The sequence below is a fragment of the Nuphar pumila genome, chromosome 2 (genome assembly GCF_984573655.1).
Source record: "Nuphar pumila chromosome 2, dmNupPumi1.hap1.1, whole genome shotgun sequence".
Classification (NCBI taxonomy): domain Eukaryota; kingdom Viridiplantae; phylum Streptophyta; class Magnoliopsida; order Nymphaeales; family Nymphaeaceae; genus Nuphar; species Nuphar pumila.
Genome location: NC_143250.1, coordinates 5,978,808 through 6,122,986, shown reverse-complemented (window position 1 = coordinate 6,122,986; position 144,179 = coordinate 5,978,808). Strand labels below are relative to the sequence as shown.

The 144,179-nt window shown below is 38.1% G+C and overlaps 4 protein-coding genes across 5 annotated transcripts; 2 read left to right on the top strand and 2 right to left on the bottom strand.

Moving 5' to 3' along the window:
• The first annotated feature begins 9,778 nt into the window (after positions 1 to 9,778).
• LOC149844595 (uncharacterized) lies at positions 9,779 to 11,704 on the top strand. Its single transcript, XM_089997256.1, has 2 exons — positions 9,779 to 9,906; positions 10,012 to 11,704. The coding sequence occupies exons 1-2, from the start codon at positions 9,886 to 9,888 to the stop codon at positions 11,581 to 11,583; spliced, it is 1,593 nt and encodes a 530-aa protein (XP_089853382.1). The 5' UTR covers positions 9,779 to 9,885; the 3' UTR covers positions 11,584 to 11,704.
• A 44,427-nt stretch (positions 11,705 to 56,131) lies between these two features.
• On the bottom strand, positions 56,132 to 56,894 carry LOC149844594 (small ribosomal subunit protein uS9). The gene has a single exon (XM_089994888.1). It carries the CDS (start codon positions 56,857 to 56,859, stop codon positions 56,428 to 56,430), a length of 432 nt encoding a protein of 143 aa, XP_089851014.1. The 5' UTR covers positions 56,860 to 56,894; the 3' UTR covers positions 56,132 to 56,427.
• Positions 56,895 to 61,124: 4,230 nt separating this feature from the next.
• On the top strand, positions 61,125 to 117,682 carry LOC149844593 (putative GPI-anchored protein At1g61900). Of its 2 annotated transcripts, XM_089994892.1 has the most exons (6): positions 61,125 to 61,322; positions 64,336 to 64,560; positions 64,659 to 65,264; positions 93,063 to 93,206; positions 116,356 to 116,400; positions 117,256 to 117,682. In XM_089994892.1, the coding sequence occupies exons 1-6, from the start codon at positions 61,265 to 61,267 to the stop codon at positions 117,318 to 117,320; spliced, it is 1,143 nt and encodes a 380-aa protein (XP_089851018.1). In that variant the 5' UTR covers positions 61,125 to 61,264; the 3' UTR covers positions 117,321 to 117,682. The 2 variants fall into 2 exon arrangements, with proteins under 2 accessions (XP_089851018.1, XP_089851022.1); XM_089994896.1 differs by lacking the exons at positions 93,063 to 93,206; positions 116,356 to 116,400; positions 117,256 to 117,682 and adding an exon at positions 86,062 to 86,322.
• An 8,000-nt stretch (positions 117,683 to 125,682) lies between these two features.
• On the bottom strand, positions 125,683 to 136,053 carry LOC149844592 (uncharacterized). The gene is made up of 5 exons (XM_089985542.1): positions 135,762 to 136,053; positions 134,310 to 135,060; positions 133,957 to 134,200; positions 133,724 to 133,786; positions 125,683 to 125,739 (listed from the first exon to the last, which is right to left on the bottom strand). The coding sequence occupies exons 1-5, from the start codon at positions 136,051 to 136,053 to the stop codon at positions 125,683 to 125,685; spliced, it is 1,407 nt and encodes a 468-aa protein (XP_089841668.1).
• Positions 136,054 to 144,179: the final 8,126 nt, after the last annotated feature.

The window sequence follows — 144,179 nt, the reverse complement described above, 5'->3', positions numbered from 1 at the left end:
GATTGCGAGCATTTATAAGTGCTCAAGACTCTGATATTGATTTAATTTGAAAAGACTATGTTATTATTTAATTTCAAGTGTAATCGACATTTAATTATTTATAGATGTTAAATTTTAAATTCAAAGTGTATTTGAAAAAGATGTAATTGATATGTAATACGCCAAAGCTTTTATCCGATTTAGATTTCTGTTTTAATTAATAAAACTATTTCAAAAAAAAATGTACACGATTTTAGAGATAAAATTTTAGGATGTTACACGAACTTCCGTTAAAGGTCCAAAATCACAAAAAGAATTGAACAAATGCATCAAGAATGTCCAACCAAAGTTCGATGAGAAGTGTGTTTGATGATACACCTTCTCTCTCTCTCTCTCTCTCTCTCTCTTTCTCTCTCTCTCTCTCTCTCTCTCTCTCTCTCTCTATATATATATATATATATATATATATATATATATATATATATATATATATATATATATATAGTCAATTGTAAATACAATCAACTTAGTAAAATGGTAGAACCCTTTTTCCAGTTTTTTATCTCAAATCTAACACCATAGATGTGATCAACATGTTTTATTTAGTGGGAACTCACTTTTGAATATTCGAAATCTGACTTCTATAAAGGTTTTTTGGTGCTCCAAAAATCCACAACAATAAATGTATCAAATTTTCTTGGCTATTTAAAACATATTTTTTCATTGAAAAAACATGATCCAATAGACAATTTCTATTAAATCAAGCATGTTGAACACATTGAGGTTAGATTGTGTCAAAAATAATGTTGTCATCGGTGTGTATGGGCCAATACTTATCCTATCTTTTTCAATAGGGTGAAATTAAATATATTGGTTCATTTGTTGGGGGTGAAGGGCATTTTCTGGAAATTTCCTTTCCAAAATACATCTTGCCCATCTCTCTCTCTCTCTCAGTATAAGAGTGGTTATGAGGGTGCTTGCTTAGCCAATTCCAATTTCGCTGTATCACTTTGTTTCTAGAGAAAAAAATAGCAGTCTGACTCTGGTTTCTGTCCAATCCTTGTTACCAGCTTACAGGAATTCCTTTGTAATAAAAATAGATAAACTTATATGAATCTAAACAGTAGGATTATCATGTTTATATTGGTATGATTATGCTTGATAGTTTTTGTAACACAAAAAAGATCCTGGAATTGCAATTGGGCAATGAAATCAAGTCCTTGGTATTGTTGTGACTTAAACATTAAGAAAGACTTTGGGTTTGTTTGAGTCCAATCAATTCTTGATGTAAAGATCTGCTTCATGGCTACTGGGATTTTGTGTCAAGTTGGCAATCTCAACACCATCACATTATCTGATTCGAGTTGGGGATGTAAATGGTTCGGTTTCGAGTTGGATGTGGTCAATAGCATATCTGATTCGCTAAATGGATTTGGGTTCTAATGGCGAAAAACTCATATCAAGTTCTCAGTATTGATGCAACCAGCACATTCAGTAGGATTTTCATCTGTACATTAATCTTCTTGATTTTTTTTCTTAATTCGTTTTCCTCCCACATTTCTAAAACATATTGGTTTTATGTTACATCTGAACTCACGGTTTAAGCAATGTTGTCAGTATCGGTATTGGCCCTGTATCATTTTGCCAATGATTCAGGTGAATCAGGTCGATACCAAAAAATAATTAAAAATATTAAGTGTCAATCAGATAGGGCTTCCATCTCTGCAGTCCTTCAGGATGCTCCTTATCAATGTGTTCAACAACAATGGCGAGGTGAGGCCCTCGAAATGGAGTTGATCCTTGATCGCTTAACTGGACGGAGAGGGACTCCACCAATGCCCTTCAGTCCTTTGAGAGGATGAGGATGAAGGTGGGATGGGACCTAAGCAAAGGAAAATAGGTCACCAAGTACATATGGAGCCCCAATAAATGAACCAACATATTTAATTTCATTCCATTGAAAATTGTGCTTTTCCTACTGAATGAATTTTACAATTTTAACCCAACAAAGCAATCACTAAATTTTAAAAAAATGCCACCTCTTTTAAGTTATTTAGTAATTTTTATGGTTGAGTGTTTAATATTAAGCCTCTCGTTTAATGGTAGATTAACCTATATATATATATATATAACAATTTAGTAAGCTTTCAATGGGACCGGTCCGTATTGAATATACTTGATCCAACTCGAACCCGAATTCTCAAGTATGAGCTTTCAATAGGACAGGTCGGTATTGAATACTTGATCCAACTCGAACCCGAATTTACAAGTATGAACATGGAATGTGCCAACATCAATAATATTTGGGTTGGCCCAAACCTTATGGGAGCAATATGTGAGCTAGGTTTGGCTCATAATTTTTAACATAGACTACTCAACTAATAATCATAAGGTGCTCCAGAGTACTTACTCTCACCTAATAATAGCTTCAAAATTAAAATAGAATTTTAACATGTTTTTGTATGAACTACAATCATTATTTAGTGAAAAAAAGTTTTGGGTCGTGATTATGACATACATTTAGGTTTTTTGTGATATTTAAAAATCAAGGGCTAAAAAATCTTATTTTTATATCCAAAAATCATGATCTAAATGTCAATTACATCTATAAGGCTAGATTGTTTGAGAAGATGCAACCTACAACTATGATTTGTAGGTGGGAGTTGGTGCTCCATGAACACCTAGGTATTTCTCTCTCTCTATTTATATATATTATGGATTTGAAATTCTATTTTGGCCTCTTGATCAAACTCAAACCTAATTATTAGTTATACGAGGGCGCCTATTTCATTTTTTTAAACTTGCATTGATTTGAGTGGACTAGCTTGGTTTGATTACCACCTGACATTAGGGATGGCAGTGGACCGAGGGAAAATGGGGCCCCATCCCGCCTCACCCTGTTTGGACCAGGGATGAAGGACATAAAACAGGGATGAAAGCGAGGATGAAGGTTAAAACCCATCCTCGTGTGGGAATGGAGGCAGGGATGGATTTACGCTTTCCCCCACCTTGGCCTGTCCCTGTTTCGATCCCCGCTTTTCCCACCCTGCCCCCAATCCTTTTAAGAAATGACAACCCCCACTAAGCCAACCCCCCTTAGGAGCTCTTAGACCTTTGTTAGTTAAACCAAATAGCTAAAATGATCTAATTATTGATTTCTTAGAGAGGGAATAAGTTGGATTATTTGATTAAAACAAAAATGTCATTTACAATTTACGTCTTCCAGATATATTAATCAAAATATTGGCTGGTTTTTCTATAAATAGCTGATAAGGTAGACCACCTTTTGTAAATTATTCTTAAAATGACGTTCAAGTCCAATTGTCCTACTGACAAATAAGGAGGCACAATGAAAAATATATCACCTTTTTAAACGCCTAAAATATGGTGAATACTTTAAAATATCAAATAATATTAATGTTGAAGTGAAAACATCATGATTTTTTGCCGATATTTTCCAGATGAAAAAACTCTAAATATAAAATAGCATCTATCTGTATTTCTAGACCTTGGTCGGTGCCGTAAGAATTTGAGACTTGATGAGGTGCTCAACAACACTGAAAGAATTTTACAATTTTAACCCCATTGCATCGATCAAGTACTAATTTAACCCCATAGTTAAGAGACTGGTTCATAGTTAACTTTTCCAAACGGAAGATTTCAATTCATGGTAACAATTCTTGCAGGTTTCTTTAGGATATGTTTTAATCTAACCAGGGTTTGGGATAAATCATAGCTACGGGTGTCAATGGTCGGATCTGGTTCGGACCCAAATTAGTCTGAATTGGGATTTGATTTTGAAGTGTGAGTACCGAATTCTGGACCTGGGGTTGGATTATGTTCTTTATAAGAAAAACCATACTCATGTCCTATAAGGATTACATAAACCAGGTCGGGTTTATACTAAAAAATCACAAGTCTTAATGGGAACTCGGGTTATACCGAGTGTAGTATGAGGTTTCACAAACTATACCCGGCTATATATACCAATTGGACCTTTTGGACCTGACTCAATTTCTAGTCCGACCTACTTCTTTATCACCAAACTCTGGCCCTACAAATTTTGGTATGAGTCGGATCTGGGTCACACCGAACACCCTTAATCAGACATACCCACATCTCTTTGGTGAAATAACAATCATAACATTAATGGTGTCATAACGAACTCCCTGTACGAAGACATGAAACCCATCATTTCATCATGATTATTGAGCCTTGTTCCATCTAGGTGGGGTCGCCAGAGTTCAAGTGGGCTCAGCAATTATAATAACAGTAAACACCGCCCTTCATGTGCATATATCCCTAATCTACTTGAAGAAAAAGAGACCCACTTGACAATTTAGAAGTCGAGGGAAGATCAGGTGCAATGTGATTTCACACTTTTAATATGCTGCTGCACCTAATCGCCATTCATCAAATGCTACTGATCCGGTATCCATCTCCAACTGATCTCCCATGTCCTCCTCAACAATGTTGTAAGTATTGGTGCGTATGGGCTTGTATCGGCCCGATACGTATCGTATCAACAGAAAATCGATATGTATCACCCCTGAATCAGCTATGTTTTAATGATTTTAACACGTTTCACGTTCTAATTGACACATTATGATTTTTTTGCTGAACTATTCACTTGAGTATCGGTATCGGCCGATACAGCTAAATTCTTGGCCGAACTATTCAGAGCCGATACCGATACTGACAACATTGCTCCTCAACTCCACGACGACCCTCCAAAATACCACATTAAATGCTCAGATACCCACAAACTGCCTCTTCGATGGTCTCTCCCTTACCAAAACTCTCTCTCTCTCTCGGATTGCCTTCTTCAGGGAACCCTAACCCCACGTTCTGTTGTGGATAGTTGTAAGGGACATCCAATTTTATTTTGTGCTTTTGGGCATCTTAGCAAGAAATCTTGATCCGTCGGTCGACTATTTGAAGCAAGGTTCAATTGGGCAATCTTTTTAAATGATTACTGTTTATGTTTTCTGGTTGTTCTCTTGTTGTGTGTGGGTGATTTCTCACCACTCTGCTCACCTATACTGTGTTAATACTACCCATATTTTTTTACATCAAATGATCGTACTGTTCTTGTAAAAATAATTTGATTTAAAAAAAAAATGCACCACAAAATCCTCTTCATATCCAATATGTATGATTCTCAATTTTTTTAAAGTTATTTTTGTTCTTTTGCAAATATATCACAACCTTCGCAAATCTTTTTCACAAATATCCCCAAATATGCAAACCTACTTTAACTAAATACTCTTCGCGTACCTCCTCAAGTATAGTACGACCTTCACAAATTATTTTTGTGAATGTCTTCAAATGTATGAACCTTCTTTAACTAAATACTTCACGTAAGTTCACAACTATAATACAACCTTTACAAATCATTTTTGCAGATGTTCTTAAATATGTAAACCTTCTTTAAATAAATAGTCCTGATGTACATTTGCAAATATAATATGACATTCACAAATATTTTTCACGAATGTCACCAAATATATGAACTTTCATTAACTAAATACTCTCGACGTATGTCCGCAAATATAGTATAACCTTCACAAATATATAGTATGAATGCCCTTACCTTCGCATGTTATCCAATTCAAGCTCAACAAGTTCGCATAAAACATTTGCAACCTCAAGACTTTTGGTTATGTGACCCTAATATAAACCTCTTTTAATTAACATTGCATAAAGCCAAGATATTTGTAATGTACGGCTTGAATGTTCTTACCTTCGCATAAAGCCAGGATGGCATTCACAATCACATTTTGTGAATGTTCTTACCTTCACATGCTCGTTGATTCATATATAAAGTCACTTCGATTTTTTTTTTCTCATGTTAGAACCCTGATCCTTTTCTCTCTTCCCTTTGCAACGATTCTTGTAAAATTCATCTTGCAGTACTCTGGTAAAGTTGCAGCATAGTTTTAATCAACTTTTTTGTGTTCTGGTCAACTCTAGTAACTTAGGATGAAATGTGAGTTTCATATATTTTTTTGCGTTCTTAAGGTTTTTTAGATATATAATTAATAGACTTGTAGTATTTTCGTTTAGTTGTTGTCATAGATGATTTATGTATGTTTGCTAGTGTTTTATTTAATATTTGACAGCAAATTGTATATTTAGGATTATTATATATATATATATATATATATATATATATATATATATATATATATATATATATATATATATATTGTTAGTGTTGTAGTATTTATGAAAATTGACCATTCTGTATGACAAAAATGACTTATGTTTTGAAATGTTTTATAATTTTTAAAATCCGCCTAACGTTCAAATTCATAAATTTTTACCCTTCGCATAAGCGAAATTCTTCAAAATATGTTAACTTCCTCACAAATATCCAAATATACAAATTTCCTTTCAAATATATGAATTTTCTCCTAAATATATAAATTTTTTCCTCATACATTTGTGAATGTCCTCTTGCATGTGTACTTTGTGTGATTTTATTAAAAGGAGGCTTGCACATTTTGTGGACATTCGTAACCATGAGTTAAGAAGGTCCCCACTTAGGCATTTTTACATTTTTTTTTATGATGCATATGCTTGTGTATGGTGTTGGTTCTTATATTTTGATTTCTTAGATCTGATGCTTAAGTGGTGATTGGAATGAAAGTTGATAAAAATAAAAATAAAAATGAGATTTTGATGTTCTCTCCGTAATCAAGTTCATAATTTCATTGAACTAATATTCAAGTGGTTCTTGTAACTTTGTTTTAAATGTCCTTATGATGTTGCTTTGTATGAATCATGCAATATACTTACATGTTGGACGCTCTCAATTGTAGTTCTTATTTATTTTTTCAGTATTTTGTTTTTACAAAAATAACTTTGTTATTAGATTTTTTTCTTAATTCTTAACTTTGTTGTTGTTTTCAATGTTATTTTGTTCTCAATTGTGCCTAAGTACATCCTTTATTGGGTAAAGATTGAAATAGCTATATACTTGAATAACTAAACATTTTCAACTTTGTTTTACTTTTCTTCTTTAAAAGCTTCATGGTGATCATTAAAGAATATTTATGTTTTATTGAAACCAATTATTTGTTCTAAAAGACTATTATAGAGGTAACAACGAATAGTGATGAAACAAAGCAAACATAGGAACAGAGACATTAGACAATGGCTGTCCATCTTACTTTTGAGTATGGAGGAGAATTGGCACCTTAATAGTCTACTCCAGTTCTAAGGCCATGTTTGAAAAGTAACAACTTCCAAACCATGAATTTGGTGGTAGCTATCAATTCCATGCTTTAGCAAATTAGATTACATGAACCATCAATATTGTATGCCAAACAATTTCATAAATTATAATTTTTGGTGGGGCATGGATTTTTTCATTTTAAACAAACGTATGAATTTAAAATTTATTTGGCATAAATGGTTACCGTTTGACCTTTTTGTATTTTTTTTTTTGAGATAGTTTAAGAGAAAAACCTTCTCATAACCCACCGCAACAAGGTCACCCCTACCAAATGAGTGCGAGCCCTTGTAGGCAGTGGCGGAGCCAGGGGTGGGCGATCACCCACCCCAGAATTAGAAACTGAGTCGAAATATGATACGACTCGGGTCTTCTTCTTCATTCCCCACGATTTGGAGGTTGCATTCTTTCCTTGCGAATGCTTGTCGAAGAAGATCAGAGCAGGGTCATGCAGGAGTGGAGATCACGCCTCCCTGCGATACAGAGTATCCTATGGCACCCAAACGCAGGAGATGGTGGACATGAGATGGAGCCAGCCGAGGGAGTTGCTCTGCCTCGATGCTGTGGCGAGGACCGTCCCCTCCGAGAGGGAGCTGAGGAGGCACCTCAGTTGGAAGACCTTCGGCTTGCTGCTGGATCACCATCGAGAAGGAGGTGGCTCAACTATCGAAACAGGCCTTTGATCTCAATGTATTCACCACCATGGAAGCTTAGTGCCACTGCGCCACCAACAGAGGTCGATGATCACCACTCGAAGTCTGCCCACCCACCAAAAAACTTCTGGCTCCGCCACTGCTTGTAGGCCTAAACTTGTTGACCCAATGTTGTCAGAGTCATATAGGTAGGGCTGTACAACGAGCCCAGCTAGCTAACTTTTAACCAGCACTTGACATGTATCACAAAATATTAAAAAGTTATTTAAATAATTTTTACGATTTATTTGAAAAAAATAAAACAGGTTATTTTTGTATTGATTTTCTGCCGATACAATACGTATTGAAAACACTATGTTGGCCGATAAATGAATAGATAAATCATAAAACTAGAATGTGGAGCAACCCAACAAACCAAACCCTTTACCCGAACCGTTTCGAACAACATAAAACGCTCATATGCAAATACACCATAAGTTAAGGGCAATATCGTCATTCCAGCAACTAAAGAGCAACCCGACCGTTACTCGGAAACCAGAGGGGCAGCGAGGGACCTTTCGGTAATTATGTCAGGTCCAGGGTACTTTCGTTATTTCATCTCTCCCTCCAAGACTTTCTCTTTCTATCAGATCGAGAGTTTCTCTCTCTACTGTGCGTTGCATGGCGTCCGAGACGAGACGGTGATAATGAAGTGCAACGCCACGCAGAGATTTCCGGCAAAGATTCCGGTGTCCGTGTCCGCCCGAACGAAGAACCTGCCCTTCGATCCGGCTGAGAGTCGGAGGTCCCATCACCGGAGGAGGCGCAGCATCAGCAGGATCCGGCACAGGAGGGAGGGCGGCGCCGCCCGTAGGGCCAGCAGCCCGGCGACCCCGCTGCTGACGTGGAAGTTAGACGGCTGGGACGACGATTGGGACGGAGGAGAGAAGACGAAGGAGGAGGAGGAGAAGAAGAAGAGGCAGACGCAGGAATCCGGCCGGGAGGGAAATGGCGGTGGCCGGAGGAAGGGGAAGGGATTGCAGCCGGACGGAATCATCTCCGCGAGGAGGCTCGCCGCCGGGTTGTGGCGGTTGCAGCCGGCGGAAGCGTCGGTCTTCGGCCGGCGCGCTGGCCGGACACTCCACAGCCCGGTGGGATCCAAGGTACTCTCTCTCTCTCTCTGTCTCTCTCCAGATCGGATCTGTTTCCGTCGTTCTGCGTTTGGATTTTTGGACTCCGTTCTCGATCTTAGCCAGTGAAAGGCGCGATTTTGAGTCATAGTTCAATACGTCGTGTTTTTTACTCCATTTTTAGGGGCTTTGATAGGGTTTTGGGATAGAACGGAGTAGGAAATGGTGATTCGATTGGCGTTAGTTCTTCATTTCTGGGTTTTTTTTTATAAAAAAAATTAGGGTTGTGACGGTTGCTACTTCAAATCGATTTTTTTTTGTTTGCAAACAAGTTGCTGCTACTTTGTTGTTCCATTTGAAAATTTAAATGTGGTTTAAGTTTTGGTATTTTTGTGGATATTTTTCCTTTCATCCAGGAACTATTTTTCTTTCTTTCTTCTTATTTCTATTAAGAAATCGTTTTGCTATTATTGGCTAAGGGAGGGGGTGTTTGGACTCCTCTTTTTCTTGTTTATTTGTGATATTGTTGTTAAGTTATTGCGGCATTAAAATGCACTTCTTTTTTTGAATTTTTTTGGCCAAGCTTTTATACCCTTAACGATGTTTGAACTGATCTTTTTCTCTATGTGCATTGTTTTAAATTTGACTTTTTTCTTTTCTTTTTAAGATTTGTTATTTGTACTATAAGGAAATAGGTTTGCTTTTACTCATTTTTAAGCTAAGATCTTTGAAGTTTCTGAAAGGACTTTTGGGTAAGCTTCAAATTTGTTCTCTGAATTTTGCCTCTTTCGTGTAGGTTTTGTTGGGGCATCTTGGGAATTCATTTCTCCATGACCCAACTGGTGCAAAATATGGGTTGGAACAATGGGATCGTCAATCACAGAGTCCAGTTTCGATCTCGCGTAAGATGAATCATTTCTGTCATAAGGTATGTTATTATGATTATAACAAACTGAAGTATCAGTCTATCTGTTTTATGGGATTTGGTCATTTGGTGTGCGTGTTTTACTTACTGTGTTCTATTCTATTTCAGCTTGAATCATCTGTTGTATTTCTCAATCCTGCTATGGAGCGCACAACAAAGTGGGATCCAGGATGCCCAAAAACAAATGATGAAGTCTACAGGTGCTATAGCCAATTGAGGTTTCTGAAAGATCAACATGAGCCTACTTCTTCAATTGTTTCAGTTCTACAGTCAGAGCTTGATCTGGCTAGAATGCGTGTTCATGAGCTCGAGGCTGAACTTAGATCCTCGAAGGAAAAGGTTGATCATTTCTTGAAGAAACTTGCAGAGGAAAGGGCAGCATGGAGAAGCAGAGAGCATGAGAAGATAAGGTTGGTGATTGACGGGGTAAAGGAGGACCTGAACAGGGAAAGGAAACACAGGCAACGGGTGGAGATTATGAACTCAAAGTTGGTGAATGAGCTTGCAGATGCCAAGTTAACTACAAAACGATTCATGCAAAGCTATGAAAAAGAGAGGAAGGCTAGGGAACTCGTGGCGGAAGTCTGTGATGAGCTTGCTAAGGAGATTGCGGAGGACAAGGCTGAAGTTGAAGCACTGAAGAGAGAGTCCATGAAAATGAGGGAAGAAGTTGAAGAAGAGCGGAGGATGCTGCAGATGGCTGAGGTATGGCGGGAAGAAAGAGTCCAAATGAAATTGGTGGATGCGAAACTGACACTTGAAGATAAGTATTCACAGTTAAACAAACTCCAGGCTGAGTTAGAGGCATTTCTAAGATCTAGAAGCACTGGGGATCCTATGGAATTGAAAGAGGCAGAGCTTCTCATGAATGCAATAAGCTCAGTAAAGATTCAAGACATCAAGGAATTCTCGTATCAGCATCCTACATCAGTAAATGTCTTCTCAGCCTTCGAGGATCTCCATTCTGGTGAGGCAAATGAGAAGGAGATGGAAACATGCTTTGGCTTTGAACCTGATATGGGCTGCTACAGCGCTGTGAGTCGCAGCTCCAAGATTCACACTGTGAGTCCGGAGGTTGGTGGTTTCAATGAAAATCGTTTGCGTACATATGCAGAGGCAATAAATCAAAATGGTACTTTAGAGGAAGATCGAAGTGTTTGGGACTCGGGCACTCAAGGGGATGAGCAGGGCTCTAGCAATTCACCTGATGGAAGTGATCCATCTGTTAATGGGCACCATGAAGAGAGTAACTTCTCAGGAAGCGTAACAGAATGGGAAGAGAATGCTGATAATATCTCCGTGACACCAGAAATTGATGTGGCTTATCCAGCATCTGGAAAGCAATCGAAAAAGAAACCTTCATCAGTTTCCAGGATCTGGCGGTCATTGCCCAGTAACGTAGATCTGTTTAAGTCAATTCCAGTTGAAGTGACAAAGGGGAGGATTTCTCACAGGGCGGTATCTCCAGATAGGGTATCTGGTGATGGAGTTCTTACTCTAGGGAGTATAGAGCACTGGAGCTCGCCTGATGCTGGCATTCCCCATATAACCCGAGGGATGAAGGGGTGCATTGAGTGGCCACGGGGCATTCAGAAAAGCAGCTTGAAGGCAAAGCTGTTGGAATCTAGGGTAGAATTTCAGAAAATTCAGCTGAGGCAGGCCCTTAAACAGAAGATCTAAGGATCAACCTTATCCAGTACATTAGACAAAGTGCCTGTAACATGGAAAAAATTTGAGCTTAGCTGCCATTGTCTCTCAAACTCAATGTGCAATGATAGTAAAATTCACCTGTTAGTTGTACTATTCTTGTGTTAACCAGTGGAAGCATATGATTTCAACTAGCGATGACGGTAGAGATATCTTTTGGCTAGTATAGAAATCACCTTTCTTTTCTTTTTTGCTATATCACACGGACACTCCATTTTTGCCCTCCTGACCTGTGTCCACACACGTGTCCCCATGTCCACACACGTGTCCCCGTGTCACTGCATGTTGACACCTGGACACGCCATTTTACCCTCATTTCATACAACTTTGTATTCAATTTATAATTTATAATTATATTTTCAGTTTATAACTTTATATTTTTGGTATATAATATATATTTTAGATATAGCATATATATTTAGATTATATTCAGTTTATTTTGAATTTATTTTGTCTTTATGCGATATATATATATATATATATATATATATAGCTGTGTCCCCATACCCACATTTTTTGGAATTGCCGTGTTGTACCCGCACCCGTACCGGCGTGGCATAGCTTTTTTGTAACAGGTTGGAGTGCGTTGGACTGCCAATTGTAAGCTCTGTACAACTAACGTTTTTGGGTTGTCACCCCTATCTTCTTTTTATTGTATTACAGTAAATTATTTTTGGATCAGGTAAGAAAGTTTTCATTTATTTCAACTCTCTTATTTATCATGATACTTCTCTTATTCCAATTATTGCCAGTTTCATATCCTAAGGTCTTCTGGATGGAGAAATAATCTTCTCTTGCAATCTAGTCTTGTATAGAGGAATGATATGCAGCAGCATTCTCACTATTGGTTTGTTATGCTGAACTATTTCATCATTGTGGCAAATGAGAATGAACTTCTTGTATGATTTTTTTATTATGAGATCTAAAAGTTGTATTTTGTATTTTTTTCACTGATGTGCATTAAATAAAAGGAAGCAAGTGTCCTGTAGATTTAAGATGACCTCTCTATGCTATGACTGGTAAAGAGATATCTAATCATGAGTTAGCAGTACGAATTGGCATGCATGTCATTTACAGTCAATATATGTTTTCCATGTCAACTTTTCTCATAAATTAGAGGATTTGGAGCTCCTTTTCTTTCATCAAGTGATAGTCCAACTTGTAGCTGCAACTATCCAACTCCACTTTTATGGAAATCATAATCGAAACCAAGATATTTTGTGTTTGAATTCATGATTCTAATATGATCAACGAGCTAATTCACACAACGGTTTATAATTTAGTGAGCAGAAACCCAGGATCAGTAATATGAACTCAACAAAGGCAGGAAGAGTTGGTTCTGGACTCGAACAACTCAAAATACTTTGGTTCCATGACTAGGCATATATATATCTATAGTATATCAACTAGGGCGGTATATGTTGTTGATGTCCATCCAACTTGCTGATAGGAACTTAAGTTATTGTCTCACACTTCCATGTCTTTTGTCAAACTAGGGATATGGCACCTTGGTTCTCTTGTGTTGTAATTTTGCCATCTTTATTTAATTCTTACTTTTCAGTTGCCAATCCTTGTTTCCAGAATTTTTTTTTAGGTTTCAGTTCTTGAACTTGGTGTTCTATCTATGTTCTTGATTGGTTTCAGTTCTTGAACTTGGTGTTCTATCTATGTTCATGAGGTAGGTGGAAATTTGTAGTGTAGATACAGTGAATTTGTTGATAATGACAGATAAAACTAGAGATGAAGCACCGTCATCAGAGGGTCTGTTTTGTGAGGGTTGAAAGTATGCATGACGTGTCATACTATCGGATGCCCAAACATTCCAATCCTTCTGCTGTTTTTCATGCCTCATCTATAAGTATTTGAATAAATGGTTACTTTGGATTTCTAACGCAGTTGGCTTTAGGTATCAAGTATGAAAAGAAATCCAACTCTAGCCGTGGACTAAATTCACCTGATTAGACATGGGATATATTCACAACTTATGGATTTTTTGCTAAATTCCTAATCAGTTTTTTCCAAGCCTCTCCAAGTCCTGGCCTGGACCCATGTTACATCTCGGTGCTGGGTATGAGAAAGACGCATTATTACAAGAATGACATAACTCTTCCTTTTTCTAGTGATCTATGAATGGATGAACCTTCAATTCTGATTCATTTTGACCTGCTTCTGTTCTGTCTGCCAATCGTGAAATGTTTTCTTTTAATTGTGGAGTTCAGCAGCACAGGTGTTTGTAAATTGTGTGGGGGGGGGGGGGGGGTCTCAAGGGTTTTACCAACCGGAGGCCAGGGGGTTTCCCTTGGATTATCCAAAAAAAGAATTGGTTCTAGATTGTGTTACTACTGTGAAGAAACATGCTTAGTGGTAAGGAAAAAGGATCTGTTCTTGTTCCCGTCATGCATAATAACTCTATATTACTGAACCTGCTAAGATAATGGTTCAGTTAATTCGTATGGATGCAGCAGTATTTTAGTTATTGTGTTCATCAGTAATGAGAACATCAAAAAATACTACCACTTTCATGTTGCCTGTTTTCTTTCTTAGCGTGGACACGGCCAAAGGACATGGGGACATGCTGTTGTTTCGTAGTTCCCATGAAGAATTAGACACAAGAGGGATACAATGTGTGAGTGAATTGAACCATTTCCTTGAAATATAGCTTCTCTTTTTGTACCCGAATGATTATTTCAAATGTGATTTTGTGTACATTCGTTCTAAAATAAAATTGTGAAGTGTGCCTTCATTGTTTAAGAATTTAATTGGAGAAACCATTTTGTTTTATAGCAGAAGTCATCACTGACCTCAAGATTAGAGTTTAATTGGAGAAACCATTTCATCTTATAGCAGAAGTCATTACTGACCTCAAGATTGATAAAAACTAACCGTTTTTATGTTTTGTCATTTCTATTTGAATTGTTGGTACTATGTGTAGCTTCTAGTGGTGGGCAACAGGGCAGCCGGCCTCAGGTCGACGTGGAGCAGGCGTCACTTGCTTGACAGACCTCCCAGCGCCAATGCGATTAGAGCGCACACAAGAGGCGTCTTCCCTGCGACTATGATGGGCGGCTTCACATCAGATTTAACTAGCGGCCCATCGGTCAGTCCTTACTCTACGATAACATTCAGTGCAATGGGCCTTGTCAATCCTAGGGTAGCCAACCATGTGGTTATGATTTACACATGCACGCATGCATGTACAAATAGACAAGGATGTCCGGAGGCAAATATATTTGGCAACCCATTGAGGATAATGACAGTAGAATTTAAATGGTCCACCAGCCAGAAGCATAGGAAAGAAGTCAAGCTAAGAAATGAGAAGATGCAAGTGGTCATTATGGACATGGATATAGCACCAAGATTAAGATTCCAAAATAGAGGTGTGAAGATGTTAGTTTGAGTCCTGGACACCAAGCACATGCATTCATAATAATTTATAATTAAAAGAGGTTTTGACAAATCTTGAAATCTTGATCCAGGTGGCCAAGCCCATTTCTATTTTTTGACCAGGCTGACCAGTCATTGATGGTCCATGGGCTGGGCTGGGCTGGGCCAGGGCTCAACAAAACTGGCTCAGGCCCAGCTACGGGGCCAAGACATGGGCAGCCTGCACAACTTTCACCCCTAGTTATGCTTTTATTGCTTTTTTCTACCTTACATTAGTTCTTTGGAAAATGAAAAGTTGTTGCATGGCTTACCCATATACACCATCATAAAACTTTATTTTGCCTGGAACCGATTCACTTCCCTTCACTTTTAGTTTTACCCCAATATTGAGTCAAAGAACAACAATTAATGTTAGAAATATAACTATATAAGAAAGCCTGGATAAGAGCAGGGGATAAGGATGGACAGAAGTGGAAAGTCAACACATTCATGTACATCTGTCTATCAACTGATTTTTGACATGTTAGAAATATAACTATATAAGAAAGAAGGAATGTTGGTAGCAGTTGGAAATATATGCAGTAGTAATTGGTCTGACTTTGCAAATAATTTACTGATATTAATAACTTGCAATCAGGCACGTGATTAAGTGTGTAAATGGCCAATAACACGGGGTACAAACATATATGTCATTAACAAATGCAGTGATAGCGGTCCTCTGCATTTATATTGATGGAATTACCTTCTTGAGTACCTCTTTTACAATTGCACACTCTTCCTTCAGTAGCTCGTTCTCCTTGCTTACATCCACCTACATGTGCTCAACTTCCTCTCTTAACCAATTCATTGAACCTGAAAAACAGAGGACAACATCAGAACACAATAGATCATCCTCATGGAGGTGGTGAAGGGAGGTCCCAAATTGGTAGATCATTTTTCGGATCACACAGTTTCACAATCATAATCATGATATAAAACATGATATAAATCATAATACGCAGCAAAATACAAATCATGATTTTCAGCCGATCGAAACACAAATAGGGAGCAGGCATGTTAGGTTCCACCATATACCAAAATTCAGAAATCAGCATATGAACAAGCAGATGCACAAAACACAATATCAACCATATAAGCATGTTAGTACTGTGTAAAAGGCTAAGGCGTACGAAAGTAATTCTCTTAAAGAAGATTCGCCCCCACATACAGTGCAAAACAGGGTTCGGCGTTCTTCTTCCAGGATACAATAGCTACGACGATCAGACCGGTGCACTCCGACGGATAGTCTTTCGAAAACAACCTCCACGAACCAAAGTTGCAGAAAACCCCTTTCGGGATAACTCAGGAAAGAGAGAGAGAGCAACAGGGAAATGGAAAATCGCAGAGCTCTTCTTCAGTCAGATCTCAGATGTTTGTAACCCCAATCCTAACCATGCTTTTATAACCCACGAACGGTTACAAAGCGTGGAAGGAACTCGTTACGGAATCCGAGGAGACAAGACCCATTAACGGACTTCGAAGAGTCGAGATCCGTTACGAAATTTGAAGAGCCATAATAGGCATGAACTACGAGGAGTCATGACCCGTTATCATTTCTCATAACCTGTTAAATAATCCAAATATCCACAGAAACTTTGGGCAAAAAGACACTTTAGTCAACCCAAACCCAGCACGGCATAGCGGGCAGGCGCACATGTGTGTGATAGTCATCCCAACCTCTTGTTCTTAGGAACAAATGTAAGAGTTTATATGTTTATAAAGCCCACAACAAACTCAAACACAATCGATATGGGACTATTCAAAACCATTTTCTCTAAAACAGCCCAGTTTCATATTTGAATTCTCTCTTTCCTTCTTACATCTAACAGAAAAAACACACAACTCCATGGGGTGAGAGTACTAGAAGAATTTGTCCTTGGGCAATGCGTGTTGCATCCACATTTTGATTGCACCAAATGTGGAAACGTTGTTCTGGACATATTATAATGATGCTAAGCAGCAGTGGGTGATGTGTAAGGCAGTATCCTGGATCAGATGTCTTCCCTGATGCCCACAATATATACTTAGGCTGAATGAGATGTAAAGTTGGTGAAAACATTCAGTCTTGATTGTGCCGAAACTGACTGGAAGCAATTCAGCAGTCAATTGCATGCCATCAAATGCCACCATCACTGGCGTAGAGACGGGAGCACCTGCACTAGCCCGATGACAGAACTCAAACAATCTACACAGTTTCTTGGATGATCAGCAAATTGATGCTCAAGGGTGCTCCGTTGCCCATCTCTCCTGTCCTGACTCATGAAAGCAATTCTTCCCCTTCAGTCGTAGACAAGCATTCCAATCTATGTATATAGCTGCATCTCTAACTCGATTGTTTTTCTAATAATTGCCGTATTAACTATTAAAACACACACACATATACATCTCTAACTCAATTGTTTTCTAATAATTGTTGTGCCTCACAAGTCACACTAATTTCCTAACTTGCAGTCTTTTGACCCTTAACTGCCAAAGTTGTAAATATTAGGTATGTTACCCAGGAGAAAAGTTGCATCCAGTAGAGAGTACCACTGATTTGAATGCTACACCATATTTTTTCTAAAGTGTTGAAGCCCTGGGAACCCGCTTTCTTTTACTACCCAAGACTTTCATACTTAGAAATTGAGAAACATTTGCAGGAGCTAGCTCCATTAAATAACAATTTGTGAACTTGAATTTATAAATCATTATAGATCATTCATTGATAAGTTCGATTTTTATCAGTTGGTAGTTGGAGTGTTTTAGAGAACAGGTTTGAAAAATGGATTGATTATTTATGCAAAAAGGATTTTCCATGAGAAGGGAAACGGAACTATTAGCCTCACATAGTTGTGAATAATTGTCAGATAATGAGCTCTAGACAGCAATTCTTATCAAACCAAAATGTATGATTCTGTATATTTTTCACATATACGGGCTTTAACCATTCAGCCACTGATGCTTTGCAGAGATTCATTATTAATGGGGGCTCTCTTTTACTTCCATATGACATAAGTCTAGATTCAGGAAATAATTACATTCTTACATGCTCAACTAAATTTTTTTTTGTTTATCTATTCTGTGATGTCATTCCCATGATCATTTTAGTGTTATGGTGTCTATCATAGATCATTCATCTTTGGTGATATGGTTGTATTGCAGATATGGCCTTGGTTGGATAGGTGGCAAATGGTATGAGACACCTAAATTCAGTAAGGAGCAGCTGAAATTGATCGGGGTGAACAAAATTCAGAATTGGCAATTCCTTAAAGACCATTGTTATCAAGGCACAGAATGGTTTCGGACACCAACAATATAAATGTTTCAGGTGCCTTGCACAATGATTCTGTACCATTTTCTAAGCAAGCAGGTCATTAGACTTGTTAGTTGTGAGGATTAGCTCTGGTGGCTTGTGAAGTTATTGTTGGCTCCCAAACGAGTGAGACTTGTTTGGAGTAAAAAAAACGAAAGAAGAAAAAACAGTGACACAGTCGGCCCACCGGCCGGGAAATCGCCGGCCACCCAAAAAAATGAAGAAAAATGAAAAAGAAAAAGTGGGGCACAGTCGGCCATTTCTCGGCCACCCACTGGCCGGGATGGTGTCCCCCACACCGGCTGACACCATCCTGGCCATTTTTCGTCCGGTGGGTGGCCGGGGAATGGCCGTTGTGCCCCACCTTGTAAAAAACGGACATTTCCGGACAGCCACCGGCCAAACAACGTGAGGTGGGGGAGGGGTGAGGTTGCAAAGAGAGCTTAGAGAGGGGGTGAGGGCATCGAGGAGGATGTCGACATGGAGTCCATTCACGGAATCCTTAAAACCCACCTCTCCAGATGGGTGTCCAATCCCTGCATTAGAGAGGGTTTTGAAGCTGCCGAAACCCTCCCCATCACCCATGTTTCGCGCATACCAGTAGTTATCACAGAGTAAGTGTGCAGGGTATTCGACGTGTTCCACAATGAACCCAAGCCTTAAATCGATGGTGATCAAACTCCTGTACCACTTAAATATTACGTGGTATTTAGGGTAGGCTAATTGCTATGAGTTTCTTTTCGTCATTTTCATTACAGCCTACCCCTTTTATTGAGAAAGATGCAGTAAATGCCCCCCATTACGTGTCACACTAATGATGTCAAACCGGGTTACCCAATATGTTAGACTCAAATCTATTATGTCCAACATTTTCTCACTTGACCTATTTACATAAAAAAAAATGCACTAAAATCCAGGTTTATACCATTATCTTGATTTAATTCTTCATGTTAGTTCAGATGTTACCCTTTATCACAAGAATGAATCATGAGTCACGAAGATAAACACTTTTTTTATGAAATGTCATATTTTAATGTACTACACTATATTTCACCTTCAGTGTTTTAGCATACTAAAATTACCTTTATGAATAAATTGATTTCTTACCTATTCTATTGGTTCTTTAAATATTATTATTCTGATGTTCTCTCTAACTCATATGCAAGATTCTTTATACAAAAATCAATAATTTATAAAATCATTCATATACACAAATGTGATCACATAATGTATTGTCATACATTAGAAGGAATAAAAAAGACCCATCTTCTTTACATGTTGAGAATACAATCTCAGTGCTAACCTTTTAGTAAGGAGATCCATAGTCATTTCCTTCATCTCGATTGTATCAATACATACTAGATGATTCTTAGTCATTTTTGTAACAATAAAGTATTTTAACTCTATGTATCGACACGAGGTTGAGTTCTTGTTATTATTTAAAAATGACAAGACTGCTTCATTATCACAAAAGATCTTTAGTAGTCTCTTAATAGAATTCACAATACTAAGACTCATAATGAAGTTTCTTATCCAAATGGCCTGAGATAAAATCTCGTATAAAATCAATATTTTTTGTCTTAATGAATTTCAAAAACCCTTCATTGTTTTGCAGTGAAAGATGACACTTCAAATATTTTTAGTCACTCGCGATTGCAAAAGCAACAGGCTAAGATATTCAAACACTTCCACTTCTCATGAACATCATTTCAAGCGCTCTCACTTCTCATAGACAATCTTTAGAATGATTGTTCTATTCTCCGTATGAGTGAAAGATAAATCGCTCTATACAAGATTTATATTGAAAAGATAAATATGAGACCCATTATTATTCACCTTTTCTGAGATAAGCACAGTTGAGTCATCATCGTTTCACTTTGGTGGAAACAACAATACTCAAAGTTGCTATGTCTCTTCAATTCACGAAGAATTGACTTCAGTTCGTGAAACTAGCAGATCATGTAACCAAAGACAATTCAGCATTATACCTTTAGGTACAAATATGCTTCATGAGCTAGAATACACATCTACTATTACATCCTGTGTGAATTTGAAATACAATGACCTACCTTTGGGTAGAATCAATGTTTCATCAACCCACACATAATCATAATAATGAATCTTAATATGGTCTAAAGAATCCTTAATCAACACAACTCAGATCACTTTGGTGATAACATGAATCGGTCAATAAAGATCTTTTACCGAAAACATATTCATATTATGGAGCATGTCCATGCACATATTTTAATGCATATACATTCATGACAAAATACAAGTTCATGCTTTAACTAATATGTATAAACTAATTATCATGAATTTAGTCATAATTCATGCTTAAAAATTTCATGCATAATTTAACCAACGTATAACACATAAATTAATATGCATAAGTCATGCTTTCCATACAATAAATACTTTATAGAGCATAAAAGAATGGCAAAAGCAAACTCATATGGGTAAAGCCTAAGGTTTTCAAGCAGAAATAGATCTGACAACACCCCGAACAGGTCTGAAATAGTCTTGAACTGGTCATCTAAGGGTCTGAACCGGTTCTGAACCTTATGAACCAGTGCCAAGTATGAACAAAAGTTTATAAAGCCCAATAACAATATGTCAAATCCATGTATCTTTATATATTTATGAAAATTAGGTCTTAGCATCTTGGAACCGGTGAAAACTAGAAGGAACTGATAACAAATAGCTTTGAACCGGTACCAAAAATGACTGTATTGGTCCCTGATCCGGTTCAGGCCAAACAGTGTCTGGACCCTACAGAAGTATGGGTCTGACCAGGTTCAAACAGGATCCGGGTATTTTGGATTAGATCCAGACCCGAATACCTAATGGGTTCATATCATAACCTGGTTCAATTGGATTGGACTAGACCCAGAACCAAATGGGTCTGGTTCTTATACAACCTGGTCGAATTCGATCACCGACCCGAACCCCATAGAATCTGGGTCTGACTAGATCCACATAGGATCTCGGTCAGACCCAGATTAGATCCAGACCCAAATTCCTAATGGGTCCAGATCTAGACTCAGGCCCAAGTGGATCTGAATCCTATGGATCCAACCCCAAAAATGGATCAGACCAAGACCCAGATACCAAATGGGTCTGGGTCCAATCTTGGGACCCATCACTCAATGGATCTAGATAGACCCAATCCACCCAAGATCTGGGTTTGGATCGAATATGCTATTGGGTCAGAATACCTAATCCGACCTGGGTCACCCGATAAAAACATAGAAGATCATGTGTTTAGTTTCTAAAAAACTGAACGACTTCACGATCTAAACAACGACTCACATCGCCTAAGAGCATTAGTCGGTGACCCACGTCTCTTGAGTGGCAGCCTAAGGTCATCGGCACCAACGGCCATCCTAAAGGCCACTAGCGATGAAAATCGTCCCCCATCAGCGTCACATTTAGGGTCAGAGGAAGAAAAAAATAGCGGCCAATGCTCGGTGACCCACGTCGCTTACAGGCAACTCAGGTCGCCTGCCGGTGACCAACGATGCCTGACGACTCACGTTTGAAACTTCATCGACCCTAATGGTTGAAAGGGAAAATAGAGAAAGGGGCGGGGGGGCGTCAGGGTCATTTCGACAACTGGAGAAAGAACAATGAAGGGTTTTGCTGCACGTCACCAACAATCCAGCAAAACACCCCCTCCTCTGGCGATGATCTATCGATTCCGGCGAGGACAGTGGCTAACAGCTGCCTACACCCCTCTTTTCGATGAAACACCTTGCAACCCAACGGCCATAGGTATAGAGAAAAGGGGGATTTCGGATATCGCATGTCGTCGGACGGTGAAAGCTCTCTCTTCCCCCCGGCGACATCCCGCAGTGACCCCCAACGCTAGCAGACCAACATGCAACCTGACGGTGCAGGTAAAATAGTTTGACGCTCTATTTTCTTTTTTTTTTATATCTTTTGTTTGATGTCGGTGATGGTCGGTCGATAATCGATGAGCTACGTCGCCCCCACAGCGATGGGCTACCAAAAAAATATTGTCACCCCACAATGATAGTCACCTACAACTGATGACCTACGCTGGCTACTAGCATCCAGTGCCATCGGCGAAATTTTCGGTGGCCACTGGCTCTCAAAACCTATTCTGACAACAAAGAAATAGTAGATATTGGATCGGGTCGGTTGGGAAAATGTGTCGCCCCATGGTGACAGTTGCTAGAGTCCAGGCGATTGTTTGTTGAATACAGTCGAGCCATGCCGCCGCACTGACGACAGACTCAGTCTGTTATAGTCACCCAACAACGACATATACAGAAAAAATCTGGCAGGCCCGCACAGCGAAATGCACGAGTCATGGGCCCATAACCCAATGTTGGTGTTTCCTGCATAAACAAACACAAAAAGCATACATGTAGTTGCCATAGAGTGTGTGTGCAGGGTATTTGGCGTGTTCTCCTCAGTTGGTCGATGTCCACGATGAGCTCAGGCCTTAGATGGATGATAAGCAAGACTCTATACCATGTAAACCTTATATGGTATTTGAGGTAGGCTAATTGATGTGAGTTTCTCATCATTTTCATGGCAGCCTACCCCCCTTGTATAATGGAGAAAGAGGCAGTTACGTGAATGTGGTTTCTTCACATTCACGTAACTCTCACCCACTAACACTCCATTATGTGGTTCACTAATGGTGTCAAACTGAGTCACCCAATGGGTTGGACCTAAATCCGTTATGTCCAACACCATGCACTCTAAAATTGTTCCAAAACACCGCCTACAAATATGGGAAAATACAAATGTGGCAGTCAGCCATGTAAATATAAAGAAAGGGTAAATTTATCATTTTAAGGGCTAACTAAAGTTAAGTAGCTTAAATAGCTAAACATAATGCCATATGTTAGGCATCCATATGTAAATGGAAGCAGATCAAGTCATGATGAACATGAGCGTTTTTCTCATGTTGACATCGTGGCCATTCGATTTGCATTTTAAAAAGCTCAAAAGTCAACAAAACCATGTGGCATTCATCCAAAATGCAAACAGATGGCCACGATGTTGGCATGAGCAAAAACGCTCATGTTCAACATGACCTAATCTGCTTCCTATGTAAATTGCTCTGTAAAAAAGCATATGGTAACCATACCAACAATCAAAGTTGTTCCAAGTGATATCCATTTGAAAAGGAAGATTTGATACAAAAAAATGGGTATTTTCCCAGTTTTACAAAAGAAGCAACAATTAGCCAATTTGCAACCACACTGGCCGATCAAAAGTTGGTGCGCCATGTTGTCTCATCATCACTGGAAAGAAATATCAGGAAGCTCCCATCTTTCTGAATGCCATGTCTGATTCAGACTGAATGGGCTTTTGTGCTGAATAAAAAAGTGTCAATGAATGAGATGAGGCAATCAAATTGCACTTGATCCATGATTCATGATTGCATTGTTATTAAATCATTTTTCAATGAGGAATAAGAGAGAAGAGTAGGCGTGGATGAAAAGGAACACGCAAAGTTTCTCTGAAAAAGCCAAAGAAACAAAAAAGAACATTGAGTATCACATACATAATTTTCTAGAAATGAGTTACTCAGTCCTTATTATGAGGTTTGGAGCTCATATAGCATATCAATCAGTGCTCAACAAAAATAAAATCCTACCATGAAAAAAGATTTTTTTTTCTATCCTCAAAAGTTAAGTCTTTACGCAAAGCTTTTCGAGTGTTTTGATCTCCACCTTGCTTTTTTTCATGCTTTTGGGCAAGTACCATTAAGAAAAGTAATCAAATGGGTGTACATCTCTTTTTTATCATTGATAGCCATGATTTAATCTAAATGTCAATAATCATTAACAACCTCAACATCTGCAAGTGCATCTTGATCTTCATTGTTGAGGAAGAGAGGAAGGGCATTAGGGATATTGGAGAGGTACACTGAAGGGAGTGTTGTTCTGTAGACGATCATGTTCATGAAGATGCTGCCATAGTCATACATGGATATGGTGCTGGATCTAACCACTGAAGCAACGACGAGTTAATCAATTCAAGCATGACTAGCTTGAAGCTTTTTGAACCCAAGCATGAAAATGACTTGGAGGATTTGATGAAAATAGCTTGGAAAAATGGATATAGAAGGTGGAAGGCACTAAGAAGAATCAATTTGTTTGGAAGCATGCACATAATATATTAAATAGGTTTTCATATTAATCACAAAAGCAACTGAAAATAAATTATTGGTAGGCAAATAGAATAAAATCATTCAATTATATTAAGTATCATTAGCATCATCAATGACAATTTGATATTTAGACAATTGACTACGCAATAGTGGGGTAAAATGATAAAACTACTCCTAAAATAAGAAATCATGTTAATGTGTACATGGTCTCATGTTCAACAAGAACAAATATGAAATGATGTTCAATAACAAATACATTCGTTAAAACCATTATTTGAGTTTGACCAAACGAAATGAGAGAAAACATGAAGATACATGGTGTCAGGGTAAAAAGATAAAACCAATCATATGTGAAAAAAGAATAATAAGTTATTTATAATATCATCTTCAATACGATAAAATATAAAAGTGTGACAAGAAAGATATTGATAGAAACACTAGGCAATGGTGAGGTAAAAAACAAAACTAGCCTTAAAATATGAAACTATAATGATGTGTATGTGGTGTCATGTTCAACAAGAACAAGTTTGAAAGTATGAAAGATAATGTATGATGTTCAACAACAAGTACGTTGGTGATAACTATTGTTTGAGTTTGATCAAACAAAATGAGAAAAAACAGAAAGATATATGGTATCAGAATAAAAAGACAAACTTAACCCTATATAAAATAATAATAATAAGTTATTCATAATGTCATCTTCAATATGATAGAATATAAAAGTGTGACAAGAAATATATGGATAGAAAGAGTACGCAATTATGAGGATAAAATAACAAAAGTACCCCTAATATAAGAAATCATGTTTATGTGTATATGGTATCATGTTCAACAAGAACAAGTATGAAAGTATAAATGACAATGTATGATATTCAACAAGCACATGACGATGACTATTGTTTGAGTTTGATCAAACGAAATAAGAGAAAATAGGAAGCTACATGGTGTCAGGATAAAAAGACAAACATACCCTTATGTGAAAAACAATAAGTTATTCATAATATCATCTTCAGCATGATGATATATGAAAGTATGGCGAGAGAGATATGGATAGAATGACTATGCAATGGTAGGGTAAAAAGATAAAACTATCATTACCACATAAAACTATGTTAATGTGAATATGCTGTCATATTCAACAAGAACAAATGTGAAAGTATGGATGATAATACATGATATTCAACAACAAGTATGTTGGTGATACTTATTATTTGAGTTTGACCAAATGAAATGAAAAAAAGCATGGAGTTACATGGTGCTAGGTAAAAAGACAAACCTACTTATATATGAGAAAACAATAATAAGTTATTTATAATGTCATCTTCAACAAGATGAAATATGAAAGTGTGGCAAGATATGATGCTCAATCACTTAACATCTGTGCAACTCTAACGATATTACAAATACGGGTTTTGACCATACTTTAATTTTAGTGTATAAACTAAGCTCAACTATCATCTCCAACGAGTACTTTTATGATATCTAGTATTAGAAAAAACCTTGCAAAAAGAGTTAAGTAGCATAGCTGCCCAATGGCAATGTAAAAAAATAAAACTATCACTGAAATATATAATTATGTTGATGCAAACGAGATTTCATGTTAAGCAACAACTATAAAATTATAACAAGATATGATGTCCAACAACAAGTGTTCTTGTGATGGCTACTTAAATTTTAATAAGTGAGTTGGACTCTTGTCTCCAACAAGTATTTGTCATGATGAATTGTGAAAGTGTGGCAAACCTACCCCTATCTGACAAACAATAATAAGTTATTGATAATGTCATCACCAACACAATGGATTGTGAAAGTCTGGCAAGATATGATGCTCAATCACTTTTAATTCATGAAACTTTAACAACATAACACATGTTTTGACTGTACTTTAATTTTAATGAGTAAATTGAGTTAGACTTTCATCTTCATCAATTACTTTTATGATATCTAGTATGAGAAAAGACAATGCAAAAAGACATAAATAGGACAACATATAATGGCAAATTAAAAAAACAAAATTATTACTGAAAAATACAACTATGTTGATGCATACGGGGTGCTATGTTTAGCAAGAACTAGTATAAAATTATGAATGACAAGATATAATGTTCATCAATAGGTGTTTTGGTTATAGATACTATTAGAGGTTGGCCCTATAAAATGAGAGAAAATGATAATGGGGTATTTATAATTTTATAATCAACAAGATAAAATATGAGAGTGTGAGTGTGAGTGTGAGTGTGAGTGACAAGATACATTGTTAAGCTATGTATAATATTTGAAACTCTAACTATATGATGCATGTGGGTTATAATCATACTTTAATTTTGATAAGAGGATTGAGATGGGTATATAGTCTTGGACAATTACTTTGATGATAGCTAGCGTATGACCAAACCATGCATAAGGAAACAAATAGTACGACTTCACAATGGTGGGGTAAAAAAGAAAAGTACCTATAATCTCGAAAACTATATCGATGTGTACATGGTATCGTTTTTTACAACAAGGAATTCATAATTTCATATACAACAAGATAGAATGTAAAAGTGTGAGTGACAAGATACGGCGTCATTCAATTATGTATAATTGTTGAAACATTAATTATATGATGCATATGAGTTTTGAAAATACTTTGATTTTGATTAGCCAACTAAGCTGGTCTCGTCTCGTGTCTCCAAGAAGTACTTTGATGCTAAGTAATAAAAAAAAAATGATATAAAAAGATATAGATAGAATGACTATGAAATGGTAAAGTAAAAAGATAAAACTATCCCTAAAATAAGAAATTATGTTGATGTGGTCATCTTGCTTTTCTTAAGCTTTGAGTTTACTACTAGAATTATCAGGATCAGAGAAAATAGCAATCACAAATCTATTATTTTTAGTTGTATATGGTGAATGTTGCAGATTATTCACTTAAGTTTTTAAACTAACCCACCTCAATCTTGAGATGAACCATTCGATTGGGATCCTTTCCTGTTTACCACTTGGCAAATTTTTTTCCAAACATGGATCAAATCGTAATCAAGTCATTTCATGAAAAATCCCAAGTATAACAATAAATAGCACCAATATTGATAACATTGAAAAAAGGTTATCGCTTGACCTGCAAGGTATGATGGCAAGATAGCCGCATGAACTCGTTTTGATTGTTGGTGAGATCAGAAGCATGATCATAGCACTCCTCAATCAATCCACATCCTATATCTCCCTTGCAATTACCAGCCAAAATCACAACCAAAGCATGGGCAGCCACCCTCCTCATGGAGGGATACAAATCAGAATTCATCACCAATAGCATCCTAACAATCATCAGAACCCCGAAAATCAGCTTGACTTCATCATCGTCATTACCATTGCCCCTTCTCAGACTCTTCACCAGTTGCTCCTCCGCCCCTCTCAATGTTGCACAGGAGAGAGAGAGAGAGAGAGAGAGAGAGGAAAGGGTGCCCCTATTGAGGCATGTATTTTTTGTTTTAAGAGTGTTTCCTCTGTCCCTGTTCATTTCATAATGGGGGTTAGAACATTGTCTATCCTCAAGGCTAGATGCGGTGGATGGTGTTTTGCGCATTTGTTGCATCCCACGATTGTTAAAAAATGTGTTTCAATCGGCTGTGGTATCCCGCGCTTACAATCAAACAACCCCCAAAGGGCAAGGCCCTCAAGAGCATTAGATCTTGGGTTTGTGTATCTCTTTATCATTGGACCTTGACGCTAAGATAGATTTAATTACCAAGTTTAAATTTGACTTTGACTTTCCAATTATTCCTATTCGAATCTTTTTGGATCTTATACGCATCTGTAGGACCAAGCCCATCATTTTTGTATGGGGCTTTAATGGTTTTAATGGTCCATGTGTCGCTCTTGCTTTGACTATTGACTCTTGACTCGGTCTTGGATGTTCTTGACCTTGCAAGGGTTATTTTGGACCTTATTTGTGTCCTTTTTAATTTGACGTCCTTCTGAGGCTAGCCATTTTGACCCTTATGGCTGGCCATTTGGCTAATCTAAGCCCATTAAGGCTAGTTGTTAGGACCTCTTTAAGGCCTTTTATAGCCTTTATAGTGGCTCAGGGGTTGGGGCCTATATAAACCTCAACTCTCTCCCATTCTCATCGTCCCTCACCACTCTCCTTTCTTCTCTCCTCCTCTCCCATGAGCTCTCTCTCTTTCTCTCTCAATTTTGTAGTTCTTGTTTAGATCCAGATCTATTGCACTTCAAATCCATACCTAAGATCGAGATCCGATGCTTATTGTTTGGATCTATACTCACTTACATACAGGATCCATACTCATATTTGAACCTAAGATCCATACCCAATTCAAGATCCAAGCTTGAATTGGGTGTGGATCTGAACGATTTCTCTCTCTCTCTCTCTCTCTCTCTCTCTCTCTCTCACACACACACACACACACACACACACACACACACATATATATATATATATATATATATATATATATATATATATATATATATATATATATATATATATATATATATATATATATATATATAGGGGACCGTCAAACTAAAGGAAAGTTCAAAATCTACAATCGATGATAATCGATGGCGTTATCTTTCTCTAATGATCAATTTTTTCATCAATCAATCAGACTTTATATATTGAATTTTTATCATTCATTTAGTGATCGACATGTTTTGGATTATGAATTTTTTATGTTTAGACGTGTTTTTGAAAGCATTAAAAATCAACGGCCTACAATACTTTGTATTGTAAAGTTTTAAATGCATTGCGAGCCATCAATTTTTCACGTTTCAAAAACATGTCTATATGTCGTAAAGTCTTGTGCAAGGCATATTTCTTATTAAATAAATTATAAAGAGTAAATATATGAGGTCTGATTGATGACATGCTCTAGCATTGGAGAGGAAGAGTCATCCGATCATCGTTAGCTATAGATTTTGGATCTTCCTTTAGTTGGATGGTGCACTATATATATATATATATATATATATATATATATATATATATATATATATATATATAGGTAAGTATTGACTACTAATGAAGGTACAAAACTAATGAGATAGAAATCATAGGTTAAGTTGTATCAACTCAATCTAACCACGTGGATGTGTTCAACATGGTTTGTTTGCTAAGGATCAAACCTTAAATTGCACTTTTCTAATGTAAAAATGTGATCTTTTGAGTTATGAAATTTTGGTACATGGACCATTAATTTTTTTATTCCTTTAAAAACCTAATTACTTGTCATAATCACATTATTCAAAACAAGATTCCTACTAAACAAACCATGTAGATCACATCTGTACCATTTGATCTAAAAAAAATAAAATAATTTGAAGAAAAGAGTGATTTCTACTCATTACTCATTAGTTCATTAGTAGCCTATATATATAATCATGTTAATATCAAGCTTAAAAGATTATATTATAAAAAACAGGCAATATTTTGAATATATTGCAGCTTTCCATATGATGTCGTCCTTTGAAAATATCATGATAAATCACGTTATTTTCAAAAGACTGGCACACGTGCCTTATCTGCCGCGCGGTAGTCGGTGAGGCCGTCCCCATACAGCGTGTAAACAGCATCCTACTTCACCTAATATGCCCTCTTACTTTGTTCAGAAGCATGAGCTATGAAAGATTCCATTATGGGTTGGTTTCATATATATTCAATATTCAACCCACAACCATGCAACTGCGGGTATTCGAAGTGGTGAGCATGACGTGCCCTTTTTTTAAAAAATTTAGGTCCTTTTAAGGATATTTTTATTAAATAATTTCAATCATATCCCACGTGGCAAGTCGGGTAGTTGTGAAGGTGTTAAGACGAAGGCGCCTAACCCTGTTGGTGAATGGGTATGTCCATAACTTTTGAAGGTGGGCTACCTAAGTCAGTGTTGTTGTGGGCCCTACTCAGGGTATGCCTCAAAGGCAGGTCCAATAAGTGGCCCGGTTCTCGGCGAGGGTTCCTCATAATCAAAAAAATATATTTCATCAGATTTTTCTTATTGAATTAGAAGGTTGTACTGATTTAATATATTTTTGGATAATGCCAAGAAAGATGACAATCATACGTACCTATTATTATTATTATTGTTATTATTATTATTATTATTAAGGTACCATGTAAGAAGCACTAAACATTGCATGCTGCCACACCATTTCAAAAGAAGGAAATGATTAACTTGCTAATAATTATTTTTAACAGGGGGTCATATTTACCATAAACCAATCAATCAGTGATAAATTTTAAGTTTCTTATGTTAAAATCTGAGAAACAAAAACCAACATGAATATATATGGCTTTCCCCAAAGATCTCAACAAGAGGGATGTAGAGGGGCTACTTTTATGGTTAAATGTCTAGCATTTTTTATTATCGCTCTCGTTCAAGAACACTTAACTTTGAAGTTCTTTTTTAATCTTTTGAATATATCACATTTATAGCAGCACGTGGGGTTTGGGCCTACTTGGTAGGCTGATCGGGTAAAATCACATAGCACAAAAATTGTGCATTAAGCACCTGATTGCAGGCCTTGGGCTCCACAACTGACAGGCCAGTCCCCAAAATTGGAGGGTGATCAAGTGATCAATTCACAAGTATTTGTACAATCATATTGCACCTTGCCTTTTCACAGTCCAAGGTGGAACCAGCTGGGAATGAATCGATACGATACTGACCTGAATAAGCTATTTTTTAATAAATATAAAAATAGCTTAAAATTATTTTTAAATATTATTTTAGTAGCTTTAATGCATGTCATTTTCTGATTGATACGTAATATTTTCTAATTATTTGTTTGCTGATTCAGAATGATTCACTTGAGAATCGATATAGGCTGATTCAACTGAATCGTTGGCCAAATGATAAGTCCGATTCCGATACTGACAACATTGGTAATACACCTAAAAGCAAAACAAAATGGACCCCATATTTTACTTTTTTATTAAAAGGTATTTTTAGTTGTTAATTACATTAATTGGAGCCCTTTTTTGGTTACCTATCATTCTTTAGATTCCTTGGCATTCCCTGCGTTCACACTTTACTTTCCGGTGAGATGCTCACCTTGGCTTAGTCCATACTACGCCAACTGCACACGCCACAATTGGCTTGGTTAGACTTAGCCAGCTTGATGGCTTCAACTTTGCATTATTCATTTAGGCCATAGAATGAATCGGACTATTCCAAGAACACCATATCCAGACTGTTTATATCCGCAATGTAAGATTCGTTTAGAGTTAGATGTAGGCATCGATTATGTTTGGCTTCTTCCTCAAAGAAACATGATCTTGCGAACTGCATTATATCCATATAGGATACAAAAAGAAACTTCAGATATTTTTATATCATTTCTTTTGTAATAACTACTATTTCATTAGATATTGGTTGATACCATATCTCAGGTAATATCCAGCATAGGGTCTGAAATATCCAAGTAGGTAACCCCCCCCCCCCCCCAAACCCCCGAATAGGATTTGGATCCAATGACAAAAAGCCTATATGTCCCTCTTGAGTCATTGATCTCCGGCCCTTATTGTTCAGAAACCTGGTCGACCCGACTCTGCAATTCCCACTGATGATTTTTCACAGTGCCAAACGAAGGTCTCGTCACGGATCCATCCACCAGGAGTCCAGTTCGTCGGCCCAAGTAAGCAAAGCACATCGGATCCCATCATTTGACATAGAATGGGTTTCAATCCATATTCAGTCTTAGCCGTCCAACCAACTGCTAGGATCGGTCCATTTTTTTCATCTGGATGTGGACTGATCCTAGCCGTTTAGATGCTTCAACTGGATGGCTAAGATCGAACCCAACCTATGTGAAAGGATGGGATCCTTTTTGTCACATGGACTATTACCATGCAGAATAAAAATCAATTAATCAAATGTTGTGCATGAGATTCAAGCTGAGCCAAACGTCTAGCCGAGCCGACTCATGCCAGGTCAGAGACGACAATAAAAAGGAAAACCCTTCACCGCCAATCTCGACTGCGTTTATTGACGTCATCACTTTCGACCAATTGGCATCCAGACTCTCCTGACGTGGACGCCTGCTACTGGAATCAATCAGCCAAGTCAGATTGGTCTTGCCGACTTGGCCAAACGGATAGGTTTGACGATTTCAGGATTTGAGAGCTTATCCTAAGCCCCCTCCCTTGGGCATATATAAATGCGTGGGCACTCGACCAAGGATCAATATTAGAACTTTTTGCTTCTTTCTTTATACATACACATATGGGGAATTGTGTGACGGTGCAATCATCAAAATCTTTGGGTGGTGATGTTGATGATGATTTTGATTCTGATTCGGACGATGGCCAGATGTTGAAGTCGAAGCAGCTAATACGTCGCCGGAGCCCGACCGACCGACAATTGGAAGGAATGGATGGAGAGTATGGTGTAGGGACGAAGGGTGCGAGGGTGGTGTCCACGGAGGTTAAGATAAGGGTTACCAAGAAACAACTGGAGGAGCTTGTGAGCGTGGCGGAGATACATGGGCTGTCTGTTGAGGAGCTGTTGAAGAAAGTGGCGAGCTTGGGGTGCATTGAGAGCCAGACGCAGCACCGGCACTGGAGGCCGGCGTTGCAGAGCATACCGGAGGTGGATTGAAGAGAGAATGATCATGATGGTGGTGGTGGTGATTATGATATTGATTATGGAATATGGACATGGTGATGAAGCCCATCTTGGTGTTGGAGTTCCATGTTCTTCATTGGAGTTGCAGGAAGTTGTAAATAGAAAAACTTGGAAGGGACCTCTCTCTGAGTGTGATTGCATATTAGTGGTTAGATTATTCTTTCATCCGGATGGATGGTTGAAAATTTTCTTCTGTTTTATAACGAAGGATATGAAATATATTATATATCTGACCATTTTTAATCAGGAATAATCTCTCTCTCTCTCTCTCATTCAACTTTCTCGATACAATGATTGGCTCTAGAGCGCAGGTCCACGGTCTCTTGGACAGAGCTATCCAAAGCACCTTGGATGCCATCTATCAAGAAAATGAATGGCGACCCAAACTCATCAAAATAGGACGGTCACCACTTAGATGGGCCCCACGGTTTTCTGTCCAGGCATCCTCGCACCTGATCTATTCTCAATCTCATTGCTCTCCACAAAAGGTGGATGAAATCCAACCTAATTTCTGTCCGGTAAGGGTGTGTTTGATGGCACGTCCTGGGCAGGACGCTGCACCCATCAAACATTGGATGCATCGGACACGTCTGTGAAACACCATTCCATGCTGGAAACACCAGTTAAAAAAAATGCGAGGGGATGCCTACCTCTCTCTCTCTGTAGCTGTTGGGTTTTCATTTGTTTTGGTCTCTGCCCTCGTTCTTTTTTTTGCTCAGGAGGTTTCTTGGTTATCGCTCCTCTCAGCCGCCAAGAGCTTCTGCGGTGGCCGACGTTCTCGAGGCTTCGGGGTTCCCGCCCTTTGATGATGGCTCTTCTGCTCAGCCACCTGCTCACTCCCCCAGGCTCAAGTCTCATTATTCCCCCCTCTCAAAGTCGTAGGGTCATCATTAGCCCATGCAATCCCCAAGGCCACCGTTTTGCAAGGTTTTTTTGTTGCTTCTGAAGTCGTGTGCAACCTTCGTAAGTCTCAGTGTGGGGATTTGCTCCTGATCCTTTCCCCATGTAGGCGTTTTGATGGCCCTTCGGTTCATGTGATGATTTTCAATATCATTTTCTATCGCGCCTCCATTAGCATAGTTATCCTCATGTAGGTTCTCCCCCCCCCCCCCTTGCTGTTTTCATTTTTCGTTGCCTTTCTTCGTTTATGTCGGTCGACCAAGGTTCACCATGCGAGCCCGACATCACTTCCTCTGGTGTTTCTTTCTCTGTGGGTGCTCACCCACCTGTAGGGCTCAGTCATCCCTCCTCTCCTCTGGGCATCGACGTGGATGACGTTGCCCGGTTGCTCGAAGTCTCTCTTCCTCATCTGCAGCTCATTCATATTTCTGACGTCATGCTAGCTTTTGTTGTTGCGATCTCTGACCTTCTGCCTTCCTATGTGGCTCTCCAAACGGAGACCGTTCTTAGTCACCTGACTGCCTCATCGTCTCCTTCACCAGGTGCTAGAGATGTTTCCTCCCCGAGGTGTTGTTGCTCTGCTCGCTGTAGGCATCGTCGCTTCCCGCAATGCTCGGCCTCCCTTGTTGATTTTTCGCCTAGGCATTCTGCGAGAGCTCGCACCCCTCAAAGTTTTGCTGGCTTCCAGCTATGAAGGTGTTGTGCTGGAATATTAGGGGACTGAATTCTCCTGACAAGCGTCTATTCTTGGCAAGCTAGATTCGCCAAGAAAATCAGATCTCATTGCCCTATGCGAAACCAAAATGGCTGCAGTTTCTCACTCTATTGTTTCCAAAATTTTGAGAGGGGCGGATTTCTTTTTTAAGCCTGCGGTCCACTACTTTGGTGGCCTTCTTATCCTCGGTAAGCCTTCTCTGGGTATCTCTCAAGTTGATGAAGGTTTGTTCTCTCTATCGTTTGCTCTCCCTTTGAAAAAGGGGATCTCCCATGTTGTGGTCACTTTTGTCTACAGTCTCAATCGTCCCCACCTTCGCTCCGCTTTTTGGACTAATTTGAGTAGGGTTCTTGGTTCTTTTGGAAAGTTGCACCTTCTTATGAGAGACTTTAACTGCTTGTTGTCCATCCATGATTCCAACCTTCTCGTCTCTCTATCGGCATCTATGCGGGGTTTCCAGGATTTTGTCCAACTGCACTAGTCCTACCCTGTTCCTCCAGTCGGTAAGGCTTTCTTGTGGTCTAATAGACGATCTCATCCGTGCTGCAGACTACTAGACCGTGTGCTCGTCTCCCCAAATCTTATGGTGATCCTTCTCGATATCACCTGCTTTCTTCTTCCTCCTTCTGTCTCTGACCATAGCCAGGTCATTACTCGTTGGGGGGAAGAGTTTTCCTCTACTAGGTCTTTCATCTTTTAACAGTGGTGGCTGAAGGAGCCAGATTTCAAATTTGTGGTCTTCCGTTTGTGGAACAGGCCTTCCAATGCAGTTAGAGATGCCGTTCGTTGCCTTGTGAAACTCTTTCGCCTGTCCCGCGACATAAAAGCTTGGCTTCGGTCTAACAGCATCAGCAAATTTCAGCACCTGGATGCCTGGGAACAAGATCTATATGTTGTTCATCACTCTTTGTTGTTCCCGAACTCCCTTTCTGATTCCTCTATTCAAAACTTAAAAGTATGATCTGCTAAGCTTTCTCTGCTTTTGCAATCTTGGCGGATCAAGGATGAAATTCGATGGAAGCAGCGGTCGAGAGTGCATTGGCTTGCCACTGGTGACGGCAACACCAGATTTTTTCACTCCTTCGCTTTGCATTGACATAGGAGGCACGTTATCCCTTCTATCTCTATTGAGAGAGTAACTTATTCTGTCGACAATGTCATCTCCGTGGTTTCTCTCTACTTTAAGGCCCTTTATGTAGCTCAGCCCTCTGTCGGTGGCTCTATTGGTCCTCTCCTCGTTTGGACTATTGACCTAGCTTAATCCAGAACCATGCAATCTTTGTTCCCTAACGATGAGATCTTTTAAGCTATTAAGGACCTGTCAGGTTGAAAAGCTCATGGCTTCGACGAATTTCCCGTGGACTTTTTTTGTATCTTTTGGTCCTACACTAAGAATGACATTATCAAAGTCTTCGCGGAGTCCATCACAATTTTCGGTTGTCGGTCCACACGCACTTAGCCATTGTCTCTATCATCCCTAAGGATGCGGCATCCTCTGGTATCTCAAGATTCTATCCTATTTTCATTTTGGGGGGAGGGGCTCTACCGCATTATTACTAAAGTTTTGGCTAACAGGCTCATAGTCGTTGCTTCTAGAATTTTCTTGAATTCTCAGTTTGCTTTTACCCCCCTTAGGCGGATTCATCACTCCTTCATCCTGGCCTCGGAAGTCCTGCACTCTTTGAATATCAACGGCCAGCCTTTTTTCTCTCTCAAGCTTGACTTTCATAATGCCTTTGACTCGGTTCATTGGCCTTTCTTATTTCATATGCTTGACAACTTTGGTATCGGTTGTCGTTTCTCTCAATGGGTGCACTAGCTGGCTTCAAATGCTCATTCTATGATTAAGATCAATGAAGTTAGAGGCTCACAGTTCAAGCTTGGGCACGGTATTCGGCAAGACTGCCCTATTTTCCCTTTATTATTTAACGTCATTGTTGAGGGCCTCGTGGTTTTGCTCAAGAGGGTTGTGGATTTTGGCTTTATTGATCCCCTTGGCATCCAAAAATTCCCCCATCATATTCTCAACTTCGTTGACGATATGATCATCTTCGGTCGCGCCTTCGTGCAACAAATGTTGAGATTTAAGCTCATCCTTCAGTTTTTCCTCTCTCTGTCTGGTTTATCTCTGAACAACAGTAAATGTCGTTTGTCCATGTTCAATGCCCCCCCTTTCTTGCTAGCTATTGGGCAGCAGACTTTTGGTTGCACTACTTCGGATCCTCCAATTTCCTATCTGGGTCTCCCTCTGCAACTAACGTGCATCCCCTGAGCCGCTTGGAATGCCACTCTTCAAAAAATTCAGACCAAAATTTTCTCCTAGAAGGCTTCCTACCTTTCTATCGCAGGTAGGCTTACCCTCATCAAGCATGTCTTATCCTCAATCCCGGTATTCCTTATGTTTATGTTCTTGATGCCCTCTAGCGTGGAGAAGAAATTCTCCTGTTTGATGGCAGATTTCCTCTAGTCTGGTTGTCATCCTCAGACTAAGCGTCATCTGGTGGGTTGGAATTCTCTGTTGCTCCCTAGGTGTATGGCAGATCTAGGGATTCTTGCTCTGAGACTTAAAAGTATTGCTCTCGTCGTGAAGCAATGTTGGATGGCGCACCGTCCTGGCAATTTGTGCTCTCCCTTACTGCATGCTAAATATGGCTCCCTTGAGTCATTCTTTTTTTATCCTCGTCATCACAGGCTTCCTACTTCGCACATGTGTTGCATGTGACTTAAAGCCATGTCTTTCATCCTCATGAATGAGGGTGATCCCGACCCTGTCGCCCAACTTTTGCATCGGACAATTGCTCCTAGCGGTGCTTTCTGCACCAAATCTCTTTATCGGTCTCTTCTTCCTCTTGGAGTTGACTGGCTACCTGAGAATTTGTTATGGGCTAAAGGCCCAACTCCGTATTCTTGGTTCTTAGCTTGGTTGATTTTGCATGATCGGGTCGAGACGGACAGCTTCCTTAAAAGAGTGGGTCTTCAGTTTCCGAGTCGGTGTGTTCTGTGCAATGCGGTGGAAGAATCCACTTATCATATATTCAATCCCTAATCCCATCTTTGTGGATCTCTTGAAGAGTACGTGGAACAAACATGATGTCAACGTGCGACAGGACTCCTTCGTGCTCGATCTTCTGTGGGTCTTGTCGCAGGTGCGCAGTTGCAAGAGATGGCGGCTGATCTCGAGAACTTGGCTCTTCACTACCAGGTGGGTTGTTTGGATGACCCACAACAATGTGATATTCTATCAAACTCCAGTTTTTTTCAATAAGCTTGTGCATTGCATCTTGGCTGATGTGTGTGCAATTTTGCGCCTCTGTTGCCCTGGTCTCCATTGCTATCAGCCGCCCTCTCTTCCTCCTGACGCTAGCTGAATTTGTCAGATTTTCATTCTTTTTTGGACTTTTGTCCTTATGTTTTTTCTGTTTGCTTTTGTATTTTCGGCCTTTGGTTTGGGTTTGTTGTTTGTTTGCTTGCGGGCTCAACATTTGTTGACCCTTTGTCTTAGTAATGTTGATGTTTCGTTCGACTTTCTCTTTGTAGTTGTTGTGCAGTTTGAGGTTGGCGACGAAGGCTGCGCTCTCTCTCTTTCTTCTTCTTCTTTCTCATGTTTTTTCTTCTTTTATTAGGGCTTTGATTAAGGTTCTAATAAGAAATTTCTTTAATTAGAGCTATGAATCAAAAAAATTTAATTAGAGTTTTTTATATTTAGTTTGATTAGGATTTTTCTTTGATTTTATTAAGGTCTTTTTTTTATTAGGGCTTTTTTCTTTGATTTTTTGAATAAAATACCTTTAACTAGGGCTTTTGATATTTAATTTGATTAGGGATTTTTTTTTTATTTTATTATTAGAGCTTTGAATAAAATATCTTTAATTAAGATTTTTTATATTTAATTTGATTAGGGTTTTTTTTATTTGATTTGGGTTATTTTATTTTGTTTTTCTTGATTAGGGCTTTGAATCATTTTTTTTTTTAATTAGAGCTTTTTATAATTAATTGGATTAGGGATTTTCTTGTTTGAATTAGGTAGGGTTGTCAATGGGTCGGGTATGATATGGACCGCAACTGTATCAAACCCTATAGCGTTAGGGTTTGGTAATAAATGAGAAAATTCGATTAGAATCTGGGTCAGACCCGAAGGGACCGATTAATATATGAAGTCGGGTATGATTTGTGAAATTTCATACCAAACATGATTTTTGACTAAGATATGCAATTTTCAATGTAAAAAAAGAAAAAAATATTATTTTACTAGGTATGGTTCATGTTTGGCTCATGCAGCCATGATCTGATTATTGTTTCTCTTATGGTGGGTCCGGTTGGACTCGGATCAAGACTTGGTACCATCATCTCAAATCAGGTCTGGGTTCGCCTCGGCCCAAACCAAACCTGAACCATTGACACCCTTAGAATTAGAGTTTTTATATTTAATTTTATGGTTTAGTTGTAGCTTCTTTGATTATATAGTTTATTTATGGTTTGTTTTTCTTGTAATTTAGGATTTTTAGTTTATTTATGATTTATTTTCTTTTATTTTAGGGTTTTATAATCTATTTATGGTTTTTGTATTTGTATATAAAAAATATGAATTCTTATTTTTTTTCTCAAATTACCCAAATTTTTAATATTTTTTGGTACTTGGATCTAGTTTTAGATCCATATTTGAAGCTAAAATCCATAATTTTATAATAAGTTTTCATAATTAGATTCAATGTAACACCATTTATATATAAAAAAATATCAATTTTTATTTTTTATCAAATTACCCAAATTTTAAACATTTTTTGGTATTTAAATTCATTCTTAGATTCATATATAAGGCTAAAATCTATAATAAGTACATTAAAACACTCATATGGTGAGGTTGGATCGAGCCATACAATCCAAAACAAAGTTGTCCAACCCATTGTCCATATGTGTCCAAGTTGTCCGCACAACGTAAAAATCAAACATCGGATATAAGGAATACAAGTTCGTCCACTTAAACAAACATTAAATGTAGTAGAGTTGTTACATACCAGACAAGACAAAATATGTAGTTTGTCTATGTTTGGTTGTTCCATTCAATCTTGGGCAAGCAATCAAACACACCCTAAGGGTAAGGGTAGGTTGGAAACAGTATAGAAATTTCTTCGAGGCAAAATTGTCGTGTGGCCTTCAACGCAACTTTTTGACCCTTTGGGAGAGAATAACCTCTTCCACGTGACTTTTTTTACCCTTTGGAAGATAATAACGTCTTCAATGCGACTTTTTTTACCCTTGTTTTTTAGGAGAATAACCTCCTCAAAAGGCATTTTATGAGTGGGGACTTTTAACATGTTTGATGTTGCAGGTGGGCCCATGTAAGGAGGATCAATTCCAGAGAAGGGTTCTCTTGGTTACAAAATCCTACCTTGGGCTATTCTTGCTAGGGGTGGCAATCGTGTCGGGTTGGCGGGTCGACCCGACTGGTTGGCGGGTCAGCATACCTCAACCCGAACCCAACCCGTTTATTAAACGGGTCGGTTGTGGCAAACACGAACCTGGACTGTTTAATAAATGGGTAACCCGACACGACCCGCCAACCCATTTAATAAATGGGTTGGGTCGGGTAAACGGGTTCTCAGGTTGGCGGGTTGACAGGTCGGGTTGGCGGGTTGGAAGACGGGTTGGCGGGTTGACCCGCCCGCCTAACCCGTTTATTAAACGGGTCAGACGGGTTGGCGGGTTGGCATACCCCCAACCCAAACCCGACCCGTTTAATAAACGGGTTAGGCGGGTCGACCCGTTTATTAAACGGGTTGGCTTAAGCCCAACCCGAACCCACCTAAGAGGCGGGTTGGCGGGTCGTGTCAGGTTTTGCCACCCCTAATTCCTGCTATTGCCCATCCAAAAATAAGAAAAGTTTCACACCGCGTCTAATGTGGCATTGATGATGCCATGTCCAACATATACAATGGTGTCCGCATAGGGAAGATGGAGATGGTGCACGCGTTTGAGATAGGGGACAGGTAGCCTGTTTGTTGAGATAGTAGGGTTTCTTGTTAGCATGGTTTCATCGGGTTTGGGTCGCATATTTGACCAAATCCAATTAGTCAGACTGGGTAAAACAAGTAGAACCTGATTGATGATATGATTAAGATCGGCTTTGTGTTCGACTCTGCAGATAACTAGGGGTGTCAACGGGCCTGGTTTACCTGGACCTGACCCGAACCAAACCCTATAGGGTGCAGGTATAGTGATAAATAAGAAAACCCGGGTCTGGATCCGAAGGTCTGATTAATACATGGATCTAGGTATAGTTTGTGAAATTTTATACCAGACCCAGACCCGACTCGAGTTCCGATTAAGACCCACAATTTTTCAATGTAAATTTGATAAAAAAATATGGTTTTACCGGATATGGTTCGGGTTTGGTTCATGTAGTTTTTATTGGGTCCGGGTATTGTTTTTCTTATAATGGACCCAATTAGATCCAAGTCCCCCAAAAATCTGGCCCAAGTCTGATTCTACCTGAGTTTGAATCAGACCCGACCCGCTGACACCCCTACAGATAACCAAACCTGCTTGCACATAAAAATATATCCAATTTGGTATTTTTCTCTTTTTTCTCTGGGACTCGAACTCCGAATCAAAATTTGGTTAGTCTAGACCCAATTAGGTTGGATTGGGTAATGCTTAGATCCAAACCGAGTCTGACCCATCTACATCCTTAGTTTCATCAATATGAACCTACCAACAAGATAAATGAACTAGTTCTATTTTCATGATTTCATCAATATGAACCTACCAAGTGCTGACTTCTTCATCCCAGGTTCGACTCTCACCGGGTGTGATGCCCTTAACCGATGGGCTCCACACCAAGAATTTGCCTTGCGAGGGGTGGGCCCATTAAGTGGCTCGATTCTCGGTGAGGGTTTCTCATTTAAAAAAAAAACTACGAAGATGGAGAATGGATACTTAGGCCAAACTCTTTAATCCAAACTAAAGGGGTTGAGTACCAATATATAATGCGGTAGATTTAAGCTTTTTCCTATGTTTCTTGTGCCCGATCCCCGCCTTGCCCCGCTCTGCACCATCCCCAATCCTTCTTTAAGGATGGCAATGAACCGAGGGGAACGGGTCCCGCCTCGCTCCATTTGGAATGGGGATGGAGGACATGAAACAGAGATGGAGATGGGGATGGAGGTTAAAATCCAAACCCGTGCGGAGATGGAGGCAGGGATGGAAGTCCGGATTTTGAGACGGAGCGGGGGTGGAGACCTTGTCTCCTGCCCCTGCCCCCGCCCTGGTCCACTGCCATCCCTACTCACAAATGAATGGAATGAATAGTCACAACTGGCAAATTTTAATATCTTAGATGAGTTGTTAATTCCTTGCCTCAATTCAACTTGATATTTGTCAATTGCGTGAAAATATCAATATGCAAGCGTACTTAGTCCATCACATTGAAATATATGTACCGAATTCTGTCACTTGGTTGGGAGGGGTGGCCCTTCAAGGCTCCAACCGCTGTGTTTTTTTAAGAGAGAAAAAGATGACACCATATTTCTTTTTCTATTCTTTTCTCTTTTTTTTATGATGAGAACCCTCACCTAAACCTGTATACAATTGATAGATCCTATTGCTTACTTTGGGAGATTCATTTCTCATTTCCCTGTTTCTCTGCGTTGTCTTTTTTGAGAAAGAGTATATTGAATTCAGATTGTTGTGGTACTCCCTTTTATGTGATTCAATGGTTACATATGTGAATTGTGAAGGAAATAGAACGTTGCTTTGGATGACTTAATGGCCAAGGTCTTTTTTTCTACAGAGAAAGCTGGGGTTAGGAAGACCCCTACCAGTTACACAACCATACCATTGGGATTCGAACTTGCAACGTCCCAACATAAGGTGACGTGCGTTAACTGCTCCTGCTAGACAAGCGGATCGTCTTTCTCCACTTCAACATATCCGAACCCAAGAGAGGGAAAATCTTTTCTTTTAATCCTTCAAAACTGGAATCTTTTAATAGCTAAAAAAAATAGAGAAAATTGAAAGGGATTGATAACCCTCTTTGCTTTTATTATCCTCCAAAAACCCTCTTCAGAGAATAGACTTAATATTTCAGTCAAAAGGACAAGCTTGAGGTGTTCAAGCTCTATCAGTGCCTATGGCAAGCTGAGTCAAGCTTGGGCTCACTGACAATCCCAATCTAAACAAGCCAAGCTCGGGTTGGCTTGTTTTTTAAAAGACTTTGTTTAAAGCTGGAAATAGTAGAACTTCAACTATGGACAGATTTGGCAAGCTTGAGCTGGCTTGTTTACACACAAAAAATTTAAAATTGCATTTTTATGAAGTTGAAAGTAATGGAAATTGAACATTAAACCTATTGCTGTCAAATGCTTCAAGAATTTGTCATACGCCATAGCATGTAATAAATGTATATGTACAAGACAAGGTAAGCCAAAAAATTGCTGTTTGTATTCAGCTCGCTGAGCCTGTTTTTAGTAGTTTCAACAAGCTCTTAGGAGTCTAATAGTCCAACAGATCGTCTGGTTTTTCAGCCCTAAAAGATCCCTATTTACACTTGTGGGCATTCTATTATCTATTTAGGCTATATTTCCTCTGTTAATTAAGATAGGATGCAACTACTGGTTAATAAGAGAAATGCTTACCTAATTAGCTAAGTTACATACAAATTAAAGTGTTGACCATAGTTACCTGAAGCTTCTTGCTATATGGGGAAACTCATTTCCTTGGAAGCTCGCTTCAGAAGCAAAAACTCCTCACTTCCTTAAAAGGAAATGAAACTTTGGAAAACCCGATTCCTAAATGTGGGAAACTTGATTATTCCCTTTAGTGGGAAGCCCGCTTCCTTTTCATTTCTCAAATTGATTTCTTTTGTTTCCTTAATGTTCCCTCTTGCTTTTGTCACTTCTCACTCGCTTCTCCCTCACTTATGTTTTTTATATTAGAAAATTAGCATTTTTTTATAACAAGTTTGTATGTTTGTTTTATATCATTTTATATTTGTGTTTGTGTCATTTTTTATTTGCTTCCGCTCACATTTCATATTGCTTTCTATGTGTTTCTTTTACATCTTTCATGCACTTGCATAATCTCTTCATAACCATATCCCGCTTCCTACTTCATAATACTTTTTGACACTTGCTTCCCCACTTTCGCATCGTTACACTATCCATTTCATTTTTTTGTAGACATAAATGTGAAAAAACATGTCAATTAGTATAGCCAATAAAGTTGGAAACATTGTTTTTACACTAAAAAAAAAGTATAACAACTTGTCCTCTAAGTAACGAACAGAGTCTTATAATATGCTTTGACACGCAATCACGAATTTTTATAAATATCACCTTGCTCACTCAAAAATTACAAATCATTGTTGTTCATCAAAGAACATACTCAACTTTAGTGTCACAACAAAGAGCATGTACTTATAGCTTTCAAACTTGTGACATCTCTTTACCTTGATATTCATACATTGCCCTTACCAAGAGAAAAGCACACATGAAAATATTACAAAACAATAATGCATATAAATATATCCTCATAGATATTCAAGTCAATCACATGATTATGCAGTAAATCCTTTCATAATTACAAGAATGCATGAATTTTCGCTTTCGTAGTAGATAAAACAATATTAAATTGCAAGAACATATTCCTCCACAATAAAAATATACATAATGAAAAAATGATAAAAAACTTATTTCAGTGACTTTACCACTATCATTTATATAATCATGTAAGAAAATATTTCAAGTCTTACACATGTGATAAGATATTTTTAATGCATTGCTAATTATTGTAAGCAAATGATACGGATCTATATTACATGAATACCAATTGATGAGACCTAACGACTAACAGTACTTAGTCTCATTAAAAAAAATGATATACATGAGTTAACATACAATATTGACATACAAAACTTATGTTCATAGTTATCTTTCATCTTAATTTTTAGTTTTATCTTATTACTAAGATTAAGACTTTTATTGTTAATGCATTATGAGACATTCAAAATTGCCATGCCATGTATATTTAATTCCAACTCAATTAACTTATTTGAGATAAAAAGAAACCCAATGATTCTAACACAAGAAAATAGCAAGTTTCATCAAAGTTTTTATAAAAATAAATAATAATTATTAATCATTCTTTTGTCTCATTATTGTAGCTCAAACATCTAATCACAAAATTCATCTACACAAGGAGAAAATAGATTATACTGCTCCTACTAATCTTGTGGTATATGCAATATTCACGTTGGTTCATATAATAATCTATAAGAAACAAAAGTACTATGAAAATTCATATATCAATATTTTGTTTATCCAAAAGAATTAAGTTGCATACCTTATATGCTTCTTGAATAGTTTCAATAACTTCTATTAAGAACCGTCCCAGATTCGCCCAAGAGACTCAGTCAGATTGGGACTGGAGGACTCCCTTTTCTATTTTTGGACTCTTAGTTAAACTGTATAAATGAGTGACATTATTCTTGATTAATTATGAATAAAATTAGTAGATTTTTTTTCTTCATGTTCTTGAGCCCTAATCCTAGAGGGAATGCATTGTCTCCCTCTTCTCTTTAATGTCTTTCTCGGCAGCAGCCCACCCAAAAGGATCGATATTCTCTCTTTGCCTTGTTGGTCCTATCTGACACAGAGCCTAACACGATCGAGAACAAATTTCTCTATTTTTTAGTTTTTTCCTATGTTAGAGCCTTCTTGAGACTAGATTGGTAGGAACCGACCCTTCTTAGGGTTGGGTTCTATCATTTGGTATCAGAGCAGTTCATCTTGTAAGCCACATTGACCAACCAGACTACATTGGTCTACGCAACAAGGGCCCACGCACTTCTTGAATCCATTCAGGTTCCTATCATCATGTTGATCGAAATGTTGGGGAGTCTGAAATTCGTTTAAGCAATGAAGAAGCTTAACAAGTCCTACAATCTTCAGAGAAACAAGGGGTGTCTCGAGAGCACGATAGAAGAAGGGTTCAACAGACTAGAATGAAAGCTTGCATAGCTCGAGTATAATGCCTCCTAAATATCCCATGACTCAACCGGTGGGATTGAGAGGCACCACTAACGGGAGCTCTTCCTGTCAGACAGAGCCACTATCGGTCTCCCTCATTCATGGGGAGAAAATCCAATCACCGATCCGAAAATGATTAGCGTGGTGCCGCCCAAAATTGGTCCACCGACTTTCTCACTTTGCAGCAACCAGCATCGAAAATGGTTGCTGGCATCCAAATCTTGTAGCCACCACAACGGGTCTACCATCGGCAGGGACGTGATCGAAGATCATCAGTGGTTCTCAACTAGTTGGGTGGTCGATGGTGGCTAGAACTCACTGTTGGTTTCCCCAACTGGCAGCCACTCCAGCGGGCCCACCAATAGCAGGAACACCATGGGACACCAACCGTCAGAGCTCTCAGACTGGTCGGATGCCCCCCAATAACCCGTGTCATCAGTCATGCGATTTATCCAAAAGAATTAAATAAGTTGCATACCTTATATGCTTCTTGAATAGTTTCAACAATACAAACCGTCTCAGATCCGCCCAAGTGACCCGATCTGACAAGAACTGGAGGACCCCCTTTATATTTTTAGACTCTTAGGTAGACTTTATAAATAAGTTGTATTATTCTTGATTAAGATTACTTTTCTTTTTGTTCTTCATGTTCTTGAGCCATAATCCTAGAGGGAACGTCTTTTCTCTTTCTGCTCTTCCATGTCTCCCTCAGCAGCAACAGAGGGCTCAATATTCTCCTTCTTCCTTGTCGTTGGCCCTATATGACGCAGTGCATAGCACTATTGAGAACGAATTTCTCTTTTTCTTGATTTTTTTTTTTTTTACGTTAGAGCCTTCCCGAGGCCAGATTGGTGGAACCAACCCTTGCTAGGCTTGGCTTCCTATCAACTTCTAATTGTGGCATATAAACATCTTTTGAAATCACCTTTAGAAAAAACAATTTCATCATGCATTGTATGCTTTGATATCATAGAACAATAAAATTTGTAGCGATAAATTTTATATCTCGAAAACTATTTCATCATTGTCTTTATGTTTTAACACATGTAAGTCAAAGTACATCTTTCTAACATATCAAATAATCATATATGATTTTGTTGATATGATTACAAATATCTTTTATTACAACAAACTACTCTTTGTCATTAAGTAAAAATTATAGACTTGTCACATATAGCATGCTCTTCTTTAAACTTATCAATAGCCATAAAAATAACTTGTAAATCAGTATAAAAATTTCTTAACATATAACTTTTTGTAATTTTATAATTAAAGAGCAAATAACAATAGATATTCTTATATGTGATAAATTATTTAAAATTTTGAGATAAATAATATTATTCAAATCATCTCAACAACTTAATAAGCAAATGCATTTACTTATGTTAAAAATATAATAATTGATGATCTGGTTGTTATATAACACAATTCAACGTCATATATTATCATACTAATATAAACATTATTGCATAACAAACTTTCATACAGTATAAATATTTCTCAATTATGCAAGATACTGCTATATTTGTAACTAAGCAATATGATTCTCAATAATGCAAGAGTCTAAAATTTAAAAAATTAAGAATATGTTACAAATGATATTTTAATTATCTATTTCTCAAAGATATTCACTAATTTGTTTTTTAAGATAAGATTACATATGCAAAAATATTTAAGAAGGTTATAAAAAATAAGAGATTAAAAAAAAGTTCACATATAGAGCATTTCTAGTTATAATCATAATAATTCACCGCTTATGCTCACGATGTATGAGAAAATGATATAATGTTAAATAATTTGTATTGAGCAAATTGCTGGAGTTAATTATAACAAAAAATGCATGTCAATTTTAATAATATGTGGGTTTTGAATCTAAAACCTCTAACAAAGTAAAAAAACAAGTAAGAATAAATAAATAATTTCTCTAAAAAACAAATAAATAATTATTAAGTTGGATCTAAATATATAATAAATTTACATCTTTATAAGTCATTATAACATATAAAGCATAATTAAGGGATAAAAATGATTTAGAAAATTATCTAATTTACTTTACATAAATTTTGCATTTGTACTAATCCAACTTCAATTGCCATCAAACGAGCTATCTTTGAGTATTTTATTTGTGCACAATATAAACACAAAATATTTTGTATTAATAATTAAATAAGTTGATAAATATTTTGTTTCAATAATAAATCATAAAGTCACAAACTTTATTATATTATATCACTAATTCATATAATGTGCAACAATATATGCTATGAATGAATAAATAATAATGATCAATATGTTTGTTACTGAATTATTTCATTAATTCATAAGTCATTAATATCTTCAAAAATATATTATTTGACAAAATTGGGTGACATAACACACATATCATGTTTTATAAGTTAATAGAATGCAAATAATAAGTCATCATATTATTTGACAAATATAAATCAATCAATTTTATAGAACCTTACAAAGTAAGCAATAAAATGTCTCTTTCTCAAAGCTTTTTTGAAAAAACAATATGCATATGTGAATCTCATATAATCACATTTAGTCAAATATTCATTATTGACATTAATGATAAAGTATAAGCATCAACAATCACATTGTTGTAGCAAAAGTGCCACTAAAACTATTAGAAAAATGGGTTAAATAGCTCACTAAAAAAAAATCTTTAGATGCATGTACGCAATAGTATTAGAAAAACAATAAAACAAGACTATGCAAAACCATTATTTAATTTTATTTTCATTTTTGCAATTTAGTTATACAAATGAAATCCATATGGCATGTCGATTTAAATATGAAAATGAAATCTCCATGATCAAATTAATATATGAAACCATTTATAATCAATTGAAATATCTAAGCATATTTAGATGGATCAAATTTTAAATAATCTACACTTGTAATTACAAACAAACATGTAATTAAAATCAACAATCATCAACATGTGTTTAATTAAGATCAAGCTTATTTGAATAATCAATTGAATTTGCGAAAACAAAAACGATTTGATTTCATACAATTTCGAACATGAAAAAAGAAGAAATTTCTTTTGACTTAAAAAGATAATTTAGAGAATTGAATAAACTTTCCTATGCATAAAAAATCATGGAATTATGACATAAGTTTGTGAAGTTGTGGCTTTTGCAAGCTGACTATGTTAAGTGTTATCTAATTTCAAGTTGTGATTCAACCCAAATATAGATATAAGATTCAAGTGCTAATTTGATTAAATAATATACATAAATTGGTAACTACATCAAAAGGGAGAGAAAGATAAAACATATCTTCCACCAGCCAAAGTTCTCCATTCTATGTTGATTGAAAAGAAAGAAACAAAAAAAAAAACACAAGGCTATATCAACATACTTTAGCTTGAATTACCAACAAAAAACAATAGGGCACAAGTTGTGTCCAACTTAGGTTTAGGAGCACACCGGATGAGGGACTTGGGCTTGCCTCTTTGCTACATGATACAAGGCTATTCAAAAAGATTTTTTCTTTACTCTTCTCTAGGGCGAGACCCTTTATTTATAGAGTATAATGAATCTGGTCTCTAATTAAAAAAATGAGTCGCAATTGATGCCAACCTCCAACCAGACTATTTTAAATAATAAGGTCATCCCTTATTAGATAATATTTTTAAGTAAAATAAGATTCTAAAAGTTATAGAGATTTTAGGATATCAATATATATATATATACAATAATTATAAACATATTTCAAAAACAAAATTTACAAAAACTTATTTAGCAAATCATGACTTTGAGTCAATATATGCATATTTACTAGTATACTAACTGAAACCATATTGAAAGACGTACTAGAGGTCTGACTTTAGTATAATGCTCTTACGATAGCCGTCATCATAAAAGCTTTGTTCACCCAATACATAGACATATGATGCCAATATAAGACATGCAGGTTGTCTAAAACCAAAGTTCACATAGTCAATTGAAGGCTATTAACGGGTGTGGTTATCAATCATTGTCTCTCAATGGAGTTACTTGCCCTCAAGCATATCAAAAATGTCTAACCGGCAAAAAGACAATATTGGGTCTACTAAAAGCATGTGTGCAACATACTTCATGGTTTCCTATCAGACCCTTGGGTGGTTTTTTCATACTAATACGGTTAATAGTCTATCTTCTCAAGGTGTCTTTAGAAGACCCTACTAAATAAATAACAAAAGACACTACATTACCCCAACTCACTCAAGATTTACCCCTATCCTGGTATGTGAAACATCAAATGTGGTGTATTTAAAATTCAAAGGCTGGAGTATTTTTTCTCACTTCCAAGTTGACACAGCTTATATAATTTTCAAGATGAGCTCATCTTGTAACCAAAACCGGTAAAAAAAATAATAAAAGATCTTGCATAAGTTATAATTGCATTCAATATCAAAACAACAATTAGTAAACATAATCAAGGTCATATTTCAATATCTATGAATTTCATTAAAAGTTACGTAAGGCTATTCAAAATATCCAACAAACGTGACCAGCTTCTATTGGTATTGGTGGGACGGCGCACGTAGGAATTGTCCATGTGATATGACTAAAGAAAAAAATTCAAAGGTTTGACAATTTCATTATTTTAGAGATAGAAAAATAAGGTCTTAAACTTTGAATTTAATGTCTCCCTGGCTGATGACGAGGGGCAGATCAGGTGCAATCACATTGAGTGTGCCGTTGCACCTCAACATGCACGTTGAGAGGTTTGTTTTCTTATACACATACATATATACTTACACACATATGTGCAATTGTATGAGGACCAAATCATCAATCTTTTATGTTGGTGGCGATGAAGATGCTGAACATGTTTATGAGTATGATTCCTATGATATCCGGATATCAGAGTCTAGTGAGCTCAAATGTTGCCGGACGGAGCCCGACCGATAGACAATTGGAGGGGATGGATGATTAGCATAGTGCAGGGGTGAAGGGTGAGACGGTAATGTCGGTGAAGGTGAGGATAAGGGTGTCAAAGAAACAACTGGAGGAGCTTGTGTGTGTGGTGGAGATACGGTCATTGTCTGTTGAAGAGCTATTGAGGAAGGTGACAAGCTCAGGGTGCACTGAGAACCAGACACAGCATTGGCGTTGGAGGCCGGTGTTGCAAAGCATGCATACAGAAGGTGGATTGAGAAGAGAATTATGATCCTGATGACAGTAGCAGTGATGGTGATGATGGCTATGGTGGTGGTGGTGATGATGGCTATGGAGAATGGATACGGTGATAAACACCATGGTGTTGATCGATCCATACTCTTCATTAGAGTTTGCTAGAAATTGTAAAATAGAAAAACTTGGAGGGTGGTCTCTCTCTCTCTCAATTGGGCAAGGTTGGACATTAATTGTTGTTTTATAGGTTAATCTTATTCTGAAAATATTCTTACATAATTTCTCATGTTTTTTGGGAAGAAATCACCTTTATTTTATAACTTTTCAATTTTTTGTAGACAGGGCCCCACAAGTATGATTTCCTTAGTTTGGTTAGTAGTAGGAAATGAGCTTTGAATCATGTGATTGTAACATATAAGCAAGGTTTTTCAATGGTGTTTCAAAAATCAATTGCCCACAATGTATCAAGATTTCACGGCTCAAAAGAATCGTGTTCATATGCCTGGAAAGCACAATCCAAGGTCGACCCTTGTCCAACAAAGTGTGATTGAATATGCCATCAGATTAATTTGATATAGCTTGCACCTATGATTTCCCACTCAATAATTCTGCACCTCAAAGTTACCCATATATCCATTTTATCCAAATCAACGAACCAAGATTTTGATCCAGCTTCTTATGTACATAGGTTTGGAAAAAACCCAGCTTGAGCTCAAGCTCAGCTTGTTTAGCTCGGGTTCACCACGAGCTGGATCTCCATTCAGCTCATAACAATAAAGAACCAAGCTTGAACACCTTTTGTTCAGTATGTTTGGCTTGTTGAACTAGTCTCCTACTAGCCATTGACAAGATATTTATCCCATGCCGAATCTGTTTAAATGGATTTGGATTTTGTCCTGTATCTAAACCAAATATGAACACTTAATTGAACTATTGACAGCCCCTGCTAATCCATTTTCAAATCAATTCAAGGAACTGGACCATTTTGGTATCACTAGCCTAGCACTTGATCTATTATCTTCTTGTTTCATTGTTCACCATTGTCGAGACATGCTTTTTTCACCTACTCATCATAATTGAATCAATTCCATCTTAAATTTCTCATTACTTGTTTTTGTTTTCAGTAAAAATATAGTAGAAAACGAGTAGATCTAAAATGTTTTAATTTTGCAAATTTTAGTAATTAAAATACTAAGTCAACCATTCAGTGCATCTTTATGTAAAAAAAATTGGAGGGCATCCGAACACATACCGAAAAGAGAAACATCTTGAGCCAACAACTCTTACCGATTTAGGGTGTGTACGTGATCAAGCACATACAAAAGTCTTCAGTTGAAAAATAAACAAGAAGTTTATGCCTTATTGTATATTAAGACATTGATGCATTTGCATATGACTCCGTTGAAAAAAGAATAAAGAAAGAAGAAATAAAAGATGACAAGGAGGACTATGAAAACATTGAAAGCAAAGGAATTGATGAAAACACTTTTGATTTTTTAACTAATGGTAAGTGAATGATTTTTTTATAAACTTAAATATTTATGATATTTGTTTTCTTATAGACTTGTGATCATTTTCTTTTTGTTTTGATACTTTTTTATTAACACTAAATGTTTGATGATTTAATTGGGGATTTTTCCATGTTTGATGTTTAATGGTTTAGTTGATACTTTGGTTTAATTAATACTTAGATATATGATGTTTGTTGGTTTATTGGTTTAGTTGAAAGTTGATACGTTGGTTGTTACATATTTGATGTTTTATGATTTAGTTGATACTTTTTCCATATTTGTTGTTTGATACTTCTTAAATATGGTTAGTGTTATTGAAAATAGATTTTATATTTTTTCATGTAAAATCAATTGTGTAATTAGTTTATTTATATTTGAAATTTTCAAAAAAAAACAAATTTTTTAAAATTTTTGAGAATTTATTTATTTTTTATATTTTTCACTAGATTTTGCCAAAAAAAAAACTAGAGAAGTATTCAGAAAGTTGAAAATCTCCCGAGAAATTGCCGTTTTAAACTTTTGTCATTGAAAGCTTTCCAGAGTACCAGAAACATATTCATAATGACCATTTCTGGCACACATAAGCTCAAAGTTCACATAACAGTTCCAATAAATAGCAGAAACCAACAAGAAGATAACCAGAGGAAGCCACACGCACAGTTGCACTCATCCAATCTTAAATATTGTCTAGTTCTTGCACTCATTTTGACCATGTCATGCCTTTTCCTATGCTTGCAGCATGCACTAGTCCATTTTTCATCTAATCTTACTGTTACAGCACTCACTCCTAACCAAATCATTCTCTATGCCAATTAACAGAAGAGAAGGGCATTCTTTTATGATGATAGCTAGTAAACATGCTAACTCTAATGCTTACTAGCTTCATCACACTATTTTGGCAAATTCACCTGTTTCTTTTGAGGGAAAAAATCAACTCCTTAAATTTTTGGGAACAAAAGATGCATTATGATATTCCCTGCCACCTCAACCAGAAATAAATGATAAACATAATCCAAAAAGGTTGAACAGATATGTAGCAGACAAACCCACCATTGATTGCTCCTCTTCTTCGTAATCTATCCTAAGCACTGCCAATACAATCATCTGAAATAAGAAGCAAGAGAACAGATATAAAGCCAAACTCCCACCTGCGGAATTTTGGTTCTCCAACAGCGACAGATCAAAGGAAACTCAAAAACCGAATTCTAAACCATGTCCCGAGGAAAAAGGCAATGATTTCCTCAATGACTTAGGTGATTATCATATAGTTTCTTCATAATGCACACTGTTGCCATTGGTTGGATCCTACTCTTAAAATTTTAGGCTTTTTATCTCTCCGCTACCCTTAGCTTCAAATAACCAACCATTTGGAGGAGGGAAAAGCAAAGATAGTGAGTGTGGAAGAAGTAGCTTTGAATCCTTGAAACCAAATAACTAACAAACAATCTTATTTGCATCATTTTAACACACCACTAATGCATCCAGTTATTGATTTTATGGTCATAGACACAATTCAGAGGTTGACACCGATCTAGCAAGTCATGTTACTGGCAAGGGAACTTGTATGGATATTATCGTCCATTTCTTTGAAACCTTAATCAATAAACTGGACACAGGCCCGTCCAATCTCATTCTCTCTCAAAGGCTTATAAAGAAATCACTATACTTTTTTCATATCCCTTTCTAAAACCAAACTAGTGCCAAAAAAACTTGCATTCCCTTTTGTACATGTAGACACCAAAACAAAATCAGCATTTAAAATCACCAACTTCAATAAAATTATCCCACCACTACTTGCCATTGAAAATATGACTTGATACTCCTCCCCCACCCTGACAGAAGGAAAAAACATTTACATTAAACATGAATAGAACAAAGCTCTGTCACCATACCCTATGGATTCAATACTGGAACAATGAAAGGTCAGACGAAAAAACAACCAACATAAGGGAGATAACAGAAGAATCATTGGAGTTGTCAAGAGTTATACACCATAAACATCATAAAATAGTCTTGCAATTTCTCACTTTACAATATAATTGGCTAAATTCAAAGTTTCCAAATCTACAATTGTATCCACATCTTTAGGATACTATTCGCTAATAAACTTCATGTTAAGCCATTTTCATCAAGCATCATACAACCACAAATTTCATTTCATGTCATCATCTTCAGGGCTAAAGTTTTCCAATCTACTACTGCATCCACATGTTTTGGGCATCAATTCACTAATCACTTCCATGCAAGCATCACACAAATGAAAATATTTTGCAGCTCTCCAAGATCATTAAGTCAAATACTGGCTATAACCTATAATACATAATCTAAAAATGTCTAGTCATTAACCAATATATACTCTTGCAGACAAAGCAAATACCAGGAAGCCCCGCACTTCTCATATCTTTAACACCACCTTACAAGACATTTGGTTGGCGAGACACATTATTGAAACATACCTTAGGGCGTTCACCCTACAACAACATAAGAGCAACATCAGAGACATGGAGATCCAAAAGCAAAAAAGGTCCTGGAAAGGATGTGCTTGGGCACCCAGGGTGACAATTCTCATTTTGAAATCTCCTATTGGATCCAATATGTTTTCTGTTTCAATGGCAGAGTAACCCACTCTACCACCTGATAAAGTGGTATATTAATTTCCTGAAACTTTAGACCTCAAAAGATAACTAAGAAGGTGTGCAAAAAGAATTATATCATGGGAAAATTCTATTAGAATCCTAACTTACCCATCAACATTAAAACCATATGAAGACCAATGAACAAGTTTCCATCTAAAAATGAACATTCTTGCATACAAAACACATTGGCACGGGATTACCTCTCCTCAGCTACATATATCCCTTAAGATAGGCTTCCAGGAACACCCATTATCTATTGCAGAAACAATCCATACATGAGAAATCACTCAAACAGTCTACCATCATATAATAGTATCAACAGGACATCAGCGTAAAAAAAGAAGATAATATTAAATAACCTAAAGACCCCAAATTAAAATAATAAATACTTCAAAATGCTAATATACCCAGAATGAACTTAACTAGACTCTAGAGTTCTAGACACCCCAGAATAGACAAAAATGTCAAAAAACTGCAAGGGCATAGACACAAATACGTTGAGAAAAACACCAACTCTGATACTAGAACAAGAAAAAAACTCAGGACATAAGCAGTAAAATCAAAGGTCAAAGACCACATTACTAATTTACCAAAAGCTAAAATCTGAAAAAATCAAAACCACTAGGCTCCGCATTTCTTACTAACACTAGAACCACATGCTTCAATAACCAAAACCAGGTAGCAATCCCTCCAAGAAAAAATCCAAACAAATCAGCGAGCTAACCCAAAACAATCCTAAAAATCTCACATACATAAGCACCAAAGAAACACCACGATTAAAGTATGATTACTGAAGATACACTCAATTCGTAAACAACGTACTAGAACTATAGTTTCCACTTTCTTATCATCTAAGCAAAAAAAACACGACAAGTTCACCAAAAAAAGGAACATCGTTTGTGTCTGTGACCAACCATCATATTCAAGAGTCAGGATTACCACATTCACCACGTATATAAACAAAAATACTCACAAAATCACCCAAAAAAAGAAGAAAAACAGAGCATATCACCATCAGTAATCGAGCATTAGAATTATGATCTCCACCTCCCTTCAAATATATTTGATGAATAAGCTGAATAAAATAACCAAAAACCAGCTATATGAGAGAGAAAGCAAAAGTAGATACTATAAATTCATGAATAAAAACACACTATGTCTCCACATAAGATTGATAATCCCGCTAGTTCATAGGAAATGTAAATCACCATTTCAAACAAAACAAAAAGAGTATCCTTTCCTAAGCATCCAAAAATTCAAAACGATAATACCAATTTCACCAAAACTAGGGTTTCCATAACAAACGAGAGACGAACTAACAAAAAAAAAAGAAGAAGAAGACGAACAAAGGCGTCCGTCTCTCTCCCGCTCCTCGTCCCACGACATCGGATGAAGAAGAATCAACGGTAGGACTTCTGGAAGCGGGCACGGGCGCCGCGACCTCCGAACTTCTTGGGCTCGCAGCGGCGGGGATCGGCGACGAGCAGGGTGCGGTCGTAGCGGACGAGGATGTCCTTGATCTCTTTCTTGGCCTGCTCGTCGACGAACTTCTGGTAGTAGGCGACGAGAGCCTTGGCGATGCTCTGGCGGATGGCGTAGATCTGGGAGGTGTGGCCGCCACCTCGGACGCGGATGCGCATGTCTACGTTGGCGAAGCGGGCGCGGCCGAGGAGGAGGATGGGCTCGAAGGCCTTGTACCGGAGGATCTCCGGCTGCACCAGCTCAATGGGGCAGCCGTTGATCTTGATGAGCCCCCTTCCGGCCTTGCAGTACGTCACCGCCACCGCCGTCTTCTTCCTCCCGAAACACTGCACCGATTGTACGGTCGTCATGGCTGCAGACCCTCTCTCTCTCTCTCTCTCTGAGAAGCGAGAAGAAGACTAGGGTTTGGGAGGAGCATGTCTATAGTATGGGTGTCGATAGGTCGGGTTTACCTGGACCCGACCCGAACCAAACCTTAGGATCCGGTGTGATGATAAATAAGAAGACCCGGGTCCGGACTCGAAGGTTCGATTAATACGTGGATCCGGGTATAGTTTATGAATTTTTATACTCGATCCGAACCCGACCTGAGTTCCCGCAATTTTTCAATGTAAAGATAATAAAAAATAGTATTCTATCCGGTTCATGCAGTTCTTTTAGGTCGGGGTATAGTTTCTCTTATGATGAGTCCCTTTAGACCCAAGTTTGGACCCAATAGTATACCCGAAAATCAGTGCCAGATCTGGTTCCACCTGAGTCTGAATCAAACCCTACATGATGATTGATGACACCCCTAATTTAGTGTGCCCTAGGGCTGATGAATGGGTCGGGTAAATGGGGGTGGAAAGACGGGCTGAATTTGAACCGATCCACTATCACATTCTGATTGGCTATGTCACAATGATACGAGTGAGACACTACATGTGGATTCGATTGGCAAGTTCGGAATTTTTTTTTGAAAATAGGACACGAGGGCATTAAATTTCTTTTAATTTATTCAATAAAACTATTTTTCAATGGTTTAATATTAAAAACGCATCTTTATTAAAATTGTTTAAGAAATACTAAGAATATTAAAATAATATATATGCTAATAAAAAATTTAAAATAATAGCCATGTGTTCAGTGTTTGTGTCGGCGTGTCCATTCCTGTAGTCAGGGACCCGCAGCCAAAACAGTGGCAAGTAAAATCTCCTGATAAATTAAAATTTTGTTCATCTTTTTTGCTTGAGAAAAATCTCAAAAAAGCATCAGAATACACAAAAAAGTACAAAATCTCAATTATGTATATAAGAAAATAAAAACCTACAAAATACAAAACCTACTTAATGAAACATGATAGTGGATTTTTAGTATATTTTTTTTTAAATTCTGTCATCATCGATGTGTTTAACACCATTGATTTACTAGAAATCCACACTTGGATAATGCATTTTGAATGAAAAAAATGGTATTTGAAACCTCAAAATTTTATAAAAATTGTAGGTTGTTGATTTTTGAAACCTTATAAAAATTTATCCATGCATCGAAATCAAATGTTCCAAGAAGTGATTCTTATACAAACAAGTATATAAATCGCATACCATCAGGATTTCAAAAAAATACCAAAAAATAGTAAAAATCCAATAACATGTTTCATTCAGTAAATTTTGTATTTTGTAGGTTTTCATGAATTTCTAAAAGTCAGCTCACGCAGCTCAGCATTTCCATGAAAGTTGTTTCACAGGAGGGAGGAGAAAAGGGATTTACACATGAAAATAGAAAAGTGGTGAATAAAACTGGGTTCACTGGTACTGTCATAGCACTTTCCTATCATGATGCATAGATGTTAGTGGTAAGAGAGGGAAAAGGATGCGAGCACAGCAATTTCCTGCATGAAACAAATGGACCCTTGAATTTTAGACAATTAGAGCAATATGTTAAGTCCCTTGAATAATGGGCCAACTACAACCTGGATCTGGATCTGGATCAACCATGATCAATGCACCTCAATCCATTAGGACATGGACCCACTACGATGTTAGTAAGGTTGCCCAAAGTCTTTCGTGAGCCACCCACTCTATTCAAGTCACATCCAGGACGAACACAGCTCAAGCCAACTTGCTGGAATCATTGGTGGGTCATTAAACCGTGGAGCACATTTCCATGAATGAGCTGGCCAAACTAAATATACACAAGGAAGGTTGCACATGTATGTAATGGGTCACATTTCTATGCTCCCATCTCAACAGCAAGATTTTAAGTGGATGGTAGAGTAATAAGCAGAGACACCTAGGGATGGCAGTAGATTGGGGGGAGACATGCCCTGCCCGCCTCGCCCTGTTTGAATTGGGGATGGAGGCCATGAAACGGTGATGGAGGTGGGGATGAAGGTTAAAATCAAAACCCGTGCAGGGATAGACTTACGCTTTCTCCGACCCATCCCTGTCCTTGATCCTCGCCCCGCCCCATCCCCATCCTTGATCCTCGCCCCGCCCCGCCCCGCCCCTCATCATTCTTTAGAGATGACAGAGGACCGAGGAGAAATGGGGCTCCACCCTGCCTCACCCTGTTTGAACCGTGGATGGAGAACATGAAACGAGGATGAAGGCGGGGATGGAGGTTAAAATCAAAATCATGCAAAAATAGAGGCGGGGATAAAGGGTAGAATTTTGAGATGGGGGTGGGGATGGAGATAACCTTTTTCTTATAATAAACATTCTTTTTCCTTATCATAAAAAATTTATTGTTTTCTTTTATTAGTGCTAAAGTAAACACAATTTGAATAAGCATCCTCTTTCCTGTCTATCTCTTGTCAACGACACAATAAAGAAAACGAAACATTCCAATGCATACCAATATTGGATTCTCTCTCTCTCACCACATAACTGAATATCCAAAACAGGACACATTATCCTCTCATTAATGCCAGATGATGTAAAAATGCAGTGTTTACAAAAAATCCTCACCAAGAACCGAGTCACTTAATGGGTCTGGGTAAAACTCCAGGTTGAGAATACAACCACCCTGCCTTGCCCCAACCATGATAAAGCAACCACAGCCACTATGCACCAGCAGGATTCGATTATGGGCCTTCAGCTTGTCAGCTTGACTCGTTATAATAATTATTGAGGCTTGATTTGTTAAGTCAACAATGCAAGTTCAAAAACTAACTTTAAGATGAGAGAGACACGAAAAACTAAAATGGTACAACTGGTTTGACTCCACAGTCTATTTATGTATATTTATGTGTCTCTACGTGAGCGTGTATTCAACCAACCTGTACCTTTTACTTTAGTAATAAATTTAAGTATATATATTTTTTAATGACATTATTTATTCATTTTTCGTCTTTCTTGCATATTTTGCTTTCTAGTCACTTAATTCATTAGATGAACTTAATTTATTTCGTGTTTTTCTTGTAAAAACACTTTTTAAACCTACCAAACTTTAACAACCTAAAAGTTGGTTCAGTTCTTCCCGTTTATACCCCTATATACTATGGACATAGTTTTATGATAACTTGGGATAAAACAATGGAATCGGATAACGCAAAATGAAAAGCCAACTACGAAGAGTAATTTTGCCTTCAATTGGATTTGCTAGGTGTAATCAAAGCAGGAACTCAAGCAAATCATGCTTTTAATGAGTCAAATTCCTAATTTCAGCTTGGCTTGGCTTGGCTTGGCTAGATCAGACAGACTAGGACCAGTTATGAGCTGGTTAATGTGATTTTTATACTGCATGTGCATGAGTCAATTGACTGGACCAAGCCCAATGATAGTTGACATAGACCCAGGTGACTTGACAGAAATGAAGTGTTGTAGGTGAATTTTGGACTCACTCTTATCCATGAACCGATTAAAAAATATTTTGGTGACCATACAATGAGAATTTTCAATGAAGTTTATGACAGTAGTGGAGGGATCGGGGCCGTTAGGCTCAAGAGTAGATCCCACGGGGGTTGAAGGTTCTCTGCCCCCTTGGCAAGTACCTGTCTAATTTTGTAATATATATATATATAGTTTGAGAGTTGAGTATGAGAATTTTCGGGTGTATTGGAAATTAGAGTTTTGAGAGTTCTTTATTTGGCCTTTGTATTTTCTGGCAATCTTTCAAATGAATTATTACTCCTCCGAACCACATAAATCTTGAGTCTTCTCTTGTTTTCTTTCTTGCTATCTTGTGTTTTACTTTGTTTTTTGTTGTGATTTGCATAACAAAGAGTAACGTAAATGAACCGGACAACAATGGTCCATGTTGGCCGATTCACATCCTGTGAATCTTGGTCAGCTTGGCTGTTCTTCAAGTACACATCGATAACCAACCTGAGTTCATGGCCTAGCTAGCTGACTGTTGACCAACTCACAGTAAGTTGTTGCACCTGGACCAAGCATTGAATATCACAAGCATGGTCACGTTCTAATGAGGTCCAAAGGGATCACAGGCACTTTGTTGGAACTTGGGTCTTCCATTTGACAAACAGCTAGACAGTAAACGGCAGCCAACTAACCCAACCCATTAAATCCCTAACCGAATCGAATTGCTCATCCTTAAGCGAACCGAATCGTTTTAAGCGGACCGGGGTTTTGCCGATGCAAGCTGGCTCATTTATGTGACTCCAATAACTCCCCACTTGTTTCGGCACGTATGAAGCGAGAGCTGGTGTGCTTACTCACGTCCCCACCTGTGGTCTCTCTCTCTCTCTCTCTCAGGGTTAACAAAGGGAGTTTGGCATGCATGTAGCTGCGATCCTTTGTGGGTAGATAGCAGAAAATGAGAGAAGGGCTCTCTCTCAGGCTCAAGATCCTGCGAGCACTGATCTTGTTTAACTGTGAGTGTTTTCTGCCACTTTTTTGATAATGGGTACCTCAGAAATTGAATTTTTGGTGATGGGTTTTGGTGGTTTTGATTCAGTTTGTGGCTGTTTTAAGTGTAGTGGCAGTGAAACTGGTGGTTATGGGTTGTGGATGGTTGTTGTCTTTGGTGGGGATTGCTTAGCTTCTTTCTTTGGAAAAATTGTGGTGCTTTTGTTGCATTTGTTGAGCTAAGATTGCTGTTGCATTTTCTAATAGTCGAATTTTGGGACAGAAGAATTTGGAAGGATCCAAATCCTTCCTTTGAGATGCATTAAGTCTCAGAAGTTGTGTTTGTGGGTAATGAGGTTTGCAGCTTAGTTTGAGCAGGCTTCATTTTCATTTCAATTTCTTTAGTTTTTATTTTTTGCGTGTGGGGCGGGGGGATAGGAATCATAGTATTGGAAACAAGAAAATCGTATAATGTACTGATTTGTTTCGACATGCTTTACTGTAATGCAGGGAAATGCTAAATGAATGTTGTTATGTAATTTGCTGTGCTTTTGTAAAATAACCCATCTTTTTGGTATCGTTCGTGTATGGAATGGGTCTTTGTGTCCTGAAATATTGAGATAAACATGGCGATGAGATTATAATAAGGTGATCATTGCATGAAATCAAGCTCTAAGAATTTCCAAATTACATCAAATCCCTTTTTAGTTTTTTATCGTGTTGTGATGCTTGTATATTTCAAATTTCTAAAAAAGGAGGTGAAACTAAATTTCTGCTCCATAGTATGTGTATACAACCCTTACTGCGGCTACACATTCATTAATATCTTCAAAGTTCTTAGACTCAACCAGAAGCTTGTACATGCACATTTAATCACGGTGTGATGTATAGGAGTTCTTTAATGGAAACCAAGATTTTTTATCTCACTAGAATTATTTTAGGTGCAGTGATTATTTTCTTCACAAGTCTTGACTGGGGAAAATGGAACACTGACAATAGTTTGAATAAGTTGATTGTGCCTTCTTCCCCACTTGAGAATGGCAGCACACTCATTTGGTGTTCTCAAGTGGGGAACCAAACCATGATATTGTAGACAAATTTAATTTAACCCTACTGATGTCCGCCGCATGAGAAACAAATGCACGTGATAAAATAACCACACATCACTTTCTTAAAGAAAATTTAAGGAACTTGGACCATTTTCTGATCTCTCCATAAGAAATGGAAACCCAGACGGTTTGCTGTAGGCTGTGTGCTTCTTAGTATGATATTGCATTCATTCGCATAGTCAAGCATGCTTGCCTGCATGATTGAATGTTTGGGCTGCATTGGCTCATTATGCAAACATTGCAGAGGAATGGGAGAAGTCTTCATGGATGCAAGAAGGAAACATGGTACAAATAAGAGAAATTCATTAAGTTTTGGGAGATCAAAATTTCCGGGCAGATAGTTTGTGTGAAAAAAACTGAGGTAGTAACTAAAAATCAGCATTTTACCAAGTTGTAATGGATAGGATTTTGAAATGGAGGATCTGACAGATAGTGGATTGATGCATGTAGGTTTTACATGGCTAAAGGAAGTGGATGGTGAAGATTTGTTAATTTGAGAATGTTTGTTTGGGTCAGTAAAAGATAGAAAATATTCTTTGATTGGTAAAAGACAGGTGCTTCAAGAGAGAGGAGGAGCTTCTCGTAGTGGCATATTACTTTCTAATTTCTATAGAAACTTCTTGGAAGCTATTGCTTTACGGAGCTGCTTGGAGGGCCCAAAAATTGTTCCGAACCTGAGTGCATGTCCTGCGAAAGAATCTCAGCTCCCAAGTTTATCTTCATTTGTTTTTTTCTCATAAGTATTGGACTGGGCCTAAGTTGGAAAACCAAACCAAAGTATGAGCTCCTTGAGGTTTATCAGGGCACCAAGCATGAATTTTCTCTGCAGAACCACAGCAAGACAAAGTATTGTAAAAAATCAAATACCTGAATTTGGAGAGTGCTTGGCTTTTGGATATGTTCGTTGGTGAAGAAGGTGGAGCAAAACAGATCATTTGTTGATATCGTTTGGTAGAAACTTCATCGAAGCTACTTGACAAGGGTGATATGGGTAATGTTATTTTGAAAGTTCGATGAAGTCCATAGCTTTGCATTAACATCATTTAACTGTAAACATATTCCTTCCACATACTTGGAGCATTTAGATTCACAAAAATCTGCTGTGCACAGTTCTACCACTTGTACTTGCACCATGGTCAAAATTATGTCACACCTTGATAATTCCAGTTAAATTCATCAGTTTCCTTAGCAAACCCTTGGGGTACACTGGCATATTTTGTAGTGGTAGTTGTAAGTTGTTGGTGTTGTTCTTTACTTGTCCTTTGGTAGCTAATCAATCTAGGGTGTCCATTTTATTAAAATAAGGGCATGAGATCCGAGACCAATAGTGAGAGGTTGCCAGCTAGAAGTTGTCTCCTTCTAGTGGAAGTCAATTTCTAGCTGATGGAGTTTCGCAAGTTGTTTTGAGATGCACTGCTCTTTGTAAGATCTTCTAGAGGAATACCAATGAAAAATCAAAGATGCCCCTTATAGATGCTTTGGGTCATTGTCCATTCTCTCAAGATGCCAACTATAGCCTTTATGCTTTAATGAGCATCATGTGAAATATGCCCAAGTACATCTTTCTGATGGTACGAGACTGTGATTCAAGAGAGGCCTCATAAGGTTCCTAGGTCTAAGAACTTTCTCTCAAGTGATTCCTAAGCTTAGATTTAGTTCATTTTTCATGCATCTATTAGTTTCCAACATGCAATGGAATGTTGATAAAATACAGCAACAAGCTGATCTGTTGGTATTCTTGCTACTTTCTCTTTTACCATTTTGGCTCTTGTTTATGTAGCATCATCCAAGTTACTTCTTGCTTTAAAGCCAACTATTATTTTTCTGTGTATGGGCTGAGACGTTCCTAGATTTATAGACTGAAATTGCTAAGTTGTCTTAACATTACCTGTTTGTCAAAGAAAAACTCTTTGATGCTTCCAATTTCCAGGTTTATATGGCTACCAGAGCAAACCATGGGAAAATGTTTTTCAAAACCACAGCCTTCCTGTAAGATACACATCTGCATATCAGATAGATGCTGTTAGTAAGGCGGAAAAAAAGGGTCTTGTTCCCCCAGTTCCCTCCCCAAGCAGTGCTCCTGATGCATTTATTCCCCTTCTGGCTCCGTCACCTTTGGCACCATTTGGAAATAGCAGTGTGCCATTGTTATCAGGTGAAGCTTGCATAGCATACTCCTTGTTTCATGAAAATACTGAATGATGACTGGAGATTTTGTTGCAATGACTCACTCATTTCTTTTTTTTTGTGCAGGAATATGTACATTGAATTTTTCTGCTGCAGAGAGTATGTTAGGGATGACTGCAGTTGATTGTTGGGGATCATTTGCCCCCTTTCTTGCCAATGTTATCTGTTGTCCTCAGTTGCAAGCCACTCTTACAGTTCTTATAGGGCAATCTAGCAAAGCATCTGGTTTACTCGCTTTAGACATGAATCATGCAAATTACTGCCTGTCAGATGTTCAGAAGATCTTGACAAACCAGGGTGCAAATGAAAACCTTCAACACATATGTTCCATACAACCTTACAATCTTACTGAAGGTTCTTGTCCAATTAAAGATGTAAATGAGTTTGAGACCACTGTAGATGTGTCTAAACTTTTGGCAGCATGTGGGAAGGTTGATGCAGTAAAGGAGTGTTGCAGCCAGGTGTGTCAGAGTGCTGTATCTGAGGCTGCAAAGAGAATTGCCTTGATGGGTTCTTCTCTTTCGACTCCCATGGAGGGCCCAAATGTTCCTGTGCATTCAACTGCAATTGATGATTGCAAGAGGGTTGTCTATAGATGGTTAGGCAGTCGACTGGGTCCAGACGGTGCAAAGAAAGTTCTGAGACATATTTCCAATTGCAATGTCAATAAAGGTAATCAAAGGAAACTCCTCTTCATACAGATTGTGGTTACTTCGAAGGAGATTTATCCGCCTTTTTCCATTTTTTTGTGACTAATAGCTCTCTCCTTCAGCATGTTCTGCTTTTTTTTTCTCTGCAAGTGCTTTCTTTTCTTTTCCACAAATGTCTCTGTGGGCAAAAAGCTGTTTTTCTGTCCATTCTTTTTGTGGGGGTAAAGCATCAGGTCAGCTTTCTTGAAAGTGACCATGGGCAACATATTTGAGACTTTGATTTTGTTTTCTTTTTGTTTCTTTATGTATAGATGTTCAGCAATTTTTTACTGGTTCTATGTGAATGTTGAAAGGTTTTTCGATCTTAATTACCAGCTTTGCATTGTGCTAAATTACAGTATAAACAAATCTTTAAGACTTCTGATAATGATTTCTGTTTAAAAGCTTTTTAGTGCTTTGATGTCATTTTGAAAAGCTGATATAGTCATGCTTGATCTGGTCTATGAAGAGCTTCATGACTTGTGTTGACTTTAATATACATCTGTAATTCATTCTTTCTTTCTTTGTAAGCATTGTTAAATTTACTGGAAATTTTTCTTAGCTGGGATCAGCTTTATAGCTGTAAAATTTGTCTGTTTCAGTTCAGAACTGTTAATGATTGCCCATCTATGAGTCATTCTAGAGTTTTCTGTAAATTTGGTGAAAATTTCTTTTCTTTGTCTACCCATCTAAAACTGATTTCACTTGTTTTCTTGAAGCATTACTTCTCCAACTAAAACTTCACGATACTAAATTCTAGCCATTGAACCTAGCAATCTTCATCTTCAACATGCATGCAAATAGGGATGACTCACAACTAAAATTACAATTGCCTCAAGCAAGGAATAACACCCTAAATGCTGAATGTAAGTAGCAAAGTTTTCAACAACACCAAAGTGCATGGAAAAAGAATAGAAACTTCCATGTATTCTCGATTGCCTCTAAGATAACTGTTGTACCCTTCAGATTTTTTGGGCTCGTGTTGGATGAACCGAGAATTTGCTCGATGGAGAGATCTGGATTTGCAACCGTTAGGTATGTCAATTTGAGTCCCACAGACTTTGTCTTAGGGTCAACTCCCTTGTTGACATGGTGGGAAAAGGCCGTAGGTTCCTTGTTGTTGTGAACAAAGAGGAACTAGGTCAATCAGCTAGTTGGATAGGTGCGGTTTGGGTTCGATGGGCAGTTTGGATAGGGATCTAGGTCCAGAACTTGTAGGACTTGGTCTTGGGGATTCTAGGGGTTGTCTTGGGACATGTATAGAGGTTTGGTACACGTTCCAGAGGTCTGAGATATCAGGTAGGGCTTTAGAGTAGGCTGGTAAGGTTGGACGGTCAAAACCGCACATCGTTTCCTAATCAGTAAGACTGTTTCGGGTTGACCTTAGGAGTTTGGCTCAAAGGGCTGTCACCAGGGTTCAACGAAGCTTCCCAGGGTTAGTGACAGAGGTTTACAATGTTGTTTAGGGTTTGGACAATTGTTGGTCTGTAGGTGAGACCGTTGGCAGTCCGGAACAGTTGGATATGTCCAATTGGGTAGAACGGTCTAACGGTAGGGAGCAGTTTTAGGTTTTCGGTCTCGGAAAATAGGTAAGGGATAGGCTAAGGTTGAGACTTTAGAATGGAGACCACTTACAGGTATGTAGCAGATTGGGGAAGGTATCTCCCACGTTCTGGAGTGCTGACGCACGATCCGCAACGAAGGGGCACCAGTCGAATCGTCGGGCAAGCAAAACTGCACTCGCCTAGGCATCAAGAACTTAGGCTCTTCGGAAGGAATGATCGACCAGCTTGAGGGGCTTGGTCCTCACATAAACCAGATGGAGAGAGAGAGAGTGATACAATCCAAATTCTAGAGGACCATGCTCCAGATCCATTGCCCCAGTCAAGCAAAACATATCCCAGTGTTGAAGACCTCGACCTGCACTCATTGACCCAAATGGATCTAAGTATAGCGTACTCAGATCTAAATCTGTTATACCAGGGGATTTGGGTAGATCCAAGCAGTACTACAAAGCCAAATGACGAAGACCTGGTTCAAGTTGTGGATGACCCAAATCCAAGTTTCATGGTCCAGGAAATCGATAAGGACCCATTTTCTGCCGATCCAGATCCAAATTTCATCATGCAGTGGGTGTAAAACCCGAAAATTTTATAAAATTTTGCAAATTGGGCCTGGATCCAAATTACAGATCCAGGACCCATAAAGTGGTTTTTCGCATACATTTACCTCGTAAATTTGATATGTACGTATAAGTACAATAATTTGTAATTAACTAAATAATTCGGAGAATAATCATTCAATAGGGGTGCGTAGATGGGTATGGGATCCATATACTGGATTCATGTGCATATATATATTTATATATATCTAAATATATATATGTGTATAATCATAAATAAATAATATTAATATTTGTAATACTATAGAAATATAATATATATATATATATTAAGCGGATTCGAGGATCCACAGTTGGATCCACTTGGATCCAACTTGCGGATCCATTTTGGTGGGGGTTAAGGTTTTATATAAAATGCGAGATTTAAAATGAATAAAATTTTTAAGTTTTTTTTATTTATCTGAGGATCCACAGTGGATCCATTTGGATCCACTTGTGGATCCATTTTGACTTGGGGTCGGGTTGCGGGTCTCGGGTTCGGACCCGAGCCCCACCCCATATTCTTCAGCCCTGTTAAACGAAAAGGGCAACCCGATAAGGGTTGCCCGATGAAACCCTAGCAGAAAGCAAAAGGGGGCGCAGGGGGTTACGCAGAGCGTAACGACCCCGCGCCCATCTCGGCAGAGGAGGGGGAGTCCGGGTCGATAAAAGGAGGTGGAGAGGAAGCCCTCTCCACTCGCCTCTCCCTTTTCACTCAGTCCTTCTCTCTCCCTCGTCTCTCTCCCTGTCTGCGTGCGCGCACCGGAGGTAGAAGATCGCCGACAAGTTGCGACAGCCACCGCAGCTCCAGCAAGCACCCTTCTTCACGGTAGCAGCGTGGAGCGACACCAGCCGACCGTGCCTGCACGTCTCCAGCCTTCGATCGCCGGAAAGATCGCCGGAAAACCAGCGAAACAGGTACGGTGCCTCTTGGATTTCGGGTTAGGGATCAAACATGGGTTCGATTCCATGCGTGGGTTTGTGGGGAGGATTCGGGGATTAGGTTGTTTCCCCATTTCGAAAACCCAAATCGATTTGGGGATTTACTGTACCTAACCCTAAACTGAAACAAAGTCCAACCCAAATCGATTTGGGGATTTTCTTACCTAACCCTACATTTCAAAAATCCCTAGCCCAAACGATTTGGGGTTCGGCTGTGGTATCGAATTAGCCCCATTCGTGGGGTTTCCGATTCTTTGAAATGGATAACCCCAATTTTTGGGGGATTTCTGTTTTGGGACCCAATAACCTAGATACTAAAGGGAAAGAGGAAATTGGAGTTTGCTTATGTTGGGTGCTAAACCATATGGAAGAATTTGTATCTTGGTTCAATTAAGTTTTTGTTTCAGCAGGATGCCCAGTTTCAACGTTATTTGCTACAGAAATCTTAAGTTTTATTTAGGAAATAAATTGGTAATAATTTTATGAGTTGTTGGTTTATGCTAGGCATCGATTGTTTTAAGATGATTCACATGCATTGTTGATTCCATGTGAACCGATGTTTATGGATAGGTGTTTGAAAGATTGTATATACAAAACTGATCCTGTGATATTTCATGTACCCATTTCATTGATTTGAATTTGATAAGCCTTAAAACCAAATCTCCATTGAAACAAATGGAATTGGAGTCTGCAGTTTTTGTTAGCATTAATATATTAAATTTTACCCTGTTTCTTGATGAACTGCATGAGCAAATTCCCCATCTGTGTTTTCTATTTGGACGTTCTTTATGATTTTTGCATAATTAATGTTGATTAAGATATATATATATACAAGAACTGGACCACAGGCTGTATGATTTCACTCTTAATCTTATATGTACGTTGTCTGAAGGGGATGTGAGATTTCTATTTTTCTTATATAAAAAGGGGGTTTATTAGTTGTTGCATCCTCTGTCTTTGGAATTTGAGCATTTCTTAGGTTATGACTCAAAGTTTGCTCTTAAATTGTTAATGGTCTGTCTCAGGTATTGAAATTTTATCTTAGGCAGATATGGTCTTACTAGAGTTATGAATTATGACTTGCAGTTTCTTTGTAAAGATACATATATTAGACGTTCTCAAGACCATATGGGTTACGCTCAGGCTTGCTATTAGCTGGACCATGTGCATTCAATGCTTTTGATATCAAATCCATAGTGTTGCTGTGTATATTTTTGTAAATAAACCATAAGTCATTTTATGTATAGAAATTCTTTTATAAGTGTTCATTTGACTACAGTAGTCTTAATCAATGACTTTATACTAAGTGTCAATATTAAAGAAAAAAACTATTATGCTTGCATTGCATTTTTGGCTTCTTGCAGTACTGTTTCCAACCATGCATCTCTTTCACAACAAATTAATTAGTGGTGAAATACTCTCTTGGAACTTATTTGGAAGTATACCTCTTAGCATACTAAAGTCAAAGTTTTCAGAAATATTGTATATATTCTCTTAAGCTTCATTTGAACTGTCTGAAAAAGTTTTCCATCAGTTGAAAAGGGAAAGGAAAGAAACTCAGCTGATTTAGGAGTACTAGCTGTGAAGTTTTGTCTGAACTGTGAATGTTTCCTTTTAACTGTTGATGATGCAGAAATTTGATTGTTGATCTTTTAATGACAAAGCAATGGCTAGCTGGAATGTCCATTTTGACTAGCGTTAGAACCAGTTAGCATGACCATTGTGCTGTTTTTGACAATTTTAGTCTTGTTGTTTTGTTATAAGTATTGAGTGGAAAGAGAGCATAAGATCATGGGTTGTGTGGTACCCTGCCAAGCCCAGCCGACTGGTGCTGGATTATATTTTTACAAAGGAAAATATAATAAATGCTATTCCCTTAACCTGTCCATGCTTGTGGACAAAGGACAGGTCCATTGAATCCTTGTTCATGTATAGTATGACTCATATGGAAGCTTAGCTTAATACCTTAAGTTTTCAGAATACTAGCTAATCATGTTAGATCTGGCTCTTTGCATACAGGTGAATGAAAATGTGAATAGGCTTAAACTTGATTTGATATGCTTGAGTTGGATATCGTTGTCTAGTTGTTTTCATGGGCATGAGCAATCATGAAAGTAATGTTTTATTGCTTAAATCTACATGCATGGGTGTTCACGTGATATAATAAAAATTATCAAGGAATGACAACATACATTTTGGAATAAATATGTGAATCCTTGCACATGAATCTTTGAAACCGTGCTTGTGAATGTTGTTGTTTTATGTCCATGGTTATATTGGCATATATGGATGTGCATTTGGAAACACTTGTCGTGGAGATTTATGCTTTCACTTGACTGTTATGACTATGGTTCGCATGAGTGTGAGCATGATTCAATTGTTGGTAAGTCTTCTTGAACATGTACGCTTGATTATTGTGTGAATTGGTACATGTACACTCACACACTTAAAGAAACCATGGATTGGTTAAGACCCATATGTGATGTGGGTAACACACACATATTGAAAATGCATATGAATGAATTATGACATGCATATGTTTGGGTTTATATTTGCATGAATATATATGTTGTTTGGCATTTTGGCCTAGTGTTATGAATGAAACACTACTTGGTTTTATTATGTGATGCACTAATGGCCAAATTGGACCATCACCGGCCTGAAGATCCGTGGGTTTGGTTTTCTTTTAATTATGTTTTTAAATGCATCACTTGGCACATTACTACACTGTTCTAGTGGTGGATACGGGCTGGAGTCCCGAATGGGTCCCTGCAAGGGAGGATGCGGGGTTTTCACTTTACTTTTGCATATGTGTGGCAAACTTAAAGAATGAACTTTAAATAAAAATAATGAATAAGAACAGTGTAATATACATTCTGGGATATCTCATCTGGAGTATGAGAATCTTGGATATCCGGTCTTGGGGAGACTGTGAGGATACAAAAAACTCCGTGTGCGTTGTTGCCCCTGAACCCGATATTGAGGTTCTTCTCCTGGCCACGGTTTTAGGGAGAGCCCACCACTTTACCCGGGAGTGGTGTGTTAGTCACAGCTGTGAGTTTATGGTACCAAGGAAGTGGCACTTGTGGGCGTGGGGTGTCCCTTGTGTCCCCGACATTAGATGTGGAGGTCTAATGTTCCGATGGATGGTGTTGTTTCCTGATATCGGTCGAGGGCTAAGTTGGAACCCAGTAATAAAATATAAATTGTGTGTTAAGCTACCCTGGGAACCTACTTGACCTCGGGGTTTGTACCCGTTTGGTGTATCCGCGGGCCACGGTAATTAAAAAGAGGAACTTAAGGATGTGTGCATCTAATAGGGCATGCATATGGAAAGATGTAACTTAAATGAAAGATAACAGAAGAAATCATGCATTGCACATAATCATGCATTTTTCTGTTATGCATTAGATCATGCATGTTTGAATCATTCTTGATATCATGACATCATTTGGTGGTTGCATACGCTTTACTTCGTGAAATCATGCTGAAAGGTTGGTTATTTAGTTGTTGATATATGACACTGTTTACTGTTATTGATTGGTGAGTAAATGAAATCATTGGTAGTTATGAAAATTTAGATGTTGAAAATTTTATATCTGCGCTCACTCAAATCACTGCATGAAATCTTATCCATGTTCTTTGTCTCACCTGGTTTCTTTAGAAGTAGCTGTGCTCAGAATTTCGGTTCTGACACCCTACTTTGTTGGTTTTTCACAGGAAATGGTGAACAGTGAAGTTGGACATGCATCTGGGGATGGATGAGTTATACTTGGACTTGTCAGCTTCAGTAGAGGATATTGTGGCTCTTTCTTTTGTCTTTCAGTTCTTTTAAATTCTGCAATTGTTACTTTACTTTCAGTTGAAGGAAACTTTGTCTTTGAAATTTTATTACTCATTAATAAAAGAGTTTTAGTTGGTTGATATGGATAATAATTGCAACTTCGTTTGTGGTGTGTGGTTATCCAACTGAAATTGGAACTGTAGGGACCCCAGGTCTCTGGGAAGTTTTCCGCAACTCTTAGAAAAAAAAAAAAAAATTCCGCAATTTGCAAAAGTAGGAGTTGGGGTCGTTACAGTGGGACCCACCCCTACAATTTCACATCAGCATTTGCAGCATCTTCAGCCACCTATGTCATTTGGTACGGGGCATCACCTCATTTTGCATTTAGGACCCGTATCCAGTTCGGGGTTGGACGGAGTAGAGCAAGAAGAAACTGAACCTGTTTTGGACGGCCCCACCTAGGGAGGTCGACCTCCCCTCTTGAAGGCTTAGAGGGGTGTGCAAGGCCCTTACTGAAGGAGATTAGGTGTTACCTAAGGTTATGAAGGCATTATCCAATTTTTGGAGGTGTTATATATGTTTAGAATTGATGTTAACTTTGAATTAGTGTAAGCCTTGAAAAATGAGAGGCCTCCCGGTTAGATGTGAGTGGCTTTATGAAACCCTTCCTAACGCCTATATATAGGCCCCTATTTATAATTGAAAGGATATGAAATTTGAAATGAAATTCAAGTTCCTCACACTCTCTCTAAGGACGTCCCACTCTCTCTCTCATTCTTCTCTTCTCTCTCTTGGCCCCTAGGCCATCTTCTATCTCTTATATAGGCTGGCTCCCTTAGTCTGGACCTTTTAAGGCCAGCCCATCTAAACTGGGTGTCAGCCTAAGTCTGGACCGTGCAACAACATCAAGCAACTCGGTGGAACCAACCTGCCTCAATCAACTCAACCTCCGTGAACCATTTCCCAATCGTGGACCATTAGTTGACCCTCTAACCAGCCTCTAGAAATCGTTGGTAAGTCATCTAAGTCCAACCCTTAACCCAATGTTAGACTCCCTAAACTCGTTAAACCCAACCTTAGGTTCAACATTCTGTTGTTAAGAATTACAGAATCAGACACGGCTTGTAACGACCCCAACTCCTACCTTTGAAAAATGCGGAAATTTTTTTCTTTTTCTTTTTTCTAAGAATTGCGGAAACCTTCTCAGAGATCTGGGGTCCTCACAGTTCCAATTTCCATTGGATAGTCCAACCACCACAAACGAACTTGCAATCATCATCCATAAGAACCAACTAAAACTATTTTATTAATGAACCAATAAGAGTCTCATACACAACTCAAAAGTGAAGTAACAACTGCAGAAAGTAAAAGAAACTAAAAGAAGCAAAACTAGAGTCACTTTGTCCCCTGCTGAAGCGGTCAAGCTCAAGTATGACTCTCATCCATCCCTAGATGCATGTCTAACTTCACTGTTCACCATATCCTGTGAAAAACCATCAAGGTAGGGTGTCAGAACCGAAATTCTGAGCACAGCTACTTTTAAAGAAACCAGGTGAGACAAAGAACATGGATAAGATTTCATGCAGTGATTTGAGTGAGTGCAGAGATAAGATTTGCAACATTCAAATATCCATAACTACCAATGATTGCATATATTCACCAGTCAAGAACAGTAAAGCAGTGTCATATATCAAGAACTAAATAATCAAACCTTGTAGCATGATTTCACGAAGTAAATCATATGCTACCACCAAATTATGTCATGATATCAAGAATGATTCAAACATGCATAATCTAATGCATAACCGAAAAATGCATGATTATGTGCAATGCATGATTTCTTCTGTTATCTTTCATTTATGTTCCATCTTTCCATATGCATGCCCTATTAAATGCACGCAACTTTAAGTTCCTCTTTTTAATTACTGTTGCCCGCGGATACATCAAACGGGTACAATCTCGATGTCAAGTAGGTTCCCATGGTAGCTTAACACACAATTTGTATTTTATTACTGGGTTCCAACTTAGCCCTCGACCGAATCACCTTCAGAACATTAGACCTCCACATCTAATGTCGGGGACACAAGGGACACCCCACACCCACAAGTGTCACTTCCTTGGTACCATAAACAACAACTGTGTCAAACACACCACTCTCGGGTAAAGTGGCGGACTCTCTCTAAAACTGTGGCCATTAGAAAGAACCTCAATATGAGGTTCAGGGGACCAAATTACAGCACACGGAGTTTTTGTATCCTCACAGTCTCCCCAAGACCGGATATCTAAGATTCTCATACTCCAGATGAGATATCTCAGAATGTATATTACATTGTTCTTATTCATTATTTTTTTTTATTTAAAGTTCATTCTTTAAGTTTGCAACACCATATGCAAAAGTAAAGTGAAAACCCGCATCCTCCCTTGCGGGGACCCATTCGGGACTCCAGCCCGTATAAACCACTAGAACAATGTAGTAATGTGCAAAACCATCTTATGTGGTTCAAGTGATGCATTCAAAAACATAAATAAAAGAAAACCAAACCCACGGCTCTCCAGGCCGATAACGGTTCATTTAGGCCATCGAGGCATCACATCTCAAAACAAAAGTAGTGTTTTATTTATAACACTAAGCCAAAGTGCCAAAAGCATGTGCACTTATGAAATCATAAACCCAAACATATGCATGTCATAATTCATTCATATGCATTTTCAATATATGTGTGTTACCTACATCACATATGGGTATTAACCAAATCCATGGTTTCTTTAAGTGTGTGAACGTACATGTTCAAGAAGAAAACCAGTACCCGAGTCATGCTCACACTCACGAGTACCAAAATCATAACAATAACAGTTACATAACCTTCTTAAAGATAACATTCCAACCTGTTCTTGACACATAGATAGGTGTGTGTAGGTTTCAAGATTTTCCTTTATTCATACCGCAACTTAAATCATACACAATATCTATTAAATCTAGAACACCTTTTCATTGAAACTGATTCATATCAGTCAATTGAAATCATAAGCTTTCATGACAAACCAATACACCCTGCATGCTCAAAGTACATCAATAATACATTAGGTCGTTGGGACTACTTGATTTCACGACTACACTTCCATTTTTTTTTCATTTTTTCATAATATATATATTGACATGGTATCTTCCCAAGTAGCTGGGAGAAATCTTTGATTGGCTGCTGCATGCTGCTTTTATCTATATATCCTGCCAAGGTAACTAAGCTCATAAATTGCTTGTCCAGCATTGAGTGTTAATATTGGATAGAACGAGGAAATTCTTCTCGATAGTACCAGCCAATATGTAATTTATGAATAACCACAAATAGGGTAGGAAAAAGATTGGACACTAATGGTTTATTTAGCAAAGAAATAAATAAAAGCTAAATAACTTTCACAAGAAGTAGAGTTGTTTCAATCCTCCAAACTCATTACAACAGGAAGTCTCCCACGGAAGGGTAAAATGACATACCCCTTCTATTAGTAAAATAATCAAATGCAAACTGAAAACAAAAATTCAAATTCTGGGAATCCAATATTCATTCCAAAATAAAATGCTCCATTATGGAATTAAAAAACAGGATATGCAGTACATTTCGGAGGCTTAATTACCCAATTAACAACCGCACCTACAAATCCCAAACAGTCCTTAAGTACTTGGTTTTGAGAATACAAGCACTCAAGTTCAGATAAACATATTTCAGGTGAGTAACAGTATCAAGACTTAACTCCATACGCATAAACCAACTGTTTTCATTACTTTAGATTATGGTTACCATATCATATCCAAGAATGGAACATTTGGCAGAGAAAACAGAGGAAAACGTAACACAAAGATCGGCTAACAGCAATTTCGACCCCCATGTTATGTTATACCATTCTACTTCTAACAAGTTTAGAGAGAAGACAAAAAGAAACATTAAGAACCTCCTTAACCTGTCATAGAATGAAATAAAAATATTGACAGAAAAAAAAAAGAGAACTCAGGCCACCTGAGTTGCTCGTTTCCTAACTGAGAAACCCCCAAGTATGGGGTAATCCCTATAGGATACTCGGGACCTTCACGGATGGGGGCATCCCCTACCTCAGCCGACCCCCACCATGGGCCCGATTTGGGGATTTTTTCGTGTTAGGGTTAGACCTAAGGTTTTTCCCCAAATCAGATGCTAATACCACCTGACCCCCCCCCATTTTTGTTCTTTGAAACAGGGAATCCATCCATCGACAGGGTTCGGTGGACGCTCACCTCAAACCCCACACACGAGATCGAACCCATGTTCGATCCCTCACCCAAAATCCAAGAAGCACCGTACCTGTTTTGAAGCTTTTCCGGCGATCTTTCCGACGATCGGGGGCTGCAATCGCGAAAGCAGGGCCGCGGCTGACGCTCCTTACTGCTGCCGTGGCCTTCAGTGGTTGCTGGTGGCCAAAACTCGCCGGCGACAAGATCTCCCTCCGGCGTGCGCACACTGACAAAGAGAGAGAGACGGGGGAAAGAGAGAGCCCGAGAGAAGAGGCTGAGTGAAGAGGGCGAGACCCCTCTCCACTCCCCCCTTTATCGGCCCCAAGCCCCCTCCTCTACCGAGAGGTGCGAGGTCGGTTACGCCCTGCGTAACCCCCCCCCCCCTTGCCCCCCTTTCGTTTTCGGCTCCAGCTTTATCGGGCAACCCTTATCGGGTTGCCCTTTTTTTTTTCTTAAAAGGCTGTTACACGGGGTGGGGCTCGGTTCCGGACCCGAGACCCGTAACCCAACTCCAACCCATATGGATCCACAAGTTGGATCCGAATGGATCCAACTGTGGATCCTCGGATAAGTTTTTTTTTTTAAATTAAAATTTTATTTATTTATGATTATACATATATATATATATATATAGATATATTAAAATATATATATATATATATATGTATATGGATCCGGTATATGGATCCCATACCCATCTACGCACCCCTATTAAATAATTATTCTCTGAATTATTTAATTAATTAAAAATTATTGTACTTATACGTACATATCAAATTTATGAGGTAAATTTATTCGGAAAACCCCTTTACGGGTCCTGGATCTGCAATTTGGATCTAGGCCCAATTTGCATATCTTAAAATATTTTGTAACAAAATTTTCGGGTTTTACACGGCTTCCCTTGAACGTTTTTCCCAAACTTGACCTATTCTAAGTCTGAGAATTTAACTCTCAGTTAACCTACTTGTCCTTAGTTAACCTACCAAAAATCTGGTTAATCCTCATTCCTAGTAAGGAGAAATAAATCGGGCATGCAGACCCGTTTTCACTAAATCCCAGTCCAAACCCAAACTCATTTTTTTAGTTCCCATATTTTTATCTTACTGACCTGAACGACCTTGAACCCCAAACTTTGCCAGAATCTTCCCTAACCTATCTCAATCCTACCTCTAATTTCTCATAATTTTTTATTTATATTCTAAGAGAAATAAATTCTTCTCTCAGTCAGAACCAAAACAGAATCCTATCCCCAGAAAAATCCAACACTTCCACAATTTATATCTCCTAAAATACAATTCTCAAAATCCTGAAATTTTTAACCAAGCTTGCCTAACGTGTCCCAAAGCCCCTCTTAAATTTTCAGTCATTTCTTTGTTGTAATTGGGAGAACCAAATTTTTTACTAAACCCTATCAAAACCCAAATTGAACCTGACCTTGTTTGTATCCTGTCCAACCTAACCCAGTCCTAAGCTTGAACTTATACCTACCTGTTGGCCCAAGTGTTAGTGTAAACATATATGTATGTATGTATATGTTTACATATGTATTTCTGTATATTTGTAGTTTAGGAGTATTTTTGTCTTTTCACATGTACATCAAAAAAAGTGTTTTTTACTTTTTTTATTTATTTTTCTTATTTCTTTTCTTGTAATTATTCCCAACCAATATGGGCATTTACAGAATAAAGTAGGGAGTCGTTGGACCCTACCCAATGGCTAGAATTCTACTCGTTGGGTAGGTCCCAACGGTTTTCTATGAGCCTCCATATATATAAAGGGGTTTTCCCGTTCTCTCATTTTGAGTGTTGGTTAAGGGTTGTTCTCTAATAAAATTTCATATTTTTTATGTGTTTTAAGCTCTTAAGTGGCTTATTCTTGTATTTTCTTGTGTTGACCCATAAGTGGTCATTCTCTCAAAGTATTCTCTAGCCCATAAGTGACTCTTTAAAGCATAACACCAGTTCATAACATGGTATTAGAGCAAGGTAGTCTCTTTGGTGATATTCAACTCTTCTTCAAGCATATTTGAAGTGGTGCAAAGATTGGTCTTTGCCTTGGGAAGCATGCCAACCAACTTTCTTGAAGATTGATCATCTCTTAAATGCATAGAGGCATTGGTGCTTCAAAAGGAGTTGGGAATTGTTTCAAGTATTTATTCCTCTTCTTTTCTCTATTCTCTTGCTTTACTTTTTTTGGTTCCATGGCCGACAAAGAAGTTGTGATGGTAGTTCCAATCAAATTTAGTGGAAAGAACTATAATATATGTGCTATCGCCATTAAAAGAATTCTTATTGAAAAAGGTTTATGAGAGTATGTTGATGGTTTTGTAATTGAACCTCAACTTGTTAAAATGTATGCATTTACGTATTCATGTATGCTATTATATACATATATATTTTGATATATATATATATGTATATAGTTGTATATTAACATAACCCTGAGAGGTATTTCTGTCTTTCTTATCATATATACTTAGCACAATCCATTAGAAACTTTTCTCTTATTTTATTTTTTACTTTTTTAGTTTTACTTTTTGACTTTTTGACCATGGACTAAGTTGTCCACTTTATAGGACTGTTGTGATTCTCCCCAGCGGTCACAAATATGACTATTGGGATTCTTCCCAATGGTCACAAATATGACCATTGGGGAGCTCCCAACGGCTCTATTGAGCTCCCCTTATTGTATAAATAAGGGACCTTGTCCCTTATTTGCGTGGCTCTTTAGAGCATTTTATCAATAAAATACTTTATTTTTTATGTTCTTTTGTGCTATTGAGCCTAGACACCTTGTGACTTTATGTATCTTGCCTCATTAGTGACTTGTTATTGCGTGTTTTAGGGATACCACTTGTGATCCCTCATTGTATTACACAACGAACTCTCGCAAAATCTATAAAAGAAAAAGATGAAACCGTTAAGGAAGAAGTACTTAAAGGAGAAGAAAAGGAAAAGGCTTTCGTGGTTATAAGAAAGCCTTGAAAGAATGAGAAATAACCCATGCAGGAGTCGTGCCCTAGGCACGATTCTTACTTTTCTTCCCCCTTTTATAAACTGTAACCCGAGATCGGGTTTTAAAAACCCTTCCGGGTTACGGATCTGGGTCGGGACCGACCCAGGTCTAAGAGTTTTTTTTTTCGTTACTTACCTGCTACGGGGGAGGCGCGGCCCGGGTCCAAGACCGAGGCCCGGGATCCAGACGCAGTCTGGACCTGCAACGCCCCATTGCGGTGTGGATCCGTGTCTTACCTGCAATGTGGATCCACAAGTTGGATCCAAATGGATCCAACTGTGGATCCCCACACTAAAATTTTATTATTATTATTATTATTTCTTTTATATATATATGATATTAACTATATATATGCCCCCTTATGGGTCCTGAATCCGAAATACGGATCCTAGGCCCATTTGCATATTTCGTATTATTTTATAAAGGAAAAATACACGAAAAATTTTCGGTTATTACAAAATAACACCTGACGCACTTATTCGATCCACTGTTTTTCGTCAAGAGAGAGGATGAGATGGTACAAAAACTCTGATGGATAGGTTGTTAACAACCGCCTCTCGGGCAAATGACTCGGCATCTCCAGTCATCAAAGTTAAGGGATGAGACTACCGAAAATTATCCTAGGTGGTAGATCTCATAGACTTCTGCAGAAGTTACGTATGCCTTTGGAGAATTCTCTCTCGGTCATTGATCGTTTTCTTAGGAGCGAACTCAGCTAGCTACCTGGGGTATCTAAAATACATGGCATGATAAACCTTCAGATTAGTCTCAGTTGTTTCTACGTTTCGTATCTTGTGCGAACCCGCAGGCCAGCTAATATTGAAATAAAGTTATCATGCTCACATTACCTGTTGAATCTAGATTAGTTTATATTACTTGTTGAATCTAGATCTGTTGGCATATTTGCGCATCATTATTAATTAACTGCTTATGCTAGCTTTGTTGTATTAATTGTTGGATTGCGCATCATGTGTTAAATAACTGTTTATGTCATATTTGTCGTATTACTGGTTGGATTGTGTATCATGAATGAATATGATGCATATGTTAGATCTGTTTGTATTACTTGTTGAATTATGTACCATGTATGCATTTAATACTTATGACATATTTGTTCACGTTACTTGCTGAATTAGGTTATCATGTGTTAATTAACTTCTTATTAAGCAATTGCCCATGCTAGATTTAGTTTATTACTTGTTAAAAATTGTTTATAGTGTTAAAATGAAATGCATATGCTTAATATGGTTTTATATTGTCTTACGTGTGCACCTATCAGTTTTTCACAAAATTGACCCATTTTATGGGTACAGGTGATGATTAGGTCGATACGACAAGCAATTGCACGATGACGTGATGGTGTCAAGATGAGATTATTTGCCTGATGTTTCGTTCCTGAGGACATTTCTGTAATTTTGCATAATGGTTTTCTTGAAAATTTCTCTTTTGTATAAAATCTAAATTATTAAAACTGCATTTCTTTTTAATCCATTTGGTTTTGAAAGTACGGAATTTCAAATTTGTTGTGTAAAGGAAAAGGTTTCACAAGTAATGCGCTCAAGGTCCGTTGACTTGTTTCAAAAATACCATTTTTCGCTGAATTACTATTTAAAACTCTGATAAATGAATGATTTGAAGGCTTTTAAAATTTTCCTAAAAGTTACAAGTCCGGGATTTTTAGGGCGTTACAAGGGAGGGTATACTTATTATATTATTTTTGTGGATGACTACTCTCGCTTTACTTGGATATATTTTCTCAAACATAAATATGAAGTATTTGAGAATTTTAAAAATTTTCATAAGTTAGTGACAAAGCTTTTGAAGACCAATATATCTATTTTTGTTCTTACTCAGGGGGTGAATACATGTCTAATGACTTTCAACAATATCTAAAGAAAAATGAAATACTTCATCAAAGGTCATGTGCTAATGCACCACAGCAAAATGGGTTAGCCGAAAGAAAGCATCGACACATAATAGAAACCACTAGAACCCTTCTCATATCTAAGAGCGTTCCAAAATATTTTTGGGTTGAAGCAGCCCTTACTATAGTGTATCTTATAAATAGGTTGTCCTCCTCAAAAATTCAAAATCTTTCACCATATGAAAAGATTTATAAAGTTTCACTTGATTATCTTATACTAAGGTTTTTTTGGTGTAGATGTTTTGTACTCACCCATAAAAATGATAAATTATCTCTTAAAGTCATTTCATGTGTATTTAGGTATTATGATCTTAAAAATAATAAACTATATATTTCTAGGAATGTCACATTTTTAGAACAAGAAAATGGTTTTGACATTATCACACCAAAAGATGAGAATGAATACAATTTTTTAGCATTTTCCTTTGAAAATAATGCCACACAGACTGAAGACATTGATGAGATAACTTGCAATGAATTTCAATGAATCCCAGGATCATCCAACTCTCATTCAATACTAAAGAAGAAAGGATAATGAACTACTAAGTGCTTTAGAAAAATATTCAAACATAGAAGAATAAGAAAACACAAGAATTAGGCTCTCAGAGAAACCACATAGAGCTGTAGATAGGTTTGTACCATATGAATCATTTGAACCTCATTATAGAGCTTGTTTAGCAAAAATTTATTTATACTTTGAACCTTCTACATTTAATCAAGTAAAGGATTGTCCTGAATGACAATGTTATGAATGAAGAAATTGAAGCTTTAGAGAAATTTCAAACTTGAGAATTATCTGACATACCAACCAATAAGAAAACAATACGTTGTAGGTGGGTATTTAAAGTTAAAACTAAAAGTGATGAATCTCTAAAAAGACATAAAATTGGATTTGTCGCCAAAGAATATACTCAAGAATATGGAATTGATTATGATGAAACCTTTGCTCATGTAGCACAAATGACTACTGTTCGAATTCTCATAGTCATAGCTTCTGTTTAGAAGTGGCCAATTTACCAGATAGATGTTAAAAATGCATTTTTAAATAGTGATTTAAAAGAAGTATATATGGATTCACCCACTAGATATAATGTTTCTAAGGAAAAAGTTCTTTGTCTTAAGAAAGCTTTGTTTGGTGTTAAGCAAGCCCCAAGGGCTTGGTATGATCGTTTCAGTTTTGTTATGCTTCAGCTTGGATATACTTTCTATTATACTGACACTGCTTTGTTTGTTAAGAATTCCATTACAGGTATTGTTATTATACTACTTTATGTTGATGATATGATCATAATTGGAGTAGATAAACAATGAATAAATCAAGTTAAGGTTTTTCTTAGGGATTGAGGCTTCATATTCTCCTAGAGGGTACCTATTGTCTCAATCCAAATTTACAGCAGAAATTGTTGATAGGTCTGGAATCACTGACGACAAAAGAGTGGATACTCTTAAAGTGATAAACTCAAAGATGAAAATTGATGATGGAGAACCTCTTAACAATCCTACTCCATATCGACAGATGATTAGGACATTATCTTACTTGACTATTACCAGACCAGACATAGCACATGTCGTTCATACGGCCTGGTCAATTTTAGCACTCTCTTATCACTGTGCACATGAGTGTTGTGATGCATTTTGTCAGATATTTGAAAAATTCAACTTCTAAAAGATTATCCTTATCTTCTTCTTCTCCTCTTAATTTAATTGCATACTCTGACTCTGATTGGGGGGAAGACCCTAATGATAGACACTCAACTACCGGTTTATGTGTTTTTGTAGGATATTCTTTGGTATCATAGAAATGTAAGAAACAACAGAAGGTATCTCTATCCTCTACAGAAGTCGAATATCGAGTCATGACAACTTCTATGACCGAAACTGTATGGTTGAGGCATTTGCTAGAGTCATCAAGACTATGTTGTGACAATAAGAATACCATCTACATTGCTAAAAATCACACTTTTCATGAGCACACTAAACATATTGAGATGGACTGTCATTACGTTAGAGAAAAATTTTTTAAGAAGACTATTTCAGTGTCATATTGACTTCAAAATATCAGCTTGCAAACTTCTTCACAAAAGCCTTGCCGTCTTCAAAGTTTCATTTCTTATTGGACAAACTTTTTGTCGTCCCACCGTAAGTTTGAGGAGTGTTAATGTAAACATATATGCATGTATATGTTTACATATGTATTTTTGTACATTTGTAGTTTAAGGGTATTTTTTTCTTTTCACATGTAGTCCAAAATAAGTGTATTTTTTACTTTTTTTCTTGTAATTATTCTCAGCTAATATGGACATTTAGGAAATAAAGTAAGGAGTCATTGGACCCTATCCAACGGCTCTCTATGATCGTCCCCATGTATATAAAGGGGTCTGCCCCCTATCTCATTTTGAGTATTGGTTAAGGGTTATTCCCTAATAAAATTTGATATTTTTTATGTATGTTTTCAGCCCTTAAGTGGCTTATTCTTGTGTTTTCTTGTGTTGACCCATTAGGTCATTCTCTCAAAGTATTCTCTAGCCCATAAGTGGCTCTTTAAAGCATAACACCAGTTTGTGAAGATAGAGGATTCCAGAATTCCAAATTGCATCATCATAAGGGAAGGCCTCTATTTATAACCTTTGACCTGGGTTTGAGTCCAACTTGAATCCAAAAGTAAAATCTAACCCAATTAACCCATGCACCCTCTAACTTCCAAACGAGGACCTAACTGGCAATCAAAACTAGACTACGAAGGCGGTTAATTGGACTAATCAAAGTGTCTCCCTAACCATATCCTAACTAGGCTTTGTCATCTTGGCCTTATTAAAAAAAGGAATAATTAAGAAAATGAATTATTGACTTTGTGAACCATTTCCATATCTCTCACTTTAGGAAAGGAGGAGACACCCTTTTTGGAAAGGGGTGATGCCCCCTTCTTTCTTTTCTTCATCTCCTTCAAAGTTGGCACCCCTGTGAGTTTGACTTGCTTACATATTGGTGTGAACATGTGTCAATTGACTTTTCATCTTGAGGAGTCATATCAGCATCCATATTACCTTTTTGGGCCTTACTTTGACTTGGAAAAACCCCTTGACTGGATGAGGTGTCATGTGAATCCTGGGGCATTGGATTTGACATCTTCCTTGGATCTAGGACCGTAACAACAACAATTGATTGAAAGCAATAACCCAAAAATGAATGAGTCAAGGCCTTGGCTTTTATAAGAAGCCCAATGATCTTCAGCTTTAGGAAATTTCTTAAAATAGTACAGATTCTAGACCAATGGAAGACAACAGAAGTTGTGATGGAGATCCAAGCTGATGTATAACCAAGCAGTCCAAATTATTGACTTAAAATTTATGCATAACCACTTATAAAATCTTTTGAACACTTAGCTTGCCCTTCCTCAGTCCAAATTATTGACTTAAAATTTAAGCATAACCACTTATAAAATCTTTTGAACACTTAGCTTGCCCTTCCTCTAAGTATAGATTCTGAACCACCCAAATATAATACAGTGGATGATGTGAATCTCCAATCTAATTAGGCAATTCATACTATTCATTCCGAAAGTTCAAGCATAGCCACTTATGCAATTTGTCAAACACTTACTGCAGACTTTGATGTGTCACCTTAATATAAAAAAGGAACTGAAAGCGAAGCATACAAAACATGAACCACATCTGGAGTCAGAAATCTGCTCAGCAACTTTGAGAACTTGCCTCAATTATCTTGGTCAATATGTAAATCATAATGCCATGAAGAACTAAAAGAAGTTGATTTCAAAAAATGTCTGGTGGAAACTCCTAAAGAAGTTTCTGACTTTATTTTCTCTTCAAAATGACCACCATGGAGGAATCCTCTAAAGGGTTTGCAGGTCTGCTTGCCCTCAAGAATACCAAAATGTGAGAAGTCTATGAAATGATGAACAAGTGTATGAACCAAACATGAACTCCCAATATCCACATCCACCTTAATAATCTTATTTTAGCTTAACAAGCTCAAGTAATGGAAACTGAAAGCGGCCCTTTGGTGAGCATACAAAACATAGCCCGGGTTTGACATGGTATGGAGAAAAGGTCATCTATCATGATTTTGTTTGAGGTTATAATGCCTCTGTTTTATGGATATTTCGATTCATGGTTAGCTTTACATTTATTTTCGGTTAGTGGGCTCATTATCTGTTGTCAACATCTGGCTTCTTTATTATTGGTTGAGCATAGGGTGGTCTGTGCATGTAAATTTTTACTTTCCCCCCAGCCGATTTGCTCATTATCTGTTGTCACCCCTGGCTGGCTCATTTATGATTGGTTGAGCATGGTGTGGCCTGTGCGTGTAAAGTTTTTCTTTTCTCGTACAGGCTATTTACTCTTATCTTTCTCCCAAAAATGCCATAAATCTTTGTGTTGGAGCTGCCTATTTCAGGACTCTTATTAGATTACTTTGTGCAGAGTCCTGCATCTCAAAGTGCATGCAGGTATTGTCTACCATACATAAAATCCAATGCTTGCTGATTAATAAAAGAATGGGCCACAACAGGACATTAATAAGCTGTTAAGCTTGCATCTTCTGATGGAAGTTCGGAGCTCAAACAGGCTATAAGCTTACATTCTGATTAAAAATTGACTTTCTTTTACTGCTAACTGCTGCTAGCCATTCTCCTCATATTGTTCAACATTTCTTACATTTGTCCTTCTGTTTGCAGTTTGTCCATTGATTTTCCCCACCACTAAAAATGTTTCAAATGCCTGTGGAGGTGTGATTGGTAATCAAACTGCTTGCTGCAAGACATTGGCGACCTACATATCTCATTTACAAAGGCAAAGTTTTATTACAAACTTGCAAGCTTTGGATTGTGCTGCATTGCTTGGCATGCAGTTGCAAAAAGCTAATATCACTGATAACATTTATGAGTTCTGCCATATAACCCTCAAAGATTTCTCTCTTCAAGGTTAGATTCTACTTGGTGCTGATATTATCCATAAGACAGTAATCTGTTTTTAGGTTGTAATTCAGATTCTCATCATTTCTTTATTATCATCATAACCATTAGACAATTTCAGTATACTGACTTTAGCATGATGTTTTGGCTTCGGGACTCCAAACACTGGTATGGTTGGATCTTCGATTCTGGATAGTTGGATCACAAGGTAAGTGCAAGACTTGTGCATGATACGTCCACTCTGTAACTATACTTGTTTACATTTACGAAAGTGTGAAGAGTGCATGTACACATATAGAAGATTGATACATTTGGAAGTTGTCCTCTGCATGAAACACACAAACGCAAAAGACATGCAATCATGCACACACATACCCACACACACAAACAGGTATAATTCCTATGTGTGGCATATTTTGGTCATACTGGAAGGAATGATTTATTCTTCTTCTTCTTCCAAACAATCTTGGTCCTAGAGGCACACACTTGTGCATTTTTATTCAATCAATCCATGTAAATGCATTTTTCCTGGTCCATTTCATATTAAACCTGGCTTGAATTCGATCATTTAGACCTGGTTTGGGTGTGAGAACTAGGTCTAACCTGAGATGTGTTTAAGAACTGAATAATTTCCTTATGGGCTTACAAGGGGTCTAACATGATTAACCTTGGTATGTTTTTAACCACTCCAACATGGTTCTGGACCAGGTGCTGGCACCTCAAATTCAAACCTGGCTGGATCCTTCCAAGGCCTAAGTTGTTGACAACCGTACTTATGATATTGATTATTTTCACTCTGTGGTAGCGATGAAAGGTGTATGTATTGAAAATCGTTAGGCACCCATTGGAAGAAAAAATTGCAGTTTTTTCAAGGTATTGGACACCATAAAATGGGTTGCATCATTGTCTAAAAGTGCTGTGCTCTATTAAAGAGTTGGAATGTTCTGACATGTCCAAGTTGTACATGTGTATGTATCCATGTCAACACGTGTCCGATATTGACTTAGCTTTTTGGTTGGAATATATATACAGTCACCCTATATCACAAATATCTTCAATTAATTGCATTTTTGATGTTTTTCATTTTTAAATGAAAAGGGTAAAAGATCATGATAAATTGAAGATATCTCTGAAATGTATTTATCATGATACTGTTCTGAATCTGATATTATTACAAAATTATCGAAATACTTTCTCAGTTTTTATAGAAATGTATTTTATCACATTGATATAAGGATAGAAACATGATATTTTTGAAATATTACCTATTTCAAAAATATCATTTTTTGGTGGCCTTATATCAGCCTGTGAAAATATAGTGGTAAGATTGTGATATTTTCAAAATATTCCCGATACTTGTGAGGTAGCACATACCTGCACATACATACATACACGCGCACGCACACCCACAATGTATTTGTATGTGTTTTGCATGTGTTTGTGTTTACTGTAACGCCCCAAATATTTAACTTGAAAATTTTGGAATAAATTTTCTTTTTTAAAACAACAACGGAAAAGCTTTCTTAAATCCTTCGTCAAATTATTTGGGCGGGTTACAAGTAATAGCACAGAATCAAGGCATTTAAGTAAAATAAATTCTTGCATTGAAATACTACAAGTTATTATTTACAACTTAATGATTTATTACAAGTCATATTCCTCAGGACATCCGAAGAAGATATGGTCACATGGCACTGTCGCAGCGACGACCACAATTGCTCGTCATTCAGTTTCCTGAAAAACATTAATTCAGAAAGGGTCAGACTACCACGTCTGAGTAAGTGATACAGTCCAAAATACATATGTGCAGTTTCATGTGAACAAGTATATGTGCGACAAGTTTAGATAGAACTAATAACCATTTAACAATTGATAAATGTAAAAGTCACTAAAGTCAAACATTTGATGATATATTTCATCCATATCAAAGCACGATCCATAAACCATATTTATATAAGTAATAACAACTTTGGAACTTATGTGGGTGTACAACTGACTTAAGTAAATCATTTCATGTAAAGTGTGCATTAAGCACAATTATCAATGTTCAACACATTGTTCATAAGTTATCAAAATTTTCATGTAAAGGAAAACCAATTTGAATCATTCCCTGCAGGAGTCACAGCTTACTCCAAAAATTTCAACAGCAAACAGTATGCAACTACTTGAAGATTTTTCTCAATGCGCTAACTTTATGTTTCATCTTGTTAATCACCCTGTGGGTACGCACAGGCATTCGACATCGTAGCGGACCGAGACCACACGAGGGTTTATTCTTTGATAACCCGTATGACTAGCCGTACAGATATCCAAAGGGGACGGTTCATGACCGAGAGAGTACTCCCCAAAGGCTAGAACTAGGATTTGGATGCACCCTGTACTTCTGCAGAAGACTTGGATCTACCACCTAGGACGAATTGGTAGTCCTGGTCCCCTAACTCCGAGGACTGGGGACCGGGTGAGACGCCTCGCTCTCACAAAATAAGAATGTCCCACGGAGTTTGTACCATCTACCCTCTCCAAGGTAGACCATGAGTCCAGTAAAATACACCGTCTTTCAGGTGTACCCAGAGCCCTGGGAAACCAGTAACATATACCGTTGTCAGGTATACCCAGTATCCCGGGAAACCAGTAACATATACCATTTCAGGTATACCCAGAATCCCATATATTATTTTATATGTGCATGATTTTCATTCTTTCTTTGTTTGGATCCTGTAACATACACCGTTTGTCAGGTGTACCTGGAACTTTGGAGAAAATCTAGTAACATATACCCTCTTTCAGGTATACCTAGAATCCCAAATAGAAACTGGTAACAAATACCGTCTTTCAGGTATACCAGAGTCTAGAATTTTCCTTTATGTCACCATGTATTAATTTAGCCTTTGTTTTTGGTGCTAGGGTATACATATCGTACCCCACTGGTTACGCCGCAACATAACATTATTCAACTTTATCAGTTCTTAAGTGCTCGTATGGCACTACGAGACCGCAAGCTCGATTTTGAGCTCTTACATGATCATGACATGACAAGTGCCCTTTATTAGGCAATTATGTGCAGAACAAGCATACATCAATCGGCACAAAACATGTCATAATATTTACAAGCGATCGTGACTCAATTATATGCAATTCTCTTAGCATTATATGTACCCGTTTGGCACCACAAAGATTTGTCCTGCGCAGTTTCAATTTGTTTTATCGTGCTTTCGTAATATTTCTCAATTTTGCAATTATAACAAACATGTGTGTTTACCAACAAGCCACATACAAAACCATAGGCAATATGACTACATCATTATTATCTCGTTCAATCCTCAATACATACATTCTCAATACGTACAACCATGTCCCAGTGTGTGTGTCCACGGTAATAGCAACACCTATTTGAATTCCCATATTAATTCAGGTAGTCGAATAAATAAGGATATGTTAAGAATTGAGGTCTTTCAAATTCAAGCATTTATGATCTAAAGATTTCACAAGACCTTCGTCGCTCAAAGAGAGAAGATTCAAGGGATACATTCATTTGTGCTTCTCTGTGTTACGACATACGTTACAGGACTACAAAAAAATTTGTTTGCATTTGGATGCCACAATGTGTTTATCATTCTAAGTATAGTAAAAGAAATCACAGCACACATGGCTTACTTTCGTTGGTGAGCATTATTGTTTACCCATGTAATTCATGGGATATGCTTACATGTTTCTCACCTATCACAATAGAGATGCTAAGACAAACTCTTGATCATGTAATCATCTAAAGTTGACATTAAAAAGGAGATGTGCTACTTCAACAGGGAAAACTAATTGGTTTATGATAGAGTCTGAGTATCACGATTTCACATCAGGGTGTTCATATCCAGTAGCAAAACATAATGGTAGATTATCATGCAACTTGCAGTCATTGGCATGATAATGAATTTTAACACTAAGTTTGAGTTGCTGAAATTCAAATTGCAAACTGTCAGTCAAGGGTGCATCTCATTTAGAATGGTAGATAACATTAATGCTAAGTCTGAGTTTAATAGAACTCAAGCTTCAATTGTTAGTGAAGGTTTACATCACATTTGTATTGAAATTTAACGTTAATATGAAGTCTGAGTGCACTGAAACTCAGATTTAAAACTGTCCAACTATATATATATATATATATATATATATATTTTGGATTAATACAGTAGTTTAACCGGTTGTGTTAAGTATCCAATTTGATACAAAGCTAATTAAGTAACCCCATTAGATACTAGATGATATTATTTCGTTGAATCCCATGTATTATGTTATTAGACTAACTTTAAGTAGTCAAAACGTGAAGTTACGTTCTCCTTTGTTTCCATAGTGCTGGAAATAAAAATGTCATGGTGGTAGATGTAAATCATCTAGTGAATGAATGCAGTTCCATTGGTCCACCCTGTGACAACACTCTAGTTGTTGGGTGCGGTTCGCTGACTCACCACTGTGAGTTTGGCAACACAAGCAGTTGGTCGCAATAGAACTCGGTTCTATTGAACCCTACCACATCTGCCATCACTATCAGTCCAGACATGTCGAACTGGACCCCAACCATCATGGCCCAGCAAGTCACAAGAGGCCCTACAACGTGCCATCTAGTTGCCCTATTACTAGCTGCAACAGCGATTGATTTCAAATAAAACTCCCACTATGTTATGTCATTAGGCAAGCCACCTCTTAAGTTCAACCAAGAAACAGAACGTGTGTAGACATTCATATAGGTAAACCTTTAGACAGCCTGATCCTTATATGAGTTAGAACTATTAATATGATAAGTTAAATACTACCATTTGAACAAGTTCATGTTGAGATACCTTGGTCTGGACATATGATAACAGAAATTTTCCTCTCAATATAATTGTATAATCTCAATATGTCTGAGTAATAAAAAAAATATTTATTTCAATACTTTATGTTCACACTAGGCATACAACTAAAACTAACAAGCAGGTGATCTGAAATTGAACTATTTCAAACCTTTATTATACATATAGTTACATTGGAAATCTGCTTTATTTAATGTTATTCATTCTATGGTAATAGTCCGAAACCCAATTCCAATCCCAACTACATGCATAGATTTATTTATTTTTTTGTTAGTTGATTGTCTAGGCCCATTACGTCATTTGTTTGCTGGCAGCCCTCAATGAAACGTGAGAGGCATATGGAACAACAACAAGAAGGAAAAAAAAACAAACAGGTTGGGGCTAATAAGTCTACCCAGATTTTTTTTTCTTCATTTCATCACACGCAGTCCAACAAGTTGAACAAACCACGCAGGGTGTGTTTTGTTCCCTAACGTCTAAATTTTATGCTCAGGTCCTGTTTATAACATATTTAAACAAACTTTACACAGGATATATCTTTATTTCCCTCTCACAACTTAGATCTAAATATTACTCAATGTCAATGTAGTATATATATATATATATATATATATTTTATACAGAACCAGCAAACATAATTTTATAATTTAGGTACACACTATACTACCCATATGTATTGAGTTGTGCATCCCCTACCTCGTGAAGCTGCGAATCCACCGGAAAAATGTTCGCCTTTCTCGCGGACGTCCGGTAGCCTTGCACCAACTCCTCGCCGGGTTCAATGGTGGAAGACAATGAAGGTGGGGGAGTCGTCCAACTGGTTGGAGGCTTGAGAAGGACAAGGCAACACTTGAGAGAGAGAAGGGGAGTTCACAAGGCTGGGCTGAAAGAGGAGGCGTGAGAGAACAAATTTTTTTTTCTTTAAACCCTTTCCTCATTGAATTCCCACAGTTTCCTTATTAATGTTTTGTAACTCCCAGCCCATTATGGGATATAACTGCACCTTTTTAAAAAAATCGTGGGATGGGCCTTCCTATTCCAAACGGTTGGGTTTCCAACCGTGGTCATCCACTCAGCCCTCTTTAAAAAAAAAAAAAAAAACGGAATTTCTTGTTTTAATGCTCCCTTTAAGTCCACATTTTTTTTTCTAGCGTACTTCAAATTTTTTAAATCTCATTCCTCCCTTCTTTTTGTTGTTTTGGCCAAAAAGATCTTCTTGACACACCGGAGGATTTGAACCGAGGTTCTCCTCCCAAAGGGGTAACGAGCCCCGCCGGTGCGCTATGTCTCATTTCGTTGCAAATTCTTGCAACGTTAATTTATTGAACCTTTAGTAAGGTTTTGGCGGAAATTCCAAAAATAACATTTTTGACAAAGAGACGTCTTTTTTTTTTTCTAAAATATGTGTGAGTGTAGTTCATGGGATTTGAACTCAGGTTGCCTCATCACTAGGCAATACACCCCACCACAACACTGTTTCCCATCTTATTGCACTATTGGCCATGTTTAATTCTTTTATATACGAATTGGATAAAAACTATATTTTAGATCTTTTGAACATTCTAACTAGATTTTTGGATCTTGTTCTCAATTCAACCTTACTTGGATCCATTAAGATCCAATTGGATTCTAATTGGGTTTCGAATCCATCCAGGATCCAAATCCGTTCATCGAACCCGAATCCATACGTCATATCCAAATCCAAATACTGGGTCCATTTGACCCAGTTTGGATTTCAAGATCCAATTGGATCGACTCTATATCATTTTATCGTATTTATTTCAAAGGATTTTATCCTTTACTTAGTTTGATAATTATCGAAATTTTGCGGGTTTTACATTTACTGTTTCTACTATAAAAGTAAAATGAATTTTATATTGTTTTGGTCCTTACTTCTGCATATTCTTTCATTTGTCTTAGAATCTGGTTGCCTGTTATCGAGCTTGCCTTCAGATGCAACACTTGACAGCACATCAGGATTCAGTTTCACATGTGATCTGAACGACAATATTGCCGCTCCCTGGCCATCCGCATCTCTAGTGCCAACACCCTCTTGCAATAAATGTATGCTCCTTTTTGCTTTTCTTTTAAAATTTATCCCGAAGCTATCCTATTTATCTGTTTGAAATTATCCCTAAGCCTGTCTTACTTTCTGTCTGAAATTATCCTTAAGCCTATCTTATGTGTTCTATTGTGCTTGTTTTATCAGTACAACTTTCTGCATTAGGGCATTTCTCAATGACTAGTAATGTCTGTGTTGCATGTGTTAAACATTCTTTTCCAATACACGAGTATGCTTTCTCTAAGGGCCTGCATGTGAGATTATTAATCACTGTTGAGAAGTGTAATATGGCTATTATAGGATATATAATGATGGTCTTGTGCTACCCTCCTTTCCAATGTACATAGATTATTTAATGAGGGGCATTTCTGTATTTTAGCAGGTGGTTAGTGGTTAGGAGTAAACAGTTTTTGTCCTGTTGTGTAACCAAAGGGGGTCGACCCTTTAAGTTGTATTTCTTTTCTATTCTCTAATGGATGAAGCATTCTATCTTCTTCACCATTGTTCCTCTTCTTCTTGAGAGTTCTCCATTGTTCGATATGGTATCAGAGCCATATTTCAAGAGAGAAGGGTGTTGCTGAGTGAAAGAAGTCCGAAGGAGGCTTCATCTCTGCTGGCCCATTTCCTGCATTGGGGCTCATGTGCAGGAGAGTTGGCATCAGCAGGCTGGGTTACGAAGGTCTGGATTTTGATGTTTTGGGTTGGGGATTCATTAGAACTCATTTTTTGAAGATCTTGGAATAAAAAATTGGGATCATCAGAGGTGTATCTGATTTTCTGCAACTTTTCTAAGATTTTCTGGATATCGGCTATCTTGAGGGTCAGATTTGTGAAATCTGATGCTCTGGGATTTATCGGTAGCTTTTTTTGGGTGGATTTGAGTTCTCTGGTGTCGCTTTTATACAAGGAGGCTACTGAAATAAGTTTTGGGGCTGATATGCTTGTTTGGTAAAAGTTTTCTCAAGGACTGATAGTGGCCTCTTGGGACAGTAATCTGATTTTCAGTTTTCTGTGGTATCGAGTTGCATGGAGGTAGAGCAGGAGTTTGGTCCAGTGGAGGTTGTGGAGACTTGAGTTCCATTCAGTGCCATTATTGCAAAAGTTTTGGGCATATGAAGAACTCTTTCCCGGTCCTCAAAAATAAGAAAGGTGGATTTATGGTTGTTTCCACCGAGGAAGGAAGTTCCAAGGCTAAGACTGGTTAAGTTGATGTGAGCAATATTGGTCCTCAGATTGGTGTGTCTCCTTTGCAGAGTTTTGTTGAGCCCGTGGGCAGTACTCAATATCAGTTATTGGAGCAGATGCAACAACAGATTCACCAGCTCCAACTCCTCGCACAGTCTACCACTACACCCTTTGCCTTTAGCCATTCTTCTTTTTTGATACTGCTTATATAGGTATTTTTGGTAGCCCCCATGGTTGGTTGATGGACTCAAAGGCATCTTGTCATATGACAACCCATAAGTCATTGTAATGAAATGGTGGTCTTCAACAAATGCACAAATAACTGACAAACAAGTGTCTATTGGAGACACTACAAGCATGACCCTTGAAAGGGTATAAAGGGAAGACCACTTGAAAAATAAATAATACTTTATTCATGAACAAAATGCTTAAGAAGCATGGTAATTTACATTGAAGGGGTTCACCCCTATATATACAAAACAATGGGAGAGAGAGGAGAGCTCATTTTGAGCTCTCCAAAAAGAGACGTTGGATTCCAACGTCTCTTAATATAGCTGTTGGACTACAGTCCAACAACATTTATTATTATAGCTGTTGGACTATAGTCCAACAGCATTTATTGTAGCTGTTGGACTACAGTCCAACAGCTACTTGCACTGTCAAGTTCCAACAGGAACTTGACTGGATCAAAATATCTAGTTTCTATTGAACTAGATGCTAAAAAAGAAAATAAAAAAATAGAAAAAGAAAATAATAAAAGAAAATATAATAATATTAAATTATATATATATATATATATATATATTGCAGTTTACATTTTAACACTCCCCTTCAAACTTACGGTACAATGAGCGAAAGTTTGTCTAAGAGGAAGTGAAATCTGGGAGCAGCGAGAGGCTTGGTGAAGAAGTCTGCTAATTGATATTCTGATGTAACATATGGCAGATCAATGGTTCCATGTAAGTATTCCTCTCTGACATAGTGACAGTCCATCTCAATGTGTTTAGTGCGCTCATGGAATGTCCGGTTGCTTGCAATGTAGATCGCACTTTTGTTGTCACAGCACATCTTTGAAGCTTGCGTTGCTTTAGCTCCCATATCTGCTAGCAATCGTCTGAGCCAAACAACCTCCATAGTGGTGGTTGCCATGGCTCTGTATTCAGCTTCGGTGGAGGAAAGAGAGACTTTCTGCTGCTTCTTGCACCTCCACGAAATTAAGGTTTCACCTAGGAACACACAAAAACCAGTAGTTGAGTGTCTATTATTGGGATCACCTCCCCAGTCAGCATCAGTATATGCAATTAAATTTAATGAAGATGAAGCAGACAAGAAGAGTCCTCGTGAAAGAGAGGATTTTAAGTATCTAATAATACGCAAAATCGCTCTCATGTGCACGGAGGTGGGAGCATGCTGAAACTGACTGACTGTATGAACCGCATGAGTTATATCTGGCCTAGTAATGGAAAGATAAGAAAGAGCTCCAACAAGTTGTCTATAAGGAGTAGGATCATCAAGAAGTTCTCCATCATCAATTTTCATTTTAACATTGACAACTTCTGGAGTGTCTACTTTCTTATCATCTGTAATTCCAGACCTGGAAACGATATCAAGAGCAAATTTAGATTGAGATATCAAATACCCCCGAGGGGAATAAGCAACTTCAATGCCTAAAAAATATCTTAATAAACCTAAGTCAGTCATTTCAAAGTGAGTTTTAAGAAGAGATTTGATATTTGTAACTCCCTGTTTGTCGCCTCCGGTGATGATCATATCGTCCACATAGAGAAGAAGAATAATGATGCCTGCATCAGATTTCTTAACAAACAAAGCAGTGTCAGTTAAACAAGGTTGAAAACCAATATCAAGCATAACATGACTAAATCGGTCATACCAGGCTTTTGGAGCCTGTTTAAGACCATAAAGAGCTTTTTCTAGACGAAGAGCTTTACCCTTAGGGATACTAATACCAGGTGGGGCTTCCATGTATACTTCTTCAACGAGATTCCCATTCAGGAAAGCATTTTTGACATCTAATTGAAAGATAGGCCATGTTCTAATGGAGGCCAAGGCTATTAAAGTTCTAACAGTGGTCATACGGGCCACAGGAGCAAATGTTTCTTCATAATCGATGCCATACTCTTGGGCATATCCTTTTGCTACTAAACGGGTCTTATATCTTTCCAGGGTCCCATCACTTTTGGTTTTGACTTTGTATACCCACCTACAACCTATAGGTTTCTTACCCGGAGGAATATCTTGTATCGTCCAAGTATTGGCCTTTTCTAGTGCATCCAATTCTATTTTCATGGCTTCTATCCATTCTATATGATTTTTTGCTTGAGAATAGGATGATGGTTCAACATATGATTGTATTAATGTAATGGCGGCCCTATACGTGGGTGAAAAAGATTCATAAGACACAAATTTTTCTGGAGGTTTAGAGATTCTAGACGTTCTTCTAGGTGGGACTTCAGAGTATTTTTGTAATGCACATGGAAGATTTTGCTCTCTACGTCTTGAATATTGTAGACTAACATCCCTATGGATTTGCTCTTCATTATCATCATTTTCAACAACAATAGGACTTTGATCATTGTCAAGGTCACATCCAACATCACATTCATTGGATTTTGAAGTTGGATCAATTAAAAATGAGTATTCAGTGACATCCTTGGATTTTTCAAATTCAAAGAAGCTTTCTTTTTCCAAAAAAGATACATTTCTTGACACATATAATTTGTCATTTTGAAAATCGAAACACCTGTAGCCTTTTTGATTATCAGCATATCCTAAAAAGGCACATGGGATTGCACGAGGAGAGAGTTTATCATTTCTGTTGGTGAAAACAAAACATTTGCATCCAAAGACTCTTAATCTAGAATAATCTGGAGTTAAATTAACAAGCTTTTCTATTGGAGTTGTATTCTTTAATGAGGAAGATGGCATCCTATTAATGAGGTAGGTGGCAGTTAGGACCGCTTCAGCCCAAAAACTTTTTGGAACTTGATTTGCAATTAGCAATGTCCTAGTAGTTTCCATAATGTGCCGATGTTTGCGTTCGGCTAGGCCATTCTGTTGTGGAGTGTGTGGACATGATCTTTGATGTGTAATACCATGTAAATTGAGATAGTCTTTGAATTCATTGGACATAAATTCTCCCCCTGAATCAGTGCGAAAAACAGAAATATCATTTTAAAACTTATTTTTAACCATTTTATGAAATATTTGGAAGTTAGCAAAGACATCAGATTTATGTTTAAGAAAATAAATCCAAGTATGTCTAGAAAAGTCATCAACAAAAATGACATAATATGTATAACCACCTTTGGAAATAACTGGTGCGGGGCCCCAAACATCCGAATGTATTAACTCAAGTGGTCGTGAGGAAACAAAAGTTTTACTAATAAATGGTAACCTTTTCATTTTGCCAAGAATGCAGTCTTTACAAGAAAAATTTTCAGAATTACAAAATTTTTCCAAACTTGGAAAATATTGAATTTTAGACATATGAGGATGGCCAAGCCTTTTGTGCCATAAATCCAATTCTAATTTCTGAATATTATAACAAAATGCATTCTTGGGTAATTCCAAAAAGTCCATGTAATAAAGTCCTCCTTCTCTATGGCCTTCCCCAATCAGCTTCCCTGACTGGCGATCCTGTACCCAACAACCATGAGAAGAGAATGAGATATTACATCCATAATCAGATATTTGCGAGACAGATAAGAGATTCAAATTAAGTTTAGGGATATATCTAACTTCTGGGATAAAAAATCTTTTGGATTTTTGAAGATTTTCAAAACATTCTATTCCTTTTACTTCGAGAGATGTGCTATCGGCTGTAAAAACCTTTGATACACTTGAGTCATTTTTAAGACATTCGGATAGACTATTAACATTTGGGGTCATATGAAAAGAAGCACCAGAATCTAAAAGCCAAGGAAAGTTACCTGGACCGGAGAAAGATGCAACTGCCGCTCCAGTTGAGGCTTCGGTTGAGGAGGATACCCCTTTGAGAAGAGGTTGAAGGATTTCCATCAGTTGAGCCATAGACACAGGTGCATCTTGATCTTTTGACTCAGATTCAACAGATGCAACTCTTTTTTCTTCTCTTCTTTTTAACTTTGGACATTGAGGCCTATAGTGCCCCGGTTCATGACAATGATGACAAATAACTTTTCTTTTATCAAAGTCGCCGTTTTGCCTTCCAAAATGAGGCGGCTTGTAAGTACGAGTATGATTCTCCGGTCTAGATACAGCTAAAACGGAGTCATCATCAACTTTTGGAGTACTTTTTCTAAGTCTATTTTCCTCCATAGTGAGCTCTTCTATAGTATCAACAATAGAAGAAATTTTTCCACGATGTAAAAGGGCCGATTTGGTGGATTCAAACTCCGGCCTTAGACCATTCACAAATTGATAGAAATGTTTCATATCGAGTTGCTTTTGGCGAAGCTCGATGTCTTCGGCACAATGCCATTTGGGCTCAAGAAGAGCCAACTCTTCCCAAAGTTCGGACAACTCATTATAATATTCTTGAATAGTTTTATCTTTTTGAGTCATTGTCCGAACTTTATCTTGTAAATTGCATACATGTGCAATATCTTTAAGGGAATACATGTTTTTGAGGTATTCCCAAGCCTTATCGGCATGCTCAAACTTAGCTAGACTAGAGCATTTTTTAATGTCTATGCTATTGATGAGCCATGACATAATTTTTGCATGCCCTATCCTCCATTCTTTCCATTTCTTTTCATAAGTGGCTAACGCCTTACTCTTCTCTTCTTCCGTTAGAGGAACCTCTTTATCACCCTCTTTCTTGGTAAGAGATAGTTTAGGTTCCAAATCGGAACCATCCACTATACCCCATAAACCTTTTCCCCAAATGTGGTGCTTCATAATCGAAGCCCACATTACATAGTTAGTATCATTTAGCTTCATAGGAATGATGGTGATCTTATCATTGTCATCCATCTTTTACAAGGGTAAGAGAGGAATAAATAGGAGGAGAGAGAGAGAAAAATAAAAAGAAAAGAAAAAGAGTAGACAAAGGAATAAGAGAGGATACAAAACCAAATTTTTTTGTAGCACAAGTTCGCCTTTCTTCAAACAAATCTTCTTGAGCCAAGAACAAGGTGATGAAACACCTTTTGTAAATGTGGCACGGAAATCGAGGCGGAAGCACTTCAAGATCTAAGGATTTCGTAGCTTTGATACCATGTAATGAAATGGTGGTCTTCAACAAATGCACAAATAACTCACAAACAAGTGTCTATTGGAGACACTACAAGCATGACCCTTGAAAGGGTATAAAGGGAAGACCACTTGAAAAATAAATAATACTTTATTCATGAACAAAATGCTTAAGAAGCATGGTAATTTACATTGAAGGGGTTCACCCCTATATATACAAAACAATGGGAGAGAGAGGAGAGCTCATTTTGAGCTCTCCAAAAAGAGACGTTGGATTCCAACGTCTCTTAATATAGCTGTTGGACTACAGTCCAACAACATTTATTATTATAGCTGTTGGACTATAGTCCAACAACATTTATTGTAGTTGTTGGATTACAGTCCAACAGCTACTTGCACAGTCAAGTTCCAACAGGAACTTGACTGGATCAAAATATCTAGTTTCTATTGAACTAGATGCTAAAAAAGAAAATAAAAAAATAGAAAAAGAAAATAATAAAAGAAAATATAATAATATTAAATAATATATATATATATATTGCAGTTTACATTTTAACAATTTTTAACCAATTATCATCCATGCAGTGGTGTCTTTCGCACCGCTAATGGATCTTCTATGTCAATTTCTAAAGTTTGTACTATCCCTTCTAGCTCTTTCCCTAGAAGCAAACTTAATGTTTCTCAAGTTTATCATGTTCCGTTCTTAGCCATAAATCTTATTTTTGTTGTGCAGGATTACAACTATCAGCGAGGAGGATTGAATTTGGTCTTAGGAAGGGTGACCTATAGAGGAGTCAAGTTGATCTTGGAGCAAGTAGTCTAGATGAGTCCTTTTTGTGACACCAAAGCCTAGGACATATCTCCATCTCTAGGCTGCAGTACTTAATTACTTCAGGATGTTTAGGAAATTTGAAGTTTGTGGTTTTTTGTCATGTTGAGGACTCTGAGAGTTATAGATTGACAAAGGGTCGCGCCTTGTCATTTGGATTGAAAGAGAGAGTCAAAGAATCCATTTGAACTTGTATACTCAGATGTATGGGGACCATCTTTTGTCTTATCTAAAGGTGGTTCGTCATATTTTGTTACTTTCATAGATGATTATACCAGGTTTACTTGAATTTACTTTATGAGAAATAAAAATAAACTTTTTGACATTTTCAAGAAATTTTGTACTATGGTTAAAAGTTAGTTCTTTACTACAATTAAAGCTATTCATATTGATTCAAATTAAGAATATGTTAGTGGTATGTTTGAGAGTTTCTTGCAGGACAGAGGAATTAAGCATCAGAAGAATTGTCTTTATACACCTGAACAAAATGGTGTGGTAAAGAGGAAGACCGTATATATTTTGGAGAGTACTAGAGAACTACTTGGTGGGAGTACAACAACAACAACAACGCCTTCATCCCAAACAATTGGGGTCGGCGATATGAACCAAAAAGAAAATCATTCTGGGTCCTCCACATGAATCCTTCTCCTCCACTCATTTCTATCCAATGTCATGTCCTCGGTGAGGTTCAAAGCATTCATATCCTTTCTTATCATCTCCATCCAAGTCTTCTTAGGCCTACCCCGACCTCTTTTAGCTAATATATTTTCTCATTTCTCCATCCTTCTAACCGGAGCATCATTAGGCCTTCGCTGAATATGCCCAAACCATTGTAAACGATTCTCACTCATCTTATTTTCAATGGATGCAACGCCTACCTTCTTACGTATTTCCTCGTTCCGAATCTTATCTTTTAGTGTATTTCCACACATCCATCGAAGCATGCGCATCTCAGTTACACTTATTTTTTGAAAATGATGTCTCTTGGCAGCCCAACATTCCGTACCATATAGTAAAGCGGGTCTAATTGTCGTCCTATAAAACTTCCCCTTCAACCGCAATGGCATTCTACGATCGCACAATACTCCAGTTGCACTTTTCCATTTCATCCACCCAACCTTAATCCTATGATTTACATCTCCATCAATTTCTACATTCTTTTGAATGATAGATCCCAAATATTTGAAACAGTCATCCACCGCTATTTCTTGTTCACTAAGCTTCACTACACTCTCATCACTACTTCGTTGCTTACTAAACTGACATTCCATATATTTTGTCTTACTCTTACTCAACGTAAAACCTCTTGCTTCCAAAGTCTGTCTCCATAATTCTAACTTAGCATTAACCCCAGCTTTAGACTCATCAATCAAAACAATATCATCAGCAAACAACATACACCATGGCACATTCTCTTGAATTGATCTCGTAAGTTCATCTATCACTATAGCAAAAAAGAAAGGGCTTAATGCAGATCCTTGATGTAACCCAACTGTTATAGGAAACTTGTTTGTCACCCCTCCACAAGTGCGGACATTGGTTACTACTCCTTCGTACATATCTTTAATTATACTAATGTACTTGAGAGAAATACCTTTCTTCATCATTGTCCACCAGAGAACATCCCTAGGTACTCTATCGTATGCCTTCTCTAAATCAATAAAAACCATATGCAAATCTTTGTTCGCCTCTCTATATCTCTCAATAAGTTGTCTAAGAAGATGTATAACTTCCATAGTTGATCTTTCAGGCATAAAACCAAATTGATTCTCCGATATCATGGCAACCTTCCTCAACCTATACTCAATCACCCTCTCCTAAAGTTTCATAGTATGACTCATGAGTTTTATACCACGATAGTTTGTGCAATCTTGAATATCACCCTTATTCTTATAGAGAGGCACCAAAGTACTCTTCCTCCACTCATTAGGCATCTTATTTGTCCGTCAAATCGTGTTAAAAAGATTTGACAATTACTTGGTGGGAGTGTGCCTAAAAATATTGGGAAGATGCAGTTTGTATGGCAGTGTATCAAATCAATTGTATGCCATCAAGTGTTCTTAAAGATATATCTTCATTTCAAAAGTTATATGGATATGTGCCTAATTATAGTATATTGAAAGTCTTTGGGTGCACTTGTTTTGTTTTGTTGCCTAGTAGATATAGAGAACAACTCTCACCACACACTATAAAGTGTTACTTTAGGTTCTTGCATGGAAAAAAATGATACAAGTGTTATGATCCCCTATGGAGAAGTGTGTATGGATTTCAAGGCATGTAGCACTTCACGAGGATACACCTTTAGCAAGATAGAACCTAAGGAAAAGGACTTTGGTTATTTCTCTTTCTTAATACCTTTTCTTGTGACAAAGGAGGTGGAATTTGGGAATTCAAGGGGAGATGACTCAAGAGGAGGGTGGTAGGTTTGGTTTATCTTACTCTAGAAAACAAAACAATGTGATGGAAATACCATTTTTGAATAAGGTGAAATCAGAGGAAGCAAGAAATTCAGAGGCCAATTATGATCTCCTTCAAGCTGATTTCGAGCACACAAGTCAAGAGTCCTCTTCTTTTTATCCTCCTCGGGTACGTCGAGCTCTAGAGTTTATGTTCCTTCTACTTGATTTGTGTCCTATGAATCTTTGTCTTCTCTGTTAGAAAATGACATATATATGTATATACTTGAATATATATATATATACATACTTTTCGTAATACAAGAGTACGTATATGTATATATATATATATATGTATATAACTATATATTTAAAGTATATACTTATATTCTTGTAATACTTTTTTATTTATTTATTTTTGTAATTTTATTTCTTTCTTATTTTTTGTCTTTTTGTCAAACAGTCATAATTGACTAGAGCTGTTGGACTGTCAAAACAGCCAACAGCCTTTTTGTCAGGTTCTGTCAAACAGCCAAAATGTTGACTGTTTGAATAGAGCTGTTGGGCTACTCCCAACGGCTCTAATTAGAGCTGTTGGGAGTAGCCCAACAACTATTTTAATAGCTTCTCTCATGTAACCTCTCTATAAATAAGGGCATGCTTCCCATTGTAATTAATATACAAAGGTAGAGGGTTTTACCTCTTACATATTTAGATTAAAGTGCATTTATGCACTATTCTTATGTTTGTGCTGTGGAGCATTTTGTATGCTATTTTGGTTTACCATATTGGGTGAATGTATGTTTTGTCGAGTTGTTTGTAGACTTGATTGTGTGAAAGACTCTTTACATGGTATCAGAGCTTGGTGTATGATCAACCGTGCATTGGTGAGCTGCCTCGTAAAGCGTGCCTTCTTTCTTTCGTGATTGGTGGTTCCTTTTTTTCTTTGGATTCATCATGGGTGAATTTTTTCCGCACAATACAAGCAACTCCAACTTCATTCCGCCATTCAAACTTGAAGGAAGCAACTATAACATTTGGGCGGGACACTTGGAGACATTCATCAAGGGTCAAGGTTTGTGGGGATTTGTAAGAGGTACTATTCTTGAACCCACTCCCAAAATTACATTAGGTGAAAATGACGTTGAGACTAGTCTTGAAGAAAAAAACAAAGCCATGGAAGAATACTACAAAAAATTAGATGAATGAGAAATGAAAAATGTCAAAATTCTTTCATGGATGCTTAGTGGAGTTGAGACAAAAATTGCCTCAAACCTTTTGTGTTACAAAAAGGCAAATGAAGCATGGGAATATCTTAGAGGTATGTTTACCGAAAAAGATATGGCTCACAAGTATTATCTCCAAGAAAAAGTTAGAAACATTAAACAAGGAGATAAGAATATAAGAGATTATTTTATGGAGTTATCTTCCATTTGGACCCAACTTGCTCAATTTGAACCCAAATGGGAAGGAAAGTGTATAGAAATGCGGAGAGTTCAAGTTGAAGAAGAGAGACTTTTCGCTTTTCTCTATGGTTTGAGACCCGAGTTTGAACAAACAAGGGCCTCCTTGCTATCATCTTCATCACCTCCTCCTATTCATGAGATTCTCACTAAACTTAGTGGAGAAGAGACTAGGCTAAACATGAGTAAAAATGTTAGTGTGCTTGCTACTTCTAGCAATGGTCAAGAAGAGTATTGCGCACTTGCCGCATCAAAACCAGGACACTATATCAAGCCATATAAACCTCCTCATTTTAATAAGAATCGAGGAGAATCAAAAATCATTTGCCATAATTGTAATGAGCCCGGTCATATTAGGCCTCAATGTCCTAGATACAAATATAGGCCTCAAGAAAAGCGTGTTGCGGCTGCACCATCAAAACAAGATGAAGATACTTTGAATCTCAAAGACCTCACCAAATCATTATCTCAACTGACGGAGGCATTACAACCACTGCTTAAAGGATCTACCTCAGGAGCGGCCATTGCAACCTCTTCTACTCCTGGTATGTGCTCTTGGCTTCTTGATTCAGGAGCTTCTTTTCATATGACCCCACATAGATCTATATTATCCGAATGTCAACCTAATTCAAATGCATCATTTGTTTCCACTGCCGATGGTACTGCGTTGAAAATAGAGGGTGTTGGAATTTTTAAAAATGATTTGTCAAAACATAATAACTTTTATATTCCGAAAATAAGACTTATACCAAAACTTCATCTTAATCTACTTTCTGTTTCTCAAATCTCGGATCATGGATGTGATGTCATTTTCTCATCAAGTAAATGTTGGGTGCAGGATCGCCAGTCCGGGAAATTGATTGGGGAAGGTTCTAGGCAAGGAGATCTCTATTATATGGATTTCCTTTGTATTCCAAAGGAATCATTTTGCAACACTGCCCAAACAAAAGACATACGGACTTGGCATCATAGACTTGGGCATCCAAATATAAGAAAATTAAATTTTGTACCTATTACCAAGAATCTTTGTAAAGATAATTTTGAATGCAAAGAATGTTTACTTGGTAAAATGACAGTCTTGCCTTATGGTCAAAGAACTTTTTACTCCTCAATGCCTTTTGAATTAGTTCATTCGGATGTATGGGGTCCTGCTCCTGTAGCCTCTAAAGGCGGATTCTCCTACTATGTTGTGTTTATTGATGACTTCACTAGATATTGTTGGATTTACTTTCTTAAGTATAAATCAGATGTATTTGCAACCTTCAAAACATTCCATAACATGATTAAAAATCAATTTGAAAGTAAACTCAAAATTCTCAGAACTGACTCTGGAGGAGAATACTTGTCAAATGAGTTTAAACAATTTTTAGAAAATGAAGGAATTTTACATCAAAGATCATGTCCTAGAACCCCACAACAAAATGGAGTTTCAGAAAGGAAACACAGACATATTATGGAAACTACAAGAACTCTTATTATTGCTAAAAATGTTCCAAAAAATCTTTGGGCTGAAGCTGCATTAACCTCAGTATATCTTATAAATAGAATGCCTTCCAAAACTTTATTTAATGAAATTCCTTTTGAAAAATTATTCAAATATCAACCTGACTATCAAAGACTGAGAATCTTTGGTTGCAAATGTTATGTTTTGAATGATAAAGGAGATAAACTATCTTCTAAAGCTATTTCCTGTGCGTTCATTGGTTATTCAGAAACACAAAAAGGATTTAAATGTTATGATACCAAAAATGATAAACTTCTCATTTCAAGGAATGTTAATTTTGTTGAAAATGAAAGTGGATTTGAAGAAAACATGTCGGAAGACATAAACTCTGATTATTCTTTCTTGTTCAAACTATTGTCTAGTGATGAAAATATTTATGTAGAACCTCTTATTGAAAATAGAACAATAGTTGAACCAATAGTATACACTAGAAGAAATCGAAATGCATTAAATGAAGGTGTAAATCAAAGTAATCATGAAGCATTAGAAATTCCTTCAGAACAAACCACTATTCGTAGATCAGAACGAACCTCAAGAATCCCAAATAAATTTGTGTCTTATGATTCATTCTCTCCTAAACATAGAGCATGTCTTATAGCTATCCACTCATATTTTGAACCCTCATGTTACAATGAAGCAAAAAATTTACCTGAATGGATAAAAGCTATGCACATAGAATTAGAAGCTCTTAAATATGTTAATACTTGGGAAATTCTGGATTTACCTATAGGAAAAAAGACAATAGGTTGTAGATGGGTTTTTAAAGTAAAAACCAAAAGTAATGGATCCTTGGAAAGGCATAAAGCCAGATTAGTTGCCAAAGGATATTCTCAAGAATACGGAGTAGATTACGAAGAAACTTTTGCTCCTGTTGCCAGGATGACCACTGTTCGAATGCTTGTAGCTATTTCAGCTATTAAAAATTGGAATATATTTCAAATGGATGTTAAAAATGCATTTTTAAATGGGAATCTCAATGAGGAAGTATATATGGATATTCCACCTGGATTAATAATTCCTTCAGGTAAAGTGCTTAAATTAAAAAAGGCATTATATGGCCTCAAACAAGCACCTAAAGCTTGGTTTGATACTTTTAACAATGTTATTACAAGGTATGGTTTTAAACCATGCTATACTGATACAGCTTTGTTTATCAAGAACTCTTCTGTTGGTATTATAATTTTACTTTTATATGTTGATGATATGTTAATTACAGGTAGTGACAAGGAGGGAATCAAGAGAGTAAAACAATTTTTGAAAAATTCTTTTGAAATGACAGATCTTGGGTTTCTAACATACTTTCTTGGTATAGAAGTTTCATACTCTAACCGAGGATACATATTGTCACAAACAAAGTTTGCTTCAGATATTATTGACAGGTCAGGACTTTCAGATGATAAAGTTGTTGATACTCCAAAGATTGTTGGAATGAAAATGCGAGACGATGATGGAGTTCCTTTGGACAATCCAACTCCTTTCAGACAGCTAGTGGGATCTCTTATGTATTTAAGTATTACAAGACCAGACATAGCCCATGTTGTACATATAGCCAGTCAATTTCAACATGCTCCAACATCAGCTCATATGAGTGCAGTCATGAGAATTATTAAATACATCAGAGGCACTATAAATAAGGGAGTCTTTCTGTCCTCTTCTTCCTCCTTAGATCTTATTGCATATTCTGATGCTGATTGGGGAGGAGATCCAAATAACAGGCGCTCAACAACTGGTTTTTGTATATTTCTAGGTGAATCTTTGATTTCATGGAGGTGCAAGAAACAACAAAAGGTGTCATTATCATCTACAGAAGCTGAATATAGAGCAATGACAACTACTACTATGGAAGTCGTGTGGCTCAAACAACTGATTTCAGATATGGGGATTCACCTTCAGAATCCTACAAGATTGTGCTGTGACAATAAGAGTTCGATATACATTGCTCGAAATCATACATTTCATGAAAGAACTAAGCATATAGAGATGGATTGCCATTTTGTTCGTGAAGAATATTTGAAGAAGACTATTGATCTTCCCTATGTGACATCAGAATATCAACTTGCTGACTTCTTCACCAAGGCACTATGCTCACCAAGATTCAACTTTTTACTTGACAAACTTTCGGTGATTTCACCATAAGTTTGAGGGAGACTGTTAGAAAATGACATATATATGTATATACTTGAATATATATATATACATACTTTTCGTAATACAAGAGTATGTATATGTATATATATATGTATATAACTATATATTTAAAGTATATACTTATATTCTTGTAATACTTTTTTATTTATTTATTTTTGTAATTTTATTTCTTTCTTATTTTTTGTCTTTTTGTCAAACAGTCATAATTGACTAGAGTTGTTGGACTGTCAAAACAGCCAACAACCTTTTTGTCAGGTTCTGTCAAACAGCCAAAATGTTGACTGTTTGAATAGAGCTGTTGGGCTACTCCCAACGGCTCTAATTAGAGCTGTTGGGAGTAGCCCAACAGCTATTTTAATAGCTCCTCTCATGTAACCTCTCTATAAATAAGGGCATGCTGCCCATTGTAATTAATATACAAAGGTAGAGGGTTTTACCTCTTACATATTCAGATTAAAGTGCATTTATGCACTATTCTTATGTTTGTGCTGTGGAGCATTTTGTATGCTATTTTGGTTTACCATATTGGGTGAATGTATGTTTTGTCGAGTTGTTTGTAGACTTGATTGTGTGAAAGACTCTTTACATTCTCAACATCGTGCATTTCTTGCTTTAATCCATTTGTATGCCGAGCTTAGTTCCTATGCAGAGATAGCCTCAAAAGAGTAGTGGCAACAGACAGTGGTAGAGGAGTTGGAAGCTCTTGAAAGAATGTGCATGCATGGGATCTTGTAGATTTTCGTCTTGGTAAGAATGTAGTACGGAGCAAGTGGGTATGCAAGATTTAGACTAAGTCAAATGGATCAATTGAGAGATATAAGACGAGACTCATTGCTAAAGGCTATAGCCAACAATTTGACATTTATTTTCACCTAGACTTTTGCACCAGTGGCCCATATGACAACTATAAGGACTTTCCTTGCAGTTGTTGTGGTTCGTCAGTGAAATCTGTGGCATCTTGATGTGAAAAAATGATTTTCTGAATGAAGACTTGGAGGAGGAGGTTTACATGGAGTTGCCTCAAGGGTATTCATACTCTCAGGGTCGAGTTCGTAGATTGAGAAGGGCTTTGTATAGGCTCAAACAAGCACCACATGCTTGGTTTGAGAAGTTTAGTAGTGCAGTAAAATCTCTTAGTTTTAAGCATAGTTACCATGACCTTACTTTGTTTGTGCCCTCTAAGTGCGGGAAATGTATATTGCTCTTATATGTTGATGTTGTAGACACCAAAAAAAGTCTAGCTATCATATTTGAGATGAAGGATCTAGGAAATTTGAAATATTTTCAAGGTCTGTAAGTGGCATACTTAAAGGGGGCTTTATTTGTCTCAACATAAGTATGCTACAAATTTGGTGATGAAGTCTAAATTAACAGAGATGACTGTAGGAAAGTTGTTATTTCTATGGAGGCAAATGTCAAATCTAGAGCTTTCGATGGTGAGAAACTTGAAGATCCTATGTTTTAAAGGCAGCTTGTGGGTAGCTTAATATATCTGACTATTACTAGACTTGATATTACATATGCAGTTAGTTAGTTTATGAGTACTACTACTACTTTGGTTTATCTTGAAGTCGTGGTTAGAATAATTCGGTACATGAGAAATGCTATGCATTTTGGCAGGTTCTTTTCAGCCTATTCCTCAACAAATATTAGAGCATATTGTGATTCAAATTTTGGATGATCAACTAGAGATCATCTCTCAACTACTGGATTTTGTGTCTTAATAGTTCTTTGATATCTTGAAAGAGGAAAAAGCAACATCGTGTTGAGGCTAAGTATAAAGACATGGCACATGTTACTACAAAAATTATTTGGATAAGATGGCTTCTTAACGATCTTGGTGTGGAAGTTTATGGAAGAACTTCGTACTGTGACAACGAGTGTCATACATATTGCTAAAAATCCTGAATTTCATGAGAGGACAAAACATATTGAAATTGATTGTCACTTGACAAGAAAGGCATATGAACAATTAAGAAAATCTGGAGTTTTTTATCTTTATGGTACCCTTTTTCCTTATCATCTTATTCCTATAAATTTTCATTGAATTGATTCCAAGGGTCAAAACAACCCAACTTTCTGTTAAATTATGTATATATAAATATATATATACATATACTTATATATATATATATATATACATACGTATATATATAAGTATATATATACATATATGTATATATATACATATTTCTTTTTTTGTTTTCTTCTTCTCCAAATACCCAATAGGGGTATTTTGGTAAATCCCCATGTAAACTCTCCCCTTTCCTTTTTCTCTCCCTTTTTTACTTTTCTTTTTCTTTTTTTTATTTTGCTTTTTGTAAGACCACAAGGGGCCCCACCCTTCTTGTCGTTGGGGCCCCAACGGTCATATTTATGACCGTTGGGGCTCCCAATGACTAGATGGGAGCCCCCTTGTGGTCCCTTCTTCTTGGCTTCCTCCTCTATAAATAAAGGAGGCTTTCCCTTGTATGTGTGTGGGTTTTTCACCCTCTTCTTTCTTTCTTCAATAATATCCAACTTATGACTTTAAGTCATTTTTCCTTTTTGTGGGTTTTGTGTATACACTTTTAGTGTTTGTGTTCTTGGCTCTTGTGATCACTCTTAAGGAGTGGTTTGCTTTATTGGTGCTTCCGCCCCTCTTCATTACACTTTCCACGGGCATATTTCTCAACATGCTCTCTCAAGTTGTGATCATTTTGTAACATGTACAACTTCAACACAGATGTTTCGCTCCTGAGGACAGTTTGGTAAATTTGTATAAAGGCTTTCTTGAAAACTCCTCCTTTGTATAAATAACAACAACAACAACAACTACGCCTTCATCCCAAAACAATTGGGGTCAGCGATATGAACCAAAAAAGAAATTCATTTTGGGTCTTCCACATGAATCCTTTTCCTCCAATCATTTCTATCCAATGCCATGTCCTCGGTGAGGTTCAAAGCATTCATATCCTTTCCTATCATCTCCATCCAAGTCTTCCTAGGCCTACCCCGACCTCTTTTAACTAATATATTTTCCAATTTCTCCAACCTTCTAACTGGAGCATCATTAGGCCTTCGCCGAATATGTCCAAACCACCGTAAACGATTCTCTCGCATCTTATTTTCAATGGGTGCAACACCTACCTTCTTACGTATCTCCTCGTTCCGAATCTTATCTTTTATTGTATTTCCACACATCCATCTAAGCATCCGCATCTCAGCTACACTCATTTTTTGAATATGATGTCTCTTGGCAGCCCAACATTCAGTACCATATAGTAAAGCGGGTCTAAGTCTTAAATTATTAAAAAGTGCATTTCAGAATCTATTTAGTTTATTAAATGTACGGAGTTTCAAATCTGTTGCGAAAGAAAGTTTGCGTTGTAATGCGCCCAAGGTTCATTGACTTGCTATTTCAAATACCATTTTCCGCTAAACTACTTTTAAAACTCTGAAAAATGACTGATTTCGAAGCTTTCGAATTTTTTCGTAAAAAGTTCTAAGTCCTAAATTTTTGGGGCGTTACAATCCATGTATGAAGCTATGTCACGAGGGTGCGGGTGCAGGTATGCAATTCCAAAAAATGTGTACGAGAACGGCTATATATATCACATATACAAAATAAAATTCAAAATAAACTGAATATAATCTAAATATATATGTTTTATCTAAAATATATATTATATACTGAAAATGTGAAGTTATAAACTGATAATATAATTATAAATTATAAATTGAATACAAACTTGTAAGGAGGGTAAAATGGCATGTCCGGGTGTCGGTGCGTGTTGACACGGGTGCGGACGGCAAAATGGAGTGTCCATGTACCATAGTTACGAAGGTTTTTCAACTTAAAAAGGCTATCTATATTTGTTATTCATAGCTTTCACCATGTGGTATGTATTCATGGTTTCAATGTGAGTTAAGTTGAACATCATTTTTTTATATAAAAATAAAGGACATGACACATGTTGCTCTATATGTTGATGTTGTGATCATAACTGGCAATTCACAAGTTCATATGCATGAGATGAAACAACTTTTATATGATAACTTCCATATGAAAGAGCTTGGTCAATTACTGTAACGCCCCAAAATTTTGACTTGTGATTTCGAAAACCTTATCGAAAACCTTTCAAAGATTTAAAGTTTAATATTTAAAAACAACAGCGGAAGACATTTAGAAAGGGACACAAGTCAACAATCCTGGGTACGTTAGCTGAAAAACCATTATTCACATGTACAACATCTTAAAGGAATTTAAGAAATAAGGCAATCGATTAAAATCTGCAGTTTATTACAAAATGGGTCTTTTATTTCAAAGTTCAATAAATCTAAGAAAAACTCCAAAAAGTCCCAGAGCCAAGCCGCCAGCAGAAAGAAAATGAATCTTGATCCACGTTGCACCACGCCATCGGCCGCCAGTGAAGTCCTACTCCTCTCCTGCCCATGAAATGGGTCAGTTTCATAACAAACTAGTAGGTGCACGAACAGATAAGTAGAATGAAAATAAAACAGGACATTCATGAGATAAGCAGTTATGATATTTAAGCAATTAAAGCAGTTGTAGTCTATTCTAGCAAATGTAATAAGTGCAAAGAGAAGCAGTGTAAGTCTCAGTCATCTATATCTATTCATGAATATCTTATTTAAGTTCTGATATTAACTGGCCTGTGGGTACGCACAGACGCGAAACGTAGAAACAGCCGAGACCAATCCGGGGGTTTATTATGTCAGGTGTTTTCATTAACCCGGATGGCTGACTGAGTCCGCTCCTAAGGGGACGGTCAGTGACCAAGAGAGTAAATCCCCAAAGGCATTCGTGGCCCATGGATGCATCCAACTTCTGCAGAAGTGCCTGAGAATTACCACCTAGGATAATTTATGGTAATCCCAATTCCCCTAACTCCGATGACTGGGGAAAACCGAGTCTTTTGCTCGTGGGGTGGTTGTTAACAACCTGTCCATCGGAGTCTTTGTACCATCCATCCTCTCCCTTGATGAACCGTGAAGATCTGATGGGTACGACGGGGGTTTCTTAACCGTCGTCCCATCCTACATGCTCTGGTCCATTAGACCCACTCGAGCATCTTGCCTGTGAAGGCGAAATGGTCACCATTTTATGTGATCTCAGCATTTTGCTAATAGCATTCATCGAGGTTGCCACAACCTCATTATCCCACCATCGTAATCCACAGGGGACGTACTTGTCCAAAAGTACGATCGTACCTTCCTAAAGGTACAACTACGATGAAAGGGCAACATAATAGTATATGATTCTTTTGGTTCCTATATGACATGTTTTGCTTTTCTGAGCAATTGGCCTGTGGAGGCCGATATTACCACATCAAAACCAATAAAGTGTAAATTTCATACTTCAATACACTCCATGATCTTACATAAAATTCATATCGTACCTGCCTTAAGGTTCGATTACAATAGCAATTGCAGTGCATTCTGAGTCTATTCACAAAGTCTACCTTAAGTATGCAGTCTCAAATGAGTAATCATGCAAAATAGACAATTATCAGTTAAGTAATCCTACACGTAAACAGACATGTCAATTACACTACTTGATGAGTCTACCCAAAGAATTTACATTATGCAATTTCAAAAGAATCACAAAGAGTAAACTTTGACCAGTCAATATTTCTTCAGATACACAAGTATGCAAAATAACTATTCTATCTCAGAAGTCTTATTTTATTTTGTTCATACATACTATTCGTGCGACTTTCCCCTACCTCGGGATGTCTTGCAGCTGCGTGCGTCTACGCGTGTAGATGATACGAGGCTCGGGCCGCGGAGCCAGAGCGAGGGTCCGATGCGAGGTCTGCAACAGTGCTATGTTAATAATAATGCGGAGCAAAAGAAAGACAAACCTGCCTATAGGAAAAAGAGAGGCAGCCGGGGTGTGCCCCTACTGGCCGAAAACCGAAAAACGACAAGGGGCGGGCCCTTGCCTGCAGACAGCAACGGGGCGACAGGGAATGAGCCCCTGTCGACAACTACAGAGGCGGCAGGGGGGTCAGCCCCTGCCAATCGCAAAGAAGCGGCAGGAGCTGAGCCCCTGCCGGCAAAATAAATGTGGCAGGGGCTGAGCCCCTGCCAGAAACAAACAAGTGACAGGGGCTGAGCCCCTGCCAGCAACAGCCAAGTGGCAGGGGCTGAGCCCCTGCCTGAAATAATGAAAGTGGCAGGGGCTGAGCCCCTGCCTGCGAAAATGAAAGTGGCAGGGGCTCAGCCCCTGCCAGCAACAATGAAAGTGGCAGGGGCTCAGCCCCTGCCATCAACAATGAAAGTGGCAGGGGCTGAGCCCCTGCCTGCGAAAATGAAAGTGGCAGGGGCTCAGCCCCTGCCAGCAACAATGAAAGCGGCAGGGGCTGAGCCCCTGCCAGAACCGATTAGGTGGCAGGGGCTGAGCCCCTGCCTGCGCAAATGAAAGTGGCAGGGGCTCAGCCCCTGCCAGAACCGATTAGGTGGCAGGGGCTGGGCCCCTGCCTGCGCGAATGAAAGTGGCAGGGGTTGAGCCCCTGCCAGAAACGTCAAGTGGCAGGGGCTGAGCCCCTGCCGACTGACACGAGACGGCAGGCAAAGAGGTGCCGCAGGGGGTGACTGGACCCCCGCCGGCCCTTCGACAGCCCTACAAGAAAAAAAAGGTGAAGAAAGGTGACAGGGGCCTGAGGGCACCCTGTCGACCCTCCGAAGGGCACAGGGGACGTGGGAGGGCACGGCAGGGGCCATGCGCCGCCTGTCGGCCTCCCGGCGAGGAGACAGAGGGGGGGGGGGGGGGAAGGAGGGAAAAGGGAGGAGAAGAGAAGAGAAGAGGGAGGAGCGTACCTGGGAGCGGTGGCCGGCGTCGGCGACAGGGCGCAGCGAGGGAGGTGATCGGCGCGGAGGGGGGAAAGCTCGAGAGGGCTGCGAGAGGGTGGCGAGACTCCCCTCGCCCTCCAACCTCTCTCTTAAAGGCGAAGGGGGGCACCAGAAGGGGAAACCCCTGGTGGGTTTCCCAAATCTTCCCGCAAGAGAAGGGGGAGAAGGGGGGTGGGTAGCGGCGCCCGAATGCTCGGGTTTTTCTTAAAACCCTAACATAAAAAGGGGCCCGGGTCGGGTCCGGACCCGACCCGGCCCGGGTCCAAACAGATTTTTTTTTTTATGGGATTTTACAATTACAATACTTTCTTAGATAGTAGATCGAAGAAGATTGTCTATTTCTTTCCCAGACAAGTATGCAATTGATCTTATACAGAAGATTGAGATGTCTCAGTGCAAGTCCCATCTCCATGAATATCTCACTGATGATGGGAGCAAGCTCATACTCATCTCTAGATAAATATAGAAGTTAGCGGGAGCACTATAATGTCTTTCATTCATATTGATACACGCAGTGTTTCCATCAGGCCTTACAGTTTGTGTGCCCCTAAAGATAGTCTTCTTTAAGCTGTGAAGAGAATAACACATAAAAGAAGCATCTGAATATGTCTTGATTTATGCAGCATCCTCTGCTACTTGTAGGACCATTAAATATCCTTGTGTATGAAAATGTAGATTAGGTTGGACATCCAATGATGCACCATTCTACTGTAGGGTGTTTGTGTGTTCTTGAGGCAGCACTTAATTTCATTGAGTAGCAAGAAACAACATACAATTGTGAGATCTAGCAGTGAGGCTGAGCATGAAGTCATGGTCTCAACAATAATGGAGGCTTCTTCATTATTTCATTTGCCCATTGCTTTAGGATAACCAATCACATGCTCTTCTGATGTGATAATAAGAATGTTATGGCCACGTCATTCAATCCAATTCATCATAAAAAGGCTAAGCATACTGATTTGGATAGGCATTTTGTTGTAAAAGGGTTGAAGATCAAAAACTTGAAACCAAATTTATCTTTGGTGAGACTTGTGGGTTTGTTTACCAAAACTTTACCACACATCAGCATTGGGGATTAAAGATCAAGCTGTCCATGGTTCTTGCCCATGCACGGCTTGACTGGGGTTTTAGACATCATCCATGTGGTTATTAATGCAATAATATGTATTGTTTATATACAACAGTCATATATGCTGTAATTACAGTTCTATAATATTGGTCCACATCAGGGGTGTTTATGGAAACCTGCCCAGAACCTTAATATATAAATGAAATAACACAAGAAAATCAATTGATCTATTCCTTTTGGTGTTCCAGAGTTGCCACCCCTTCTCCCTTCTCTTACTTATCTACTCAAGTTCGCAATGTGGAGGTCCAGGAAAGCCTATCACAAGGTCGCTTACCTCCTCATGGAAATCAGGCTGATAACATCGAGAACCCTTGGAATTAAATGTTATCTATTATAGTCTATATTATTTTATAGTTAGACTTAACATAAGGATTATCAGATCACGCAACTTCATCTATTTTAAAGTTGCTTATAATTTTCTGACCGTTAATATGTTTATACTGCAGCAATTTCATTACCGGCACTTCCTACAGCAACATCTTCTCAGAGTGGTAAGCTGTTTTTTCACTTTCTTCTCTATCCCCACTAATCAACATAACTCTTATTCAATTGTGTGTCATCTTGTAATATTCCATGGCATTGAGAGTGTCTGGATCCATGTATTTGGTTATGTTTGATAATATACTAGATGGATCTTCCCCAAAAAATAGATCAAGAACATGCTACTATGGCTTATTGTAGTGGAGGAACTGCCTAGAATGTCAGCATGAGTATTAATTTGTACCAATCATGTTAGAGAAATTTCTGTTTTTATTTGCCTTGAAAAGCTTAAAGATATCATGATTGCACTCTTGCAATGCTGGGCCAACATGCCGATAGATGGTGTATCCATTTTATTCATTCTTGCAGTTCTCTTCTCATAATAGCTTAGTTACATTGTCCTGCTGTCACATGCCATTAATAAGAGCATCTCCATTATTGTTTTCATCGGATGAGACCAATTCATCAATAATTAGTCACTTTACAAAATGCTTGCTGATTGAGATATTTGTATATTTGGGGTACGTTCGGCTGCTCCTTTCAAAAAACATGGTTCAGAAACACTTTCTAATTTGCTTGAGATTCAGAATCACATGGGGTCTCATGATTTTGAATCTCAATCAAATTAGAAAGTGACTTTCATTTGCAAAGGCAAGTGAGATTCACTTTTTCACAGCTTAACTTTTTATGTTCGGCTGCTTATACAAATCAGATTCACTTTGTCATTCAAATGAGAATGTAAATCAGAATGATCCAACCAAACGTGCCCTTGGTGTAGAATTTTCATCAGGTCTTCCATTTCTTTTGTCCATGTGAAAGCTCTATTTATTTTTAATTTTCTTCAAGTGCTTTTTTTTTTCGTGCAGGCTGGGGAAAGAGGACTTCATTTTCATTGCTCTTAGCATCCTTCATGGTTTTTGTGGCATTATGATCATCTCAATTTTAGGTGCTCTCTCTTTTGCATGCACCTATTTGCATGCCCAGTGAAGACACATTGTAGAGGTATGCCATCCTCTTTCAAGCATAAAGGCTCCAGTCCATGTAAAGAAAGCAAACAAAATCAATTGTCAGTGTACCAGTGGCCATTTTGTAGTTGAACTTCTTGGAGATCACCGGTTCAGAGGTGCTGCCAGTATGTATTCATAATTTCAGGTGATATGACCTATTATTTGTTTATATGTTTGTCAACGTAGTTGCATTTCTTCTGTCAGATATCCAATAAAAGTTCCCAATGTTCCGCTGGAATTGTGTAGTGTTTCAAATACTATTTGGTTTCCGTTTCTCTTTCTAAAACATTTATGCCCATTATGGATGTGTATATCATTGTCAAAATAATAGGAATCGATCCTTGAATCATATTTTTTATATAAAAATACGATTTTTTTAATTGAAAATTCAGTACATTGTACGCTGTTGATTTTTTAACTCCAAAAAAACTGACATACACATCATGAAAACATTACCAAGAGCTGGTATCTACTGAACCAAACATATAGATCACATCTGGAGGGTTAGATGTAAAAAAAAAAAGCTAATTCACTGAGTGGGTTCTTGCCCACGAGGGTAGCAATTATCCCTTCAATTAATTAATTTGTTTACCTCTTCAGTTCAACAATGGTATGGCTGGCTTGACAGGCTTCAGGCTTGACTGAGAGCCTGGGAAGAACAGGACCCAGGAGTCTTCCACTTGACCCCCGCCAATTACATCTTCACTGCAGTTAAAACAGCGGATTTGTTTTTTAACCCCAACTTGGGCTGGCCCAATTCATAACCTGACAAAACAGGATATGCTGAAACTGAGCTACAGATCCAGATACCCTCTAAAATTCCTAGTTCAGAGGCCTCAGCTCTCTCTCTCTCTCTCTCTCTCTCTCTCTCTCTCTCTCTCTCTCTCTCTCTCTCTCAGTTGAGTCGTGCCAGGCCGGGGGATTGGTGGTGTGCTAATTGTTTTTCTTTGAATTTTCATAAACGTTGTGTTTGTCATAAGTGCGGCTTATCTTTTCTCTCTCGTCGGCACCCAGTCTGGAAGCGAAGACGATCTAACCCCTCTCATTCTCATTCATCGGGGATGAATCTAGTCTCTAAAGATTTTTCTGGGGTGGTGCGTCATCCGGCAAATCGGAATCCTGAACGGCCTTCCCAAAAATTATGCTTCTCGCCATGGGTGCAGGTTGGCAATCTCCACAACCCGGCGATTTCATTTAATGCTGTCAAGATTGGGTCTATCTGGGTCCCAGTCGAGCCGCAGCACTTTGGGCTATCTTTTCCGTCTATTGCTCCATCTATGTTAGTCTCTTCGCCAGCTTTTGATGGCATCTCCCAACCTTTGCAAGTTCTGCCAGGGGTGGGCCCCAAAGCATTTGGGTCTGCCATCAATGCTTCATCTCTTGGAGATTTGCCGCTCACTATTTATAATGCTCAGAGCTCGACGTCTGATTCTTTTAGCGCTAATTCTCGTGGCGGACTGATGGCGCGGTTGGGTAGGTATGCTCGTGGGAAGCAGAGAAATTTTTTGCCATCCTCGTCATCACGAGCTTTGTCTAGGGTGAGCCCACAAATATTTGACCATGATAGCAATGCTTTCTCTAATGGAGTTCAGTCGTCAGCTTTTTCTCAAGCTCGAGGCCTGGTATCTGCTTCTCTTTGTACCAATTGCCATTTCAGCTTGGAGGCGCGGTTGGGCAGGCTTGCGCGTGATGGACAAAGGACGAATTTGCTATCGTCCCTTATTATTTTTCCCTCCAGACGCTATGACTATCTGGTTATCAATCTTATTGCGTTTAATGTTAGAACCAACATGGCAATCAGATGCATGGTGCTTGGCTCCTCGGTTCCTCGTCCTTTCCCTGTATCGCATTATGTCTCTGAGGTTTTTTCTTCTACCAAATCTTTTGGTATTCCGCCAGACGCGGTCTCCTTCATTAGTCCAGCACAGGGTCAGCAGCATCCTAGTCCACAACCCCTGGGTGTCAGTTGTCGATGCAGCTAAGTTGCTGGATATCTCTCTCTCATCTTCACAGCTGCAAGCGATAGCTGTTGATATGGATTCTATGATTTCAGATATTTCTGCGATTATTGGGGACTCTCTCTGCAACTCTGGTGGAGCAGATTGCGAGCAGTTGGGCATTTTCGATAGTCACTTGAGGTCGTCTGTCAGTGCTGGTGGTCAGCGAAGAAGGAGGCCTTCATTAATTGTTTCGGCTACCGATGCTAGGTCCCCAAGAAGGTCATCTCGGTGCCACCAACCACGGGTTTTTCCAGATTTTGTTCCATGAAGACTGTTTGTTGGAATGTTAGGGGCTTAAATTGTCCCACTAAACGCCTGTTTCTGGCTAATTGGGTTAGGGAGCAAAAGCCCGACCTTCTTGCTTTATGTGAAACTAAAATGGAGGTCATCTCGCTCGTGGTCGTTTCTAGCATCTGGCAGGGAGCTGACTATTTCTATAAGCCAGCGGTAAATCATGCAGGCGGTATCCTTATCTTGGGAAAGCAGTCTTTAAATTTATCACAGCTGGATGTGGGTCTTTTCTCTTTGTCTGTTGCTTTCAATTTGCAGGCAGTTGATAGAAGAGTAGTGGTTTCTGTTGTTTATGGTCCTAATCTCGCCGCCATGAGGCCCGCTTTTTGGGATGATTTGGATAGGGTTGTCGTTTCCAGCGCGGATTGTCACCTTCTTATGGGGGATTTCAATTGTTTGTTATCTATCCATGACTCTAATAACCTCGTAATTCCCAATCCCTCTATGCGAGGTTTCCAAGACTTTGTTCACCGTCATTCTCTCTACCCTATTCCTTTAACCGGGGAGCGCTTCTCTTGGTCGAATATGCGGTCCCGTCCGTGCTGTAGGGTCCTTGATAGGGTCTTTGTCACACCTAATTTTTTGGACCTCATTCCCGACGTTAAGTGTGTGTTGTTTGCTCCCTCTATCTCGGATCATGGGCAGATCATCACTCATTGGGGAGATGGCTTTCAACCCACTAGGAGCTTTGCGTTTGAAGAATGGTGGCTTCAGGAGCCAGATTTTCTCACGGTTGTTACTAATTCTTGGAACAAAACTGTTGATGTGCATTGGGCCGCGCTACGTGTTCAAAATAAGCTTTCTCGTCTAGCTAAGGATATCAAAGCTTGGCTTCATAGTCGTAAGGTGGAGAAATTTCAGCAAATAGCCGCATGGGATCAAGAGATTTCTCAGTTGTATCAGTCTATGTCTTCTCCTGACTCTCTTTCTGATTTGCAACTTCTCAATCTTCAGGCCAGGTCCTTAGAATTAACCATGCTCTTGAAAAACTGGAGGATCAAAGAGGAAATTCGTTGGAAGTAAAGGTCTAGGGTGAAATGGCTTGCGGCTGGTGATGGCAACACTAAATTTTTTCACTCATATGCTTCCCATCGTCATAGGAGGAAGGTTGTTCCTTCTATCTCCATTGAGGGTGTTTCTTATCTCAATCAGCACGTTAATCCGGCAGTCTCGCTATACTTTAAGGACTTATATTCTGCTTCGTTAACTGCGGAGGGTGTCTTTGGTAATTTCCTAGTTGGCTCAATTCAGCTTGAGCAAGCCAGAGATATGCAAAGAAGGTTCTCTGAAGATGAGATTTTTTCTGCCATTAAGGATCTGTCGGGTTGGAAAGCGCCTGGCATTGACGGGTTTCATGTCGACTTTTTTAGAATCTTTTGGGACTGTGTTAAATCAGACGTGGTGAGTATGTTCGATGAGTTTCATCGTAACTCCAGACTGCCTTATCATTTGCATGTTGCTATCATTTCGCTCATTCCGAAAGATGATGATGCCAATGATATTTCTCGATTCCGACCTATCTCAGTTATGAGTGCTCTCTATCGGATGTTTGCCAAAGTTTTGGCGAATAGGTTGAAATCGGTGGCTAACCAGATTTTTTCAGACTCTCAGTTCGCCTTTATCCGTAATAAGAGGGTCCAGCACTCGTTCATCATGGCGTCCGAGGTGGTCCATTCCTTGCAGCATAGCGGTCAACCTTACTTTGTCCTTAAATTAGACTTTCATAAAGCTTTTGACTCTGTGCATTGGCCATTCTTATTTCAAATGTTAGCAAATTTCGGTATTGGTCGTCGTTTTTCTGGTTGGGTGAGAGAGTTGGTCTCAAATGCCCAGGCCATGTTAAATATCAATGGTATTAGAGGAGACCGGTTCAAGCTAGGGCGGGGTTTGCGGCAAGGGTGCCCCCTATCACCTTTGTTGTTCAATGCAGTTGCTGAGGGTCTTGTGGTCTTGCTTAAGCGGGCTGTTGTATCGGGTTTCATTGATCCTTTGCAGGTTTCCGACTTCCCGGGTCATATTCTTACTTATGCTGATGATATGATCATTTTTGGTCGTGCAAATGTTCAACAGATGCTCAGGTTCAAGCTTATCATTCAGTTCTTTCTCTCCATGTCTGGGCTTTCTCTAAATGAGACCAAATGCTCTATTACCATGTTCAATGTTAATGCCAATATGCTTGCAGCTGGAAAGAGAATTTTTAATTGCACTACTTCTAACTTGCCTATTATGTACCTTGGCTTGCCGTTACAAGTGAAGCCTCTATCTTCAGCGGCTTGGGCTCCGACGCTTCAAAAAGTGAAGCGCAAATTGCTTTCGTGGCAGTCGTCTTATCTCTCTAGCGCTGGACGTCTAACCTTAGTCAGACATGTTCTTTCAACTATTCCAGAATTTTTCATGTCTCTGTTTGTAATGCCTGTGGGAGTTGAGAAGCAGCTGACGCGCTTGCTGGCAGACTTTCTTTGGTCTGGGTGTAAACTCACAGGTAAGCGTCACTTGATTGGTTGGCGTTCGGTGGTTCTACCTCGGCGTATGGGTGGTTTAGGCATCCCGGTGCCTAGACTGCGAAGCATTGTTCTTGTCGCCAAGCAATGTTGGTTGGCCCACCAACCGGATAACCCTTGTGCTAGTTTTCTTCTTGCTAAATATGGGGATCCAACTCTTATTCCGGTTCGTCTGGGAACCCGAGGTTTGGCGCTCTCGCACTTGCGTAAATCGTGGTTGAGGGCTTTAGCCTGCTTTAGAGACCATTTTGAGGTCTCCAGAAATTTTGGTCAGTGGTTGCAGTGGGCGTTGGCTCCAAGCGGAGAGTTTCTCACCAAGAAAGTCTATAGATCGTTGCTACCGCCAGGGGCTGATTGGTTGCCCGAGGATGTGCTTTGGGCGAAGGGTCCTTCCCCCCGTTCGCGAGTCCTGGCTTGGTTAATTTTGCACGATAGGATCCAGACCCACAGTAATTTAAAGAAGTGGGGCATTCAACTACCGAGTTGGTGCGTGCTTTGTCAAGCTGCAGAAGAATCTACGTTTCACTTGTTCTGGTCTTGCCCAATATTTATGGAAATCTTTAGTAGAACCTGGAGGCATCCGGAAGTATTTGTTAAGGAGGAGTCATTTGCGCTAGATCTGATATTGGGGCCGGTTTGTATTAGGCGCAGCAAGAGGTGGAGGTTCATCTGGCGGACGTGGTTGCTTACCTCTTGGTGGTTTGTTTGGATGGCGCGTAACGATGCTCATTTTCGTCATATTCGAGTTAACATTCATAACCTGGTGCATAAAATTTTGGTAGATGTTTATGCGATCTTGCGTATGCATCTTAGTGATCTTCCACTCCCTCCTACTGATGCTACCTATCCTTTGTCACAATCTGGGCACGCGGCTATGGCGTGAGCCCATTTTATCTGTCTAATGTTCTTTTCTCTTGTGCTTTCTTTATTTGTTTTGGCTTTTGTTCTTGTTCAGTTCATGGGTTCAACATTTTGTTGATCTTCATGAGTGGTAATGTTGAATTACTTTCGGCTCTCTCTCCTCTCTCTCTCTCTCTTGGTTAGGATGGATGAAGGACTACCACCATTTTTTGGCTGCTTTGGTCATTTCAAACAGTTGAGCCTGCTGAAGTTAATATAAAAGGGTTAAATTAATCCACACGTGCACACAGCATCAACCGATAGTGCAGCATGATGATGATGTATTGATGTCTGCTGCGTGTTATCAGAACAGGGCGACTTCACGGTCTCGCTGTTTTACCGGGCCTTGGGACATCGTGGCTCCCTAGCCTGGTTCTGTGGGGTTGAGGCCTCCCTTATGGGCTGGCCGATCTTGGCTGGCAAGGTCAATACGGAACTGCAGTTAAAGCTGTGTGGCTTCCACTTAGCGAGTAAGTGTTCCCTTCGCTGCGATGGAAATTCTCATCATGGCGTGTCTGGATCCTATCTGCGTGGAAAATGGTTTGGACAGAGAGGAACAACCGGATTTTCAGGATTGTTTGGAGGAGCTCTGACAATTCTCGACTCGCTGCGATGGACTGTTATGGATAGGGTATGCAGGAAATGGCCAGGTACCTCGCTGGATTGGCTTGGCGGTCACCGTGTATTCGTCTGATCTCCGATGGTTATCAGGTTTTTTCTGTATTTCCCCTGATGTAACCGCTAGGCTGTCCCTGGTGTGGTGAGGCCCTCGGTTTTTTAAGCCGCTGCCTCCCCTTTCTGCTTTTTTTCCATTTTCACTGCTGTGTTATCTCCTGTATCCTTCGCTGTTTGTAATGCTTAGGCGTCCAAATGATAACTCATCATTTGGTTCGCCTATCTAGGCTTCAATGAATTGATTATTATTCTTTCAAAGAAAATCGTGCACACACACCCACAACTCGGGCCAAAGGATGCACACTTGTGACTTATCTGTCAACTTTTCCACTTTGGCACCGGAAAAGCACCCTCTAATGAATATTTGTCATGTGAAAGAGATTGGTAAAATTCAGGTGAGGGTGGATTATCTTTTTTTTTTATCCTTTTCTTTTTAATAGACAAGCTGTAAGCTAACCCATGGTTTTCTATTGGAGACCTTTCAGTTACGATAACGCAACCTTACCATCCAGTTAATTTCATTTTACTCCAATATTGTATTTGCGGTCCTTATTGTGTTAGAACCAATACTCAATTAGTGCATGCTGGCACACCACTATCACAGTGACACGTCATTTTGGCCTTATGTCCTTGGTGATACAAACTGACACGCTGATAGTGACACTAACACAGATGGATATTGTTTTAATATTTTTTAATAGCATGTGTCCATGTCTTCATGTTCTATTTTCAAAAAATTTTGTAGCTTGCGAATCAAACTCATGTCACTTGTGGGTTCGGAGCCATATCTTTGTGATATGTGCACAACGAATGGATATTTTCAAGGGGCACTTTACCTCGAAATGAAGTTGCTTTGAGTTGGGGATATGTTTATGGATCCACTCTTGGCAGCCTCCTTACAGGTGGAGCTAGCAATGTCAACAATATGGATTTAGACCAGCCCCTGACTGAACTGAATATATTTGATTGTATTTGGTTAGTCTTCTGTGCCCAGGTTTTGATAAATGTGTGGGTTTGCATAGGTTTTCAAAGTTGAATTTCTTAAGAACCCTAGAACATTTAGGGCATGTTTGCTTTGGTCACAGGTGGGGATGAGATGAACAATCACAGAAGTAGAAGCTGTGATTGTTGGTCACAAGGTCAATCTTGTAACCAACTTTAACAAGATTCATGGCAAAAGCAATCACAAGTTGTATTTTTCTCATGTTTCCTAACCTTGAGAGTATTGTGACTGATTTTACAACTACAGGATCTTGACAAAATCCAAGAATCACAGGGTATTACAAAACATGCCCCTAGATTTGTCCAAGTTTCAAGTCCAATTATGTTATTGTACACGTCAGACTCAATCTTGTAATAGGCATCCTACCACAAGTCTGAATCCAGATATGATTTATGTTGGACCATATTAAACTCACAAACTTAACTTAGTTTGCTACCTATATCCAAACTGAATGGAACCATTTTCATCCATAGTAGGTGAACAGGCAGCCTTCTAAAAAGATTTTCTTGTGGCATGGGTGAAATTGATTGATGGTAAAAGAAGGATTAAATCAGCTTTTTTTCATCTAAAAAAACACATTACATCATTCGAGCTTCTAAATAGTACTCATACAATTCTTATTTGGAATATTCAGTCAATTGCATAAAAGAACATCTTGAACTATTATGGATCAAATCAGCCTAAACACGACTGCACATCATCTACCATACACACAAGTTCTCGAACCATGACAGATTCTTAATTTCTTGTGGTGAATCACAACAGCCAGTCATTATAGTTAGCATGGTCGAATTATTGAATACGAGTCTCGGCTCCCAAACCTCAAATGACTCAATTGATGCAGGCCATGCTTGAAGGGGTTTCGTGAGAGGATACCTCTTTGTTCGTGAGACATGCAACACATAGGGTGTTCCAATCACTTTGATTTCTTTCTTGTCGCCGTTTTCTTCCTCTTGAAGCCTCTTCCACTCTCCTGCAAGTTAATCCACCATCAGAGTCAAATACAAACAATATCATAACAAACTTTAGAAATTAAATGGTTTCATAATGTTGAAAGATATGTAAAAGAGATGAGAAGCGGGAGGGTGATCGTAGGTATGGCAGGCTAACACCAGCGTGGCCAGGTCTCCTATCCTGATTGCGGTTTCTCCTTGTAATAAATAAAAAAGAAAAAGATACATAAAGGAAGGAGTGGGGGTGATGTGAAGCAGAAAAATGGTGAACAGCGTAAATCATGGACACAGCCTGATCGTGAACAGTTGGTATACAAACTACAAGCAGTGTGTTAGGCAGGTTTACCATGTAGTTGACAGGAAGGTAAAATCATAGCTTGAAGGATTAATGTGGCAGCAATTTGCATATTCTATGAGAATATTGAACAAAGGAAAAGCATCATGTTTTGATGCCACTGGCGAGTATTATGTGTCAACTCGGAAAGGTTTGAGTTGTGGCTTCAAGTGTCTAGCTTGCAGCCACCATGGCTGTGATTTCTATTATTAAAAATAACAGTGCTACTTCCAGAAGATGACCTGCATAGCTCGAGATTTCCATCCAGAGTACCAAGATATAGCACCTTGGCTCCATACACCATTTTTGGATATTATACCACAACCTTAGGCAGGAATGAGGATGACCACACTGAAGGGGCAACACGTTCTTTGCAATTGGTTTAGATTTGGCAAAAGCCTTTCATGGGGATCAGGTAATTGATGTTCAACCAGCTAGAATAATCAGAAAAGAACTTCACATGGAAGAGGCAATCCAAGGATCCAAGAACTAGGTAGACTACATGCTCGAGTACCAGGAGATGCGTGTATGGATACTGTACCTATTTACTCAGGTCATATCAAGTATGGGTGCTTGACAGTAGGGGTGGCAAAATCTGACACGACCTGCCAACCCGCTTCTTAGCGGGGTTAGGGTTTGGCTTAAACGGGTTCGTGTCGTAAACGGGTCGACCCGCCTAACCCGTTTATTAAACGGGTCAGGTTCGTGTTAGGGGTATGCCACCCCACCAACCTGTCTGACCCGTTTAATAAACAGGTTAGGCGGACGGGTCAACCCGTTTACCCGACCAGCCCCGCCAACCCGTTTACCCGACCCGCCCGCTAACCCGTTTACCCATTTATCCATTTACCCGAACCCGACCCGCCAACCCGTTTACCCGACCCGACCCATTTATTAAACGGGTTAACCGTGTCGTGTCGGGTTCACCGTTTAATAAATGGGTCGGGTACGTGTTTGCCACAGCCGACCTGTTTAATAAACGGGTCGGGTTCGTGTTGAGGTATGCTGACCCGCCGACACGACCCGATTGCCACCCCTACTTGACAGTGAGGTTCCTTCAAATCTCTCTTCCATTTGGCATGGTCAGGTTTCCAAGTATACTTTCGAATGCAGCCCATTAGATTCCTTATCATGGTGCCCAACAACAGGGAAGGGCTGATATTTTGATTTGGTGTCATTGGTTTTTTCTTTGTTTGCCGGCTCACCTGGTTGGGAAGGAACTTGACTTTGAGATAGGTAAGGAGTGGAAGCTATTTATATTATATTACAACCATTAAAAACGGCAAAATATTGGCAGAGCAAAAAATTGATTTTTTTAAATCTCACATTTTTTGGCAAAATCTAGGCAATAAAAAATAAATTAAAATTATAAAAAATTTATTTATAAGGAAATATACATCAAAAATATTTACAAATAAAAACCACATGGTTTTTTACGAAAAACTCTCAATAAATTATTACTTTTAACTTTCTTGTAATTTCTCACGATATTTTCGCGAGATTTTCATAAATCTCGCAAGATTTGTCACTATGATTACTGTAAGAAAGTGGTGGCGTTCCACCAAAGCACTTGAACCAAGCAAACAAGTGTCTAGAAAGACACTTCACACAAGACCCTTAAAAGGGTAAAAATGAAAAACACAAAAAGTAAAAAAAGTTTTTTATTAAAATGTGAAATGCTTAAAAAGTATTTTCTACAAGTGAGTTACAATGGGGGATGCACCCTTATTTATAATAGAGAGGAGAAGAGAGCTCATAAGGAGCTCTCCCCTCTAGCCGTTGGAGCTAGTCCAACGACTAAATTTCTAGCAGTTGGACTAGCTCCAACGGCTAGAGTTTGGTCAAGTTTCAACCGGAACTTTCCCAAAACTCTAACTATCTAGTTCTATTTGAACTAGATAGTTAAAATACAAAAAATTAAATAAGAAAAAATACAAAAACACAAAAATATTTTACATTTTAACACCCTCTCAAACTTACGGTTCAATGAGCGAAAGTTTGTTTAAGAGAAAGTGAAATCGGGGTGCTGCAAAAGGCTTGGTGAAGAAGTCTGCTAACTGGTATTCTAATGTAACATATGGCAAATCAATGGTTTCATTCAAGTACTCCTCTCTGACATAGTGACAATCAATTTCAATGTGTTTGGTGCGTTCGTGAAACGTCTGGTTGCTTGCAATGTAGATTGCACTCTTGTTGTCACAACACATTCGTGAAGCATGTGTTGTTGCAGCTCTCATGTCTGCAAGCAGACAACGAAGCCATACGACCTCCATTGTAGTGGTTGTCATGGCTCAATATTCGGCCTCAGTGGAGGATAAAAAAACCTTCTACTGCTTCTTGCACCTCCATGATATGAGAGATTCACCTAAAAACACACAGAAACCAGTGGTTGAGTGCCTATTATTAGGATCACCTCCCCAGTCAGCATCAGTATAAGCAATTAAATCTAATGATGATAAAACAGACAAGAAGAGTCCTCGTGAAAGAGAATTCTTTAAATATCTAATAACACGTAGAACTGCTCCCATGTGAACAGAGGTAGGAGCATGTTGAAACTGGCTGGTTGTATGTACGACATGCGCAATGTCTGGCCTAGTGATGAAAAGATAGGAGAGTGCTCCAACAAGTTGTCTGAAGGGGGTAGGATCATCGAGACGCTCTTCATCATCAATTTTCATTTTAACATTGACTACTTCAGGAGTGTCCACCGTCTTTTCATCTGTAATGTCAAACATAGAAACAATATCAGAAGCAAATTTAGATTGAGAGATCAGATATCCCTGAGGAGAATAAGCAACTTCTATTCTTAAAAAAATATCTCAAAAATCCTAGATCAGACATTTCAAAATAAGTTTTAAGAAGAGTTGATATTTGTCACTCCCTGTTTGTCATCACCAATGATGATCATAACATCCACATAGAGGAGGAGAATGATGATACTTGCATCAGATTTCTTAACAAACAAAGCAGTGTCAGTTAAACAAGAATGAAATCCAATATCTATCATAACATGACTAAACCTGTTATACCAGGCTTTTGGTGCTTGTTTGAGACTATAAAGAGCCTTATCAAGATGAAGAGTTTTACCCGCGAGAATACAAATACAAGGTGGAGGATCCATGTATACTTTTTCAGCAAGCCTCCCATTTAAGAAAGTGTTTTTGACATCCATTTGAAAAATATGCCACCTTTTAACAGAGGCCAAGGCGATTAGGGTTCTGACAGTAGTCATACGGGCTACAGGAGCGAAAGTTTCTTCGTAGTCAATGTCATGCTCTTGAGCATAACCCTTAACTATCAGTCGTACTTTATATCTTTTTAGGGTCCCATCACTTTTGGTTTTGACTTTATAAACCCATCTACACCCTATAGGTTTCTTTCCAAGAGGAAGGTCTTGAATGGACCAAGTACTGGCCTTTTCTAAAGCATCCAATTCTACTTTCATAGCTTCAACCCATTCTTTATGGTTTTTGGTTTCAGAGTAAGAGGAAGGTTCAACATAGAATTGATTTAAAGCTAAGGCAAACCTATATGATGGTGAAAAGGAGTCATAAGAAACAAATTTGTCGGGGGGTCTAAAAATTTTAGAAGTCCATCGAGGAGATACTTCAGAGAACCTTTCTAACGCACATGGAGAATGTGGTTCTCCAACTCTTCATCTTGTATACTGCAATCCAACATCCCTACTGGTTTCGTCTCTGCTATCAGTGTCAGGAACAACGGGGTTTTGATCATTGTCAAAGTTGCATTCGATATCCGCTTCACCAAATTTCGAGGTTAAATCAATAAGAAAGGAATATTAAGTAATATCCTTAGGTTTTTCACTCTCAAAAGCATTTTCTTTTTTTAGAAAAGACACATTTATTGATACATATAATTTGTCATTTTGAATATCATAGCACATGTAACCTTTTTTATTCTCAGCATATCCAAAAAAGACACATAGGATTTCCCGAGGGAAAAATTTATCACTTTTGTCTGTAAATACAAAACATTTGCAACCAAAAACTCTCAACCTAGAGTAGACTGGTGTTAAATCATAAAGTTTCTCAATTGGAGAAATATTTTTCAAAGAAGAGAATGACATTCTATTGATGAGATAGGTGACAGTTAGGACTGCTTCAGCCCAAAACCCTTTTGGAACTTGGCTTGCAATTAGCAAAGTCCTAGTGGTTTCCATAATATGGTGGTGCTTGCGTTCAGCAAGACATTTTGTTGAGGTGTGTGTGGGCATGATCGTTGTTGAGTAATGCCATGTAGATTAAGATAATTTTTAAATTCTTCAGACATAAATTCTCCTCCTGAATCGGTGCAAAAAATGATGATATTACTTTGAAACATCTTATGAAATATTTGAAAATGAACAAAAACCTCGGATTTATGCTTAAGAAAATAAATCCAAGTGTGTCTAGAAAAATCATCAATGAAGATGACATAATACGCATAACCGCCTTAAGAAATAACTGGTGTGAGTCCCCAAACATCTGAATGCACTAACTCAAAAGGTTTTGTAAAGACAAAGGTTCTACTAGAAAAAGGTAATCTTTTCACTTTACCAAGAATGCAGTCTGTACAAGCAAAATTTTCAGATTTACAAAATTTTTCCAAACTTGGGAAGAATTAGATTTTAGACATATGAGGATGAATGTCTTTTGTGCCATAATTCTATCTCCAATTTTTGAACATTTAGACAAAAAACGTTCTTTGGTAATTCCAAAAGATCCATGTAATATAATCCTCATTCTCTATGGCCTTCCCCAATCAGCTACCATGACTGGTGATCTTGTACCCAACAACCATCAGAAGAGAAGAATATATTACATCCATAATCAGAAATTTGTGAAACAGATAAAAGATTCAAATTTAATTTTGGCATATATCTAACATTAGGAATACAAAAACGTTGATAATTTTCAAAACACCTTATTTTTTTATTTCAAGAGATGTTTCATCTGTTGTGAAAACTTTTGATATACTTGAGTTGTTTTTAAGACATTTGGATAAGCATTTGTCATTTGGGGTCATATGAAATGAAGCATCAGAATCTAAAAGCCAAGAAAAATTACCTGGACCGGAATCAAATGCAACTCTGCCGCTCCAGTTGAGGCATCAGTTGAAGATGATACCCCTTTGAGAAGAGGTTGGAGGATCTCCATCAGTTGAGCCATGGAAACAGGCACATCTTGATCTTTTGGCTCGACTTCAACAGTGGCAACCCTTTTTTCATCCCTCCTTTTTAGTTTAGGGCATTGGGGCCTGCAGTGCCGTGGCTCATGACAGTGGTGGCAAATAACTTTTCTCTTGTCGAACTCACCATTTTGTCTTCCAAAGTGAGGTGGCCTGTAAGGACGAGTATGATTCCCAGGCCTAGATACTGCTAAGACGGAATCATCATCAGCTTTAGGGGTGCTTTTCCAGAGACAATTTTCCTCCATTGTTAATTCTTTAATAGTTTCCACAATAGTGGAAACTTTTCTATGGTGAAGGAGGGTCGATTTGGTGGAATCAAATTTTGGCCTTAACCCAGTAATAAACTAGTAGAAATGTTCAACATCGAGCTGCTTTTGACGAAACTCAATATCCTCGGCACAGTGCCATTTTGGTTCTAAAAGAGATAGTTCTTCCTAGAGTTTGGATAGCCCATTGTAATATTCTCAAATTGATTTGTCGCCTTGAGTCATCATCAGAACCTTCTCTTAAAGATTGCACACATGTGCAATATCTTTAAGGGAATACATATTTTTAAAATATTCTCATGCCTTATCGGCATGATCAAACTTGGCAAGACTAGAACATTTTTTAATGTCAACACTATTGATAAGCCATGACATTATTTTCGCATGTCCCATTCTCCACTCTTTCCATTTTTTTTTTCATAGAAGGCTAAAGCCTTGATTTTCTCTTCCTCTGATAATGGGACCTCCTTATCTCCCTCTTTCTTGGTAAGGGATAATTTAGGTTCCGAATCGGAACCATCCACGATTCCCCATAAGCCTTTATCCCATATGTGGTGCTTCATGATTGAAGCCCACATTACATAGTTTGTGTCACTTAATTTCATGGGGATGATGGTGACTTTTTCATTGTCATCCATCGTTTACAAGAGGTGAAAAAGAAGAAGGATAGAAGAAAAGAAACGAAAAAGAAAGAAAAAATGTCTGAGAAGAGAAAGAGATACAATACAATGATGTTGAAGCCCTTCAAATGATACGTTTTGAAGCCGATAATGAAGTGATGAAACACTTCTCTCCAAGTGACGAAACACTTTTACAAGAACAAGGTGATAACACACCTTTTGCACAAGGGGCACAAAAACCGAGGTGGATTTTCTCTAAGATCTAATAATCCTGCGGCTCTGATACCATGTAAGAAAGTGGTGGTGTTCCACCAAAACACTTGAACCAAGCAAACAAGTGTCTAGAAAGACACTTCACACAAGACCCGTAAAAGGGTAAAAATGGAAAACACAAAAAATAAAAAAGGATTTTTATTAAAATGTGAAATGCTTAAAAAGCATTTCTAAAAGTGAGTTACAATGGGGGATACACCCCTATTTATAATAGAGAGGAGAGGAGAGCTCATAAGGAGCTCTCCCTCTAGCCATTCGAGCTAGTCCAATGACTAGATTTCTAGCCATTGGACTAGCTCCAACGGCTAGAGTTTGGTCAAGTTCCAACCGGAACTTGACCAAAACTCTAACTATCTAGTTCTATTTGAACTAGATAGTTAAAATACAAAAAAGTAAAAAAGAAAAAATAAAAAATACAAAAATATTTTACATTTTAACAATTACAACATACAATCAGTACAGTACATGCACTAGATGGCTGGGTGTTATCTTGCATGGACAAGCCCTAATAAGATAGGCATTGTTTCTTGGTGAAATAAGAATTGAAATGTTTTAATCTGCTCTCTTTTGTTTTGTCCATTTTCTTTTTGCTACTCAGGATTTCTCATCACCCCTTTTCCATTTAATAAGATTTCATGTTTTATCAAAATACAAGAACCCTAAAAGCTTGCTTTTCCCACGGCATAAAGTCTGCAGTCAACACAATCATATGCAGCTACAAGTGCTAACTTATACTACTCTCCAATGAGAACTCATACCCTGACAGCAAAACAATGCATACATGTAGACCAACATTATACCTTCGCTTAATCACTAATTTTATAACTTAAATTGCAGACCTTACATGGTAGGGACAGTTAGTGTTTTGGTCATAGCATACCCCTTAGCATAGCCATGTATGTCATGGTTACTAATGAAATCAGAAGTTTCGCCCTGTTATGCTTTATTTAAAATTTCAAGATGTTGATTTACAGCTAATTTCTCATGCAAGATGTAACCAGATGTATATCATGTTGTTAAAACATGGAAGGTGGTGGGCAAGACAAATATAATGGCTGGCAAGTTTGAAGGTATCCACCAAAGATTTTAGAGTGCATGTCTGTGCACAGATATGTAAGGAGGAAAATGGCAAGTAAATCGTAATAGTGTATTTAACATAAATGTCATGGAAACACCTAATGCACCATCACAGACACAAACCTAAGATAAAACTACATGACAATAATCAACACCAGGAAACTGATGAAAAAACTAACATACAGAAAGATCATTGTGAAGCATCCCTACCAAAATTCGACTAACAAGCAAACACAAGAAGTACCTTTCTGTAATGCCTGTATGCCATTTGACCAGTCAGCTCCTGTCCAGTTTTTGAAACATATACCTGAAGAAGAATTAAAGTGAGTGTTTGATGAGCTATGGATTAATATAGTCATTGGCCCAAAGAGATCCTGTTGATCTCCATGATACGCCATCAAGCAGGAGGGTAACCATTCCCTTTTCAAGTTAACATTCAATTGAAGTACCAAACAATCTCAGAACATTTCAAGGTACCTTTCTTCCATCTTCACCAGTGTACCAGTGGCCCGCAGAGCGTACCTCTGCTTGAACTCTCCTTTTACCAGCATCCCTTGGAACTGCCACAGAGCTTTTGGGGTTTACCCATCTTGTTGTGGTTTGAGAGTCTTCAGTTGTCTTTGCACGGTCTTGACGTTTTGTAGATTTTCTACGGCTTCCTTCAGATCCTTTGTTCAAACTTTGTGCCTTAGCTGGAGCTTCCTTTTGTCCAAACTGACTACTGTATGGCACATCAAGAGCACATCATTAATGTCACCCAAATCTAGAAGATATTTCAAAAAGGCAACAAGAGAATAGAGTTGCAAACGAAAAGGAGTGACAGGTATTACATGTAATCAATGATTTTTTCCCCTGCCAAATCATTTGTTCCATGATCCTCATAGCCAAGAGGGCGAAAATATGGTAATCGTTCAGAGACTAGCTTTTGGATCCTAGAATCGTGATGATAGAAGTAACGATAAGAAGGAGGAATACCATCACCCAAGCCCCCAAGGTGCTCCACTTTATCATGGATTTTAGCTTTCTGAGAGCAACCCATGCTGGTATCTTCAAATCGACTTGAGAAACATGGCCTAGCGCTCCCAGCGCCAGCATCTCCTTTCTTGCTCTGTGCCACCCCCTTACCTTTCACAGAACTGAAATATTCATTGCAGAACTCATCCAGAGCAGGAGTAGCCAAACTTATATTTTGCTTTTCATTGAAGCCTTTCCATAATGTTTCCAAATGGCTCTTGGAAGAGGCATTCACACCCAGTTTTTCTTGGACCTTGGCATTGCTTTGGGAAGATCCTTGTTTCCCCTTCCCATTAGATGCATCTGCGCTGTGATCGATTTTGAATGTGTCCTCACTAGCAGAAGGTTCATCAGAATCAGAATCAAGTAGTTGGATTCTCCTTAGAGGACTAATAGATGCTGAAGGGAACACCAGTTTGCTGGTACTGGCCGCAGATTTTGAAAGCGCAGAGGCATTAGAACCAGCTAAGTTTCTTTTCACACTAGACCCATCCGTTGATTGAGTAGTCAATACACTCTGGCTGCGCAACGAAAGCTTTGAGCTGCTGCATATCGAATGTCTTTGAGCTGAAACGATAGAAAATAATGTCACCGAAAGAAAAGACTGCGCAAATGAACAGGGAGAAATGCTCATTGTGCAAAAGGTATCAATGCCTCGGCTAGCTACCATGGTCCACCTTCTCATTCCTACCAAGCATAAGCTTATAGAGCAAAGAGCATTGCAGCATACAAGGCATTTCTGACAAACGCTGGCAAAATTTATGCGCCTTAGAATCAATGCATACAATTCTAATTCTAGATTAATGTATCAATACATGAAGGTCCAAACACCAATTGCGGTCAAGAAACTCTCGAATCATCTTAAGTAGAATTAGAAAAAATCACCTATTTGCTCGCTGTAATCGCTCTTAAAGTTCGCGCTTGAATCCTTTTCGACCCTCATTGGTATATTTATCAATCCAGAAACCACAAAGCTAGATTTTCCATAAATTTATCCAATAAGCATCAAGAAAAAGGCTAAAACACGAGCATTCAACCATTTCTCCGAAATTAGTCCACACCCAGATACCCAACAATCAAAACGAACGAAAAGAACAACATAAACGATCACCGATCGCATTCCGAAACACAAAATCAACACCCAAAACCACAAAGCACGCCAACTATTCAGGAAACCAAATCATTCCCCAAGAAAGAAAAACAGGGAAACTGTAGAGAAAAAGGCATTGCCCATTCCGAAAACGCAAAAAGGAACCCTATATTTTCACCTTTGCGTCGATCTTCCGGCGACGAGAACTCCTCGATCTCTTCGTCGACATCGGACAGGCCCTGTGACGCGGGCTCGTCGGTCACAGATCGAGGGAGAGGCGGAGAGGAAGGGCATCGTTTCAGTCGCTTCAGGACGCGAGGTGGCGGATTCTCTTCTTCTTCTCCTTCTGGTAACAACTCGAAGCTCGGGTGTAAGGCTTCTTCCGGAAGAGCTAGGGTTTCTTGGGGCTGATCATCATCGACTTGGAGATTGAAGCCGAGGGAGAACGACGGTGGTTCGAAATCCGCCATGGACTCGCAGACGGAAGGAAGGGAAATTTTTTGAAAAATAGAGGGGACGAAGGGGAGGCGGGAAGTTTATAGTTGGCGGTAAACAGGCTCGTGTTTAGCTCCTAAATTAATTAGGGAAAAATTCATTTGAGGGCCCAGTTTTGCTCTTAATTTCAAAAATAGCATCATATTTTTTATATTTCAGATATAACCTTTTGTTTTATTGAAAACTGCCAAACAAGTGCCTATGTTTGTTGTTGTACTTTAACTCAGTTTAATCATAAGTCAAAATTTATATTAATAACTTTCCCGTACTTTTCAAGAATGAAGATGTTAGGTGTTGACCTGAGGACTGGTTTTAGGAAAAAATATGGCTCATATCTGGAATTTCAAAAAAATGAAAGTTATTTTTGGAATTAATTGTAAATTGTTGGCCCTTCAATGAGATTTTCTGTGCAAATGGATCGGATTTAGATCCGATGATCGATTAGAATCTGATGTGTTCGGACCAGATTCAGACTACTGACTTTTCAGATTTGAATTCCGATTCAGATACGGATTTTCTCCGCCAGACCTATGCTCGGATTCATACAGAATCCGATTCATTTTTTACTTGTACAACCCTTCTTCCCAACCTTTTTTTTTCTTTACTGGATCTAGCACTACCACGTGAAATTTTGATATGCATTTTACTCTGTTACATCGGATCTAATTCTTAACCCAATTATGGTTACATTCTTCGGTTTAACTTTCGGATTCAAAATAGAATCTACTGTAATTCAGCCTGTATAATGAGTTCATAGAGAAAACCTATGTCACAAAGATACGAGTACATACGTGTAAGGAACTCCTAAACATGACACTGATTCAGGAAAATCTTGAGAAGTGCAACACGAAGACACGTTTATATATATATATATATATATATATATAGAGAGAGAGAGAGAGAGAGAGAGAGACTGGAAATATGAGACCTAATGTGTAAACCGGGATTTTATAGATTTTTTGTTTTTTTCTTTTGAATCTAACCGTACATGGTCTACATGCTTGATTTTATAAGAATCCCCTCTTGAATCATCCAAGTTTAATTCATACACGAGACTTTTAAAATCACTATCCAATGGTTGATTCCTAGCAAAATCACAATGTCAAGCACATCCACATGGTTGGATTTGCAACAAAAGTGTTGAAAATGCTCATATTTCTAATTCTCATATTCTAGTTTTCATATTTCAGTGTTATCGCCTCAAAGAAGGTTGGTGGGGGACTTGGCTGCTAGACGGGCATTCAAGGTTTGATACTCATGGGTGTCTCTCCTCTGTGCAAGCCAACGCTTAGCATAGGCCCCAGTGCAGGGGTCTTAGCCTTACCGTTTTACGCTGCTGGCACGATGATAGTAGGTATGGCAGGGTGAACCAGCACAGCCAGGTCTTCATTTCCCGTGCAGTTTCTCCTGATTATAAATAAAAAATATTTCAGTTCTCATATTTCTCTCTCTCTCTCTCTCTCTCTCTCTCTATATATATATATATATATAGTGCTTTATATTAACATGAAAATATCATTCTTTTCATTCTAATTTAAAAAGTTATTTTTTATTTTGTAAATAGTACTTATAAAAACATTTATATCAATATAATATATTTTTTATATTACCCATTTACAAGAGCAGTTTTATAAGTGACCCTCTCCCCCTGCAATTAACCTTCTCTTTCTAGTGACATGTTTTATTAAAAAAAAGATGTCAGGTATGTTCGGTTGTATTTTGCAAAGGTGAAAATAAATCAGATGAGATATGGAATCTCATGAGATTTGCATGATTTAGAATCTCAAGTGATTCAAATTCTGATGTTTGTTTATTGTGTGGAACAAAAAGGAGAAAAATCAAGGATTCTGATGAGATTCTAACGTTTGATGAGAGTGTTGGCCCTTTTGAGTCCCAGAAGGGAGGGGGTTATAGGCTAGTGTTGAAGAGGATAGAGACTATCCAAGAATGGAGGACTCTTTCCATAACAGCCTTGATATGGATCCTTTCATTATCACCTTTTTTTGCTCCTCTAAGATATTTTTGGTACTTTGTTGATTTCTGATAAGAACCATATTTGTCAAGAAGATCAGTATATATTGTTGTACTGGTTCATTAAATCATAAGAAATAGATTGAGCTCCTTTCCTATTGTAGATGTAGGCAATATGTTGAATCACGTAACTCTTTCTCTTGTGTGATATTCTTATAGTGTTTTATTGTGCTTTTTGTATTTTGTTGTTCTCCTTGCTTTTTCAACATGGTATCAAAGTCAGGTTATTAACCTTGTTGTTGATCTTCGTCTCTTCGTCTCTTCTTCTCTTCATGGCTGAGGAAGGACAACCAAACAGTGTTGCATTTGGAAACTCTCAACACCAGCCGCAAGATCAGTTTAATGCTTCTCTAAAGATTACCATTGAACTATTGAATGGGTTCAATTATCTCACTTGGTCCAAGTCTGTTACTCTCGTGCTAAGTGGCAAATCTAAACTTGTCCATGTTACTGATTCTAAACCAAGGCCACCAGTTGGTGATCCAAAGCTAGAAGAGTGGGAGTCTAGCGATCATTTGGTGATGGTGTGGTTGCTAAATTCAATGGAGTCCAAGATAGCCCATGGATTCATCTTTCTTTCATCTGCTAAAGCCATTTGGGATGTTGCTCAAGCGATGTATGGACAGCAGTACAATATTGTTGGGCGATATCAACTATCTCAAAAAATATGTGAGTTAAAAAAGGGGGATCATCCATTCAGTGAGTATATTGGCATGATGTGTGCTCTATGGGACGAGTGGGACTCGTACACTCCTATAGGATCTGATCCTGCCACTCTAAAAAAATGGCATGAGCATGGTTTTTTTTTCAAATGCTTGTTGGCCTAGGGCTAGACTCTGAACAGCTTTGCAACCAGGTATTCATGTCATCAAATCTCCCTAGTTTAAATGTTGTTTGTTTTATTGTTATGCGTGAATAATGCAAAAGAAATGTTATGAATGCTTCCAACAAGATCAAAATTGCGCCTGACGGAAGATCAACTTTTATATCAGATAAAAAAGAATCAGGAGATAATGTTGTACAGAAAAAATAAAATGTTTTGCACCTATTTTAAGAAAGATAATCACAATAGGGATAGGTGTTGAAAGCTTTCAAAAAAAATGTCTAACCTCAATAGCAAGTATAAGTTTGCACAAATTGCTCATGATGATCAAATAGAAACTCCGGTGACAATGAAAAAATTGACTCAGCTTCTTCAAAATTTCACTAAACAGAATGTTGCTACTTTTGCCATAAAAAAAACAAGTGAACCTACAGGTAATAGTGTTTTTCTTTCTAAAACATGTGATCATCCATGGATAATTGACTCGAGCGCTTTTGATCACATGTCAGGGTTCAAATCTAGTTTGAATAAAATTAAGGATCTCCCTAATAGCAAACCTGTGACCATTGCCAATGGCAGTTCTATTAAGTCATGTGAAGTAGAAGTTCAATTTATTGAAAAAGGCCAAGCTAGTAAAGCGTTATTCATGCCATCTCTTGCTTCCAATCTTATGTCAGTTAGTAGAATCACCAAGACTCATAATTGTACTTCTATGTTCTCTCCCACTAATGTCATTTTTCAGGATTGAACAACGGGGGAGACGATTGGTGAAGGAATAGAGTATTGTGGTCTCTATTATTTGAATGCTCATAATAAAGCATTAGTTGCATGTAATGAAGTGGAGGACATTAGGTGGCACTTTTGTCTTGGGCATCCTTCGAGTCAACTCTTACAGATTTTAAAATCAGGCATGGAGTTTGATTGTAATACTTGTGAAATATGCAGATATGCCAAACAAACCAGAGTTCCTTTTGGTTCTTCTGAAAACAATTCTATTCGTGTTTTTGAATTGGTGCACTCTGACGTCTAGGGACCGCCACCCACTATTTCTTACGATGGCTTGAAATACTATTTGTCCTTTATTGGTGATTATTCTAAAGCTACATGGATATATTTTCTAAAGTCCAAAGATGAAGTTTTCTTCAAGTTTCAGATTTTTTATAATATGGTTCTCACGTAGTACAGAGTGAAAATTAAAACTTTGAGAACTGACAATGGGAAGGAGTATATAAATCAGACATTTATTGATTTTCAAAACAAAAATATGAGGAGCACCAAACCACTTACAGTGGAACTCCGCAACAAGATGGAGTTGCTGAAAGAAAGAACCAACATCTCCTAGAAGTCACTCGTGATCTCCTGTATTGGAATGAGGCAATTGCAACAACAAGTTACCTCATAAACAGAATTCCCAGTAGGCATCTTGGAAATAAATCTCCTATAGAGATTTTGAAGAAAAAAAAACATTTTGTAGAACATTTGAAAACCTTCGGGTGTATTGCCTATGTTTGGAATTCTCCCACTCATAGAAACAAGTTTGGAAAAAGAGCCATCAAATGTGTTTTTTTAGGGTATTCCCCGTCTCAAAAGGGTTACCGCTTTATGATAATGAAAATAAAAAATTGTTAGTCTCCCGAGATGTCACGTTTGATAAAAAACAAACATATTTTAAGCAAAGTTCTCAGGGGGAGCATCACGTGGCAAGACAGATTCATTATGACCATCTGGTTTTGCCTAATATTTCCCTTGAGATTAACCAAGAAAATAGTGTCTCTCCCAATTCTTCCACCGAATCAAGTTAAGATATGCATGCTTCTAAGGATAAACACGATGCCAATCTTTCGAATATTAGGCGTTCATAAAGGATTTCTCGACCACCAGAAAAACTGAGAGACTATGTTACTTATATTGTGATTAAATATCCTATAAACTCTTATGTTGCTTATAACTTGTTGTGACCCTTATATACAACCTTCTTGTCTAAGATTTCAACTGTCAGGAAGCTAATGACATTTGATGAAGCCTTCAAATGTCCAGAATGGAGACCAGCTATGTTAGAGTAACTTCAAACCTTAGTAAAAAACAACACTTGGGATTTGGTCTCTCTTCCTCTAGGTAAAACAATTGTTGGGTGTAAGTGGATATATAAACTTAAATTTAAAAGTGATGGAACGTTAGAAAGGCACAAGACCAGTTTGGTGGCTAAAGGATTTACACAAACTGAAGGGGTATATTACACGAAAACGTTTGCACCTGTTGCAAAACTGAGCACCCTTCAAATTCTTGTGTCTATTGCTTGCAATTCTCGTTGGGAACTCTTCCAATTAGACGTAAAAAATGTTTTTTTACAAGGTGATCGTCAAGAAGAAGTGTACATGCAAATTCCTCCAAGATACTGTCATGAAAAAGGGCAAAATTTAGTTTGCAAACTGAAAAAAATCATTTACGAGCTTAAACAGTCTCCACGTGCTTGGTACAAAAAACTGAGTAAAACTCTTATGGGGTTAGGTTTCAAATGAAGTGTTTCAGATAGTTCTCTGTTTGTTCACAAAGATGAAAACACCATCATTATCATCTTGGTTTATGTTGACGATATAATTGTCACTGGCAATGACACCATGAAAATTGACAAACTAAAGAAATATCTTCACAAGGTCTTTGATATCAAAGATTTGGGAAAATTAAAGTATTTTAGAAATTGGTTACTCAAAAAAGAGGCTTTCCCTTTTTCAACAAAAATATACGTTAGATTTGCTTAAAAATGTTGGAAAACTTGGTGCAAAGCCGGTTGAAACACCTATTAAAGTGAACCATAGGTTGGATTTAGCTAGTGATGAACTACCAAGCAATATAAAGCAGTATCAACGGATAGTGGGCAAACTAATCTATTTAACTGTTACTAGGCCCGATATCACATATGTGGTCAGTGAAGTCAGCAAGTACATGCATGCTCCTTGTCAATCTCATCTCAATGTTGTAAATCACATATTAAGATATCAAAAAAATTCTCCAAACCGAGGATTGTGGATGAAATATAATGATCATCTTAAAATAGAAGGGTACAATGATGCTGACTGGGCAGAAAATGCTTCAGACAAGAAATCTACCACCGTTTTTTGCGTTAAAGTTGGAGGCAATTTAGTCTCATGGAAAAGCAAAAATCAAAATGTGATATCCAAATCAAGTGCAGAGGTTGAATATAGAGATATGACAGTTGTTACTTGTGAACTCATTTGAGTAAAAGCTTTATTAAGTGAATTAGGTTTTATTCCAGACAAGCTTATGAAGCTCTTTTGTGATAATCAAGCAGTTATTCATATCGCTGCTAACTCAGGTTTTCACGAATGAACAAAGCACATCGAGATCAATTGCCATTATGTTTGAGACAAAGTTCAAGAAGGAGAAATTGTCACTCCATATGTTGGAAGTCATGATCAATTGGCAAATATATTTATAAAGGCTATTACCAAAGACAAGTTGACAGATATTCTCAACAAGTTGGAATCGTTCGATATTTACTCTCCTCAACTTGAGGGGGAGTGTTGAAGAAGATAGAGACTATCCAAGAATAGAGGACTCTTTCCATAACAGCCTTGATATGGATCCCTTCATTATCGCCTTTTTTTGCTCCTCTTAGATATTTGTTCTTATCAGTTTGGTACTTTGTTGATTTCTGATAAGCAACATATTTGTCAAGAAGATCCATATATATTGGTTGTTGTAATGGTCCATGAAAGCATAAGAAAAAGATTGAGCTCTTTTCTTATTGTGGGTGTAGGCAATATGCTGAACCACGTAACTCTTTCTCTTGAGTGATATTCTTATAGCGATTTACTGTATGTTGCTGTTCTCCTTGCTTGTCCAACAGCTAGCTTGAACTCCTATTTGCAGCAAGAGTGCCTCTTTAAACCAGCAAAAGGGGCTCCAGCTTGCCGGACCGTTTGTTGGCACTAGTTGAAGTGAGTAGTAGCCATGCCCCTCCAGCAAGTTCAGGTGTTTCCCAGACAGTAGCAGTGAGTAAGAAAAGAAGTGGTGTATGAATGGCAGAAAGGGGTGTAGCATCACAGATCGGACTCAATACCCAGTCCGATAGTATGGATCCTGATTCTAACACTTAGTAGGGCTACAAATAGGCTGGAAGCAGAGCCTTATATCCCAAAAAGTACAAGACTAATATTACAACCATATCTAAACAAAAATTCAACAAAAAACACTCATCGGATAATTAAACAAAGACCCAGCAAGGATTAATTCAGGCCTTAACAGAGGAGTCAGGCAAGAGTAGGGATGGCAGTGGATCGGGAGAAAACGGGGTCCTGCCCCGGCTTGCCCGGTTTGGACTGGGGATGGAGGACATGAAACGAGGATGGAGGTTAAAATCAAAACCCGTGCCGGGATGGACTTGACGCTTTTCTCTGCCCCGCCCCATTCCCATCTCCAATCCCTGCCTTACCCTGCCCCTTCCTTCAGTCCTTTAGAGCTGACAGTGGTCCGAGGGAAAATGGAGCCCCACCCTGCCCCGCCTCGCTCCATTTGGATAAGCCATGGAGGACATGAAAACGAGATGAAGGTTAAAATCAAAATCCATGTGGGGATAGAGGCGGGGATGAAGGGCAGGATTTTTAGACGGGTCAAGGTGTGGAGACCTTGTCCCTTGCCCCCGCCCTGGTCCACTGCCATCCCTAGGCAAGAGACATACACGTACGATCGATGTGAACAAGGATGTGAACGGGTTAGACTCGGGTTGGATATAGTGATTACTTAATTGAATTTAGCATAATCATATCTATACTCAGATTTCTAGTCGAATGGAGATCAATCAAAACAGAATCCAGATTCACCTTGCTTAAAATCAGACATTTACATGTATTCATATTCAGATTTTTCTTGGGTTGAAACTCTGATTTAGGTGCAAAAGATACTGAATCCGGGTAGATTATTATTAGGATCCTATTTTGCATATTCAATCCAATTAAACTGATTCAGATCGGGTCACACCTAGCCTGAATCTTAGCGGTTCATAGGTCACAAATATCATTGAGTTTTTGAAAACCTCGCGATATTATCGAGTTTTATTAAAAAACTGTGACAATCACAACATTATCGTAACATTTTCAAAACCTTGCTCGCTATGAAAATACTGCGACAAAGTACGCATCCTGAAGAGGCGCAGAAGACCGCTTAAATAGAAAGAGGAGGGGTCGACTTCGGTCGCCGTCGATAATCTTAATAAATTGCCAATCCAAA

Excerpts from the sequence above, each read along its gene's own strand:
- LOC149844595 (XM_089997256.1), top strand. The coding sequence starts at position 9,886 with ATGAATCATTTCTGTCATAAG. Across the intron at positions 9,907-10,011 it reads TGAATCATTTCTGTCATAAG|CTTGAATCATCTGTTGTATT; the intron begins GTATGTTATTAT and ends ATTCTATTTCAG.
- LOC149844594 (XM_089994888.1), bottom strand. The coding sequence starts at position 56,859 with ATGACGACCGTACAATCGGTGCAGTGTTTCGGGAGGAAGAAGACGGCG.
- LOC149844593 (XM_089994892.1), top strand. The coding sequence starts at position 61,265 with ATGAGAGAAGGGCTCTCTCTCAGGCTCAAGATCCTGCGAGCACTGATC. Across the intron at positions 61,323-64,335 it reads AGCACTGATCTTGTTTAACT|GTTTATATGGCTACCAGAGC; the intron begins GTGAGTGTTTTC and ends TCCAATTTCCAG. Across the intron at positions 116,401-117,255 it reads AGCAACATCTTCTCAGAGTG|GCTGGGGAAAGAGGACTTCA; the intron begins GTAAGCTGTTTT and ends TTTTTCGTGCAG.
- LOC149844592 (XM_089985542.1), bottom strand. The coding sequence starts at position 136,053 with ATGGCGGATTTCGAACCACCGTCGTTCTCCCTCGGCTTCAATCTCCAA. Across the intron at positions 135,061-135,761 it reads GCCGGAAGATCGACGCAAAG|CTCAAAGACATTCGATATGC; the intron begins GTGAAAATATAG and ends CTATCGTTTCAG. Across the intron at positions 134,201-134,309 it reads GAAAAAATCATTGATTACAT|TAGTCAGTTTGGACAAAAGG; the intron begins GTAATACCTGTC and ends TGTGCCATACAG.